At 35.8% G+C, this 144,179-nt stretch overlaps 1 pseudogene; it reads left to right on the top strand.

The window, feature by feature from the left end:
• Positions 1-48,767: 48,767 nt before the first annotated feature.
• Positions 48,768-136,262, top strand: LOC122675195 (annotated as a pseudogene).
• The last annotated feature ends 7,917 nt before the right edge of the window (positions 136,263-144,179 follow it).

The following is a 144,179-nucleotide window of genomic DNA, read 5'->3' as shown; positions in this document are numbered from 1 at the left end:
AGCAATCAGGAAGAGCTTAGTAGTTTTGCTTTGTTCTGTTTTTAGTACTATTATTAACAGATTTTTACATGAGCCTTTCTTGATAGCTCAGTTGGTAGCTAAAAAATCCACCTGCAATACGGGAGACCCCAGTGGATTCCTGGGTCAGGAAGACCTGCTGGAGAAGGGATAGGCTACCCACTCCAGTATTCTTGGGTTCCCCTTGTGGCTTAGCTAGTAAATAATCCACCTGCAATGCTGGAGACCTGGGTTCAATCCCTGGGTTGGGAAGATCCCCTGGAGAAGAGAAAGGCTACTGACTCCAGTATTCTGGTCTGGGGAATTCCATGGACTCTATAGTCCATGCGGTCACAAACAGTCGGACATGACTAAGCAACTTTTACTTTCACATGAACCTTGGCTTCCCAGGGAGCAGAGTGGAAAAAACCCAACTGCCAATGCAGGAGATGCAAGAGATGTGGGAATCAACATCTCTTGTGGGTTCAGGAAGATCCCCTGGAGAAGGAAATGGCAATCCACTCCAGTATGCTTGCCTGGAAAATCTCATGAATAGAGGGGCCCTCTGGGCTACAGTCTACAGGGTCACAAAGAGTTGGATACAACTGAGCACGCAGGCATGCATAGTAAACCACAATCTATATTTCTATTCATCAAATAAATAATGTACATTAAAAGAGTATGGAGAAAGAGACACTATGCAATAATAAAAGGTGAATTTATCAGGACACTGAAGTATAAATGTAACCAACAAAGCCTTAAAGGGAACACTGAAAATTTTAATTTAACTATGGGGAAAAATTAATTCCACCAACACAGTAGAGATTTCAATGTATTCACTCAATTATTATTTGGCATACAGCTAATATGCTGATCTACTTGGCATATATTCTTCATTCATCAACTGGTTTAAAGACCTTCCAATGCACTTAATATATAACAGTAAATATGTTTTCAGCAATAAGGTAAGCCTCAATAAATGTCATTTATTATCTAATTTTAATGCTCTGTGATATCTATAGCTTTCCCGCAAAGTCAAATGTCTGCATCTGAGATCCATATTGCACTTCAGACATCTATTCTCTCATGGTCACAACAATTACAGTATCCTAATTATTACTTTATAATAAGCTTCGTAGGAGCAAGTGTCTTCTTCATATTCATAATCACCTTAGTTATTTCAAATAAATATTAGGGACACTTTGACTACCACCACAAAAACTATATTGGAATTAAAATAAGAATGGCATTTAGAATTTAATTAAAGGAATGTATATATTTTTATGAACATTGTACATTTCTATATTTACTCAGTCATTTTATATCTTTCAGTAGCTTTTTTTTTTTTTTTTCTGAAAAGGATTTGCTGAGCTTGGTTGGAAGTATTCTTATGAACTTAATGTATTTCATTGCCACTTTGAAAGGGATAATCTTTGTCATAACAATCCTTTTTCCATAGGATTGCTGCTGGCTGACACACAGCTCCAGAAAACTTCAAATTCTTATGCTGATTTGACTTAAGCAAGCCTACTAAACTCTCTCGTTAATTCTAAGTTTGTCTGCAATTTTTCTCAGATATCACATGCAAAAAATATATGAGCTACAAAAAAACAGCAATTTTATTTTCTTTTATTACAACATATTTTTTGCACATTTCATTTCTATGACTCTTTATTTTGTAACTGGAGTTTTGAAGCTCTTCATTTCCCTTCTCTTATAATGCTACAGAAAGAAATGCTGATAGAAATTAACTGCTATTTCTGACTTCAATAGAAATATTTTTAAATCACCACCATTTTAAGGATGCAGTTTGGCTTTGGTTTTTGTGTACCCTCTCAAGTTAACAGCATTTCTTTCTAGCATTAGTTCTTTAAGAGAAATTTTGTAAATGACTGTTAAATTTCAGTGAAGTTTTATACATGTATTAAGACAAAACGTGTAGGCTGTTTTCTGTTTTAAATGAGTTAAAATATACTTTAAATGTTAAAACTCATTTCTTCCCTTAGGGAAATTCTATAACTTTAACATAATATTTTATGATTTTACATAAAAGAATTGCTAATTTTGTAAAACTGTTTTGAGAAATGTCTTCCTTTTTTTCAAATTTAATAGTTAATATAATTAGTTATCTTTGCCATCTTTTGATTTGGGAAAAAAATGTTCACATAAGAAAAACTTGCTCAAATATTTCAATATTATTGGTACTTTCCCCTCTTTTTTAGATTTCTACTTCCTATTGAGTGATTTTAGCTATTTGTGTTTTCCATAAACTTTACCATTTCATGTATCTTTTCAAATATTTTGGAACAAAGCTTATCATTCACTTCATTACCTGTATCTCTATACCATTTTTCATTAATAATCATATGTGTGTGACTGTGTGTATAGGGGGTATGTGTTGGTGTGCACACATAACTTTGTTCTTGATATATTCATCAGTATTTTGGAAATTTTGCAAATTTACTTTTCCTCAGAGCACTATTTCTTTGCTGTATTGATTCTCTTTGTGAATTTTAAAAACTTCATTATATGAGATCTTTTCTTGAAATGTTTTAATTCAATATATCTAAACTAACAAAAGCCTCATAAAAAGTTTACTTGAGATCTTTAATATTTACTTTCCCTTCTCTCCCTCTCTCTCTCTATATATATATATATATAAATATAGAGAGAGTTTTCCTTCACGTCAAAAAGAAAGTTTAGGTAGTTTTTTAAAATAAATATTTTTAATATATATAAACTGAAGATATTAAATTTTTGATTTATTCAGAAGCACTTTGCAGGTTTTCCTTTATATAGTTTTATTTTTACTTGTAACATTGTATGATGCCCATTATGACTTCTCTTTGTCTCATAGATTATGTATTTAGAAAAGGGAGTTTAAGTTCCAAATATATGTGCTTAAAGTGAAAGTGAAACTGAAGTCGCTCAGTCATGTCCGACTCTTTGCGACCCCATGGATTGTAGCCTACCAGGCTCCTCAGTCCATGGAACTTTCCAGGCAAGAGTACTGGAGTGGGTTTCCATTTCCTTCTCCAGGGCATCTTCCCAACCCATGGATCGAACCCGGGTCTCCTGCACTGCAGGCAGACGCTTTACTGTCTGAGATACCAAGGAAGTCATGTGCTTAAAAATTTACCATATTTTTATCTCTATTATATTCTGATAACAGAATTTGGCCTAGATGATATCATTTAGTTCATTTTATTATTACCCACCTTAAGGCATATCATGATGTCATTTTTTTAAATATTTAACATATGCCATACTGACATATTTTTTCTAAGAATGGTGGCTATAAGCCTTTCCATAATATATGCTTTGTAAATAATTTCCTGGAGTATGTGATCTGTTTTATCATTCTCTCAATGATGTCTCCTCAAGAGTAAAAGATTTTCAAATGTAGAATTTTTGAATTGATTATACTTTTAAAAACCTGGCATACTGAGATATGATCACAAATAAAAATTATATACATATTTGATATATGTATACTTTTGAAGTGATCACCACAAAATTTACTGTGCTATTTTATTTAGTGTTTAAAAACTGATTTCTCAAACAAATTTTACAAAGATTTTCTCCTACATTGTCTCCTAGGTATTTTATATTTTAAAACATGTCTTGTCAAGACTTTGAAGGGTCAGCAACATTATACTACTTGCAAGCTAACAAGTTAGCATGCTGTAGATTCATTTTGATACCAGAAATAATTAGAAAAGAAATATGTATCAATCCTTATTTTGAACTTTAATTCTTTTTCTACCATCAGAAATATAGTTCATACATTGAATGTTTAAGGTTATTTGAGTTGCCATGATTATGAAATGTTAAAATATGTCTCATGGGAAAAGTCAACTGTGTCATTTTTAAAACTGAAAGAAAAAATAATTCTCATATTTATTTATTGACAAGAACAACATAAGATCTCGAGCACCAAACCGAAGCACAAAATCAGAACAGGAGACGCCACATACCATTTTAACCACAGACTTTGGAATATTGATTTCCAAAATCTTATACTGACTGGAAACATGCTTGATATGAGGTAAGTGCTAGTTCTCAGATATTAGTTAAATGGGAGTATGGTGTGGCTATTGGAGAGTGTAGAATTATTCAAGTCTTACTGGGGACTAGGACATCAAATATAGGGAGAACACACCCATCAGTAAAATATACCTGAGAATAAAAGCTGGATACTTCTACTTTAAAAATTCTTAGTAAATATTATTAACTCTGACTTGATACATATGCACACAAACAATTTATTAAAAATTACAGGTGATAAGAGAGAATCACTTTGTTGTTGTTGTTTAATCACTAAGCCATATCTGGTATACTGAGTTATACCAGTTCTTTGCAACACCATGGACTGTAGCCTGTCTGGCTCCTCTATCCATAGGATTTTCCAGGTAAGAATACTGGAGTGGGTTGTCATTTCCTTCTCCAGGAGATCTTCCCATGCCAGGGATCTAACCCACGTCTCCTCACTGGCAGCTGGATTCTTTACTGCTGAGCCACCAGGGAAGCCTATATATACATATATATGCACACATATGATATGACACACATTTTAGGTTAAGTTGCCTTATAATGGTCCTTAATGGATCTTTGGTTCTATGTCCTTTAATTTGAAAAATAAATTCTTTCTGGGAAAAACACTTAATGGAATCTAAACACAATTCATCATACGGATTTGCAACAATACAGTTTTTAAGGAATTAGAGTCCAGCATGAAACCAAGAATATTCTGCTATTATAGAAATACATGAGTTAACTTGTCATATATATCAGTTTATGGAAAGTGTAAATATATATTAACACTTGAGAATGACAGTCCTTCAAACACCTTTGTCCTTACCTAATGTATCAAAATGAAATTTAAGTATCTCCTATTTTAACCTGCAAGTATTGTTTTCTACTTTAGTGGTAATTTTCTGGATGCGTTACCATTGAGGTTTGCATAACATAATCTGACAAAAGAAAGCATAACAAAGGTTGTTCAAATGACATCAACATTTTTATTAATCCAAAGGAGTTTCTGGGTTTTACAAATACATCAATTTTTATAACTTGATTACATTAAAATACACTCAAGTTGCTGTTAACAGTACAGTCTCTTGACCTCCTTAATAAAATTATAAAAACTGACTTGTATATATTATTTTGCTTTCTAAGTATGTTATAGCTTGCACAACAGAACACTAACTACATTGTACATAATCTAGTATTACAATCACATGTAATTTTAGATGATGACAGATGACTAAATCACAGCACATTAATTTTTTTCTCTGTGAGTATCTAGAGGTAAATCATAAGTCAGTCCTTTTAGAATTCTGGAGGCAGTATTTTCTCAAGTCAACATATCTTAGGGCAAATAAGATTTCTGCACTTGTTAAGCTGATTGATCCTGATTGTTATTACTTGATATGACTATGAGAGATTTATAAAGTATGAATGAAATCCCATGAAACATTGCTTAATATAACCAGGTCATGTAATGAAAATTGATATGTGATTGGAACCCCTCAATACAGAAAAGGACTGCAGCAGACAGATGCTTTAGGAGAATGGCTTCCCTGGTAGCTCAGCTAATAAAGAATTAGCCTATAAATGCAGGAGACCCCAGTTAAATTTCTAGGATGGGAAGATCCCCTGGAGAATGGATAGACTACCCACTCCAATATTCTTTGGCTTCTCTGGTGGCTCAGATATTAAAGAATCCATGTACAATGCAGGATACCTGGATCTGATCCCTGGATTGGGAAGATACCCTGGAGAGGGGATGGCTACTCACTCCAGTATTCTGGCCTGGAGAATTCCATGGACAAAGGAGCCTGGCAGGCTACAGTCCATGGAGTTGCAAAGAATCAAACACGACTTAGCAACATTCACTTTCACTTTTGGAGAATATCTTTGGAACCAAGACCCAACCAAGGAACCAAGACCAGACAAGGTATTGGCCAAAAACTAAAAGAATATAAAATGAGTAATGGAAGAAGGATGTTATAAATACTAGCTACAATGTGACAAATTGCACCAATAATAATGTAAGAGTTATGGGTATATATTTCTGATTTTGATACAAACACACCTGAATGTATTCGATTATTTTCTAATTTTATGCTTCTCTGTCACACTCCTTCCAGTAATAGAAATACATTAAAAGATAGTAGCTTCAAGCAACTTCAAACAATATCTTAAACCTATAAGAAAGCCTAGCACTATGAAATTATTCATTGTTAATCCAAGACTGTATTTTCCTCAGCTTTTTTATTCTCATAGTGCTGTTTCTAAAACAGATAGCTTAGAGTCTTCTCTATTATACATTCCTTACAATGTAGAAATAAGCATAATATATTCAGAGTTTCAAGAAATAGTTATTTGAGAAATTATATATTAAGAGCAATAGAATATTTTAATGTATAATCATTTATAGATAGAACTTAAATTTGAAAATAGATGACTTTGATATTAGCGTCATTATCTCAGTGATAGAATTAAGAAACTCTCTCTAGTTTCAAGTAGGTTTATGATAGAGAGACACTCATGGTGTGATTAAAGAAAAAGCAGAAAAAGTAATCTGAGGGTTAAGATAAAATACATACAAGGAGGTCCAAAAAAGTCTAGACAATAGATGACACATCAGATACTATCCAACAAAGAAATACTCTAGGACCATACATTATATTAATATTTGATAGGCAACTGGAATCAAAGATGACTGGCAGTAAAAAACAAAATATTCCCCTCTGGTGGAACTCAATAACATAATTTCTAACATGAACAACTTCCCACTGCTGTCATCTTGGACTAATGGAACCACTACCTGGGTCTGGCACTTATTTACATGGATAGTCCAGGATTCCAGTTATGAAACTGGGGCTCAAGTATAAATTTCAAAGTATAAATTTTTGAAATTTAAAACTCTTGTTATTTCTGATGTTTGATAGGAACTTCATTGACATGCTTCTTCCAAATAAAAAATAATTTTTTTCAATTAAATACTAATTTACACAGTACAAACACACTTTTGTAATCAGTGGTCTCATAATCTGTGCTTTGTTTAAATTTTCAACCACAACTTAAACGGATTCAATCAGTTCAGTCACTCAGTTGTGTCCGACTCTTTGCGACCCCATGAATCGCAGCACGCCAGGCCTCCCTGTCGATCACCAACTCCCGGAGTTTACTCAAACTCATGCCCATCGAGTCGGTGATGCCATCCAACCATCTCATCCTCTGTCGACCCCTTCTCCTCCTGCCCCCAATCCCTCGCAGATTTAGGGTCTTTTCCAATGAGTGAACTCTTCGCATGAGGTGGCCAAAGTATTGGAGTTTCAGCTTCAGCATCAGTCCTTCCAATGAACACTCAGATCTTAGCTGCTTTAGGATGGACTGGTGGGATCTCCTTGCAGTCCAAGGGACTCTCAAGAGTCTTCTCCAACACCACAGTTCAAAAGCATCAATTCTTCAGTGCTCAGCTTGCTTTATAGTCCAACTTTCACATCCATACATGACCACTGGAAAAACCAGAGCCTTGACTAGACAGACCTTTGTTGGCAAAGTAATGTCTCTGCTTCTTAATATGCTATCTAGGTTGATCATAACTTTCCTTCCAAGGAGTAAGTGTCTTTTAACTTCATGGCTGCAGTCACCATCTGCAGTAATTTTGGAGCCCCAAAAAATAAAGTCTGACACTGTTTCCACTGTTTCCCCATCTATTTCCCATGAGGTGATGGGACCAGATGCCATGATCTTAGTTTTCTGAATGTTGAGCTTTAAGCCAACTTTTCACTCTCCTCTTTCACTTTCATCAAGAGGCTCTTTAGTTCTTCTTCACTTTCTGCCATAAAGGTGGTGTCATCTGCATATCTGAGGTTATTGATATTTCTCCACTGGCAATCTTGATTCCAGCTTGTGCTTCTTCCAGCCCAGCGTTTCTCATGATGTACTCTGCATATAAGTTAAATAAGCAGGGTGACAATATACAGCCTTGACATACTCCTTTTCCTATTTGGAACCACTCTGTTGTTCCATGTCCAGTTCTAACTGTTGCTTCCTGACCTGCATACAGGTTTCTTAAGAGGCAGGTCAGGTGGTCTGGTATTCCCATCTCTTTCAGAATTTTCCACAGTTTATTGTTATCCACACAGTCAAAGGCTTTGGCGTAGTCACTAAAGCAGAAATAGATGTTTTTCTGGAACTCTCTTACTTTTTCGGTGACCCAGCAGATATTGGCAATTTGATCTCTGGTTCCTCTGCCTTTCCTAAAACCAGCTTGGACATCTGGAAGTTCTTGGTTCACGTATTGCTGAAACCTGGCTTGGGGAATGTTGAGCATTACCTTACTAGCGTGTGAGATGAGTGCAATTGTGGGATAGTTTGAGCATTCTTAATCAGGAGTCACAAAGTTAGGGTAATTTAGGAAGTAGGACAGGAAAAATAGGAAACAGCTTCTTAGAGGAAAAAAAAAAAAAACAAAGCAAAAAGAGCATTTTCTCCTGTTTTCTGAATAGAATATATTCACTCTAATTTTCTTTACTTTGTAATGATGTTTTTCAATTGAGTTTTCAGAATATAGTGTGTTAGTTTTGGGGAAAAAAAAAATCTAGCTCTACTATAAAACAAAGATACATTGCATAGCACATTAGTTTCCTCATTGTGAAGTACTATGCTTATGATAATTAATTTATAGTTCTAATATACATTTATTTTTTATCCAATAACTCTCTGATGCAATTATGTATATAACCTAGTTCAAAAATAAGTATTAAGAAATAAATTCTTTAAACTCTCCACTTCTGCTTACCTTGATATCTATCCCTTCCTGTCATTTAGATGAGGGATTTTGTGCATCTTAGTAAAATTATGAAACTCTTAGTTTGATCTCTTAGGGATAATGCCTTATTAAATATAACTCCCAAATATGAAATCTTTGGGCTGACATTTTCTTTGCAGAAGGATTTTGTCCAAGACATAATTTCTCGGGATATGTAAGTCACAGCAATAATCTTTTGGTTAAATAAGCCAGCAAAGATATGGTAAAAGAAATTTACCAATATAATGTTCTATTTTCTGTTGCTTTCTGAGTTAGAATATTTTATACCATTGAATAATGTATATAATTATGTTAAATGTGAAAAATTAATTAACTTTTATTTTTATAAGGTCAGTTGAATGCAAAGGGTCTTTAATGCTAGACCCAGGTTATTTTAGACTATAAACTATCTTCTTCCCCAATGATTACTTAATTGACAATTATTGAGGAAAATGAGAACAGGAGCAAAAGGAAGATTATCTGCCAATAGATGACTTCATATGCTAGGGAGAAGCTTATTTAATCTCAGTGACAATTTTTCTGAAAATGAAGGTCATCTCTGCCACAAATTAAGTGGTACAGAGTGATTGACAGCTTGATAGATAACTAACAAGACAGTTTCTAAGCTACAGTGTTTTATAAGGTGAGGAATTAAGACCTTTGGGGACTCTGCTGTTGGAGATCACACGTTCATCTAGGAAGATTCTTAAAACTCTTGGTCCAAGAAATTTCTCTACATCTATCTGAATCTTAATGTGTTTGGGTACAAATGGCATTTTGAGGGATATATTTATCTTTCAATATTAACGACTGTGGATATTTCATGTCAATACTCTGTTTACTTATTCTGTCAAATGATAATGTCTACCATCTTATATTGGGTGTTTTGTTTTTTGTTTTTTTGCTTTTTTGTTTCTTCTTTTATAGTCTTATATTGTTAATGCACAGTTATATTTTTAAAAAGCATAAAAAGTTATGTATATGGAGAAAGAAGAGAGGAGTTCTGTATATAGCAAGGCAGCAAGAACAGCCAGAGTCTCCATGTCTTCATATTTGAAAAGCAAATGTCATATATATGCATTAGTATATGATTTTTTTTTCTCTCTTTCTGACTTACTTCACTCTGTATAATACACTCTTGGTTCATCCACCTCATAGAATTGGGGAAGGAGAGGGTGGGATGAATAGAGAGAGGAGCATTGAAATATATACCTTACTATACGTAAAAATAGATAGTTGATGGTAATTTGCTATATGAAGCAAACCTGGTGTTCTGTGGCAACCTAGAGGGGTAGGGTGAGGTGGGATATGGGAGTGAGAGTCAGGAGGGAGGGTACATATATAAGACTATGGCTGATTCGTTTTGATGTATGGCAGAAACCAACACAATATTGTAAAGCTAGTATCCTCCAATTAAAAATAAATAATATTTTTTAGGTAGAAATATATCTACCTAAAGAAACAAAAGACCTATACATAGAAAACTATAAAACACTGATGAAAGAAATCAAAGAGGACACAAACAGATGGAGAAATATACCATGCTCATGGATTGGAAGAATCAATATTGTCAAAATGGCTATTCTACCCAAAGCAGTCTATAGATTCAATGCAATCCCTATCAAGCTACCAACGGTATTTTTCACAGAACTAGACCAAAGAATTTCACAATTTGTATGGAAATACAAGAAACCTCGAATAGCCAAAGCAATCTTGAGAAAGAAGAATGGAACTGGAAGAATCAACCTGTCTGACTTCAGGCTCTACTACAAAGCCACAGTCATCAGGACAGTATGGTACTGGCACAAAGACAGAAATGTAGATCAATGGAACAGAATAGAAAGCCCAGAGATAAATCCACGAACCTATGGACACCTTATCTTTGACAAAGGAGGCAAGGATATACAATGGACAAAAGACAACCTCTTTAACAAGTGGTGCTGGGAAAACTGGTCAACCACTTGTAAAAGAATGAAACTAGAACACTTTCTAACACCATACACAAAAATAAACTCAAAATGGATTAAAGATCTAAATGTAAGACCAGAAACTATAAAACTCCTAGAGGAGAACATAGGCAAAACACTCTCCGACACAAATCACAGCAAGATCCTCTATGACCCACCTCCCAGAATATTGGAAATAAAAGTAAAACTAAACAAATGGGACCTAATGAAACTTAAAAGCTTTTGCATTACAAAGGAAACTATAAGTAAGGTGAAAAGACAGCCCTCAGATTGGGAGAAAATAATAGCAAATGAAGCAATAGACAAAGGATTAATCTCAAAAATATACAAGCAACTCCTGAAGCTCAATTCCAGAAAAGTAAATGACCCAATCAAAAAATGGGCCAAAGAACTAAACAGACATTTCTCCAAAGAAGACATACAGATGGATAACAAACACATGAAAAGATGCTCAACATCACTCATTATCAGAGAAATGCAAATCAAAACCACAATGAGGTACCATTACACGCCAGTCAGGATGGCTGCTATCCAAAAGTCTACAAGCAATAAATGCTGGAGAGGGTGTGGAGAAAAGGGAACCCTCTTACAGTGTTGATGGGAATGCAAACTAGTACAGCCACTATGGAAAACAGTGTGGAGATTTCTTAAAAAACTGGAAATAGAACTGCCATATGACCCAGCAATCCCACTTCTGGGCATACACACTGAGGAAACCAGATCTGAAAGAGACACGTGCACCCCAATGTTCATCGCAGCACTGTTTATAATAGCCAGGACATGGAAGCAACCTAGATGCCCATCAGCAGATGAATGGATAAGGAAGCTGTGGTACATATACACCATGGAATATTACTCAGCCGTTAAAAAGAATTCATTTGCATCAGTCCTAATGAGATGGATGAAACTGGAGCCCCTTATACAGAGTGAAGTAAGCCAGAAAGATAAAGAACATTACAGCATACTAACACATATATATGGAATTTAGAAAGATGGTAACGATAACCCTATATGCAAAACAGAAAAAGAGACACAGATGTACAGAACAGACTTTTGAACTCTGTGGGAGAAGGTGAGGGTGGGATATTTCAAAAGAACAGCATGTATACTATCTATGGTGAAACAGATCACCAGCCCAGGTGGGATGCATGAGACAAGTGCTCGGGCCTGGTGCACTGGGAAGACCCAGAGGAATCGGGTGGAGAGGGAGGTGGGAGGGGGGATCGGGATGGGGAATACGTGTAAATCTATGGCTGATTCATATCAATGTATGACAAAACCCACTGAAATGTTGTGAAGTAATTAGCCTCCAACTAATAAAAATTTAAAAAATTAAAAAATTAAAAAAAAATAAAAAATTAAAAAATAAATAAATGATAGGATGACAAAAAAAATAAAAATAAATAAATAAATAACATTTTTTAAAAAGCAAATATCATTATACAGTAGTCAGCTAAGATAGAATTCAAGTGAGACTGTATATATAATATTAGAAGCTATTAATTAAATTATATAGGATTCAAATGTTAAAAGTTTGGGAACTTCCCAGGTGGCTCAGACTGTAGACAGTCTGCCCACAGTGCAGGAGATCCAGGTTCAGTCCCTGGGTCAGGAAGATTCCCTGGAGAAGGGAATGGAAACCCACTCTAGTATTCTTGCCAGGAGAATTCCATGGACAGTGGCGCCTCATGGCGTACCATACATGGGGTCACAAAGATTCAGACACAGACACAGCTGAATGGTTAGAAGTTTAGAAAATCCTAGGAAAATATCCCAATTTAGCTTTTTATTTTTACAGATTGGATTAACTGATAATGGAACTGTGTCTCTGTTTATTATTGTAGTTTAATCTTAAAGGCAATGAGACAGCCATGATAACTTAGATTAATAGGAAAAAACTTTTAAGTAATTTCATTAACTTTATCCTGGAAACATCTATTATGTTTTACTTACATTGGTGCATTACTTTTCAATTTCTTGTTGATTTTGAATTCATAAGCTTGCTAAGACAGGTTAAAATCTTTAACGTTTTTTAAAAAAGAAATTATTTTTCAAAATTTGAAGTCAACTGGTTGACAGTAGATAACAAATTTTTGAGAAATTGAATCCATGCATAAAATTTTCTCTCAATAAAGAAAATATATTAAATATGGAACACAAGAAAATATAATTTGTGTTTTGAATATATTTTAACAATACTATTTTTCCAAAGAAAGAGTTTAAAACAAAATAGGCAGACAATGACTTTTTAAATACAATTCCATAAAGAAAGACTCAATAATTTGGACTCCATTAAAGTTAAAAACTTATTCCCTGCAAAAGACAGTGTCAAGAACATGAAAAGACAAGCCACGGACTGGCAAAAAATACTTTTAAAAGTTATATCTCATAAAAGGAGTATTATTCAAAATACACAAAACACTTAAAACTCAGTAATAAGAATATAAATAGCCATTAAAAGTTGAGCCAAAGACCTGAACAGACACCTCACCAAAGAATATACAGATGGCAAATAAGCTTATGAAAATATGCTCCACATCATATGTCATTAGGAAAATCCAAATTAAAACAACAGAGTAAGATAACACCTCACACCTAGTAGACTGGACAAAAATCACAACAGAGACAACACCACATGCAGTGAGGATGTGAAACAACAAGACCTCTCATTGATTACTGGTGAGAATGCAAAATACTACAGCCACTCTGGAAGACAGTTGGCAAATCCTTACAAAACTAAATATACTCTTATGGTATGATCCAAATACAATGTTCCTTGTTACCTATCCAAAATTGTTGAAAGCTTATGTCCATATGAAAATTTACACAGAGATGTTTACAGCATCCTTATTCACAATTACCAAAACATGAAAGCAACAAAGATGTCCTTCAATAAGTGAACTGATAAACAAGCTGTGGTGTATCCAGTCAGTGGAATATTATTCAGTGCTGCAAGTGAGAGAGTCATTTCCTAGGCAGGTTGATAAGAAGTCTAGGGGTCCCCAAGGAGAGAGGGGTCCAGAAATCTCAAGGAGGAAGAAAGGACAAACTTTTTTTTTCTTTCATCTACATTCCTTAGGATTATATAACAATAATGTATCCTGCCTGTGGACAGTCTCTGGATTAAACCTCTGGCTAATCCTGTTATTTTAAAATGTAAATTATGGGAATAGGTCTCCTGAAGTCTTTACAAGGATTATATAAGAATAATGTAAGAAATGGGAAAGACTAGAGATCTCTTCAAGAAAATTAGAGCTACCAAGGGAACACTTCATACAAATATGGGTTTGATAAAGGACAGAAATGGTATGGACCTAACAGAAGTAGAAGATGTTAAGAAGAGGTGGCAAGAATACACAGAAGAACTGTACAAAAAAGATCTTCACGACCCAGATAAACACGATAGTGTGATCACTCACCTAGAGCCAAACATCCTGGAATGTGAAGCCAAGTGGGCCTTAGGAAGCATCCCTACAAACAAAGTTAGTGGAAGTGATGTAATTCCAGTTGAGCTATTTCAAATCCTGAAAGATGATGCTGTGAAAGTGCTGCACTCAGTATGCCAGCAAATTTGGAAAACTCAGCAGTGGCCACAGGACTGGAAAAGGTCAGTTTTCATTCCAATCCCTAAGAAAGGCAATGCCAAAGAATGCTCAAACTACCACACAATTGAACTCATCTCACACAGTATTAAAATAATGCTCAAAATTTTCCAAGCCAGGCTTCAGCAATACGTGAACCAAGAACTTCCACATGTTCAAGCTGGTTTTAGAAAAGGCAGAGGAACCAGAGATCAAATTGCCAACATCCACTGGATCATTGAAAAAGCAGGACAGTTCCAGAACAAACATCTATTTCTGCATATTGACTATACCAAAGCCTTTGACTGTGTGGATCAAAATAAACTGTGGAAGATTCTTCAAGAGATGGGAATACCAGACCACCTGACCTGCCTCTTGAGAAACCTATATGCAAGTCAGGAAGCAACAGTTAGAACTGGACATGGAACAACAGACTGGATCCAAATAGGAAAAGGAGTATATCAGGGCTGTATATTGTCACCCTGCTTATTTAACTTATATGCAGAGTACATCATGAGAAACTCTGGGCTGGAAGAAGCACAAGCTGGAATCAAGATTGCCTGGCAAAATATCAATAAGCTCAGATAAGCAGATGACACCACACTTATGGCAGAAAGTGAAGAGGAACTAAAAAGCCTCTTGATGAAAGTGAAAGAGGAGAGTGAAACAGTTGGCTTAAAGCTCAACATTCAGAAAACTAAGATCATGGCATCTGGTCCCATCACTTCATGGGAAATAGATGGGGAGACAGTGGAAACAGTGGCTGACTTTACTTTTTGGGGCACCAAAATCACTGCAGATGGTGACTGCAGCCATGAAATTAAAAGACGCTTACTCCTTGGAAGGAAAGTTATGACCAACCTAGACAGCATATTAAAATGCAGAGACATTACTTTGCCAACAAAGGTCCGTCCAGGCAAGGCTATGGTTTTTCCAGTGGTCATATATGGATGTGAGAGTTGGACTGTGAAGAAAGCTGAGCTCTGAAGAATTGATGCTTTTGAACTGTGGTGTTGGAGAAAACTCTTGAGAGTCCCTTGGACGGCAAGGAGATCCAACCAGTCCATCCTAAAGAAAGATCAGTCTTGGGTGTTGATTGGAAGGACTGACGCTAAAGCTGAAACTCCAGTACTTTGGCCACCTCATGCAAAAGGTTGACTCATTGGTAAAGACCCTAAATCTGGGAGGGATTGGGGGCAGGAGGATAAGGGGACGACAGAGGATGAGATGGCTGGATGGCATCACCGACTCAATGGACATGAGTTTGAGCAAGCTCCAGGAGTTAGTGATGGACAGGGGAGCCTAGCGTGCTACAGGGGTCGAAAGATTCAGACATGCCTGAGTGAGTGAACTGAACTGAAAAGGGAGTGAACTATCAAACCATAAACAGACAGAGAGAAAACTTAAATCATGTATTGTTAAAGTGAAAGAAGCCATTTTGAAAAGGTTACATACTATGTGATTCTAACAACATGACATTCTGAAAATTCTATGGAGATAGTAAATAGATTTATGGTTTTAAGGATTTAAAAGGTGACAAGGAAAGATGGTTAGGTATAGCACATAGTAGTTTTAGAGTAGTGAATTTGTGATACTATAATGATGAATAAATACATGCTATTATACATTTGTCTAAACCTATGGAATGTACAACATCAACAATGGCATGTAATGTAAAGCTCCAACTTTGGCTTATAATTACTTTTCAATGTAGGTTTATCAATTTTAATAAATGTATTACTCTGGTGGGGGATGTTGACAATGGGAGAGACTATGCATGTTTGGAATCAGGGGGTTATAGAAAATCTCTGCACCTTCTGATTAATATTACTGTGGATCTAAAACTTCTCTTTAAAAAAGTCTATAAAAATATACACATTGCCAAGAACCCAAATATTTCTAAAATGTAAGGAGCAAAACCCTAGCCTAACTCTTCTTATCACCTGGGAAGAGTAAATACTCTCAATATTTTAGAGTAGATTATATCACTATTCTTACTGATAAAATTGTATTTTATTATTTTGATGTAGCATAATTTAAATATATCTAAAGTACATTTTGATATATTAGAGTTGTTTTCTTTCTATTGTGATTATTAATTATAGCCATGGCTGTGATTATTGAGAAATCATCTTTTAAAATATGAATAGTTCCTAAAAGTTACCTATATATTTTTAAATATCTGATACACATTGCCTAATTTCCACAGAGAAATATATATCAATTAATATTCAAGTAAATACTAGTACCTTGACTTTCAGCAACATCAGTAATATAAATTTTTTTAAAAAGCATATCAAATTAATGATGATAAAACATAGGGTAAGGAAAACATAACCAGAAACATTAATTTCAATTTATCTCAGGGTATATATAATCATATCTTGTATTCCCTGGTCATTTATATAGGTATAAATTTTTTTTTATAGACCTCCATATCTCAAAATTGATGACCACACCATTGTGATGATAAATCCTGTTTCATTAAAATTTTTATTAATAATAGATGTGAAATACAATTTATTTATTTTGGTAAAAATATCTTCACTTTTTTGTTTTTTGTTTTTTTTTTTTTTTTTAATTTAAGTGGTGTGAAATGAACTGAATAAATTTAAGTGAACTTAAAGAAATTCAGATCTGATAATTTTCAGGTAAATTTTTATCCCAACAAATGTCATTTCTAAAACACATCTCTAATATATATTTGAAAGAATTTATGAACATATACACATAACAATGATTTCATTCATTTATTCAAAATTTTATAAGACTATCTAGGATATCAAGAAAATATTGTATAGAAGAAATTTATTTTTTCTTTTATTTTTATTAGTTGGAGGCTAATTACTTTACAATATTGTAGTGGTTTTCGCCATACATTGACATGAATCAGCCATGGGTTTACATGTGTTCCCCATCCCAGTCCCCCCTCCCACCTCCCTCCCCATCCCATCCCTCTGGGTCTTCCCAGCGCACCAGCCCCGAGCACTTGTCTCATGCATCCAACCTGGGCTGGTGATCTGTTTCACCCTTGATAGTATACTTGTTTCAGTGCTATTCTCTCAGAACATCCCACCCTCGCCTTCTCCCACAGAGTCCAAAAGTCTGTTCTGTACATCTGTGCCTCTTTTTCTGTTTTGCATATAGGGTTAGAGTTACCATCTTTTTAAATTCCACATATATGCGTTAGTATACTGTATTGGTCTTTATCTTTCTGGCTTACTTCACTCTATGTTATGGGCTCCACTTTCATCCATCTCGTTAGAACTGATTCAAATGAATTCTTTTTAATGGCTGAGTAATATTCCATGGTGTATATGTACCACAGCTTCCTTATCCATTCATCTGCTGATGGGCATCTAGGTTGCTTCCATGTCCTGGCTATTATAAACACTGCTGTGATGAACATTGGGGTGCACGTGTCTCTTTCAGATCTAGTTTCCTCGGTGTGTATGCCCAGAAGTGGTACTGCTGGGTCATATGGAAGTTTTATTTCCAGTTTTTTAAAGAAATCTCCACACTGTTCTCCTTAGTGGCTGTACTAGTTTGCATTCCCATCAACAGTGTAAGAGGGTTCCCTTTTCTCCACACCCTCTTCAGCATTTATTGCTTGTAGACTTTTGGATAGCAGCCATCCTGACTGGCGTGTAATGGTACCTCATTGTGGTTTTGATTTGCATTTCTCTGATAATGAGTGATGTTGAGCATCTTTTCATGTGTTTGTTATCCATCTGTATGTCTTCTTTGGAGAAATGTCTGTTTAGTTCTTTGGCCCATTTTTTGATTGGGTCATTTATTTTTCTGGAATTGAGCTGCAGGAGTTGCTTGTATATTTTTGAGATTAATCCTTTGTCTGTTGCTTCGTTTGCTATTATTTTCTCCCATTCTGAGGGTTGTCTTTTCACCTTGCTTGTAGTTTCCTTTGTAGTGCAAAAGCTTTCAAGTTTCATTAGGTCCCATTTGTTTAGTTTTGCTTTTATTTCCAATATTCTGGGAGGTGGGTCATAGAGGATCCTGCTGTGATTTGTGTCGGAGAGTGTTTTGCCTATGTTCTCCTCTAGGAGTTTTATAGTTTCTGGTCTTACATTTAGATCTTTAATCCATTTTGAGTTTATTTTTGTGTATGGTGTTAGAAAGTGTTCTAGTTTCATTCTTTCACAAGTGGTTGACTAGTTTTTCCAGCACCACTTGTTAAAGAGATTGTCTTTTCTTCCATCTATATCCTTGCCTCCTTTGTCAAAGATAAGGTGTCCATAGGTACGTGGATTTATCTCTGGGCTTTCTATTCTGTTCCATTGATCTATATTTCTGTCTTTGTGCCAGTACCATACTGTCTTGATGACTGTGACTTTGTAGTAGAGCCTGAAGTCAGGCATGTTGATTCCTCCAGTTCCATTCTTCTTTCTCAAGATTGCTTTGGCTATTTGAGGTTTTTTGTATTTCCATACAAATTGTGAAATTATTTGTTCTAGTTCTGTGAAAAATACCATTGGTAGCTTCAGGGATTGCATTGAATCTATAGATTGCTTTGGGTAGTATAGTCATTTTCACAATATTGAGTCTTCCAATCCATGAACACAGTATGTTTCTCCACCTATTTGTGTCCTCTTTGATTTCTTTCATCAGTGTTTCATAGTTTTCTATATATAGGTCTTTCATTTCTTTAGGTAGATATGCTCCTAAGTATTTTATTCTTTTTGTTGCAATGGTGAATGGTATTGTTTCCTTAATTTCTCTTTCTATTTTCTCATTGTTAGCATATAGGAATGCAAGGGATTTCTGTATGTTAATTTTATATCCTGCAACATTACTGTGTTCATTGATTAGCTCTAGTAATTTTCTGGTAGAGTCTTTAGGGTTTTCTATGTAGAGGATAATGTCGTCTGCAAATAGTGAGAGTTTTACTTCTTCTTTTCCAATCTGGATTCCTTTTCTTTCTTTTTCTGCTCTGATTGCTGTAGCCAACACTTCCAAAACTATGTTGAATAGTAGTGGTGAGAGTGGACACCCTTGTCTTGTTCCTGACTTTAAGGGAAATGCTTTCAATTTTTCACCATTGAGGATAATGTTTGCTGTGGGTTTGTCATATATAGCTTTTATTATGTTGAGGTATGTTCCTTCTATGCCTGCTTTCTGGAGAGTTTTTATCATAATTAAATGTTGAATTTTGTCAAAGGCTTTTTCTGCATCTTTTGAGATAAACATATGGTTTTTATCTTTCAATTTGTTAATGTGGTGTATTACATTGATTGATTTGTGGATATTAAAGAATCTTTGCATTCCTGGGATAAAGCCCACTTGGTCATGATGTATGATCTTTTTAATATGTTGTTGGATTCTGTTTGCTAGAATTTTGTTAAGGATTTTTGCATCTGTGATCATCAGTGATATTGGCCTGTAGTTTTCTTTTTTTGTGGCATCCTTCTCTGGTTTTGGTATTAGGGTGATGGTGGCCTCATAGAATGAGTTTGGAAGTTTGCCTTCTTCTGCAATTTTCTGGAAGAGTTTGAGTAAGATAGGTGTTAGCTCTTCTCTAAATTTTTGGTAGAATTCAGCTGTGAAGCCATCTGGTGTTGGGCTTTTGTTTGCTGGAAGATTTCTGATTACAGTTTTGATTTTTGTGCTTGTGATGTGTCTGTTAAGATCTTGTATAGAAGAAATTTAGTATTACACTAGTTTAGGTCACTAATCTGTTTTAAGTGATCTTATTTTTTGTATTGTTCACTTATGCAAGAAGATTTTTAATTTTTATAGATTATTTTTACTTTTGATGTGCTTATTATACTTAACTGACTACTTTTTTCTAACAACATGTTACACTTTTCTTTATTTGATATACTTCCAATTTTCTGTCAGATACTAATTAGAAATATTTTACTCTCTTCACTTTTCACTGTATTAGTGTTTTAACATTTAGGATCAGTTTTTAAAATAGTTTATTCATACCTAAGAACTCTAAATGATTTTTGGTGATATTTCTCTTCATTCACATTTAATACTAAAGGAACTCCTTTCAATTTCCAATCTAATACCCAAAGAGTTGGACACGACTGAGCGACGAAGCACAAAATTGTTTAATTTTGTCAAACATATTTATCCATTCAGCAGATGTACTTTTTAACTGAATTTCAGGGAGAAGAGAAATTAGATATAACTGTGCAGTTCCTCATAATTCAATGTAATTCCTTAAGTCTTATATTGATACTATAAGTAATATTCCCTGACCTTTGAAATTCTATCACTTAGTTTTTCTCTTACTTCATTTCTAATAAACATTAATAGTTTTGGAAAATGATATTAATAATAAAAGTTAAAGGTAAATAGAAGGCACATTATGTACCAGGCAGTGTTTCAAATGTTATATATATTCACACATACAGACATACTTTATATATAGTGTATATGTGCATATATGTAATATTTGTTACATATTATTTTTGTTACATAATGTTACATATTATATTACAGTATATATGATATTTGTGCATTTTTATACATAGATATTTTTGTAAATCCCCAATATTTACAACTTCTCCATGAGCAGATACTATCAAAATCATTTTACAAATAGGGAAATGGAGGCACAGAGGCTAGCCATAATTTTCCCAAGATCACACAACCTGCATGTGGAAAATTCACCTTTGAAAACCAGATTATCTGGGACCAGATCCTACCTCCTAACTCTCATAACATCACATCTTAAACAGAAAGCTATTTCTTGAAAGCACATACTTTAACCATATCTAGAACACTCAAAAGATACTTTCCTTTAATACGTTACAATCTGAAAACTCCATAACATATTGTGAATGCTCTAAAAACAATGAAACAAAAAAGTTGTCATTTTTGTCTTGAACAGTGTTAAGTGGCTACCTTATATGTAAAGAATAAGACAAAAATAGCCTATGTTCCCTTGAAGATTAAAACTGAAAAGATATAAATTAATATAATGTGTATTAGAATAAAGATAATCTATATTAGGTTGCAAGTTTAATAAAACAGTTATGTGAGTAATACATTTCTATTATATATAAACTACCCATAAACCATAATATATAAACTCTGCTAATTTGTTATAACAGCCAGAATAAGCTGTACCATATTTTATTCATCCATATTTGTGATGAAAATTTGGTTAGTTTCCAATTTTAAGCTACCATAAATAAAGTGTACTATATATTCTTTTATTGAAATCTTTTTGAGATAAAATTTGAGGTATTGTTAGCTTGGTAATTTTTATTTTTTTGTAGTTATTTGGGGGATTGTCCACATGAAAATCACATAATCTGCAAAAAAGAATGGTATTTTATGATTTCCTTTCTTTATACATTTTCATCTTTTTCTGTCTATTGAAACAGTGAGGGCTTGAAGGACAATACTGAATAAAAACAATACAAACAAGCTTCCTTGATACATTCCAGATGTGGGGGGCAATGCATAATCCCTCACCATTAACCTGTCTTAGTTCATTCTGGCTGTTATAACAAAATACCAGAGACTGGGTGGCTTATAAGTGATAGAAATATATTTCTTACATTTCTGTAGGCTGGGAAGTCTGAGATCAAGGCACCAGTAGATTTGTGTCTGATGAAAAGTAGATTTCTAATTCATAGACTGAACCTTCTAATTGTAGTCTTAGATGGCAGAAGGAAGGGGCTAGAGTTTGGGGAGCTCTGTGTGATCATTTTTATTAGTATATTAATAAAATTCACAAAGGCTCCACTCTCATGATCTAATCACCTACAAAATTCCCCATATCCTAATATATTACATTGGGCACCAGGTTTCAACATATGAATTCGGAAGGACAAAATATTCAAACTATAGCAAAATAAATAAATATATATATATATATATATACATATATATGTATATATATGTTAGTTTTATTAACATTACCATTTTTATTTTTTTGGTAGAATGCTATTTACTAGACTGACGTTTCCTACTAGTCCTCTAGTTTGATAAGAATTTTTATTGTGAAAAACTTGTTTTCGGTTGCATGTTTTTTTTCTTCCAGTGGAGATGATGATGTTTTTTCTTTATTCTCTTCAGATGAATTCCACTGATTAATTTATAAATGATAAATCAATCTCACATTCCTGATATGAAGCCTATGTCTTCATGGTATGTTTTTTTTTTTCACATATATAGCTGTGTTCAATTTACTTATGTCTTGTTAAGCATGTTTATCTATGTTCAACAGAGATACTTTCCAGAATTCTTTCTGATATAGCTGAAAGATTTAAATATTAAGACTTTGGTGATTTACTTACTAAGTCATATCCAACTATTGTGACCCCATGGACTAGAGTCCACCAGGCTCCTCGTGTCCATAGGATTTCCCAGGCAAGAATGCTGGAGTGGGTTGCTATTTCCTTCTCCAGGTTATCTTCCCAACCCAGACATCAAACCTGGGTCTCCTGCATTACAGGCAGATTCTTTAACATCTCAGCTACCAGGGAAGTCCTATTAAGATTTAGTTGGCTCCTCCATAAATAAATTGGGTAGTAGTCTTTTCTGCATATAAATTTGTTCATTTTTCTTTCTTGAAAATCTGATAAAATTCACCAGTGAAAGAATCTGGGCCTGGAGTTTTCTTTATGAGAATTTTGCTTGTTTGTTATGAATTCCATTTCTTTAGTAGAACTGTTAAGATATTCTTTTTATTCATCTGTCAATTTTGTTCAATGGTATTTTTAAAAGAATTTGTTATTTAATTAAATTGTCAATTAACTTCTGAAATAAGTTACTCATGTTATTCTATAGTTATTTTCAATTCTGTAGGCTTTGTAGTGAAAAATTCTCTCTCTACTGATGTCAAAAATTTGTTATCTCATTTTTCTTAATCATCCTATCTAAAATATTAATTTTGTTGACATTTAAAAAACACCATTATTTGTTCATTTTGACAGTATATATAAAAAGTTGCAGAGTTATTACCTCCCTCTAAAGATATTTCACCCTTTTCTCTACAAACAGATAAAGAGATGGCTAATTACCTGAATTCGATCTGAAGAGGGGCAGTGTAGCACCCTAGTAACAATCAAAGCACTTTTCCTCTTTTAAGGTTTTCACTTGAGAACCCCGTATATTCTTTGATTCTTTCCTCTGGCATGACGCGGACACCAATCCTTGTTCTCCTTAAGCAGAGAGAGATCTACTCTGAGTTTCAGAGTTTCCTGATTATGTTTACTGCTTTCTGCCCAGTTCAGTCCTAGTATTCAACTACATTTCTTAGGTAAAAACTGATGGCAAAAACTGCGTGAGGTCTGCCACATGTTCTTTTAATTTCTCTCATCTCTGCATCCTGCCTTTAATTGGTTTTAAAACCACTGTCATATGAAAAGCAGCTACAGAGAAGCTGTTTCTGTCTCAAAAGTCTTACTTGCTCCTTTAGTTATCTTTGTCTCATTAATCTTCTCCACCTTCCAGAACTATAATTTTGTTAGTCTATGTGTCATAACAGTTGATATTTAAATACTAAAATAAACCCAAAACAAGGGGATTAAAAATGTCTACATTTTTTACAAAGTTGAATACTTTTTTTTGCCATTTTGCATTGGCTAAAGGAAGAAAATAAATATAAAATTAACATATATATTCTTTTTTAACAAATTTGATCTGTAAATATTTCAGTGTTTGAAATCCTTATCTCCAGGCATAAAAGAACCACTTTTAAAATTGATTTTAGGTACTCTTTGTTACTTCAATTGTTTTTACTTTTGATAGTACATGAGATAGTAAGTAAATTTAGTTTTATCACTATTTTCTAAATAACTTTTAAGTCAATTCTCATAATTTTTGGATTACTATGTGTCTCTGTTTTCCTTATACTTTTTCATTTAGACAAGAACACTAGTTTTTGTCCTCTCCTTTTATACCTAATTTTTACTTTTGGAAGTCCAGTATTTTTTTTTTTTTAATGATAGTAATTTAATCTGTTGCCTAACTCAGGCACAACTTTGAATTCTACCCAGAGTTACTCTGACATAGGAAGTCTCCAAGACCTGGTTTTAATTAAGGGTACTTTTAAATTAAAGAACACAGCTGTGTAGTTGGACATACACTGTTACTGATCAACAGATGCATTCATGCTTTTCTATGCACATATATTTTTCTTTAAAAAACCCAAAACAATATTTTAAGTTAATTTTGAGTACATACAGAGCCACAAAAATAAAAGCAAATGAGTAATTTTATTGTCAAGTATCATTAATTATTTAAAATTACTTTAGCATATGAATAAATTCTAAATCTAAATATCATTGAGTATTTAAAGGCTGTATATGCAAACATACACTGTTTGAAGCTACTTACGTTAAATCACAAGTAAGTACTTGAAAAAAACATTCCTAATTTTAAAAAGTTATCTCAGGAAAAATAAAAGAGGTATGCAGCTTAAATATATGAATAATATATTCAATATACCACAATTATATATTTTAAAATTAAGGAAAATAAGACTAGAGAAATATATTAGCAAGTCAAAGATTTTGGTTTTCTATTCTTCCAAAGTAACTGCATTCTGTAACTGGTATTTGAATTGGTATTGTGTCACACTCAAAGTTACCAAAAAAAAAAAAAAAAAAGACAAAATAATACAAAAGATCATGTACGTAATGCATGTGATGAGGTTCAGGGCTACTTCAAAAATATTAAAACTTTGTATATTGAATAATTCAGGCTAAAGGAATTTGGGAAACAGCAGGTGAGGCTGGATTTTCTGACTTTGCCCTGAAACAGGTTATAAAACCATCAGGTGAGAGATCTCTCCCTATTCCTGGGGAAAGGTGCAAACTCCAAAAGAGACAGGGAGAGGACTCTGAATTTATAAGCCATGTTGTTTCTCCCACACTGCCACACTTAGTTCACACTCTTAGAATACTTTTTTTTTTTTCCTTCTCCATGACTTTCCATTCTTTATTAAATCTAGAATACAAACTTTCCAGTTCAACTGCTTCTTCAAGTCTAATTTCCTAATGAAGACACCACGTCACCAAAAAAGCACACAATAAACTTGTATGCCTTAGGAGTATATCTACCTAAAGAAACAAAAGACCTATACATAGAAAACTATAAAACACTGATGAAAGAAATCAAAGAGGACACAAACAGATGGAGAAACATATCGTGTTCATGGATTGGAAGAATCAATATTGTGAAAATGGCTATTCTACCCAAAGCAATCTATAGATTCAATGCAATCCCTATCAAGCTACCAATTGTATTTTTCACAGAACTAGAACAAATAATTTCACAATTTGTATGGAAATACAAAAAACCTCGAATAGCCAAAGCAATCTTGAGAAAGAAGAATGGAACTGGAAGAATCAACCTGTCTGACTTCAGGCTCTACTACAAAGCCACAGTCATCAGGACAGTATGGTACTGGCACAAAGACAGAAATATAGATCAATGGAACAGAATAGAAAGCCCAGAGATAAATCCACGAACCTATGGACACCTTATCTTTGACAAAGGAGGCAAGGATATACAATGGACAAAAGACAACCTCTTTAACAAGTGGTGCTGGGAAAACTGGTCAACCACTTGTAAAAGAATGAAACTAGAACACTTTCTAACACCATACACAAAAATAAACTCAAAATGGATTAAAGATCTAAATGTAAGACCAGAAACTATAAAACTCCTAGAGGAGAACATAGGCAAAACACTCTCCGACACAAATCACAGCAAGATCCTCTATGACCCACCTCCCAGAATATTGGAAATAAAAGCAAAACTAAACAAATGGGACCTAATGAAACTTAAAAGCTTTTGCACTACAAAGGAAACCATAAGTAAGGTGAAAAGACAGCCCTCAGAATGGGAGAAAATAATAGCAAACGAAGCAACAGACAAAGGATTAATCTCAAAAATATACAAGCAACTCCTGCAGCTCAATTCCAGAAAAGTAAATGACCCAATCAAAAAATGGGCCAAAGAACTAAACAGACATTTCTCCAAAGAAGACATACAGATGGATAACAAACACATGAAAAGATGCTCAACATCACTCATTATCAGAGAAATGCAAATCAAAACCACAATGAGGTACCATTACACGCCAGTCAGGATGGCTGCTATCCAAAAGTCTACAAGCAATAAATGCTGGAGAGGGTGTGGAGAAAAGGGAACACTCTTACAGTGTTGATGGGAATGCAAACTAGTACAGCCGCTATGGAAAACAGTATGGAGATTTCTTAAAAAACTGGAAATAGAACTGCCATATGACCCAGCAATCCCACTTCTGGGCATACACACTGAGGAAACCAGATCTGAAAGAGACACGTGCACCCCAATGTTCATCGCAGCACTGTTTATAATAGCCAGGACATGGAAGCAACCTAGATGCCCATCAGCAGATGAATGGATAAGGAAGCTGTGGTACATATACACCATGGAATATTACTCAGCCATTAAAAAGAATTCATTTGAATCAGTTCTAACGAGATGGATGAAACTGGAGCCCATTACACAGAGTGAAGTAAGCCAGAAAGATAAAGAATTACAGTATACTAACACATATATATATGGAATTTAAAAAGATGGTAACTCTAACCCTATATGCAAAACAGAAAAAGAGGCACAGATGTACAGAACAGACTTTTGAACTCTGCGGGAGAAGGTGAGGGTGGGATGTTTCAAAAGAACAGCATGTATATTATCTATGGTGAGACAGATCACCAGCCCAGGTGGGATGCATGAGACAAGTGCTCGGGCCTGGTGCACTAGGAAGACCCAGAGGAATCGGGTGGAGAGGGAGGTGGAAGCGGGGATTGGGATGGGGAATACATGTAACTCTATTAAAAAAAAAAGAAACTTGTATGCCTTTCTTTTTTATTCTGACTTTTGGTACAGACACCAGCCAAAAACTTCCAAAAACAGTTAAGGCATATTTTTTTTTCTTGTGTGTTAGAATAATAAAATGATTCTGAAAACCAAGTAGTTACTAATACTGTTATTTTTGAGTGTGCTCCTACAATTCTTCTCATGGATTAGCAGAGTGCATCTTTATAAGTCTGGCCTCTATAATTCCATGTCTTACCTGAGGCACAAATGGCATTTAATCATGGTCATTCCAACATTCAGCACTACTGTACTCTGAGGAGTAAATTTAGAACTCAATTAGGAAAAAGATATAGAAGGCCATTTTCTGTATTGCATTCGTCTCCCTAGGAATCATTTTTACTGAATTTCTTTGGCTTGATGCCATTAGTCTACCAGAAAGAGACCTATGAAATGCATTGTTGAACTTACTGTAACAATTTAGTTCAGATTGTTTACTATATTACACAGTGTTCACTACAAGAGTTCTCAGGAGAAATTTCTCTCTTGTCTGAGGCCAGTGTATTATTCTTGTGTAGAACATCTGGTTTGCTTTCATCTTAAGTGTACTATAAATAAACAGAGTGATAATGTTCTCCTGTTTGCATTGGCTGCTGAAAAGCCTAGTACAAAAATTTGTTACACTGCTCCAGCAAGTGTACTGGAATTAATAGCATATATTTAATGGTCCAATCTCCCTCCTAGCTCACTTTTTTGTTTTACTTTACTTAAAAATATTTGCTTGCTGTAAAAATATATTTTTTTTTGAAAATAATCTTAAACATTATACTGTGAATTTCATGAGGTACTACATGAGGAGCCTTGTAATTAAAGGTTTGAAAATCAGAGAAAAGAGAAATGCAGATTTTAGTCTAATTTTCATAATCTTTTGTTCATAATCATCTAAAGCTTTAAAAGACAATGAATGTTGATTTTTTCTCAAGAAAAAAGCTGAATGAATAGTTGCCTTCAAATGGCTGCTTTTATATTGCAACTTGGACATTAAAAAAAAAATCTGCCAGCAGCAGAGCAAAGCAGCTTGGTACAAATACAATGTTGTATTTCTTGTTTGTTTATTTTAATTTAGTATAATATTCCTCATAAAGCTTTCACCACATGTGTATCTAGCATATGGACTAGAGGATTTATCTGTGCTTCAGGCCAAAAGAAAAAAGAAGACTGCTGTGAAGTTTAGTACAAACAGTAATAATGAAAGTTAGATGTGAACTAAGGTTAAAATCAAAGATAGAGATTATAGCATCAGATATGTTTAAGTCTTATGGGCTTCAAAGGCCCTCAGGTTTTGAGACATATTGCTTCAGTTCTCAAATATGTCCTGAGTTTTCTCATATGTAAAATAGAATATAAACAGATAAAACATCTAACACAATGCTAAACACACAGCACTTAATATGTATTATTCTCATTCCCCCCTTTTTTGTTCTTATGATTGATTCACAAGACTCTCTAAATATGTTCTCTAGAGATTTTCTAAAGTTATCAATGTCTGTCCCCATATGAAGCCTAGTTGAATATCTTTCTTGGTGGAGTCAAGAAATCTGCGATTTTCAATCTTTTCATGCAATTCTATTTCTATCTAGTCAATACGTTCTCAAATGGCCTTCTGAAGTATCTGGAATAGTGTTTATCATTTGGTAGAACTTTTGAGTTTGAATATTGATTGAATACATCTGTGGATCTGACAATATCAGAATATTTAGCTCATGACACAGTTCAGAAAGAGTGACTCTCATAATTTCAGCAGCAGGATACTGGATGATTCAATGGCTATTTTGAATAGGTCAGGTCCTCTTGGGGATATATAGGACCTTTTGGGGAGAATGTAAGCCCATTCTCACCCATTTCTTTTCCTTTCAGGCTTCTACACCTATAATTTTCCTAAACCAATGTGTTTGAATATTACAGATGATTTCATTGTTATCAAATTAAAAGCTTTTTCTTTTTTTCTTGGTCTTAGAATCACTTGAAACAATCAATCATCCTTTCCATTTGTAAGGATTTTTCTACTTTTTCTTCTGGCAAAACCTCACATGAGTCAATGATTTTTTTTTTTTTTTTAAGTATTTAAAAAAATTTCCTTCATCCTGGTTCTTGCTTCAAGTTATCTTGCTAAGATAGGTCACCTAATCAAATGAAATGGTCCTCTGACTCATTTCTCTGTTTTCACTGGATCCGACGAATCCATTCTCCATATAGCATGTCAAATAATCCTTTTATTTTACTTCCAGGAACTCAACGAGGTTCTCATAGTAAATATCTGAGCCCTTGTGATTCTCTGTTTTTCTCTGACTTCATGGGCTGTTTTCCTGATTCACCTTTGCAGGAATGTTCCTGACCACCCACATGGTGGGTGTAGCTGGTATGCTGCAGGGCTTAATCCTCTCTGACCTCTTCTCTTCCTTATTTTAACATACTCTACACAGGATCACACGCAGGTACATGACCTTAAATGTAATGTCTATTCTGATGACTCCAAAATATTTATCCTTAGCCATGACATTTCCCCTATATTCTGACTCACATTTCAATGTCTCATTATCACCTCTTAAATGTCCCAAAGGCATTTCACACCTAACATTGTCCAAAGCCAAATTCTTGATCTCTTCCTTCAAACTTGATTATTCTCATGTTTATTAAACTAGTGATTATTGAGATCAATTTCCTCAGGTCAAAAAACTTGGAGCCACTTTGGAATCCTTTCTTTCACACACACACATATAAAAAACATCATCAAATCCTGTCAGAGCTATTTCCAAATTAATTCCAGAAATAGACTATTTTTTAATTACTTCCATCTTAGACCAAAGCACCATTATACTTCATTTGAACTAAAGCTGTAGGCTCCCAATAAAAGTTTTCTTTTGTATTTTTAGGCTGTATCCTGTGAGCATTATGAGTATAAATTAATTCATGCTCCCCCGCTTAAACACAGACACTTTTCTCTTGGGTTTCTTCTACATAAATATCATGATCATGGAACTCCAGGTGATCTACACCTCTGCCATCCATTAATATTTCTCAAATATTTATCCCACATTGGATATTACTACTTCCATTGCCCAAAACACTTCTCACCTATGTACCTATATGACTGCTCATTCACTTTCTTTGCATCTCTGCTCAGAAATCACTTTCTTAGAGAGATCTTTGATTCCCAAATTGCATTCTATCTTCTTATCCTATTTACTGCATCTTTACAGCACTTATCTAGATGGAATTTTGTTATGTAAGAATGCTTTTTCATTTATTGATTTTTCTTTTGCATTTGACCTACCAACTAGAATGTAGGAGGCACAAAACCAGAGAATGTGTCTGTCTGTTCTTTGTTTTATGCCAAGCATTAAGAATAGTTCCTTTCCATAAGGTAGGCATTCAGAAAGCATTTAATTTGGTGAATTCCCACTGAGCTATTTCAAATCCTAAAAGACGATGCTTTTAAAGTGCTTCACTCAATATGCCAGCAAATTTGGAAAACTCAGCAGTGGTCGCAGGACTGGAAAAAGGTCAGTTTTCATTCTAAGCCCAAGAAGAACAATGGCAAAGAACCTTCAAACTACTGCACAATTGCACTCATATCACATGCTAGCAAGGTAATGCTTAAAAATTCTTCAAACAAGGCTTCAAGGTACATGAACAGAGAGCTCTCAGATGTACAAGCTGGATTTAGAAAAGGCAGAGGAACCAGAGATCAAATTGCCAACATGTATTGGATCATAGAAAAAGCAAAAGATTTCCAGAAAAACATCTACTTCTGCTTTATTGACTACACCAAAGACTTTGACTGTGTGGATCACAGCAAACTGTGGAAAATTCTAAAAGAGACTGGAACACCGTATCACCTTACCTGCCTCTGTGAAACCTGTAAGCAGGTCAAGAAGCAACAGTTAGAACTGGATGTGGAACAACAGACCAGTTCCAAACTGGGAAAGGAGGATGTCAAGTATGTATATTGTCACCCTACAAAATGCTGACCTGGATGAAGCACAAGCTGGAATTAAGATTGCTGGGAGAAATATCAACAACCTCAGATATGCAAATGACTTATGGGAGAAAGTGAAGAGAAACTAAAGAGCCTCTTGATGATGGTGAAAGAGGAGAGTGTAAAAGCCTGACTTAAAACTCAACATCCAAAACACTAAGATCCTGGAATGTAGTCCCATCGGTTCATAGCAAATGGGTGGAAAAACAATGCACAAAGTGAGAGACTTCACTTTCCTGAGCTCCAGAATCATTGCAGATGGTGACTGCAGCCATGAAATGAAAAGACACTTGCTCCTTGGAAGAAAAGCTGTGACCAACCTAGACAGCATATTAAAAAGCAGAGGTGTTACTTTGCTGACAAAGGTCTGTATCGTCAAAGCTATGATTTTTCCAGTAGTCATATATGGATGTGAGAGCTGGACCATAAAGAAGGCTGAGTGCTGAAGAACTGATGCTTTTGAACTGTGGTGTTGGAGAAGACTCTCGAGAGACCCTTGGACTGAAAAGAGATCAAACCAGTCAAACCTAAAGAAAATCAACACTGAATATTCATTCAAAGGACTAATGCTGAAGCTGAAACTCCAATACTTTGGCCATCTGATGGGAAGAGCCAACTCATTAGAAAAGACCCTGAAGTTGGGAAAGATTAAAGGTAGGAAGAGAAGTGGATGACAGAGGACAAGACGGTTGGATGACACATTCAACTCAATGGAAATGAGTTTGAGCAAACTGGGAAATGGTGAAGGACAGGAAAGCCTAGCCTTTCAGTAAAAGGGGTCGCAAAGAGTCAGACCACGACTGAGCGACTAAACAACCACCACAGTTTGTTGAAAGACTATATGTTAGATTGACCTCTATTTTCTGCTTCTTTCATAGTTGAAGCAATCCATTCATTAGGATTTCATACTATTTCCTCTGATCCTCTACTTGGGAGTTGTCACATAGTTATCTCACGGAACTTTTTTGACCTCTATATGAAGCAACTGGCTTTCACAACATATGTTGGCATTTTCAAGTTTATTAAACTTTCAGTTAAATTTCTGCCCATTTCTTGGCTTCCTTTATATTTGCTGTCCTTGTTTTTTTAATTATTGAATTTATATTTTATTTTATTGATTTTATAAATGTATTTATCTAACAAAGAAACATTGTTTATATCAATGTGTGTGTATGTGAGTATTCCCCTTATGCCATCAGATGGCCATGCCCCAATGTTTGAGATGGCATGAGGAATGTAGCATTTCATTTGGTAGGAAATTGTTTACAATAACACAATAAAGCTCAATTTAACTATTACAGAGGTCACATCTTTATTGACTTAAAAAAAAATATGTGTTTGTCTAAAACAAATTAAATTCAGGGTACATTTAACTTTGTAATACAACCAAGGCTTTATGAGACATTTTTCTGTTCTTGTTGAATGTGTATGAGCTGTCAAACATGGTTAATTTAAAGTGATTTTTATTTTTGGTAATACAAATATAAGCTCAAGCTAAGAATATGCCAATGCTTCCCTCTGAACATAATTAATATGACTTATATTTAAAATAACAATAATTTAGAAGTTGTAAAACTAATTAATCAGAAAACTCTCCAGTATTGTCTGAATTAGCATTTTTTGATGGTCAAGTCTCTTGCAATGCAAACAATTTTATTTTAGCTATTCATATTTTAAGAGTATTATACAAATGAGGGTTAGTATAATCATGTTTTACTCCTCCATCTAATAATGCACAGACACTTCCTTGGCTGCAGTGAAAGAATTTTCCTGGTAGAATGTTGCATTAGCATAGCTATGACAAATATCAAGCCAACAAATCAGTTTCACATCAATTATGTTTTTCTTTCATAAGATTAGATAAATAAAATATGAGTGGTAAATTTTCTTTCTAGCTTTTCACTAATAATTCCAGGTATTCCCTGGAATACCACACATCACAGTTGATATTCACATGCCATCTTTCTCTCAGTAGAAAGCAGTCTTAGCATTAAGTTTATGGTTCTCATCCCACTTTGTCTATAGCCATGCACTAACTCCTTCCTGCCTGCTAACATCCAACAAATAGTTTATGACAAATAATTGCTGTACCATGAAAGTCATTCAAAGTATAATAAACAACAGCAGTCTGTTGTGATTAATGATTAATTGACATATTTTTAAAACACTGGGATATGTTTAAACATATGTTTTAAAATTAAAAATGAGAAAAAATATATCTTTCTAACACCATTTCTATTTTTTGATATACAAGTCTGGTATTTGAATTCCAATTATAGTGGCCCAGCAAACTGACATCTCAAGTCTATCCTTAATTATCACCTTTGTTTCTCTATGTCTCTGGAGATTCATAGAATGGGTAGATATTCAAGTGACTTTCAAATCTGATTACTTTCTTAAAATCATTTGTTTTACTTTTGCAGGAATGTTGCATTTATATTTAAACATTCATCCATGAACATAATATTAGAGTTTAAGCTAGAATTTCAGCTGATAAATGTCTATTCTTCTAGAAGAAGGAAATTGTTATATTCCAGGAAAGCTTTTTCCACCAATGAGCAGCCCTATTCATCAAAAAGATCTATGGTAAATGCAAGTATGCCTTTAATGTCAACTTATTTGTCCTAGCCTTACCCAGGGGAAACAGAGCATTCTGTTACCACAGTTTTACAATGATCCTTCAAACATACATAGACCTACCTTATGTTTCTTCTCATTCTTCTTTTCTCCAAAGTACACACAGGCAGACTTTCAATTGCTTTTCATAAAACAATCTTACTATCATTTTGATCCCACCATTTTTTCAAATCTTCCCCCAAATTAAAGCAACAAAAACTGAAAACAACTCTGACATGCAATTAATAAACATTAATCTTAATCTGGGTCAAAGTATTTGGTATCTAGTTAGTGCTTCTTGAAGACATGATGCTCAGTTTTTCCTAGTTTCTATATTAATGTAATCTGCTGTGATTTTCATCCTTTTTTCCTTTTCTTTCCTCCTTCCTTTCTCTTTCTCTCTCTCCAACTTGTTCCCTGCATCCCCACTCTCTGATTGCAGGTTCTACAATTCTGACTACTCTAAAGACTGGTTCCAAATAGGTAAAGGAGCATGTCAAGGCTGTATATTGTCACCCTGTTTATTTAATTTATATGCAGAGTACATCATGAGAAACACTGGGCTGGATAAAGCACAAGCTGGAATCAAGTTTGCGGGGAGAAATATCAATAACCTCAGATGACAGCACCCTCATGGCAGAAAGTGAAGAATAACTAAAGAGCCTCTTGATGGAAGTGAAAGAGGAGAGTGAAAAGTTGGCTTAAAGTTCAACATTCAGAAAACTAAGATCATGGCATCTGGTCCCATCACTTCATGGCACATACATGGGGAAACAGTGGCTGACTTTATTTTTCTCGGCTCAAAAATCACTGCAGATGGTGATTGTAGCCATGGAATTAAAAGACACTTACTCCTTGGAAGGAAAATTATGACCAACCTAGACAGCATATTAAAAAGCAGAGACATTACTTTGTCAACAAAGTTCTGTCCAATCAAGGCTATGGTTTTTCCAGTGGTTATGTATGGATGTGAGAGTTGGACTATAAAGAAAGCTGAGTGCTGAAGAATTGATGCTTTTGAACTGTAGTATTGGAGGAGACTCTTGAGAGTCCCTTGGGCTGCAAGGAGTTCCAACCAGTCCATCCAAAATGAGATCAGTCCTGGGTGTTCATTGGAAGGATTGATGTTGAAGCTGAAACTCCAATACTTTGGCCACCTGATGTGAAGAGCTGACTCATTGGAGAAACCCTGATGTTGGGAAAGATTGACGGCAGGAGGAGAAAGGGATGACAGAGGAATTGATGGGTTGGATGGGATCACCGACACAATCAACATGGGTTTGGGTGGACTCTGGGAGTTGGTGATGGACAGGGAGGTCTGGCGTGCTGTCGTTCATGGGGTTGCAAAGAGTCGGACACGACTGAGTGACTGAACTGAACTGACTGAAAAAGATGTGAAGGGTTTATAAAGAATCTGCTGTAATTCAGGAGCCACAGGAGACACAGTTTCAATCCCTGGATGGAGAAGATACCCTGGAGGAGGACATGACAATACATTCCAGTATTCTCACCTGGAGAATCCCCACGGACAGAGGACTTGTTGGGCTATAGTCAATAGGGTCGCAAAGCGTCAGGCACAATTGAACTGACTTAGCATGCACGAACCACAATCAGTAACAAAATACTTTATGACTCAAAGAAAACACAGTAGCCAGAGTATCAGCATTTGCACTGGTTTCCAAAGTTCCAGTTCCCACAGGATGTTTCAAAGAGGATGAGGAAATGCTTGCATATCTAGATTCCTGTGTGGAAGATATACCCACAGGTTAGGGAATCTGAATCACCTACAAAGGAATAAAACAGCCTAGCCCTTTGCATTGCAAGAGGACATTGTTTTCATTATAGTAGCCAAAAAATGTATAAAACAAGCAAAACCTACCCTTTGCTCTGGAGAAACACACATGTGCCTGTTCTCCAAGGCTATTCACTAGACAAACATCTTCGACAAAATAGTCTGAAACAAAGTGAGTCAACATCTTATTCATGATACCACAGAATTGCAGAACCCAACAACTACCATATAATATCCTGGTATTATTACTTCTATAGGTTAATGTGTTATTAAATTTTAATTTTTTATATTTAATATATTTTTTCTGTCCCAAATTCTCTTTCTTTTATTTTTGAGACTAAAATTACATGTGTTATTGGACTGTCCCACTGATAATTAAATCCATTTGACCTTTGTTTATTTCTTCCTCTCTGAACGTAATCTTTAATGATTTCAATTGACTTCACATGTTTTGAACCTTTCTCATTGGATTTCCAATGTGCTCAAAACCGCATTTTGTGAATTTTTAAGATAGTTTATTTTTCAATTATGATATTTCCATTTGATTCTCTTTTACACATTCCTAATTTTACATGAACTACCTCATTTCTTCATCAATTATTTCCTACTTCCTCATAGAAATTTAAGCTTCAGTTCAGTCACTCAGTCATGTCTGACTCTGCGACCCCAAGGACTACAGCATGCCAGGCTTTCCTGTCCATCACCAAATCCCAGAGCTTGCTCAAACTCATGTCCATGAAGCTGGTGATGCCATCCAACCATGTTATCCTCTGTCATCCCATTCGCCTCCTGGCTTCAGTCTTTCCCAGCATCAGGTCTTTTCCAATGAGTCAGTTCTCACATCAGGTGACCAAAGTATTGGAATTTCATCTTCAACATCAGTCCTTCCAATGAATATTCAGGACTGGTTTCCTTTAGGATTGACTAGTTGGATCTCCTTGCAGTCCAAGGGACTCTCAAGAGTCTTTTCCAGCACCACAGTTCAAAAGCATCAATTCTTCCAGGCTAAGCTTTCTTTACAGTCCAGTTCTCACATCCATACACGACTACTGGAAAAACAATAGCCTTGACCAGATGGAACTTAGTTGGCAAAGTAATGTCTCTGCTTTTTAATAGGCTGTCTAGGTTGGTCATAGCTTTTCTTCCAAGGAGCAAGTGTCTTTTAATTTCATGGCTGCAGTCATCATCTGCAGTGATTTTGGAACCCCCCAAAATAAAGTTTCTCAGTGTTTCCATTGTTTCCCCATCTATTTGTCATGAAGTGATGGGACCAGATGCCATTATCTTACTTTTCTGAATGTTGAGTTTTAAGTCAACTTTTCCACTCTCCTTTCACTTTCATCAAGAGGCTCTTTAATTCTTCACTTTCTGCCATAAGGGTAGTGTCATGTGCATATCTGAGGTTATTGATATTTCTCCCGGCAATCTTAATTCCACGTTGAACTTCATCCAGCCCAGCATTTTGCATGATGTATAAGTTAAATAAGCAGGGTGACATTATAGACTTGAGGTACTCCTTTCCCTATTTGGAACCAGTCTGCTGTTCCATGTCCAGTTCTAACTGCATACAAATTTCTTGACCTAAATACAAATTTCTAAGCAGGCAAGTCAGGTGGTCTGGTATTCCTATCTCTTTAAGTATTTTCCACAGTTTGTTGTGATCCGCACAGTCAAAGGCTTTGGCATAGTCAATAAAGCAGAAGTAGATGTTTTTCTGTAAGTTTCTTGGTTTTTCTATGATCCAATGGATGTTGGCAATTATAGGTCTGATTCCTCTGCCTTTTCTAAATCCAGCTTGAATATCTGGAGTTCACGGGTCACATACTTTTGAAGCTTGGCTTGAAGAATTCTGACATTACTTTGAGAGTGTGTGAGATGAGCGCAATTGTGCAGTAGCTTGAACATTTCGGGCATTGCCTTCCTTGGCATTGGAATGAAAACTGACCTTTTCCAGTCCTGTGAACACTGCTGAGTTTTCCAGATTTGCTGGCATGTTTAGTGCAGCACTTTCACAGCATCATCTTTCAGGATTTGAAATAGCTCAACTGGGATTCCATCACCTCCACTAGCTTTGTTCATAGTGATGCTTCTTAAGGCCCACTTGACTTCACATTCCAGGATGCCAGCTCTAGTTGAATGATCATATCATTGTGATTATCTAGATCATGAAGGTCTTTTTTGTATAGTTCTTCTGTGTATTCTTGCCACCTCTTCTTAATTATATCTTCTGCTTCTGTTAGGTCCATACTATTTCTGTCCTTTATTGTGCCCAGCTTTGCATGAAAAGTTCCCTTGGTATCTCTAATTTTCTTGAAGAGATCTCTAGTCTTTCCCATTCTATTGTTTTCCTCTATTTCTTTGCATTGATCACTGAGGAAGGCTTTCTTATCTCTCCTTGCTATTCTTTGAAACTCTGCATTCAACTGGGTATATCTTCCCTTTTCTCCTTTGCCTTTCACTTCTCTTCTTTTCACAACTATTTGTAAGGCCTCCTCAGACAACCATTTTGCCTTTTTGCATTTCTTTTTTTGGGGGTGGGGGACAGAAATGCAAAACACAAGAGAAGACTCTATACGTGGACATCACCAGATGGTCAATACTGAAATCAGATTGATTTTATTCTTTGTAGCCAAAGATGGAGAAGCTCTATACAGTCAGCAAAAACAAAACCATGCACTGACTGTGGCTCAGATCATGATCTTAAGCTTATTTTACAGTTATTTCATCACTTATCCTATTTGTGTTTCTGTCTTCTTATACTGATCTTTTGATTCTGGATTACATTTTCTCTTTATTCTCACCCTGTTAAATTTTAATTTTAAACTGGGTGATATATCATGATATGATATTTTGATTCTGTAACTCTCGTCTGAAAATTGAGTTTTATGGTTAATGCGCTCTGAAATATCCAGGAGATTACCTTGACTTCATAGCTATTCAATTTCATACTTTGTATGGTGAATCTATATAAATTCTATGCATAGGACATTCTGTATTTTAGTTTTCTAGCAATCCCACTCATGGGCATATATCTGGAGAAACCATAATTCAAAAAGGTATATGCACCCCAATATTAACAGTAGCACTATTTATAATAGCCAAGACAAGGAAGCAATCTAAATGTCTATCAACAGAGTGATGGATAAAGAAGATGTGATACACATATACAGTGGAATATTACTCAGCCATAAAAAGAATTAAATAATGCCATTTGCAGCAACATGAATAGACCTAGAGATTATCATCGTAAATGAAGCAATTCAGAGCAAGACAAATATCATATGATATCACTTTTATGTGACATCTAAAACAATGATGCAAATGAACTTATTTACAAAACAGCAACAGACTCACAGACTTCAAAAACAAACTTATGGTTACCAAGGAGGAATAGTGGTGGGGGACAGAAAAATCTGAACATTGGGATTAACAAATACACACTTCTATATATAAAATAATGAAGAAGGTCCTACTATATAGAACAGAAAACTCTACTCAATATTTTATAATAACCTAAATGGAAAATAATCTATAAAAGAATAGTTATATGTGCAAGAATAACTGAATCACTTTGCTATACACCTGAAACACAGCAGTGTATATCAACTATACTTCAATATAAAATTTCAAAAAATAGTACTTAGTACTAAGGATAATGCCTCAGTCGTAATGCAGTGCAGCCCTCCTGGAATAATAAAGGAAAGCTCAAGGTATTTGTCACATTTCTCTATGTTGTCAAGATAACTCCAAACTGCATCGAGAAGCAGCTGAGACCTCTGCTCAGGTATTTTAGCTTTCCAAGTGAAGTTTTCTCCCTCTCATCTTTGGAATCTTAACTTCAGTTCTGAGGTCAATAAAAAAAATCTGTGGGAATTTATATGTGTATTTTGGGCGTATACATTTATGGCTCTCTCATATCCCAACATTCGTTTCACTTTCCAGTTTCTCTTAATGTCACTTATTCCTCAGGCCAGTAAGAGTGTAACTTTTGATTGTGTTCTGCTCAATAGGGACTAAGAAATGACCTTAGAAGAAAGGGGTATAAATGGAGATCTCACCCAAATTAAGCCCTTCCATTCAGGAGTTAAATTCCTTCACATATCTGTGAGCCTTTGTTCACACTTCAGTACCTTTAACTATGATTTTTTATATTTGCTCACCAGTTGGTAATGTTTCCTGTAGGAGGGTTAATTTGATATAAGCAACTCTGCCATTACTGGAACCAGCTTTGTAATTTCTAGCTGTGTGATTATGGGAAAGCTTTTTTTTTTTTTAATCGTAATGTGCTTTTTCCTCATCTTTAAATTAGGAATGCTAAGGATATATACTCCCTAAGGTTGTTGTGACACTCAATTGTGAACATTAATGCAAAGCACTGAAAAGAAGTTTTGTAGTTTATAAGCATGCAAAAGTTTACTATTATGTTTAGAGGAAACAACTTTCACAAAAATCTCAGAACTAATAGGCTTAGGGTAGCAATAAAATAAACCTATTTTTATTGATTTGGGGGCTACTGTCTTGATTGCAAGCTTTCTAAAGTCTATCTATTCTCATTTGATAATGAGAAATATTTCATTCCTGTCACCAAAACGTTCTACTTAAAGAGATGAATAAAATAATTGCCACACAATAAGTTTATCATCTTTGTATTTGGAGGTGCTCTTTCTAAAGCTATTGCAGGGATGATTTTTCTAATTAATTTAGCTGGAGATCATCAGCTTCTTCCATTTTGGATTTTGTCAATTTGGCACTGATACTTATATATTAGCTTATACTGCACACTGGGACTACTAAATACTGATAATGGTACTTAGTAAACATTTGTGTGATACTTATAATGTGAACAGTTTTGCCCTAAGATCTTTTTATGTATCAATTCATTGAATCTCCCAAACCATTTTATCAGGTGGACATTTTTTATTATTCCCACAAACCACAGAGATTAAGGAACTTATCCACATATTGAATTATAAACTCAGAAAATCTAGCTTCAGAGAAATGTGCTCCTATTTTGCTATCCTACCTCTCTATTAAAAGAAATTAAAAACACATCAAAAGTAAATTTAATAAGCTGACTTAAACTTTAAAACAAAACAAAAAATGTTACAACTATTATCCTGACAAGATTATAAGCCTACAGCTCTCACTGACTTTCTTGATGTATAAAAATCAATCATTTTCTAAAAAGTTTTATCCAGGAAAGCTTCTCTATCACTATGCTTTCTTTCAGACTATTTCTTCTGACATTTCCTCAATAACTAGTTTCTATAATTCTAAAACTTATCTCAACCCATGGAATTCTAATTTTGCTGATAAGAAATCTGCTAATAAGATCCTTTCAGATATTCAGAATAAGAGATCTTGTAAATTTAAGTATTGCATCACTGTCATTTAAGGCTGAAGTTATATTGTTATGGAGCCAAACATGGGTCAATTTGCCTGACACACAGCAAAGGCAGTCTACTGACACCAGGTTGTAGCAAAGGCAAGTACAGGTTTATCATAGGCCCAAGCAACATGCTCAGAACTGCCTGATGGCTTTTAGGGAAGGATTTTTAAAGACAGTGTGAGAGAGAGGTCACAGTGTGTGATCAGCTTGTGTAAAATCCTCTGATTGGTTACTGTTGTGTGCTTGGTCACTAAGTCCTGTTCAACTCTTTGCCACCCCATGGACTGCAACATGCCAGGCTTCCCTATTCTTCACTACCTCCCGGAGTTTGCTCAAACTCATGTCCATTGAGTCAGTGATGTTATCTAACCATCTCATCTTCTGCGGCCCCCTTTTCCTCTTGCCTTCAATCTTTCCTAGCATCCGAGTCTTTTCCATTGAATGGTTTCTTCACATCTGGTGGCCAAAGTATTGGAACTTCAGCATCAGTCCTTCCAGTGAATATTCAGGATTGATATCCTTTAGGATTGACCGGTTTGATCTCCTTGCTGGCCAAAGGATTCTCATTTGATTGGTTGATGGTGAGGTAACAAAGTGATGTTTTGGGAATCTCAATCATCAACCTTCTGCTGATCTGGGGCCTACCTGCTGGTATTCAGCATGCAGTTAACTTATTCCACCTGGCAAGGGGTTTAGTGTCTGCAAAATTCAAGGATATGGCTCAGGAAATTGTCTATAGCCCTCAAGGAGGAATTAACAGTCCTTGACTGTGTTTTATGACTAAATTATTATTATTTTGTCTTGCTTGACTGTTTTCTTTTGTTTCTGTTTTTGTTTTTTTTTCCCCCTCACTTAATTTGTTCTTTGGAAATTAGGAAAGGTCTAGAAGGTTAAAGCTTTTTCACAAACAAGAGGTGAGGGAGAGGGGTGGGGAAGGATCTGCCCCTGGGAAGTCCCTCCATGGTCCTACTTGGTTGCAATATACTATGAAACATGTCCTAATTTCTTCACTGAAATGGTATCTGTCTTTCTTAAGATGGTTGTGTAACTGTGCTCTTTGATACATATACTGTTTAATACAATCATTAGTTTCTGTGTCTGAGTTTACTGAGCCCTATATCTCTATTCTCCTATAACTACCAACCCAAACAACTATAGTTTCTTTCTTTTTTTCTTAATTTTTGACCACACTGTGCAGCTTGTAGAAACTTGGTTCCCTGATCAGGGATTGAATCTGGGCCCTCGCAATGAAAACACAGTCTTAACCCCTGGACTGCCAGGTAATTCCCTATAGTTCCTTTAAATGAATGTGTTTTATCCAAGGGCAAAATGCTTCAAATACAGTGTATCAAATGCTTACGGAGAATACACCAATATTACAGAACCAGCTGGGCAACACTTCAGTGCCAACCAAAGTCAGAAAGAGAAAGACAAATACCATATAATATCATTTACGTGTGAAATCTAAAATATGACACAAATGAATGTATCTATGAATCAGAAACAGACCTCGCAGACACAGAGAACAGACGTGCTATTGCTAAGGTAGAGGGTGTTGGGGGAGGGATGAAGTGGGAGGTGGGGTTAGCGGAGGTAAGCTGTTATAATTAAATAAACAGCAAGGTCCTAGACTTAGCACAGAGAAACACATTCAGTACCTTATGATAAACCATAATGGAAAAGAATATTTTAAAAAATAAGACATATATATACATATAAATGAATCATTTTGCTGTCCTGCAGAAGTTAACATTGTTAATCAACTATACTTTAATTAAAAACAATTTTTTTTTAAAGAAAGTTGTGTGTATGCATTTTGGAAATAAATATGGAAAGAATTTTGACAATCCTGGGGAATTCATTAAAAAAAAAATAAGTAGGACAATAATAGTGAGCTTAGGAAAAGGGACAAGCTGACATTTTGCCTTTTAAGTTTTATTACACAGAAAACTCAATTAAAACTCTCTTTCACATCTTTTACATGATGATTTTCATTTACTTTAAATCGATGAAAACTATACATAATCCCAGCATAAAGCTGGTTGTCGAATGCTGAAACTTTCCCCTACAGTATATACTCCCTTTTCATCCTAACGAAGTTGCACAGAGAATCAATAGCAGTTGTAAGCTGCTGTGACCCAGATATTTTATATCTGCCTGTCCTGTAGATCTCTAATAAACCTTTGAAACTGTAGAAGCAGAAAGATTACATAGGTGATGATTAGCAATCTCAAAACATGAAATTGCTGCAAAATGTCTTATTTGCAGCTTTTTTTGTCACTGAATTTGCAGCTTGGCACTATGAAAATGTTTCCATTTGATCATCAGCTGAGCTAAAGCACAGATAATTTGTTCAGACTACAAAGACAATAATTAAGGTTATTATAGTGATAACCTCAAGCAGCGTATCTATAGACTTACTATGCAAGAATAATAACCAGCTCATCATTTTTTAATTAAAATGGTAGTCATTTTGTTTTCTAAAAATAAAATCGGATTTCATTTCATTTTCAGTTCAATAATATCATAAACATAAAACTATCATAAACATTTATTTCAGTTTTCATTTGACATTAAGATACTTTTCGTCTTACATGACCCATATTATCAAACTAAATGTAAAATAATATCATGCCTATGGTAATCATTAAAACATAGTAATGTATTTTTAAGGAAGCAGCTGGCTTTTTTTTTTAATATAATCATGACTACTGCAATTTTATGTTCTTCATAAACAGAGAAAGTACAGATATTACTCTCTTGCAAATTTTAAACAAGTAAATGAATCTATAAAATGTAATTGAATCAAGGCAATGCTCTAAGTGGATAATTTTGTGTTTATAGCTTTTCTTTCTCATTATTATCATTATAAATTGCAAATTAGATTTTTATGTATTTAAGAGCAGCCTAAAGACTAATAGACACTTAAGTAACTTCATAGGTGAGGAAAAGATTGCTGGATCATGATTAGTAAACCAAAGATTTGCTTAGGACATATAAAATAGAGACGATTAGGGGTAGTTTTTGAACTACAAAGTACAGTTTGACTTGAAAAGATTGAGATTTTGTCCATTAAATGTTTTGCTTCCTTGACAAAGTTTCTTGATGATTAGAATGGTTTCATATTGTCTTTCTTTTTTTTTTCATTATTATTCAAACCAAAGAGTCACAAACAAAGAGTGTGACTGTAATCACTTTTCATTTTCTCTTTAACAGTTGAAGTGGTAAAGGTTTGAAATCACCATTAAATTTATTCTTAATATTTCTTCATTTCAAAATCACAATATTCTTTTTACTTTCATTTTTACATTCAAAATATTGGATAGAAAGTAGCAGACTTCATGAAAGAGGAATGGCAATTTGGGGCAAACAATTTTTTTTATATTTAATATCCTATTATTCTTAGAATCATTTAAATGGGCAACTGTTGAAATTTAGTTTTGCCCATTATGTGACTTGAAATTAAGTTATATTAATTTCTATTTGTTTCTTTAACTACAAAATGAAGAACTTGAGGTAAATGATGTTATAAGGCAATTGTTCATATTCTCCTTTTGGAATATGTTTTCAATACTTGGCATACAAGCTAGGTCGCTTCAATTGTGTCCAATTCTTTCCAACCCTATGGACCATAGCTCACCAAGCTCCTCTGTCCATGGGATTCTCCAGGCAAGAATATTGGAGTGGGTTGCCATGCTCTTCTCCAGGGGATCTTCTGAACCCAGGGATGGAACCCGTATCTCTTAAGTCTCCTGCATGGGCAGGCAGGTTCTTTACCACTAGCACCACCAGGAAGCCCTGTGTTACTATACTTTGTAGCTAATTATTAATGCAAACAAAAGTATCATTTTGTATGCCTGATATCAGTAGAATCTGAATGAAAGGGATGTTGTTTCTCTCTTCCTTCCATTTGGGCAGAAGTGTCAGTTCATGAGATGGGAGAGCTAAAGAAGAGAAGGATCCCCAATGTATATTTATATATATGTTTGTGTTTATGTATATGTGTTTATGCACATGTATGTCTACACACACACACATACATATAAATACACATACAATATACAGTATACATATGGTAACAGGTACTGATACACTGAGTACAATTATAGTGGTACACAAGTGCTGAGATGAGAACAGAGCGCTGTGAATATCCGCTAGATATTTGGGAACTAGAGTTTTGGGAACATGTCTGAGTGAGGAAGTATCTTGGCATTTATAAGAAAAAAAAGAAGTGGCTGGAACAAAGTAAGCAAGGATGGGGAGAGGAAGAGAAGGCTGATTGGTTTGGGAGGATTAGATAATATATAGCTAAGTTACCATGTTGAAAGGGGAATGAGTTTGCTAACTTTGAAACAAAAAAATAAATATAAAAACAAACTTTCTTTTTCTTTTTCTAGAGCTTTAACTAGGAAAGTGGTGAAATAAAAATTGTCTTACCAGAAGTTCACTATGGTTCCTGGGAACTAGGTGAGCCAAAGTGAAAGCAGATTGATAACCATGAACCCACTGATAGAAGTCCAGGGTGAGGCCACGGTGTCTCTGGTGGAAGGGTCACACTTATGTTTGAGAAATGTAGGTAGTAATTAAGGTTCAGTGAATGCAGGGGATTAAAAACCCCCAGGACATGAAATACTAGTAATTACATTTTCAATAGCAAGTGTTTTATTTCCAGCTTAGATTTTTATAATTTCTTTCCTGAATCAGATTTTCTCAGTCAGAGAGGGAATGAAAGAGGATCATGATCCCACTCTATTAAAGTTTTGTCCCATGAACGGACTCTTCACCTTGTAGTATAGCAAATACAGCAGGGCAGGAATAGAGACAGAGACATAGAGAAAGGACTCGTGAACACAGCAGGGAAGGAGACGGTGGGACAGAGAGGAGCATAGGTATAAACACACTATCGTGTGTATAAAAGCAGTGGGAAGCTGCTACTAATATATAACACGGGTGGCTCAGCTCTGTGATGACCTAGGGGGGTAGGATGGGGGATTGGAAGGAGGCTTATCTGGAAGGGGATATGTATATAGTTATGGCTGATTTTCATTGTTGTACAGTGGAAACCAACACAATACTGTAAAGCAATTATCCTCCAATTAAAAATAAACTTAAAAAATTAGTATCATTATATATCATGTTATCTTCTTTTGACACACAGAAGTATTCAAGCTCTCAGCTCTCAGGACTTTTTTAAAAATGTTGCTGAGTTGCTTCAGTCATGTCTGACTCTGTGCAAACCTATGGATTGTAGCCTGCCAGGCTCCTCTATCCATGGGATTTTCCAGGCAAGAATAATAGAGTGGGTAACCATTTCCTTCTCCAGGGTTTTTAATAATAGTCTTAAAAATAACTACAACCCCACAGAGATTTTTTTTTTCTTTTTTAGGTGCTATATCTATTTTTATTTCCCTGTTAAAAATGAAAATGAGGAATTTAAAAATATTATTTTATGTAAAATAAAAATAAATTCATGTTATCACAAAAACGTTTAAATAAACATTAAATATTCTAAAACCAAACTAGAGAATAGAGACATTGTTTTACAGTTTCGCAAATGTCTTATAGACTTGCCTACTACAAGATAACTGGATTCTGATATTTCTACATTCAGTCAATTGTGATACATTACTTCAGTTAAAGTACAGGAGGAAAAGCCAGCCACACACAGAAATAAAGTGGACATACATGTTTGAAACCACACAGAATTTGACAGGTAGTAGTTTTGTCATGCAGAGAAGGCAATGGCACCCCACTCCAGTACTCTTGCCTGGAAAATCCCATGTACGGAGGAGCCTGGTGGGCTGCAGTCCATGGGGTCGCGAAGAGTCGGACACGACTGAGTGACTTCACTTTCACTTTTCACTTTCATGCCTTGGAGAGGGAAATGGCAACCCACTCCAGTGTTCTTGCCTGGAGAATCCCAGGGACGGGGGAGCCTGGTGGGCTGCCGTCTATGGGGTCACACGGAGTTGGACACGACTGAAGCGACGCAGCAGCAGCAGCAGTTTTTGTCACGGGGCAAAGGCTATTAAAAACTCCCGGGAAATAAAAATAGAATTTGTGTAATAATATAAAGTCTAACCTTTTTGTTTTCTTTCTCCTTTGTGCTTAGTCTGGTTTCACTTGATCATAGGGTGCCATGTACAGAGGATTTGTCCTCAGCTTCAAACCAAAGATCCTGGAATGAAAGGCTGCATCAGCTCACAGAACGCCCCGGAAAAACTGAAATTCAAGATGGCGGGCACCGCTTGCTGAGAGGCTGTGCCTGCCCTGAAATCGCTAGCTGGAGCAGGGCAGCTGTGCCCAATCCACAGCGCTCTGCTCTCTTCGTTTTAAAGAACCCCATGCAGCAGCCCTGCCCATGACCTGTTGGGAGTGGGTTGCACAGCTGGAGTCCATCCCCAACCTTTTTAGCCCCAGGGACTGGTTTTGCGGAAGACTACTTTTTCCACAGCCAGGGAGCAAGAGATGGTTTGGGGATAATTCAAGTGCATTACATTTATTGTGCACTTAATTTTTATTAATATTACATCAGCTCCATCTCAGGTCATCAGGCATTAGATCCGAGAGGCTTGGGACTCTTGCTGTAGAGCTAGCTAACTCACACCGCTTCTTTCCTTGATCAAAAACTAAACCTTTCCCTTGTTTTTGAGCTGAAATGGGAACGCCTCATTGGCTCAAAGGATACTGGGCCCGGAAGATGCTTGTTGGAACCTGACAGGAACAGGTAGGTAACAGTTTCTCTAAAACTGGATGCATATGAAATGTGAAACTATATCAATTAACTTTTTACACTTCCTTATATTACAATCCATTTATTTATCTTGCCCTTTGACTGCATCCCTATCCATTTGTGATGTTACATTATGGTCATTAAGGAAATATTGGTTCATTGAGTTATGTAGATATGCCAAATGCTGACATACATTTTTAAATGAAATCAAGTAATGTTAGTATCAGCTTCCCTGGTGGCTTGGCTGGTAAAAAAAAAATCTGCCTACAATGAAGGACACCTGGGTTCAATTCCTGGGTTGGGAAGATCCCCTGGAGAAAGGAACAACTACCCACTCTAGTATTCTGGCCTGGAGAATTCCATGGACTGTATAGTCCACAAGGTCACAAAGAGTCAGACATGACTGAGCAACTTTTACTTTTCAATGTTTCTGTCCGGCTTATCAGGAAAAACTTTACTGGAAAGCTGTAAAGGTTTCAGAGGTACCTTTTCCAAAATTCTAATATTTGGTTGAAAACTTGAGTGTTACCATTCACAACAAAAGTGTTTGTTTTCCTTGAAGGAAAAACTTGACTGGAAATCTGTAAAGGTTTCAGAGGTACCTTTTCCAAAATTCTAATATTTGGTTGAAAACTTGAGTGTTACCATTCAGAACAAAAGTATTTGCTTTCCTTGAAGAAATAAATCCATTTCTTTACATTCTAAGACAATCTGTAAAATACTCAAGTCTGAATAAGCATTGTTTACCTGCCAGAAATTCTCTCTAGTGAAAATGATTTCATTAAGAACACCTGGACTTCCCAACAGACACGCTACCCCCAGCTCCATAGGACCTGGGTGTGCGGGTGTTGTGGCCCTGCCTTGAGAACACCTGTTGTGGGAGACATAGGCCAGGGCAAGGTGCTCCAAGGAGCCTGTCTGGCTGGCGGTGGGCAGGGAACCAGGGCCAGAGCAACAAAGCTGCCCATCCTTCATGGTGACAGATTTGGGGATGCTTCTTTGTCCTCTGTGTCATTGGTAGTTTGAGTGGTGAAGAGATGGCAGACAGTGTCAAAATCTTTCTGCAGTACCTTTCCTGGAGAATCAAGGACCCTGTTTCTGGAAGTTGTACCATCTCATAGCTAGATGTTCAAATTAAGCTTGAGAGAGAGGACCAGCATCTATAAAGGCTAATGGAGTGTTTGAAAGAGCAAGTAGAGTCCAGGGTATAAAAGAGGAACCAAGATTGAGCCACCCATTGCTAGTTGAATTTCTCAGTGCTGTATGTGAAGTGGCAGACTTTTCTGCTTCATTCTCTTCCCAGTTTTATCGAGTGTGTATTCCTGTGCTTCAGTCAGTAATGGCCCAAATTATTGGGGATCCATCTCTCCATAGAGATGTTTGATTCTGGCTGAAATATTTCTTCCCATCAATTTTCAGTGCTCCTTCTCTTTGTGCTTAGCAAAGTTGTGAATGTGATGTGATTTTAGAATATAGCCAACCTGGCACTTACGGTATCAGGGAGGAAGCCTCACCCATTCCCTACTGACATGGTCTTCAATATGTCAATTGCAGGCTCTTTTCCAAATATTTAGGAAATATTTGTGGGTCTCTTTTTAATCCATCTTGTTGGTCAACTGGTTAATCTCTAATGTATGTCTCTTTTCCACTCACTATGGTGGACTTCCCAGCAGGCACCCCACCTCCTACATTATCACTAGCTGCCTTTTCTCTGCTCTCTTCCCTTCATTTTTTTATCAGCACCAATGAAGCAAAAAGTGAAAGTGTTAGTCACTCAGTCATGTCTGACTCTTTGCCACCACATGGACTATAGCCCACCAGGCTCCTCTGTCCATGGAATTCTACTGAAGAGGGTAACCATTCCCTTCTTTGGAGGATCTTCCCGACCCAGGGACTGAACCCAGGTCTCCTGCATTGCTGGCGGATTGTTGACCATCTGATCCACTGCTGAAGCCCAATGAAATAAATACTCCTGGCCAAACATGACTTTCCAGCTGTAACCTCTTTTCCATGGTGATTTCCTTAAGCAACAGAACCTTCCACAAAACGGTTTACTGCAGTCTGCCGTTAGTAGCTCAACCTCTGCAGAAAAGCTCCCTTCACAGCATCAGTCTCCTACCAAGCAAGGCTGTGGCAGTTCACTGTGTTGGCCATCAAGAAGGGATGGACAGGATTAGGAGGACCCTGTGACAGCTCTTTTCCTTGTCCACCCTCCCTACTATGAAAAGCAGGACCCACCAGGCAAGGGTCCTCTGCATGTTCCCTTCTTTCTGAGGAAATTGGGGCTTTTGTCTGGTGCACCTAAGGCAGACTCTTCCTGACCCTGGCACGTTGATTTCTAACATTGGTGAATCTGAAAGGATCACAGGATTTTCTGCAGCTCTTTTTCAGCTTCTCTTCAGGCCCCCTACCTGAACTGATGGGAATACATTCCCCACCCCCCCCCCACCCGGTGCCATTTGCCCTGACTTCCACCACCCTTGGATGAACAGATTTTTGTAATCTGAGTTGTTGTGGACCTGTTGTTTTTCCTGTTTTTCTGTGAACCACATATATTGGATGTTGGAGATAAAGGAGAATCTCAGTTCCTCTTGGTCACTTCTGTTATAGCCATCATTGTTTCATTTCTTGTAACTCAGATTAGATTTTGTTTTCTCTTGCTCTACTGCAAAAAACAATCCTGGAGAGATGGGATGGGGGGAAGGACCTTGCAGCCAGATCTGCCAGGTTTTGAGGAGTGATTTTTGTTTTTTTCTTCCCCTTAGAGGGGAAAAAGTTCTTTTTCACTGGTACGTTTAAAGTCTGCCAGCTTCGGAGAGATACCAGTGCAAGTGTCACTGCAAAACAAAATGCTAGACAACCTGAGCTGCTAAATTCTGGAGGTCAGAAATCCTGTTGTCACTGCCAGGTTTGTCTGGCATTTCAAAGGATTATTGGGTGCTACAAATAGGGACTGAATGGCAAAAACTTATTAAATTCATAAACCTGTGGGGTGGAAAAAACAACTAATTCACCTTGCAACTGAAACAATTACTACCTCCTCCCTTCACACAGGTGCTTTTCCTAACAACAGCCATCATATTCAGGCAGCAGAAGTGCTTTATGACTAAGTGCCGTTTCCTCACACAGAATATTGAAAAATATGTACTCTGGGGTCAAAATTTGAATCAAAGCAATAATTTGCGCTGCTTCATCAAGAACGTTGTTAAGTGAAACCTGTATGTCTTTACTGTAAGTTCAGAATGGCAAGAATATAATGCACATGAGTATAGCCTAGTGCCACTGCGTTAATTCACGTCAAAGTGCCATAATTTTATGCAAAATTGCTTTTGTAACATCAGTGCAGATTTCATCTCAGCAAAACTCTTTAATATTGTTACAAAAAATATTTTTAATTTTGTTGACCTCCTAAAATGGTCTTAAGGACACCCAGAAGTTCATAGAAGGAACTGTAAATACTACTGTGATAGCATAATTAAATTACATTATGCATTTTTATGTAAATAATTTTGTGACTGTGTTTGGAATTTACACAAATTGTAATTTTTTTTTTTCTGTATCATATTGGGGGCTTCCCAGGTAACACAGTGGTAATGTATCTGCCTGCCAATGCAGAAGATGCAAGAAACACAGGTTCAGTCCCTGGGTTGAGAAGATAGAGGTAGAGGAGGGCATGGCAACCCACTTCAGTGTTCTTGCCTGGAGAATCTGATGGACAGAGGAGCCTGGCGGGTTACAGACAGTAGGGTTGCAAAGAGTTGGACATGACTGAAGTGACTTAGCATGCATGCATGGCAGGAGGGATAGGATAGATACAGGAAAAAAAAAAAGGAGTGGGCTATGACCATAGTTCATACAGTCCATGTGTAGAACCAAGTGGTACCCTGACCAGAATGGATGCCATTAGTGTAGAAGACAAGAAAGATTCAGAACACAACATTGGCAGTTTGATGATTGATCTGTAGGAGAGGGAGTAAATCTAGATTTTTGTCTAGTATATTTGGATGGGTGGTGGTAACATTGTCTATAAAATCAATATTAGCAAAAGATAAATCAGTAATGTGAACATAGGGGTTATGAATTTGGTATTGGACACATTGAGCTAAAATTACTTTTTAGAAATCCAAGAAAATGTGATAAGTAGCCAGTTGAAAATGAGTTTAGACAGGAAATACACATGTATTCATGGAAGAGGTAGTAATGTACCCATAATTAACTTCACAGTTAATGGTTTATGACTTCCCTATTCTCCAGGTTAATTCTCTTTTCTATGGCAAAGATTGATTATCTTAGTCCAAAGTGAACAGGTAGATGCTAGGCTGTTCTGAAAAAGCTCCCTCTCCAGGCAGATCCTAAAATCAATTCTTGTCCTCCTAAGTCCATGAGACTCCCAGGAATTACAGTCTGCTTTTCAAAGAACTTTTGCTTTATTCTTCCCTGGTGGCTCAGTCAGTAAAGAATCCACCAGCAATGCAGGGGACCACCTACAATGCAGGAGACCTGGGTTCGATCCCTGGCTTGGGAAGATCTCCTGGAGAAGGAAATGGCAACCCACTCTAGTATTCTTGTCTGGGAAATCCCATGAACAGAGGAGCTTGGTAGGCTACAGTCCATGGGGTCACAGGAGTTGGACACAATTTAGTGACTCATCTACCACTACTTCAGGGTACAGTTTCAGCATTTGGCAAGTCAGGTTTAGTTCTCCCCCCCCATCCTGTTCACTAGAAACTGGCAAGCTTCTAATTGTTGTCTCTCCAGATCCATGAGAAAGCCAAAGCTCTGCTGATTTCTTTTCTTTTTAGTTATTAAATGTCCCTGAATCAGTTCTTGGTCCATATCCATGGCCTGTGTGTTGTGGAATAGAAAAGGCCCCACTTGTAAAAGGGTATATAAAATTTTATTTCCCTTCTCCCTATGGTTTTCCTTTCTTTGAGATTCTTTTTATTCCTTTGATCTGGTTACCATAACAGTTTTTGTATCCTGTCAGTTTTTGAGCACTTCTTGAATTTCTGATGAAACAAAATATTTCAGGTCAATCTTGTATTTTCCCTGCCCCAGTACAAGAGTTGATATACACAAGAACTTCTGTTTTCTTATTGATACTAGTGTCTTATCATTTTTAGGCCATTTTAGTGGGTAATTATATATGCAGATATAAACATATATATGTGTAACTACTTATAAATAAATAATTTTGACATATATATATATATCCATAATTGCATGTTGATATCTACAATTCCAATCCATTGCCACTGAGTTCTCCCTTTCTTCCTTCATTTTATGTTTGTATTTCCCCCATCGATAAAAAGCCTGCTTCCTAACACTTTATGTTATAGAGTTTAAGGAACAGCAAATAGTATTTCCTAGGAATGCATGGTATTTTTACTCTAAAGGCTACAGGCTTTATGAGCAATATAAGCCACTTAAAGTTCATTTCTCAGTGCTTCTGAAATGTATTCATTTAAAAATTCTAATGTTCACTGAGCTCAGCATCAGATCCAGATAAAGGCAATATGGAACCACGTTTGCATTTATAGCCTCTATGGGAAACTCTCTTGTAAGAGGATTTAAATATCTCTTTAGGGGAGTACCATAAATGTGAATGTGTGAAGATGATGTTAAAATATGGCTGCTAATCCTTTCTGAAAGTATACAATCTTTTCACTATAAAGAATATAATAACATTTACTCAAAAATTTATTCTTAAGAGTCACAGGGCTATATTGGAACACTGAGACACTGTCAAGTCTATTTTCTGACCTTCAGGCATGAACATGATTAACCTTCCATTGATGTTGAAATCTCTTTCCCTATAAAAGATATTCTCCCTTGGGTAGTCCATTCTTATGCTTAAACATTCTTAACTGTATAGAAACCCTTCGTTATACTTAGCTTATACCCTCTATGCTGGCTTTTAATTCCCTTTCTTGTCTTCCATTTTAGATAATGAAATGTTTGTCATTATTTATTGAATAATATCCCTACTATTACTACATAGACTAGAAGTATATATATAGGCCAGAAATCTTATATATCTCAGCATCATTTCTGCTGTGCTTAGCTGTGTTCAACTCTGCAGCCCCATGGGCTGTAGCCCGCCAGGGTCCGCTGTCCATGGGAATTCTCCAGGCAAGAATACTGGAGTGGGTAGGTATGCCATCCTCCAGCGGATCTTCCCAACCCAGGAATCAACCCAGGTCCCCTCACTCTAGGTGAATTCTTTACCATTTAAGCCACCAAGGAAGCCCCTTTCTTTATATATGCATTTATGTATGTGTGTGTATATGTATATATATATATAAAATTTGAATCTTACTCCATGATATCTATTTATAAATCCTACTATCTGCTATAATTTCTTCAAATTAAACCCAGTTTCAGAGTATTGTAGTTATGAAGTGGCTGAATTCTGACTATAGAATAAGAACTTACACCAATTATTTGTTTTTTTGTTTGTTTAGCCAAAGGTAAAAGATGTATGCAATCTGAAGAGAAACAAGAGTACATTCTGTTATATGTTTTTAAAGTGACTCTACATTTCTGAATCATTATTTTATTTTCCTCCATTAGATACCAGAGATATTTTTTCTGTTCATTCGTATTTAGATATATAAGCTGAATTTTCATAGAAAGCCAATTATTTAATGCAAAAGCATTAGGAATTCTAGAATGGTGCCGACGTTGTATCTCAACCTGCCAGTTCCTGAACGAGTGAGTAACAATGACATTGTAGGGACAACCATTATTTACTGAGTGCTTAACATGTGCTGCTACTCCTTACAAGTTAGATAACTGAAATTACACGGCAATTTGTATCAATGCAAGATGTTATAGAATGAGAGTAGAGACAGGATAGATTTAACTGAGGAAAGAGCAACTTTGCTGGAAAATTAGAGATGACTCAAGGGGGTCTATTTCAGGTTGACTGTGGAATACAGGATGCTTTGAATTTCTTAGTCAATGGAAAAATAGTTTTGGGGGAAAGTGATTTCAAAATGAAATTATAAATCTAAGGTGTGATATAATCTTGGCCCCAAAATGGATAGCTGCCACTGTGGGCCTGACCTAGTACGAAGGTTCACAAGGCAGCAGATCGTAAATGTGAGAAATTATTTCATCTGGCTGAGGAGCTACCGTTAGTGTAAGTCAAGTAAGAGGTAAAGCTGAGACAGCTCACAGTGACAGGAGTCAGTAAGCTTGACCCAAGGAGTGCTACAAGCATAGCGTAGAGGAAAATCAGAACAAACTGTTATCTACCACCACTTACTGACCATCATAATTGTGTAAGTAACTGATCATAATTAAACATAGAGGTCTGGGGATAGTGATTTCTCAGTGAGAATCCGTGGAGTTCGGTTCCATGGATATAGGAAAAGGAAGATCTATTTACACTCAATTTCCATTATTCTTCCTTTCAAACAGGTTGGCTCATTTAGAAATAAATATTACAAATAGACCATAGAATATCAGCACAGGAAAGCTTTTTAAAATAATCTGGTGAAGAATTTAGACAAAGGAATGAACACAAATATTTTCAGCTTTAATGGCAACTACTTAACTCTGCCACCTAGTGCAAAAGCAAACACAATGTGTAAACAACTGAGTGTGACTGTGCTCCAATAACAAGCCTTATTTGGCCATGGGTAGTAGTTTTCTGACCTCTGATCTAGTCTAGACCTGTCATTTTTTGATTAGGAAAAGAAGTCTAAGTAAGTGTGATGACATGAAATAAATGTCAAGTAGCTGTAATCTACACAGCATAAATAAAATTCAAATATTCAGAATCCTAGATAGATATACTGACCTTATCATTCATCATACATAAATCCTATAACAGGTAACACTAATGTTTTGTGAGAATAAATATTATTGGTTGAAATAATAATCCTAATAAATAATTATTGAGTGTTTTCTATATAATAGGAAATTTACTAAGTGCTTTATTAAAATTATTTTATTGAATCCCCACTAATCATCCTTATGAAGATCGCATATAATTATCCTTAATATATAGACGAGAAACAAGAGAGTAAGACAGAAAGAGGCTCAGTAAATTATCCAGGTTCAAACCTCAAGTAAGTGGTAGACAGATTTGACCCCAGACAAATGTGTTAAGAATTCAAAGATTAAATTTTAACACATATTATCTTTTTAGTATTGACTCTCTAGATTAGAGATAAAATTGAAAAAGTCAATTATAAAATGTTAAGAAGAAATATATAAAGCATGCCTAAACTGTTGGCTAATAAAATAGGTTATGAATATATATGGATTCAATAGTTTCAATAAGAAAATTCATAAGAAAATATATAACTAAGTTTAAAGTAATGAAGATGAATTTTCTTCTCAAAAATATAAATTACTTAGGCTACCATGAGGATTCTCATACACATATGTAACCTGTATATAAACATATATGTACTTCAGACATTTTATATGCTATTCTAAAGATAGATCTGAAACCAGTTGAAATTTTTTAAAACATAGCTTAAATCTACTAAAAAATAAACAATATGCAACACCAATTCATATATTATTAAAATATTTTTATAAATATTAAATTAAAATATTTTTATAAAGCATTCAAAGAAGATAATATAATCTATAGCCTTTACAAAATCTTCTGAGGAGCAGAAAAAGTTGGGAATGTTTCACCCTCCATCATTTGATTAGGCTGGCATATTTTTGATACTAAAATCAAGATGCTTAGTCATTTACTCATGCACAACTCTTTGTGGCCCTTGGATTATAGCTGATGAGATTCTCCAGGCAAGAATACTGCCATAACCCTTCTCCAGGGATCTTCCCAACCCAGGAATTGAACCAGCATCTCTTTCATTGGCAAGTGGATTCTTTACCGTCTGAGCCAATATGGACAGTAAAAGAAAGAATTTAAATAAATCTCACTTATAAACATAGATGCAATAATCCTAGATAAAATGTAAATATTATTCAACTAAATCCATCCATTAAAAAATATGTCATGGATATATACATATTATCTCAAGAATGAAAAATTTATTAAGTCTCAAGAAGTCAATTAAAGTAACTTATTATACTAATAGCTTATCATGCACTTACTATTGACTAAAAATCAGTCATGAACCATTAAGGATGATACAGTAAACAATGTTATTAGTATAAATCACCACCTATTTATAGCAATAACTTTTAGAAATTTTATTTTTTTGGTATTTTGTTATACTAATTTAGCTTAATTCTATAAGCAAAATATATAGTTTATCTTTAAAGGAAATAAAGTTGATAAAATTTAAAAAAAAACATTTTTTTCTAAAGTTAAAACCACAAATCATTGTACCTTTAGTACATTGTGGCCATAGATTTATTCTTACCTATTTTAATGATCTTTTAAAAATCAAAGTCATGGTTTCAATAATAATAGTACTGGTTTTAATACATTTACCACAGATCATGAATGATTAACAACAACAACAACAACAACAACAATTGTACTTTCAGTTTGTGTCCTTGCTTTGGTTCTCTTCAAGCTTTTGTCTCTCTTCATATCTCCCTGTAGATCCACTCCAGTGTGTGTGTATTCAGTCATGTCTGACTCTTTGCAGCTCTATGGACTGTAGCCCATCAGGTTCCTCTGTCCATGGGGTTTTCCAGTCAAGAATACTGGAGTGGGTTGCCATTTCCTTCTCCAGGGGATCTTCCAGACCCAGGGATCGAATCCAAGCTCCTGCATTAGCGGGCAGAATCTTTACCTCTGATCCATTTGGGTTCAATTTAAAAAGGAGTATAATAACACACAAGCACCTCCTGAGCACCCTGGAGTCCTGAATAAAAGAAAGAAACAGTAACATAATCATTGAGAACCTACAGGGATTTCCCTCGTGGTCCAGTGGTTATTTCCTGTGCTTCCAATGAAGGGAGCATGGGTTTGATCCCTCGTCCCTGGTCAGGAAGCAAGATTGGTATTTCACATTGGCCAAAATAAATAAGTAAATAATAATAATAAAGAAATCGAACAATGGTGGAGTTTAAAAAGTGAGAGAGAAACTACAATGCACTAAGTATTGCACTAATGACACAAAAGTTTTAACTTTGAGTCTCCCTTGTGCATTAGTTACATTTTAAATTGTTTTTATAGATGATGAAGTACACAATAAAATGAAAACAGGATCCAAACTCAGAAATGTCAGCAGCCAGCAGTTAAGGAGTTGGTGAAATAGTGTGAACAATAAATGTGATAAATGTTATATCAGACCTGGTGGGAAAGTACTACCAAGGATAGGCACTGGTATTTGTACAGACATTTTTATTCAACATAAATACACCACATATCTGATTGATGATGTGAAGCTTAAATATTTCACTTCAGCTAGTGATGTTCAATATCTTTTTTAGTGACTCAATATTTTTAAAAGAAAGAGAAGGTTACAAGGTTTGGTGCATCTATTAATTTTAAAACTCCTTAAGAATGGGCACTTACACTGGTACAAAATATATTTAGTTTTAATACCTGTTCTCAGGAAAGTTAAATAATTTGCTGATAATAAAAATGTCTTTTAACTCATGGAAATATGCTGAATATTCAATCATTTTTCCTTGCACATCTCAAGGAAACATGAGGAAAAGTTTTATTAGTACCAAACAATATTTCTGGTGGCTATTCCTTCATAACCAGGAAATCATTGCTTCTACTGCCCAGAGTGAGACTGAATCTTTTGAGCAGTTTTTCCATATACAATGACATTCAGCAGAGTATCTATTGTCAGTTCTTGTAGAAATGGCATGTTTATCTAATAGATTACAGTAAGCATATTTCACATTCCACTCCTTTTATTGACAATCCTTTTGAAACAAACAAAATTCATTTTCAGAAAAATAAAGAAAGCTCAAAGAATGAATGAAAGTGAAAGTGCCTAGGCTTTTGAGTCAAACACATACTGATTAAGTACTTACTTAAAGAACGTAACAGTTCATTCAAGGATGCCTCTAAAATTGGCCCAGAAGTTTTAGCCATTCTTCTGAAATCAATTGTAAAGAGAACTTATATATCTTTATGATGTAAAAGCATAATCTTTAAAAGTATAATTTTTTCAAAAGCATCTAATTCTTATTTTTTTATTTTTTTATTTAATCATTTATTTTACTTTACAACATTGTATTGGTTTTGCCATACATTGACTTGAATCTGCCATGCGTGTACATGTGTTCCCCATCCTGAGCCCCCCTCCCACCTCCCTCCCCATCCCATCCCTCTGGGTCATCCCAGTGCACCAGCCCTGAGCACCATGTATCATGCATTAAACCTGGACTGGCGATTCGTTTCACATATGATAATTTACATGCCATTACAATGCCATTCTCCCATATCATCCTGCCCTTGCCCTCTCCCACAGAGTCCAAAAGACTGTTCTATACATCTGTGTCTCTTTCGCTGTCTTGCATACAGGGTTATCATTACCATCTTTCTAAATTCCATATATATGCATTAGTATACTGCATTTGGTGTTTTTCTTTCTGGCTTACTTCACTCTGTATAATAGGCTCCAGTTTCATCCACCTCATTAGAACTGATTCCAATGTATTCTTTTTAATGGCTGAGTAATATTCCATTGTGTATATGTACCACAACTTTCTTATCCATTTGTCTGCTGATGGACATCTAGGTTGCGTCCATGTCCCGGCTATTATAAACAGTGCTGTGATGGACATTCGGGTACATGTGTCTCTTTCAATTCTGGTTTCCTCTGTGTGTATGCCCAGGAGTGGGATTGCTGGGTCATATGGCAGTTCTATTTAAAACTAATAACTATTGTTTCTAAATCTGTAATCTATCTTGTAGTTAAAAAGGTAAATTTGAAAAACTACTTTGCATATAATTACAATGCTGTAACTGGTAAAATAAGTTTATCATACCTTTCCAAAATAACTGCCTTGAAAAATATGGTACTCATTTTGAAATAATTGTTGTAATCTGTTGTTATTTTTTTTAATTTAGTTTCCATGTAGTAATGACACATGAAGATTAAATATGAAATAGACACACCATTGGAGGGAAAATATGAGGCTGAAATAGCTAAGTTCATGCTCAAATTTTGTGCTTTTAAAAAAAGATAGCACAATAAATTCCTTTTGTAAAAAATACTCAAAAGTAGTGTGAAATCAGCTTCAGCTTATCTAAATATGTGCTAAATGTTTACTTTGTGTTAAGTGAATTCATTTTAATCTCACCAATAAAATGAAACACTTTTCAAGGAAGAAAATTTTATCAATAGATCTTCCAAAATGAAACACATTAAAATTTCACACACCCTATATCATTCTTAGAATGAAATTATTTTTGAAGCTTTGCATCATGTAGTTACCTTAAACAGCTTACAATTTAATATATCAGGTTTTTCACCAATTATTTCTGAAACCTCTTGGGACTTAAAAAAGAAAAAAACAACCTCGTTTTCAAATGCTGCTTCCTTGGACTTTAATTTTCTGATGATGAAAAATAAAGCAAGCTGCACTGAAAGTTACTGAATTTCACTGTATAAAAAGAAGTTAGTGAGTTAGCTGGGATAAGGCAGAAAATGGCATATATAAACCTGCTGACAAATTAATATTTTTTAAATGGGTGCTTCACACTATTGCAGTTGAAGTTATCAGTTGATATATTAAAGCAGTAAGTGCAATTAGCATATTATAGAATAGTTTGTCTTTAAATAGAAATAAGAAGATTTTTTAATAAAAATGAAATAATGAATCTAAAATCTCTTTTATTTCAACTTTAGGCATATACTACTTCTAAAGGAAAAATAAAGTGCAATGACATCAACAGACTCATTGATCATATAAGTGAATATTCCTCTATGACAAAAAAATAAAATGAAGAATATTCCATCTGATATTTTGGCCAGTTTCCTTGCTAATGCAGTCAAATAGAATCACTAGTAAAGATAAATGAAACTAGTTAATATCATGCCTGATATTCCCAGAATCATGTGTGTGTGTGCGACTTAGCCATCTTCAGAGATTTTATGAAAGTTGTGGTGAAAATGAAAAGAATTAGTCACGCAGTTCTGGCCAACTCTTTGTTATGCCCAGGACTGTAGTCCACCAAACTCCTCTTTCCATGGAATTCTCCAGGCAAGAACACTGGAAAGGGTAGCATTCCCTACTTCAAGGGATCTTCCCAACCCAGTGATCGAACCTGGGGCTCCTGCATTGCAGGCAGTATTACCATCTGAGCGGTATTCGATTTAATATATTTAATATATTTCCCCTTACTGGGGAAAGAGACATTACTTTGCCAACAAAGGTCCATCTAGTCAAAGCTATAGTTTTCCCAGTAGTCATGTATGGATGTGAGAGTTGGACTATAAAGAAAGCTGAGCACCAAAGAACTGATGCTTTTGAACTGTGGTATTGGAGAAGACTCCTGAGAATCCCCTGGACTGCAAGGAGATCCAACCAGCCCATCCTAAAGGAAATCAGTCCTGAATATACATTGGAAGGACTGATGCTGAAGCTGAAATTCCAATACTTTGGCCTCCTGATGTGAATTACCGACTTATTGGAACAGACCCCGATGCTGGGAAAAATTGAAGGCAGCAGAAGAAGGGAACGACAGAGGATGAGATGGCTGGATGGCATCACCGACTTGATGGACATGGGTTTGGGTGGACTCTGGGAGTTGGTGATGGACAGGGAGGCCTGGCGTGCTGCAGTCCATGGAGTCGCAAAGAGTCGGATACGACTGAGCGACTGAACTGAACTGACCTGAAGAGCTCCCTTTATGCCTCACAGATGGCCATATTCTCACTGTATTTCTCACATGGATTTTCCTTGGTACTTATGGAGAAAGAAAGTTCTGATATCACTTTATTTTAAGGATACCAGTTCTATCTAGATAAAGAACCCATATTTATGACCTCATTTAACCTAATTCTTTCATAAAGGCCTTATCTCCAAAACAGTCACCTTGGACATTAAGGCTTCAATGTATATATTTTAGGGGTTATAATTCACTTTAAAACCATAACTAGTACAATGGCTAAAATAAAAATACTGGCAATATCCAGATGTTAGTAAAAGTGCAAAGAATCTGTAATCCTCAAATATTTCTCATGTGGGTGCAAAATGTTGCAATCAGTCTGGAAAACATTTGACAGTATCAAATAAACTTTATAACTCAGATGTCCAGTTCCTAAATTTTCACCCTTGAAAAACTTATAGCTATTTATTAAATTTTATAGGAAAATGTAGGGGCTCTATTTAAAATCACCGAAACCTTGGAACAACCCAAATGTTTTTCATTGAATAAAGAGGTGAACAAATTGTGGTGTAGCATCCAAAAGAATACCATTGTGGAGGTTATTTTTATGTCAATCATATTGAGCACCCAGGTATTTAGCTAAACTTTATTTCTGGGTGCATCTGTGAAAATGTTTCCAGATGAGAGATTAACATTTGAATTGATGGACTCAGTGAAACATATCACCTTCCCCTTGAGGGATTATAATAAGATTCAATAAGATTTTATATGTGTGTGACTGGGTGTGTGTACATATATGTATATGTCCTATTGATTCTATTTCTTTGGAGAACCCTGACTAATATAACTACTCATTACCTCACTCAGTTCAGTTCAGTTGCTCAGTCGTGTCTGACTCTTTGAGACCCCATGAACTGCAGCATGCCAGGTCTCCCTGTCCATCGCCAACTCCAGGAGTTTACTCAAACTCATGTCCGTTGAGTTGATTATGCCATCCTAGCATCTCATCCTCTGTCATCCCCTTCTTCTGCCTTCAATATTTCCCAGCATCAGGGTCTTTTCCAATGAGTCAGCTCTTTTCATCAGGTGGCCAAAGTATTGGAATTTCAGCTTCAGCCTCAGTCCTTCCAATGAACACCCAGGACTGATTTCCCTTAGGATGGACTGGTTGGATCTCCTTGCAGTCCAAGGGACTCTCAAGAGTCCTCTCCAACACGACCGTTCAAAAGCATTAATTCTTAGGCACTCAGCTTTCTTTATAGTCCAACTCTCACATCCATACATGACTGCTGGAAAAACCATAGCTTTGACTAGATGGACCTTTGTTGGCAAAGTAATGTCTCTGCTTTTTAATATGCTGTCTAGGTTGGTCATTATCTCACTAATAATATAAAAATACTGAAAAAAAAAATATTAACAGAGGATGAACTTAAATCTATCAAGCTGAGTGAAAGGATTTAGTTACAAAGCTTACCTTTTATGTGATTCCATTTACATAGTATTCTCAAAGACAAAACTGAAGGTTTGAAAATCAAGTTTTGTAGTTGCCAAGTATTTGAGTGTGATTCAGTCATGACTACTAATGGAAAACATAAGGGAGATTTTGGGGGTAATGAACTGTTGTTCTGTACCTTGATTGTTGTAGGTATATAAGTCTATACATATTTTAAACTCAAAAAACTGTACACCAAAAAATATAAATAAATTCAGTCTCTATTAATTTAGAAAATAATACTATAAGATATAAAATTAAAAATAATAATGGAACTTTTGTATTGATATCGAGAATTGGAAAAAAAATAGAAGAACTGGGCGCATTAAATGGATTCCAACAGATAGATATATACAGGAATGCTATATATGGTACAGGTGACATTTCATTTTAGTGAATAAACACATGGTACATTTAGTAAATAGTAATAGCACAAGTAGTTAGCCATGCCAAAGGAATTCACACTATATATAAAAATATTTGTATTAAATTAAAAATCATAAATGTGAAGAATGTTCAGAACAATAAAATAATAACAATAATATTTTGGATATATTCACCATCATCAATTCTCTCCACCTTACTTATTGATAGAACCACTAAGTTTGACCTAAGCACTTTTGTGGTCACCTAAATACAGACAACTTTTCACTGGCTCACTGGCAGCTAAATCTGTCAAATAATTAAACTCATTCCAACAGGATTTGAGTGGAAACATAGCATTGTCTCTTCCAGGAAATATCTATTAATGAATAGGTATACCCTTATTTCCATGCTATCTCCTCATATTTTTAATGTGTATATAACTACTATATTACAAACATCATAGATTAGAAAGAGAAATACAGTTGTTGAAGATGTAGAACAGCAAGATAGAGAATTTGGAGCCTCCTTGTCAACGTTGAATTGGTAACTTCCAAAATACTTTTACATGAGAGAGAGGTAGCTTTCTCTCTTTTGTATCATTGGCATTTTAGAGTTTCTATCACTTGAAGCCTGTAACTTAACTCCTAACCAAAAGGGACACCTGGTCATAATGAAATAGAAAACACCTTTTTAATCAAAGTCAGAATAACTAGAAATTATACAAGATAATATTAATATATTTACATAAATAAAAGCAAAAAGAGTTTCACATATTTTTTAGATTAAAAAATAACTCTTAAAAGTGGATATAAAAAAATAATAAGGGGATAAGGGGCAGAGACAAGTTGTCAGAATTAAGTTTTGATTTCTTTTCTTTGAATCAACCTATTCACATGAATTCCAAGCAAAGAATGAATTGCTTCCTTCTGGAAAGGATTCCAGAATGTGGGGGTGGGTGTAGGGTAGGGGGGACAGGTGGTATTTTAGAAGTATGTTATTCCTATATTTCAGCTGCATATCATCAGGTCATAAATTGACTTTCACATAGTGGTCCTAAAGAGGTTAGGAATTCATTTGATAACTCACCAACTCTCAAGAATTGTGCTATGCATTTGCTTTTTAGTTGGGTCTCAAGTAGGCTTTAGTTCCAAGAAAGCCCATAAATTACACAAATATATTTTTTTTAATGTTATATAACATACTGGGGTAAGGTGACTTTCTAAAGCAAAATAAGGTATTCCTTCCAGAAAAAGAAGAAATGAATGATGAGAAGACAAAATGATAACTGTCCACTATAAAATCAACTTTGTAATTGTTTGACTTTTCCATTTTTGGATAGTTTGCTTAAAATGAAACACTGATAAATATGCTAGAATTATCACATGAGCTAGGCAGTTTAGTCTCATACTGATCATGGACAATAATGCCTTTGGCTATACAGTTGCCATTAAGGAAAATAAAACAGGAAAATCTCTTAACATATATTAACATATATATGCTTAACATATATTACACATTTTGTTTCATGTTCTCCTATAGTCTCTATCGGTATATACTCTGCTACTACAGTTTAGGAAATTTACATGTCTATTATCAGGGGCTGCTTTATTGCTCTCTACATATCCCTTACTCTACCAGTGCCGACTTCTCCTACTCACATGATTGACCTTTCTACATACTTGCCCCAGGCCCCAGCTGGTAATTATTATCAAAGGGGCTGTAAGGGGCTTGCCCTTCTGCTTGTTTCCTTGGCAATGAATGAGCCAACCTGATGTCAATTACCCCTATAACTGGCAATCTCTCCTTCCCCCAGAAGCAAAGACTGCTGCCACATCCTGCAGGCAGCCCATGGCAAGGTGTCGGTGAAGTGTCAATCCAGGATTTTGCTTCAGATGTATGAAGTCTCACTATCCATTAAGCCTTTGAAGTCTCTCTTGCTGACTCTGGGCTCTTTTCTTCAGTCAAATCTCAGCAATTGCAGGCTTTATAGGCCTGCAGGCTGCACCCAATATAGGTTTATTCTAAACTTTATTTCCCTTAATATTGTAATTTTCTATAGCTTGCATTTTCCATTCTCTAGCTAAATACATCTTTAATTTCTTGTTACTGCAGATCTATTTCATTAGACACATTTATCTCCAGTGAAAAGTTAGACCACTTAGCCTCTTTTCTCATAGTTTTACAGTGTTTAATTTACTTTATACAATTCAATAAAAACATAAAATATGCATCTCTTTAAAATTATTATTTTTTTAAATTTCTCATTCTTAGGAAGTTTGGGAATGTATTGTGGGGAGAAAAAGCTTAAAATAAGTTATTAAAATATTATAGAAGGCCATTTTTTGTTGCTTGGCACTGTTCCTGCATTCCCTATCACCCCTAAACATGAACCACACAAACAAGTCAGCAGGGATCATTGCATTAAGGAGAAGGGACAGACAGCCTCAGGGCGGTACTGCCCTGACAAAGAAAGAGTCCAAGGGCTAGCACTTAGGGAAGTCTAGTATCTGCTTTGACAAAAGCAATCATGTTAAATTACATACAGGTTGTATGCATGTATATATATATTTATTTTATGTGTGAGAATTTGTTGCTGTTTAGTCACTTAAGTCATGGCAGATTCTTCTGTGATCCCACAGACCATAGCCCACCAGGCTCCTCTATCCATGGAATTTCCCAGGCAAGAATACTGGAGTGGGTTTGAGAATACTCTAATCATTGGTAAATTTGATTTATATATGTTTTTTCTTCTCATAACATCACTTTATCTTTGTTTTGTAATAGTCTTTGGTTAACAACTAAGTTTGATTGAGAATTCAGCTAAAACCAGGAATACATTTTTAGCCTTACTTTGTGTGTTACAGGTGATTGATTCCCTTTTGTATACTAGGAATTTGCAGGTTAGCACAACTGTGACATTTGCTGAATTAGTCACAACCAAGTTTGTTTCACACTGTTCATGGGGTTCTCAAGGCAAAAATACTGAAGTGGTTTGCCATTCCCTTTTCCAGGGATATTCATCAGAAGGTGAAACTCCATTGAAGCTGAAACTCCAATACTTTGGCCACCTGATGTTAAGAGCTGACTCATTTGAAAAGACCCTGATGCTGGGAAAGATTGAAGGCAGGAGGAGAAAGGGATGACATAGGATGAGATGGTTGGATGGATGGCATCACTGACTCAATAGACATGAGTTTGAGTAAGCTCTGGGAGTTAGTGATGGACAGGGAAGCCTGGCATGCTGCAGTCCATGGGGTCACAAAGAGTCAGACAAGACTGAGCAACTGAAATGAACAGAAGTTTATTTATTGAAAATATTTTTTAGAGATATCTGTGGTTCTATCTTTGAGTCAGGAAGATCCCCCAGATGAGGAAATGGGAACCCACTCCAGTACTCTTGTCTGGAAAATCTCATGGACAGAGGAGCTTGGCAGTCTACACTCCATAAGGTCACAGAGAATCAGAAACGACTTAGCAACTAAACAATAATAATAATAAATGATTTACTCTAAAGTTCTGCTATAAAATCTTTATATATAATAGAAAATTTAACATGTCCACATACTTCCTGTTTTCTCAGAAAAATTAAACCAGTGCACTTAATATAATAGCAAAAGGTTCTTGATCATTCACAAAATCTCCCCTTACTTATGAGTTATTTCCGTTCCTGACATTGGTATTGCTTTAACATGATACTGTAAATATGAATATTTTCATCATATGTTATGAAGTTACATTCAAGTAATGAACACAGGGGCTTCCCAGGTGGCTCAGCAGTAAAGAATCTGCCTGCCAATGCAGGAGATGCTAGCTGGATCCTTGGGTCAGGAAGATCCCCTGGAGAAGGAAATGGCAACCCACTCCAGTATTCTTGCCTGGGAAATCCCATGGACAGAGGAACTTGGCAGGCTACAGTCCATGAGGTCCAAAGAGTCGGACATGACTTAATATCTAATACAACAACAATGAACACAATGAATATATTTTACTAATAATAACTAATATATCTTAATTTTTTTATAGAGCAATACACTGAATACATTATTTTTAAAATTATTTGATTATACCTTGATTATGAAGAATAGAACCAACCACTATTTCCTTAACTAGAAAGCAAGAAATATGTCTTTTTATAGGTAAGAAATGTACCACATAGTCATGACTTTGGGAGACAGCTATGTAACATACTTAAAGTTTATATTTATATCTAGCTCTATATACAATACACAAAAGTAAGGTTTTTTAAAAAGTAGTTTTTTCCTTAGAGATTTTGATTCCCCTCATTTAGGTGCTTCTCATTTATTTCAAAGAAATTTCTATAGGTAGAGATCACATCTATTCAACATTTTTTCAATCCATGACATGATTATTTATGTATTATTTCATTAGAAGTGTATATATCTATATATATATATATAGATATGTGTGTATAAACATAAATGTTTGTATATATACATACAGACACATACTTTGCTTTCATATTATGAAAATTAGACTGATATACTGAATTATAATGTCTAGACATTAAACATCAAAATCTTTATTTTTCTCTCAAAATATGTGTACTACCATTCTCATTTTTCATTCTATTATTCAACCCAAAACCTTATGTCTTTGAGTTCAGTGCTGAACAGATTCATGAAGAATACATTTTTATGGCAATTAAAAATGTCAGCAACTTGTCTACTTGTTCAGCTTTCAATTACTCCTGTATCTATACATTTAATTACACACAATCATAGTTTGTCTTCTCTTTATGCAGATGCTGCTACAAAGGCATTAGAATTTTATATCTTTTATGGATATAATATTTTGCTATTTCAGAAAACCACTGATATACTTTTCCTTTTATATCTTACTTAAATTCTTAAAGTGAATAAAATTGTTTATGTTTCTATCATTTTTTTTGTTTGTTTTTTGTTTTAGAAAATTGCATAATGTCTATAAAGAATACAAAATTCTTAAGGAAATTGTGCATGCTTTCAGAATGCTGTTCTCAATTATTTTGACTTTCTTTAAAAAATGATAACAGAAAATATTTTCTTTCATTTAAATTACATCATTCCATATATTAGATACACATTTTTATATATTTATCTCTAAATAAAGAAATAGAGAAATATAGTTTAAGAGAGAAAAAAAAATCTTTGCATAGATACAGACACACACACATTTTTTTTTTTCCTTTCAAAATCCCTCACAGGGAGTGAGCTTTGAGAGGTTCTGGGGTCAGAGGCTTGTGTACTCATTGACAGAGATGATAATGATGCTCCTGACAGCACTGAGATGCTGCATGCTGTATGACAACAGGCTTGAAAAGGCATCACTGAAGGTGATAATAATGAGGACCAGCAGGAGGACGTATTTCAGACTGAGAAGCTGGGAGGGTATTATCAGTCTGATGGAACAGGCTGAGCTCTGGATCCATGTGCATGTCATTCTTCTTTTATTGAGAATCCTGCTGAAATAGATATCCTGTACTCTAAGATAGGCTTTTTGCAGCAGATAAAGAAACTGCAAAATATTCTTCATGCAAGAGCAAGTCTGGAGAATGATAAAGTCCCCAAGTAAGGAGAATTTTTTAAAAAGCAAGAGACTTTAAAAATTATCTTAAGAGTTCAAATGTATTATAAAATTAAGCAATTTATGCTATATTTTACTATATATTAATATAAAACTAAACATCAGTTTTCCTATCTACAATCAGTCCTTCTAGACCATAGAATATAAGGTCATTGCCCATTTTAATCAGAAGGCTTACCAGTTCTACCAATAATGTTCTGCCCAGCGTGTGATTTGTAGTGGAGTCCTGAATTCCACAAAAGAATTTTCAAAAGAGGCTTGGGACAAGTTCTACATCCTACAATTCCCTTAATCTAAGCACTAGCTAACACAGATGAAGACTTATGTAGTAACATATCCTGGAAGGACAATTTTGGAAATGCAAGGACTCACACTAAATTTGTAACTGAATTTTTAGGGATCACAAGTATAGGAGGAGACAGGAAAATGTCCCCGGTTTTTGTATTCAGGAATGCATTCTGGGTGTAATTCCAAGTGATTTGATTAATTATTCAAGGCACACTCTTCTTTGAATGGTTGCCTAGTTCATTTTAAATGCCTTGGTAGGCAGATAATTTTTTTTTGATAATTGTTTTTTTCTTAAATTTTATTTTTTATATTTATTTTTAGCGGTACTGGGTCTTCATTTCTGCACTAGGGCTTTCTCTAGCTGTGGCAAGTGGGGGCTACTCTCCAGTTGCAGTGCACAGGCTTCTCATTGGGGTGGCTTCTCTTGTTGAGGTAGAGCACAGGCTCAGAAGTTGTGGCACATGAGTTTAGCTTCTCCAAGGCATGTGGAATCTTCCCAGACCAGGGATTGAACCCATGTCTCCTGCATTCGCAGACAGATAAAAGGTCTGCTATTGGAAAAAAAAAAAAAAAATCCTACAGGGGAAGTGACATGGAGGATTCTGCAGCCCGAGAGGAAGGTGGCCCATAAGTGGCTAAATATCCATTTCTATTCAAGAGAGATCATAGTCAATCTGTTTCAAGGCACAGGATTCATGTACATCAAACCTCATTAAAAGAATTGATTATATTTTCTATGTCAATGTTTTTACTAACTAATCATTTTGAACCCCTCATAGTCAGTTTCTGCTCCAACCATATCTTTGAATGCCAAGTTTCTAATTATTCTGTTTTTAATTCCAAAGGACACAATTAGCTAGCTTTCTTTGTAATATTTTATTTTATTCCTTCCTTTAAAAGTCTTTACTTTTCTCCACAAGATTCTGTAACCTCCCATTTTATCTTACTTTTTTCCAGCTATTCCTTCCCAATATATTTTAGCATTCCTAATGGATAATAGTAATGTGTCTCTCATCCTAAATGACGTTACTCAAACTGATGCTTCAGAAGATTATATTTCTACTTCATCACATTATTCTGAGCTCTAGCATACTTTATTCTACTGCCTTTAGAAATTTCAACTGGATTGTTTGGAAAGTATTTAATGTATTAATTTTTTAATTTATTTTTAATTGAAGGATAATTGCTTTATAGAATTTTGTTGTTTTCTGTAAAACATCAACAAAAAATAGCATTTCAGCTGAAACTTTTGGTCTTTTCAAATTTTATTGTTTACTTTTCTTTCAAATTAGGACATTTCTTTATGAAATCCAGTTTCTCCCAACAAAATATTTTAATTTGTCTTTTATTTTAACATCAGGTCAACTTTCTGCCCCAATCTCCTCTCCTGTGTCTTTTTTCTATGTATGTTGGACTGTGTTATCTGAGCAAGTAAGCTTACTTTACTTCCTGGAAGATAGGCATAAGTAGGAATAACACAGTCTAACTTGGTTTCATGATAAAGAAGATAACATATGAAAATAATTTAACAGAGTGCTCTACATTTGATAGATCCTTTCTTTGTTTTCCCATTCAGCGTTACTTGTCCAAAATGTTCATGAAACATTCTCAGAGAGGTTATCACTGACAACACTATCTGAATTTGCTCCTGCCCATCTCTATCCCTTAATACTATCTTGCTATCTAATGGCATATATTTGTTGGTAGGCTAGGTAAATATATCTTCAAACTTAATATTTAATTTTAAGACTTCCCAGTTGAACACTGTGTCCAAGTTCCTAAAACAATATTGGCAGACAGTACTCACTCAATAAAGTATTGATGAGTGAATAAAAAAAAAAACATATCTTTAAACACAGATGTACTATAAAAATATGACTGGAATAACTGTATAAATCAAGTATGCACAAAGTATCACCATGTGCATTCACAATTTTGAGGCCCCTAAGCAAGTTACTATTATCCTCAATTTATGTTTCTCTTCTTTTTTGTGAGAAGATCAAGAAAGATAAAGTGTTCCCTTTATGAAGGATTTTCTAATATGAAATATATGACATTTAAAAATCTTCCTGGAATATTACTCAGACATAAAAGGGGATGAAATTGAGTCATTGCAGAGACACAGATAGACCTAGGGACTACCATACAGAGTGAAGTAAGTCAGAAAGAGAAAAACAAATATATAATTATGCTTATATGATACATATATTATTTTTATATAATTCAATACATAATGAAAAACTTCTCATGCTGTTAAAAATTCTTCAAAAATGTCTTTTCTGACTCTGTAATGTTATAATGAATTGTATTCATGATTCACCTAATAATTCCATTATGGACATTTAGCTATTTTACCAAAATTTGCCATTATAAATGGCCGTCTTCATAGACAACTTCTGTCTGCATTCCCGGTTATTTTCTTTATTATTCTTAAAAATTAATTTACTGGTCAAGTATTTTAAAGTTCATGAACTATTGGCCAATATCTAAATAAGCTTCCAGCATCTATGTGTGAAAGTATTCATTTTATCCAAAATTCATTCAGCATGCATTCTTATTGCAAAAGTGTCACTTAAACTATGTTAAAAATAATTTGCATTGTTAACATTTTCTCAATCTGGTTGTTATTCTTAAATTTGTCTTTAATTTCTTTTGATTTGTAATTTTATAGCATATTTTTAAATATTTATAGAATAGCATTCCTATTGTCAACATAAATATTTCATTGCATTGCCATATATATTAGTTATGAAATAAATCAAGCACACAATCCTTGTTCAAATCAATTTAACTGGTTCAGCTAGTATGAATTTTGTCACCCACAACAGGTAGGAGTAATGTGACATTTATTTCACTTCTCTAAGTGAAATATTTTCTATTCTGAGATCCCATCTAAACATGCTGGTTGGAAATTCAATGGCAGTCACTGTTGGGATTCTTTTTCCCCACCCAGAATTCTGGTTAAGTAGAGGGATCTTGGCTAGTTTAGAACCTAGAAGCAGAGACACGATGATTACTGTTTACATACTTCGATCTACTACCTCTAACTGCAGGAAGTATTTTAGATTTTTCTCTCCACCTCCTGAAGTCTTGCTGTCTGTGGTATAAGGAATATGATATCTGACAGAGCTGAACCGCTTAAGAGTGAGCCTATGTCCATTTCTTAAACATAATGTATCTCCTGCTGCCAACTAGGACATTTAACCCTTTCTTAAAAGTCACTTCTGTTGGGACTTGTGTGGTGGTCCAGTGATTAAGAACCTGTCTTGTAATACAGGGGACTTGGGTTCAATTTCTGGTCAGGGAACTAAGATCCCAGATGCCATGGGGCAACTAAGCCCATGCATCACAACCACTGAAAGCTGTGCACTCCAGAGCCCCTGTGCCATGACTGGAGAGCCCGAATGCTGCATTACTGAGCCTGCTCACCACAACTAGAGAGTCCGCGCCCCACAACAAAAGATCCCACGTGATGCAACAAAGAGCCTGTGTGCCGCAACTAAGACCTGACAAGCCAAATCAACTTTTAAAAGTGGGCTCCCTTGATGAATGTGGGCCACTATTTTCCCTAAAATAAGGAGAAAATATTACACACAAACTCTTCTACACTTTAAGTTGCTAACTTTGACATGTTTACTTTGCTATAGGTCAAAACTCCTCATCAAAGTTGGGTTTTTTGCCTCAAATTTTAAAAGACTTAACTATTTGTTCGGCTACCCACTCCAGTATTCTTGCCTGGAGAATCACATGGACAGAGGGGGCTGGTGGGTTACAGTCCATGGGGTCACAAAGAGTAGGAAAACGACTGAAACAACTTAGTACATGTGCAAGGTACCAGGATCAATTCTAACTGGAAAACCAGAAGACAACATTTCAGTAAGGTGGAGCTTGAAAATGAGTATTGTGCTCAATATTATCTGAAGACACCCATATCCTATGTGGAATTTATATTGCTGGTTCTAAAACTCCAAAGTCCATTGTCCTCCATAAATTTCTAACCTCAATAATAAACATAATCACACTTTCTCCTGCTTCTGGTGAAACTAGGAAATTCACCTGTGGTTCTTCCAAATTTACAATGTGTCAAAAAAGTTTAAAGTATTTACTATCTAGTTACTGTCCCTGAATGTTTGTCTTGAGTACTTGTAGGTAGGTTCCAAATTTGAAATTATACTTCTAAATACATCCTATCAGAGGATCATCTCTCTCCACCCACCAACACTCCTTCCCTAACACAACAGAAAACACATTGCTTTCTGGATATTTTCCAATATTCCAGAGTGGTAGCTGAATACCTTAATTAACATTTAAATATCTATAATCTAAGAAAGGTATTTTATCCCTCTAAAACATCACCAGTTCTGGGATTTATTTCCTCTGTCAGCCCATGGTCTTTCTAACCTGTCCCAACATGTAACCCTTGTCTTGGTGGTATTTCCTTTGGAGGGAAAAGAGATGTCTTTTTCAGAACATTGACAGTATTGGACATTATATGTTCTTCCATTTCTTGTAAGAATTAGGTTTATTTCATTTTTAACTTTTTTATTTTTATATTTTATTTATTTTTATTGAAGAATAGTTGATTTACAATGTTGTATTAGTTTTATGTATACAGCAAAGTGATTCAGATTTTATATATATATATATATAGAGAGAGAGAGAGAGATACATATATATTCTTTTTCAGATTCATTTCCATTATAAGTTATTATAAGATATTGAATATAATTCCCTGTGCTATACAGTAGGTCCTTATTGTTTATCTATTTTATATACAGTAATGCATATCTGTTAAATTTAGTCTGTTAGGGAAAACTTAGAAATGAATCTTTCTTGTCCCCATTTTCTTGACAACCTACCAGAATCACAAACTAAATCTTACCAGAAAGCTATAAAAAGACTACATTTCCTATTTCTTCATTCCTGTGCCTAGGTTCTGCTGAGCACCCTATGCCCATCATGGCTTGCAAACCATTATATATTAATGTTCCAAAATTTCTCTTATCATAGTTCATTGATATTCCTTCAGTCACTACAAATTATGAAATATAACATTTCTACATATGAATTCTCCAACAGGGTCATGGCTATTGTTTAAAAATTAATTGTCTCCAATTAGTAGGGATGAAAATAGTTACTATACAAGAATTGTAGCTCATCATTTGATGATGGAGCCTCCATAATTAGAAAGGATAAATTTTACTCCAACATTCAGAACTGAAAATATCAATTTATTTCACTTTTTGAATAAAATTTAGATTAACTACCAAGTTGGTGAGAAACACAATGTCAGTTCTTAAGGAAAATTCTACCCCAGTATCAGGAGAAGGTGATATTTTCAGAAGTCTCATTCTGTCAAGTACACATAAGGAGAGACCAGTATCCTTGGTTAACACAAGATGTTCCAGGTAGACCCATTTTCCAAATGTTCAAGCCTCCTAATGTCAGGTCACTCCTCGGTTCTGTGTCTGAATCACACTTGGGTATCTGGGTCAAACAAGGATTTTGCTAGGTTTTGGAGCTTCCATGTACAAAACTTGACTCTCTGTGGGTCCTCAGGGTACTGAAAAAGTGGATTCTATAGATCTATTCTCACATAGACTTTCCAGTCTTGAGAAAAAAAAATCTCCAAAAACTGACCTCACCAAAAGTCACTTTTGCAGCTTTGACTTGAAGTTCTCCTTAGTATTATTTCCTCTTTGGAGAGCATGTTACTTTTTATTTATACATATTAAAAGCTCTTTAAGATTAGAGGAAGTTTTGTTTCATTGCCCTAACAAGATTTTTTGCTTTGCTCAATTTGATTTTGTTTATATACACATATAAGAGCTCAGTGATTAACTTTGACTCTTTCTGAGATCAGGCAGATCTTGAATTGAAATTTTCATCCCAACATTGACTTTCAAAGGTCTCAAAGTTTCAATTTTATCTCCGCTGTAAAATTAGAATTAACATAGCATTATTATGAACATTGCACAAAATAACATGTATAAATTATATAGCCCAGTGCATGACACACAGTAAAAACAACACCTCTCAAGAAATACTGTAATCATTATCACTAAAATTTTGATACTAAATAAAAGATGTGTGCATTATATGTGAAAACTTTCTCTTGTTCATAATAATTTAACTTGAATTATTATTTTTCATTTATCCGGTAAATTATTTGCCTTGTGTTCTTTTCAGTGCTCTGTCTTCAGTCCTTAAAATCAAGTTGAGAACTTAGTAAATACTCATTTAATATTTGTTGGTTTAATAAATAGTCATAGACTTTCACTAAGAGAACCCTTCCTTGGCAAAAAGCTATGACAAAACTAGACAGTGTCTTAAAGAGCAGAGACATCACTTTGTGACAAAGGTCTATATAGCCAAAGCTGTGGTTTTTTCAGTAGTCATGTATGGATGTGAGAGTTGGACCATAAAGAAGGCTGAGCACCAAAGAACTGATGCTTTTGAACTGCTTTTGAAGTGTTGGAGAAGATTCTTGAGAGTCCCTTGGACAGCAAGGAGATCCAACCAGTCAATCCTAAAGGAAATCAGTCCTGAATATTCATTGGAAGGACTGATGCTGAAGCTGAAGCTCCAATACTTTGGCCACCTGATGCAAACAGCCGAATCATTGGAAAAGATTCTAATGCTGGGAAAGATTGAGGGCAGAAGGAGAAGGTGGCAACAGAGGATAAGATGGTTGGATGGCATCGCTGACTCAATGAACTTGAGTATGAGCAAATTCCAGGAAATAGTGAAGGACGGGGAAGCCTGGCATGCTGCAGTCCGTGTGGTCATAAAGAGTCAGACACAACTTTGCAACTGAACAACAAAGAGAACCCTAGATGAGGGTTGAGGACTGGAAGAAATTTTCTTCAATTTCTTATTCAAATGTGAACTACAACAGACCTTGAGGCAAGAAAACGTGTGTTCATTTCCACTCCTTTTGAAGAAAAACTATCTAGGGCTGATAAACAGAATACAGCTTATTTACAGTTTATTACAGGATTACTAAGTAATCCTGTCACAAAGAAAAATTTTCAAAAACTCAAAAGCATGGCATCAAATAAATCAAAGTCATTTGCCATTCATGGCAAAATTGACTGTGACATTGTTCGGATTCCAGACAGTTGACTTTTATGATTCTAGCTTCATCTACATCCAAATACTAGAAAATGACTTGTGTAATTCTTACAGCTCTATCATCCTGTGATTACAGTGCTCTTCCCATGATCAAGCTGTGTCTACTCCAAACCCCAAAACATTTTGATAGTGAGGAATACAGTTTAAATGGAAAACTAGTGGGTTTGGTAATAATGAGGTAAAGCAGATTTTCATGTTTCAGAAACTAGTGTTGGAATCATGTAGCCATGAATTTGGACAGAGCTAGACCTACAGACTGGTTCCACATAGGAAAAGGAGTACGTCAAGGCTGTATATTGTCACCCTGCTTGTTTAACTTCTACGCAGAGTACATCATGAGAAACGCTGGGCTGGAAGAAGCACAAGCTGGAATCAAGATTGCCGGGAGAAATATCAATAACCTCAGATATGCAGATGACACCACCCTTATGGCAGAAAGTGAAGAGGAACTGAAAAGCCTCTTGAGAAAGTGAAAGAGGAGAGTGAAAAGTTGGCTTAAAGCTTAACATTCAAAAAAAAAAAAAAGCTTAACATTCAGAAAACTAAGATCATGGCATCTGGTCCCATCACATCATGGGAAATAGATGAGGAGACAGTGGAAACAGTGTCAGACTTTATTTTTGGGGGCTCCAAAATCACTGCAGATGGTGATTGCAGCCATGAAATTAAAAGACACTCCTTGGAAGGAAAGTTATAACCAACCTAGATAGCATATTAAAAAGCAGAGACATTACTTTGCCAAACAAGGTCCATCTGGTCAAGGCTATGGTTTTTCCAGTGGTCATGTATGGATGTGAGAGTTGGATTGTGAAGAAAGCTGAGAGCCAGAAAATTGATGCTTTTCAACTGTGGTATTGGAGAGACTCTTGAGAGTCCCTTGGAATGCAAGGAGATCCAACCAGTCCATCCTAAAGATCAGTCCTGGGTGTTCATTGAAAGGACTGATGCTGAAGCTGAAACTCCAATACTTTGGCCACCTCATGCAAAGAGTTGACTCATTGGAAAAGACCCTGATGCTGGGAGGGATTGGGGGCAGGAGGAGAAGGGGACGACAGAGGATGAGATGGCTGGATGGCATCACCCACTCGATGGACATGAGTTTGAGTAAACTCCGGGAGTTGGTGATGGACAAAGAGGCCTGGCGTGCTGCGATTCATGGGGTCGCAAAGAGTCGGACACGACTGAGCAACTGAACGGAACTAAACTGAGACCTACAAGAGAGAAGGCAATGGCAACCCACTCCAGTGTTCTTGCCTGGAGAATCCCAGGGACGGGGGAGCCTGGTGGGCTGCCGTCTATGGGGTCGCACAGAGCCGGACACTACTGACGTGACTTAGCAGTAACAGCAGCAGACCTACAAGAGACGTAGGATATGGTATCAGGATAATACCCTTCCACCTCTTCTGAAAGGAAGCAGTTTTGACAGTGAATACAGTAAGACTTGAGACGACTGATCAATACTAAAAGGGGCAGAAAAAATCAGCAGCAGTCTTGTAGTTTAGACCCAAAGATGACAAAAATCTGTTCCTTTAGAACGTGACAAACTATCTTTTGTCTTGGTAAATTAAAAAGATGATTTGCAAATGCTGTAAAACCATGCTTTTGTTTTTCTGACTTAAACTTTTTAAAAAAAGACCACATAACATCATATATTTTAGAAAACTGCATTTAAATTTCTCTGTAACTGTGAATGAGAGTGAGTTTGGCAGTCTTTTAATAAGAATAAAGTAACATTCTTAATGAGTCAAAGGGCAGTCAAGTGATACTAAGAATGCTTTCTTGAAAAACAGAATCAGTACATTTTTCTTAGAACAGCTTTATATATATATATATGTATACAGATACTTTTGCAACAACTATAAAAATTTTTATAAAGACAATATAGTGTTTTTAGTACTTGCACATATGTATAAAAATAAGTTAAACAGGATTTAAAACCTTGAAAATTGTAACTACCATTTGCATAAACAATTTATTTGCTAGTATTTATACAATAATGGGACTTCCCTTGTGGCTCAGAGGGTAAAGCATCTGCCTACAATGAGGGAGACCTGGGTTCGATCCCTGGATCAGGAAGATCCCCTGGAGAAGGAAATGGCAACCCACTCCAGTACTCTTGCCTGGAAACCCATGGACAGAGGAGCCTGGTAGGCTACAGTCCATGGAGTCGCAAAGAGTCAGACACGACTGAGCGACTTCACTTCACTTCATACAATGATGACTTATAAAATTAAGAATTTTTTTTTTTTTTTACCTGTGAAATTCACTGTCTTTTAAAGCCATTATTTTCATTCAACTAACCAAACACCTACACCTTCAGATAATGCAGGAATTCTGGTGACTGAGATTATGCTATTAGCATACATTGTCTCATGTTTAATTTATGACTCTGAAAGTTTAGCTTTTTTCTTTCTTCTTTGGACTGTAGGCATAGTGCTCAGTTTCAGCTAATCCTTTCATCATTTTTCAATCTAGATTGTGAAGGTCGAACTGAATATAATATTCCTTATAAAATCAGAACCAAGGTCAGCCTTTGAATTTTATGATCAAAATTTCCCACAGGAGAGAAGACTAAGACCTGGGAATCAATCCAGAATCTGAAACCACCATGAGCTAATTACTGAACAGTCTTCTCTGAAGGTCTTGGCTTAAAAAACAAAATATATTCCTTGATAAAAACTTTACAGCTGCAAGTCCAAGTTAAAAACAGTAACAACCAAATGGATTCTTTATTTTAAGATGTGGTAATTTAAGTAGTCTTTGAAAAAATGACCACATTGCATTCCTGGCAATTACTTGGTTCCTTTACTCTGGACTCAATGCATTTGCAAACCCATGCACAGCATTTTGACATGACAACATGTTCCATAAAAAACCCTCACCTACACTTCTGTGTCATTTTTTTTCTTTGCAAATTCAGAACAGATTCTCTTTTTAGTGGATTATTAATTTATGGGTAGGGGACGTGAAATCTTTCTCAACTTTAATAATGTCCTTGTAAGTGAGAATTAGGAAAAAGAAACTTCTACTAATAACTGCTAAATATATACTCTACCTTTACTGTTCTTGTTTCTATTTTCAACTTTTTATTTATTCCCATTGCAAGAATAACACATAGCTGCTTCTCTCTGTTCCCAGTTCCATATGCTATCCAGCAGTAAGAACTGGAAACTGTTTTGTGTACTCTTTCTAAATGCTTAAAAACACACACACATTCTCATATTAGAGCCTCTTATTCTGATATTTCAATAAGTATCTGATCAAAAATATCTATTAAATTTATTTAAAGAGGACAACACATTTCACAATATGGCAGTTTGTTCAATTTTCCTTAATTTACCTGTAGAGTTCTCATATCATTTTTTAATATCTGTGGATTATTTGAGTACATAAAATATATGATGTGTATGCATGTATGCACACTTAAAATATATGTGCTTGCTTTCCTCAATGATAAGTGTTAAAGTTGTTTCATATAGCTCTTTCTTAAAAAGTAGCAATAACATCTCTACACATATATCTTTGCATATATATGAGTGTAAGATAATTTTATTTATTTCTTGAATTCCAAATCAATGACCTTTATTTTTAAATCTTAAAATTTTGAAAGTAAACAAAAAGGTATAGTGAAAAATGTATTAGCAGCCATGTCCCTAGCATCCCAATGTAACAGCTGTTAGCGTTTAACCATATTTTTATATCTATTGAAATGTGTCAGATTTTTACTTGAAATGCATCCCCTTCTTTCCATCAAGGAAACCTTGATCCTAAAGTTCAGGTTTACATGCATTGTCAATGTTTGTATTTCACTACAGTATATGGTATATATCCAAATATGTTATTATTTGGCTTTTTTTACATTTACCTGAACTGCAAAATTTTCTAAATATCCTTTTAATTTTTTTTTTTAAACACAGCAGTCATACAAGAAGGCATGTGGGGATCAAGTTCATTCATAATTTATAAGTGCTGTGTTATAGACAAATTTCAGAATATTGTACATTTTGCTTTTTCATTACCCTATTGATGGTCGTTTAGTTTATTTAAATTTTTACCACTAGAATGAATTGTTTACTGATTTATCTAGTTATCTTGTAGTATATGCATATACTCAGGTGATATCAGTTTACCTACTTGAAAGTAGTATTGCTTCATAATAGAGGTGTTCAGATTCAGTTTTATTAAAAAGTAATCTTATGCTGCCCAAAGTGATAAAGATAATTTATGATTCCACTATTGGATATGAGAGTTAACATGCTCTGTAATGGTGGCGCAATGATGGAATTCTCACCTTCTACATGGGAGACCCAGGTTTGATTCCTCGCCAATGCATACCTTTAGCTGCTAGGCACTTCACCTTTTGGGCGTCCCTAATGGCTCAGATGGTAAAGAATCTGCCTGTAATGAAAGAGAATTGGGTTCAATCCCTGGGTAGGGAAGATCCTCTGGAGAAAAGAATGGCTACCCACTCTAGTATTCTTACCTGGGAAATCCCATGGGCAGAAGAGCCTGGTTGGCAACAGTGCATGAGGTCACAAAGTGTTGCACATGAATAAGCAACTAACACATATATTTTTCAACAGTTTTAACACTTCATTATATTAAAGCTTTGTAAAATTTTAATTTATGACAATTTTATAATTCTTAATCGGCATTTAATTGTCTTAGTTGTCTTTCTCAGATTACTAGAGAAGTTGAATGAATCTTCATAGATTGGAGACCAACTAGATGGCTCCTTTTATAAAATATATTTTGTTTAGAATTCTTTTGCCAATATGTAGAAGTTACTTATGTATATCTTCTAGTAATTATTTATGTTTTATTTGTTGCAAATGCCTTTAGACAGGCCAGGATTATCTTTCAAATTATTATTGTTTTTATTGTGTAAAAGATGACATGTAGGCAAATATCAGTATTTATTTTCATGAATTATATTGAACATTGAGAATTAAAATCACTAGCTTCCATAACAAAATAGATCTTAATGATACAGATAACCACGGTGGTATGATCACTCACCTAGAGCCAGACATCCTGGAGTCCAAAGTCAAGTGGGACTTAAGAAGCATCACTACAAACAAAGCTAGTGAGGGTGATAGAATTCCAGTTGAGCTATTTCAAATGGTAAAAGATGATGCTATGAAAGTGCTTCAAAGCTATTTCTTTCAGGAAATTCTTGCCCAGATAGTTAAGGTTAGAAAACAATAAATAACTTTACTGTTAGCAAACAAATTTATATAACTAGACAACCTTTCCTCTATCAGAAAAATAGAAAGCTAAGCTAAGCATACAGCTTACTTATGAAATAATGATTTACTTATCAAGATTAACTTCATGACCTTCACTTCTTAGCATCTATCAATCCTACACTATTATGTTGCTGATTTGGCCTAGTTCTAATCAGTTTCTCACCTTGAAGTCTCTCAGACAATTGAGAGCAGAGTCAGAGATGTGTCAATATTTTCTATGACAAATCAATTTCTTCCAAGAAGTATTTAGACTGAAAATGGTGTTCTCTCTTACTAAAGGAACTTTAATGAACTTAATTTGCTGGTTTGAGTAATCAGCTTTGCTATGCGGTTTTCTGGAAGAAACAAACAGATGACAACCCTGGAAGTTACACTGAGATCCAGTCAGGATCATCTTCACTGCTATACTTCAAAATCCCTAGCTGGGAAACACTGCACTCCTGGGAGGACATTTTAGCCTTCTTCCCAAGCCCCACCCTCCTCCCAGGAGTTATAGTGACATAGGGGTTACACTGTGCCTTATTCCATTTTTTTTTTTTTTTTTTTTTGCTTTTAAAGCTCTCAGATATTTCCTGAGGAATGAGCAGCACTTTGATGAATCCTTAACTATCTGATCAGATATAAAAACTTTTCTCCTGGGCAGAAATCAGCCTGCTTAATAACAACATGACTGTCCATTTTTACACGTTCTGCTGTGAATCATTAAGAGGGAAACCATAAAGATAAGGATGGGTGCAGAACCAATATGGTCATCTCTTGAGCTGAATGTAAAGACTGATGGATTTTTCAACAGAGTGTTGTTCTTTACAGACAAAATTTCCTTGGTTCAACTCTCAAAGCCTCGGGAGAAATCTCCTCTCTCTAAAATGTCCCTAAGAATCCAGTCTGGAAGTGATCTCTTCTCTGAGAATATGGTCTGCCAGGAACTGAAAATCTGTTAGGTCTGAAACAGAGAGAACCAGCCATTAAGTTAGAGGCCTGAGAAATAAGATACACAAATATTAGTCATTCAACAATTTTCAGACACTTATATGTCTGTCTTGTAAGTTATGTTCATTCCACATCAGATCACTGCTTCTTATGTGTATTCAATCTATAGCTTTAATTCTTATGCTTATCTTTAAAAATAGCACATTTTCATCAAGGATAATTGAGAATTCAATAGCCATTTGGGAAAATTTCGATATGGACAAAATAGTCGTTTGATAAGTACCTAAAGATAAAAAGGGAATTCTGTAAAATTACAAACATCCAATGGTCTATATTTTGCATTAGTATGTAAAAGTTTGTAATGAAATTCAAGCTGCATAAGTGTTTTGATAAAAAAAAAATTTCTTGGGCAAGAAAAATTGTGAACCTACAAAGCTTTCTATTCTCCTACATCACCCAAATCCCAATGTGAACACAGCGGTCTTTATTTTAGTGGCCATCTTCCCCTATGCTCTGAACTTTCATTATCATCTCTCTCTAACCTTTTTATCACCCACTTTCTTTCATTTTTTCAAGCCAGAAACACCCTCAGCTTAATTGCTTCTTAAAATCAATCTCCTTTTGAAACAGGCACAATCCTCATGGTTTATTTCAAATTCTGGTATCATTCTCTGCTGATAACTGTTATCTAAGAATTTTCAAAATTCTGAGAGTATATAATTCTGCACTTCAAGATTTGTAAAAATTGGTTTATATCCTGAAAGCAATCTCAAGTGAAAAAAATTATACATAAAGACAGAGTGGGGAGATTCTGTGGGTGATTTGTAAAACAACAAATTGCTACAACACAAAAATTCAGAAAACCTGGACATTGAACAATATCTTTTGGAGGACTTATCCAGAGTCTCTCCTGTGAAATAGCTTGGACTCTAATTCAATCTTGCAGATGTGAAAGGATGAATCCAATGGAAATTCCCAAAATAAGTTAACATGATTGAACAGCATTCAGAAGTGGATTCTGAAACAGATGTGACACTGGCTTTCTTTTTATGTTTTTATAACTAACCTTGAGACATAAGTAAATGTATTTGATTTGTGAGCCAAAACCAGATTGGTAAATGACCTTGTTGCCAGCTTCCTAACTCCTCACTGAACACTTGCAAAGAGGGGACAAAAGCAGACCCTAGGCATTAAGTGTCTGACAAGGGATCATCTTGATAAAGACACTTGAGGATATTGTACACAGTAGTTCTCTCCCACTGAGGGATAAAAGACAGCAAAGGCTGAGTGGGGAGTCTGAATTTCACCTTCACTCTTTCCCAGTAGGGTGATGACAGTGGAGGCTCAGAGAACCTGAACTTTTAGTAATGCCCAGTGATGACTGATTTTATTTTTCATAATTGACCTGTTATTTGCATTTTACAATGCTTACTTAATATTTTCTCAATGTTTCCTGTTTCAGTCCTAATATCATTTAATTATATTTTTTCTCAAAACATTTTGCCAGAAATTCGTTTTATATTGTGATTTTCTAGAACCAGCTTTAAGTATTCTGACCTTCTGTATGTATTATAATTATTCTGCCTTCCATATTCACTCATATTACTTAAAACTTCTAAATTCACAATCATTTTACTTTGATTGATTGAATTGATTAAGCATTAGTTAGAAATTTATTTATAGATAACAGTAAAATTCCTTGTAATTGTTTATTTGGTTTACTAAATAAGACTTCCTTTATTTTCTCTTATTCTCAGAAAAACTGGAAATGGGTGAGTTGATGTTAAGATGACAACATAGTTCCCGCTTCAGTTCCTCCCACAAGTAGATCAACTAGCAAATACCCAGAGAGAAGAAACCATTTTGAAAATCCCACAACCCCAGGCTGAGGCTGATGCAGCCCTAACTCCACCCATAAAGACTGAGAACTGGAATCTGAGAGAGATGTGACAGGGAAGAGGAGCTAAGCCACTACACTTGGGCCATTATACTCCTCTCCCAGGTCATCATAGCACTGCAATAAGAGGACCCCCATGGGTCTCTGGTCTCTCTACTGGGAAAAGAAAGCCCAGGGTAGACATCCATGCCCTTCCACATTGTGGGATGTTTTCTAGGAGGCCCACTGGGCTCTTACCTCCTCATAGAAATCACTGGTGGAAACTGTGGGCTAAACCACTGGGGATCAAATAGAGATGGAGAAGGGGTGAGGCTTATAGTAACCAGTGTTCTTACCTTGGAGAACCCACATGTCTGCCTGCAGCAGCACCCAACTGGAGATGCCAGCCAGTGGCTCGCAGATGTGGGATTGCTCAGTCCATATGGTAGTTCTAGCTTTAGTGTTGTGTGCAATCTCCGTACCGTTTTCCACAACAGCTGCACCATTTACATTCCCACCAATAGTGCATAAGGATCCTGGTTTCTCCACAACCTCACCGATTCTCCTCATTATTATTATCATCAATCTTTTTAGGTTCACAGATTAAAATTTATTCTCCTTTCCCATACCTGGCCAGTGGAGAGAAAACACCCATTTTCTAATATCTTGCTTGGTAGAGAAGTTCTCCCACTTAAGAACTGGCTTCCCTGGTGGCTCACAGGTTAAAGCGTCTGCCTCCTATGTGGGAGGCCTAGGTTCGATCCCTGGGTTGGGAAGATCGTCTGGAGAAGGAAATGGCAACCCACTCCAGTATTCTTGCCTGGAGAATCCTGTGGACGGAAGAGCCTGGTAGCCTACAGTCCACGGGGTTGCAAAGAGTCAGATAGTACTGACCGACTTCACTTTCACTTTCCCACTTAAGAGAAGAGTCAGATAGGCTCTTTGTGGCTCAGATTTTTTATTTCTTTTTGTAACAAGTCTTAGAAGAAAGAGGCCTGGGATTTTCTTCCCTAACCACTTCCATTATCTCAGTGTATGGATTCTCTGGTCTTACACAGTGAGGGGGAAGTTTCTCTTGTGAGCCTTAGAAAGAGTGGGTAAAGGCACTTTCAAATGATATCCTGCAAAAAACAAAAGGTGTTTGAGAAATGAAATATTATTCAGTCATAAAGAAGAGCATCCTGCATCTTGTGACAACATGTCCATGTAGCATTTCCTTGAGGGCATTATGCTAAGTGAAGTAAGTCAGAGAAAGATAAATACTGTATGATTTAATTTATATATGGAATATTAAAAAGCTGATATTATAGAAACAGAGAGTAGGTTGGTAATTGCCAAGAGAGGAAGCTAGGGTGGGGAAAAAATGAATGAAGGTGAACAAAGGATACAAAATTCCAATTATAAAATGAATGAGTTCCGGCATTATAATCTACCATATAATCACTATAGTTATAATTGCTAAAAGAGTAGATCTTAAAAGTTCTTAACATACACAAAGAAGTGTAAGTATATCAGCTAATAGGTATGATAATTAACCTTATTGTTGTAGTCATTTCACAATATTATATATCAAATCATCACATTTTAAATCTTAGACTTATAGAATGATATGTGATAATTATATCTCAATAAAGATGGAAAAATAGTTTTTTAAAAAATTACTAGAGACAATCTTTTTAGGGCAAGGTGAACCTGAAGTATTATGTTGTATCATCGATATCCATAGACTCTCTTCTCCAAATCACTCCATGATCCAAAATAGATGCTAATACTCTAGCTATGTAATCAGTACTACAGATAATAATATCTGCTACAGATAATAAGGAAGACAATTGAAAAAAATGAAGGACACTTCCAACTTTTGCACAAAAATTTGAACTTCAATGCTGAAAATAAAGTCATAAATGTATACCTAAGGTGGTCCAACAAAGATTTTTGGATAGAAAATCTAGTCTTTATTCTGAAGGTCATATACCAAGTTAAAATAAGAAATTATATTACCAAGAAAGAAAGGGTGAACAAGTATTGATTATCTATGATCTCAGTTAAAAATACTTATGAATTAATTGTGTCTTTTTTTTTTTTTTTTTTCTAATAGCTACATTTGAAGTTCATGTTATGGGCCGAATTGTGTTGCCAACCAAAATGTGTATGTTGAGGTACCAACTCCTGGTACCTCAGCATGTAACTGTATTTGGAGATAAGAACATTAAAGAAGTGATAAAATGAAAATGAGATTTTCATGGTGGGTCTTAGTTCCATACAAGAAGCTGAGATTAGAACACTGATATGCATACCCAAAACGGAAAGACCATGAGAAGGCACAAGAATGCAGTCATCTTCAATCTAAGGGAAGAGGCCTCACCAAAACTGCCAACAACTTAGACTTCTAGCCTCCTAAGCCATATTTTATCTAGATGCTTTTTCAAAGAAGCATGGCAACAGTATTAAAAGTTGTTTCTATGAAGTAGCTTATTTCTTTAAATTATTTGATCCACAGTTTATCTCTAAATTTCTCTTTTCTTTATTATTTTCATGTTACAGTACTTTGTTTCTTTTTGACAAATCCCAATTGGAAAAGCATATTGCAAGTTTACATGGAACAAAACTGATTTTTCCACTGTAAATTTTAGTTGTTTCTCAAGTGTTCAGTTGCTTGTGGTAAATAAGCAATCACATTCATACTAACTAAAACATTTTGACAATGCAAAATGTTTTAGATTGCTCTGCAATTGATTATTTTAGTGTTCAACTTAGAATATCTGTGATTTCACATATTTCTGCCCCACAATCCTCTGGGACTGAAGACTTTTAACAAAGAGTTTTTGATCAACTCTCTTCTCAGATGTTGACAATCCAGTATCTATTCAATAATTATAAGAATATGGTTTTGAAATGCTTACTGCTTTGGATATGATATAATCACTGAATTATCTCAATGCATATTGATAAGAAACAAATGCCAGTACATGCTGCATAATTTAAAACTGAAATTATGATTGTAGACAGTATATCAGGACATTTCAAAAATATAGGAATTTTGTATAAATATACCCTAATGAAAATTTAGGATCACTTTTATATGACAATGCTGCCCATGAAATTTAACATGTCAAAATAAGCCTAGTTAGTTCAAACACCTTCCTTTCATAAGGAGATAGAATACATCTTTTGAGATTTTCCAGAGGCCCTCTGGAAAGTCTCAAATAACTTTCAAGGTCAAAAAGATTATATTTAGGATTTGATTTTTGGAATTTTTGTCAAAAATATCAAAAAGGTTTAAAACAGTTGAATAGGATCAAAAGCCACTGTTCAAGAAACAGTTATGCATTTAACCAAGTGACAATCAAAGACTTCGAAGGCAAATACAGAAAGCTAATACTCATAAAAACTTGGCTCTTTTAATAAAGACTCAGTTTTCTTAAGTAATCAAAGATTTGATAAAGATAACACTTAACACAGAAAATAAAACAGACTCCTTCTAGGCAGATTACTTAAACGGTAAAGAAAACCCTTTCATAATCCCATCAAGAACAGTCCAATCAAACTTTATCTTTTTAGCAGATAAAAGAAAATTAAATTTTGGTTTTATTTAAGTACATTTTGATATTTAATATTATCTTTCTTCGGTTCAATTAAATAGAACTCTTTTATAAATTTGTTTATAAGTAACAGTTGAAATCAAATTGTTTCTGGCAGATGGAACAAGTTAAGGATACCCATTCACATAGCTAAATCTTTTTACTAATATTTATGGAGAGGACTTTTAAAATTTGTATTTGCCCTTGATGAGTAATCTTATAGTCTATGGTTTAGGGCAGGAGAGTTTTTATGTCAGTCTGTACTTTTAAAGGTGTCTTTTTTTCCTGGTTTTGTTTTGTTTTGCTATTTTCAGTCTCCATGTACAGCGTTTTGGTTATTTCCTGGGGTATTTCCATTTCAAATATATGAAAATATTTATAACTTCAAGAGAAAGAGGAATAGTGCAAGTCTTCTCCTAGGAGTTTCTGGGATATATTTCTATATGCTTAGAGGTCTACGGTGATTGCTGTTTAAATTTTTTCTTTGTATTAGGGGTTGAAAGGTATGGCCACTCTGTCCATATCCTAGCCAATCACTACAACATCTTCCTCTTCGTTTTCATCACTTCCCAGGGATGCTGTTTCCAATCATCTTTATCAGTCTTAACTGGTTTTATCACAAGCACTGGAAAGCTTATTCAAGGTAGCTTGTGCCCTCTTTGCTTTGCAAAACAGCACTCTAAATTCTCCAGTTTATTACTCTGCTCTCGCATTTTTTCTACTTGCCCCCAAGCTAGCAGAGTAGAATACAACAGCCTGTCCTTCGATACTATCAGCTGTTTTTCCAGCTTTCTGTCTTGAGTTTGAGCCTCTGGTTGAACACTGATATCCTGCTGATCTGCCCACAGTAAAGGCCAGCTCACTATAGCAACCTTTCATCTCTATTCTTTCCCACAATGAGCTATATACAGTTCTTCAAATAAGTGCATCAAGCAACCAGCATTTGAGGGGTGGTGGGGCACCCTCATACTCACAAGGCAGTCTACAAACATTTGACAGACAGGCTACCCCTCCCTATACAGAGGTCTATGGACAAGGGATTTTCTCCAAGGGTGTTTCATCCCCTTGGCCTAATCCTGTGTCTTCCTGACTGGCTCACCAACTGTTGGCTCAAACCAGCCCCCATACATACAGGGCAAGGGGATACTGAAGAAAGAAGAGGCCAGGTTGGTAGGTGGACAGTTAATAACAAGGGGACTTATTTATGAGACTTGTCTTAGGAGGCTGCAAGACGAATAGATCTTTACACCAGCCTGCCAAATCTTAACATCTTAGAGTGAGACCTTAACCAGTTTCAGTCATGTATACTGTCCACATGATCTCAACATCACATTACTATGTCAAGGCCATGTACTTGAGGCAGCTTCTGGCATGAGGAAAGGAAAGGAATATCCAGAATGTACATTCCAATGATATAGACCGGAGTGGGGAGCCTCTGATTGCCAGGTTGCAGACCTCAGGGTGAATAGAGGTCACTCACACCCTCTCAGTGACCTTCTCCAATAGTAGGTACTGAACATCCACCAGGATTCTGCTAAATCTGATAAGCTAGTCTCATTGCACAGATCAGTAAATAAACACTATGGAAATTTTTAAAACTTGCCCATCTTTCCTCCCATCCTCCAATGAGGAGTACAATGAGGGGTAATCTGTTGTGTTTATTGAGTCCATGTTTTTAATTATCAAAATGTCATTTTAAAATATCTAGTACCACTTCCCTCTTCTATGTTAGAACCCATAATGAGAGGGAAAAAAGGCATCTATTTAAGTATTATTTCTCTTGTTTCATTTTTTTTCTCTTTTGTTTATTTATTTCATTGTGTTCTCTCTGAAAATTTATCAGGTTACCCTAAATAGTAAGGAAAAGAGAGAAGATTTCATTTATTTACTCATCAATAGTAATTATGATGTTCCTCTGGGCAGTGGGGAGGCCTAGTAAAGGAGACAAGCTTATAGAATTTACATTCTAATGGAGAGAGAAAACAACCAATAACCAAAAAGATGGAGATTATGCCACTGATGTATAAATATCAAGACAAAAGGTGAGGGTTTCATAGGTGGTCAGTAGGGAAGTCCCACTAATGGAGTAGAGACCTAAAGAAAGAATGAAAGTGAGTTATGCAGACATCTGAAGGAAGATTATTACAGGCAAAGGGAAGAGAAGGAGTAAAAGTCATAAGGAAGGAGTGTGTTGCTAATACTAGAGGAAGAGCAAGGAGACAAATGTCACATTTAAAATAAGTAAATGTAGAGCTTTTTATTTAAATTTCCAAATATGTGTGTATGTATACATTTATTTTTCTTCCTAATGTGTTAAAATATAATTGATATATAACACTGGTAAGTTTAAGGTGTACAAGGTAGTGATTTTATTGTTGATCATAATCTCAGTCATGTTCGATTCTTTGTGACCCTCTGGAATGCAGCACGTCAGGCTTCCCTGTTCTTCACCATCTGCCAGAGCTTTCTCAAACTCAAGTCCATTGAGTCAGTGATCTCATCCAACCATCTCATCCTCTGCAGTCCCCATCTCCTGACTTAAATCTTTCCCAACATCAGGGTCTTTTCTAATGAGTCAGATCTTCACATCAGGTGGCCAAAGTATTGGACCTTCAGCTTCAGCATCAGTCCTTCCAATGAATATTCATGATTTTATACACTTGTGTGTGTGTGTATATATATATGAAAAATGATTATTTTATGTTTAAAATAATTAGCACAAGTAGTTTAGTTAGCACATCCATTCTGTCATAGAGTTACAGTTTTGTGGATTTTTTTTTGGCCAAAGGGAATAAACTTTTAGTTATAGGATGAGTAACATCTGGAGATGCAACGTAGAGCTTGGTGACTATAGTTAACAATACTGTATTGTACATTTGAAAGTGTTAATAGAATAAATTTTAAAAGCTCTCATCACTAAAAAAATTAAAAGTATATTTAATAGATTTTCTGAATAGAAATCTCCGCTTTTATTTAAAAAAATGTAAAACCAAAATAATATGCTTCTCTTTCATTAAGAAAATATGAAATACAAAGTGTAAGTAGTACTTTGAAATGAATATACTTCTATTAAAAAGGCACTGTAAAAAAAAAAAAAAAAAAAGGCACTGTAAAGCATACCACTTGGGGCTAAAAATATTCAAGCACCATGTTAAAATCCCTTCACTTTGATGATAAGGCAGGCTAAGAATACATAAATTTGTGGTCTGGGAAACTAAATAAAGAACTTTCCTCTAACCACTCAAATTTGGGGAAAATATATGTATATATTAATCCTGATCATGATTGATTAATTAATGATCCAGATCATTAATCTGATCATGATTGAAAGATTTCTTATATTATTTTTACATGCCACTTAATGTAAAGGGGTAAGGACTTTTTTCTTATAAAAGACAACTACATCTAAATTTGAAATTCACTGACTTAAGCTACACTCCTATAGACAAGAAACATGTTTTTGTAAGAAACAGTCCATAAAAATATATGCACATTATTTTTATTTAAATTCTAAATGAGATCATCATATTTTTTCTATTCTATTTCTATTTTTTTCTATTCTTTCCTCAAAATAAGTATAAAAGTTAAAAGAGGTTTTGTTTGTGGCAGATGACTGCTATGATCCTTTATCTACCATTTACAAAGTAGATATTGACATAAAATTATTAAGGCACAAAAATTATTTTTAGAATTTCCAAAATCTAAACATTGAATGGGACATAATTTATATTTATGTATTAACTTTCATTGAGATAATTAATTAAAGTTGTATACTCTGAAAATGAAAAATATTAATCTATATTTCTGTTCAAGAAATATTTACCCAGAACTCCCTGTGCACTAGATATCCCCATTCTGGGGATAAAAGAAAAATTAAGAAAGTGAAAGGGAAGTGTTAGTCACTCAGTCATGTCTGACTCTGCAACCCCATGGGCTGTAGCCCACAGGCTCCTCTGCCCATGGGATTCTGCAAGCAAGAATACTGCAAGGCTTCATTCCCTTCTCCAGGGGATCTTCTTAACCCAAGGATCAAACCCAGGTCTCCTGCTTTGCAGGTGAGCCACCAAGGAGGCCCAAAAAATAGAAAATAAGGTGCAGTGTTTATCCTCAAGATGATCACAGTCTAGTAGGGAAGCCATACTAATAAACAGATTAAGATTACGACATTCAATATGAGAGGTGAAATGATCATGATATGCCTAAGCTGGTATGATGTACAAAGACAGACAGCAGACAATATGTGTGGAACAAGAAAATAATTCAAGTCATTTAGAAAATATCTCTTAATCTTTTACTATGTGCCAGTCAGTGTTTTTGTGGCTGGGAACATGGCAAGGAAGAAAATTGCTTTCACAAGACTTATATTTCACAGTGGGGAAACAGATAATAGAAACAAATAAGTTGTATGCCCTTTGGGCAAGCTTAGGGAGTTGGTGATGGATGGGGAATCCTAGTGTGGTGCAGTCCATGGGGTCGCAAAGAGTCGGATATGACAGAGTGACTGAACTGAGCTGAAGTTGTATGCCAGGTGATGGTAAGTGCTTCATTCCTGAAAGGAATTCTGAATCTGGACTTGACAGCCATTTGAGATGTAGAAAAAACTTGCTTAAAGTAACTTGACTGGGATCAGAAATCATGTCAATTGTCATTCTCATTATCACCATGTGAAGAGAATAGAGGATTAAAAGCCAATGAAAATACATTGTTCTAGAAATCTCTGTTTCCAAGTTTATATGCACAGTATGGAAAGCATGATAATAACCAAGAATGATTAATAAGCTACGCATAGTATGTTAGAATAAGTCTGTTGAGGAGTAAACAGAGGCAAAGGTTTGACAACTGGGTGGTCCAGATGAGAAACAAGGTTCCAAACCATAATAAAGCTTATGCTGCTGCTGCTGCTGCAGCTGCTAAGTCGCGGCAGTCGTGTCAGACTCTGTGCGACCCCATAGACCGCAGCCCACCAGGCTCCCCCGTCCCTGGGATTCTCCAGGCAAGAACACTGGAGTGGGTTGCCATTTCCTTCTCCAATGCATGAAAGTGAAATGTGAAAGTGAAGTCACTCAGTAGTGTCCGACTCTTAGCGACCCCAGGGACTGCAGCCCACCAGGCTCCTCCGTCCATGGGATTATCCAGGCAAGAGAGTACTGGAGTGGGGTGCCATTGCCTTCTCCAATAAAGGTTATAGTGGTTATTCTTCCTTCTCATCTTACAAAGAGGGTGTATTCTTTTTAATCTGCCATCAGCCTCTCCAGATACTGTGGGGTGGGATGGAATAGTAGGTAAGGAGAGAAACTCATTCTTTATAACACAAAGGAAAACACAGCAGTGACTTTTTTGTGGGGTGGGAATTATAATTAAAAGAAGAAATGTGTATCAAAGGTCCATTTAGAGAAACACATTTAAGGTCTTACTTTGTGGTGGATATTATGACTCCAATCTTGTGTCTTCATGATACCTGAGTAAACATCTGTCTTACTAAAGATTTTGTTAATGGATCTATTGCTCTGTTGAGAAAGCAAAACTTGACACAATTGCTGGAGGAAGACTGTAACAACAGTCCCTTTTGAGGACACAGTATATGTAGACCTAGTATCTGAAATAGCCTGGGGGTTTTCATTTTACTTTTTCAAAGACAGTGTTAACCTTTAAAATATGTAGTTACTTTTAAAAATTGTATATCCACAGTAAACCCTTCTGGTCAAATAATGTTTTTATAAACCTAATAATTTTTAAAATGTACTTGTAAGGTCATAGTTTAGACAGGAAGAGCAAAAGGCAAACTGCATGTTTCAGTTCCCTTCGGAAGGGTTTTCTGCAAATTAGTCAAAGGAACTCGCACGTTTTTTGGCTAGAATGCCTATCTCAGGTTTAGGTAAGCTTTCTAAGAAAAAAGAAGAGAATGGATGTTTTCTAGGTAGGTACTAAGTTTCATCTATCTAAATAAAAATATACATTCAAAGTATTGTTATTTTAAAATTCTTATTTTAAGTGATTTTATTGAATTATTGCTGCTTATAGCAACTTGGAGAAGGGAAGGGCAACCCACTCCAAAATTCTAGCTTGGAGAATTCCATGGACATAGGAGCCTGGCGGGATGCAGTCCATGGGGTTGCAAAGAATCAGACAGGACTGATATTTTATATATATACATACCAACTGATATTTTACATATATACATACCAACTGCTTGTACTCGTAAAAGTAAAATAATGGGTTAAACAATTTTAATATAGAGAATAATTAAAGTTTAGTAATAATAAACAAATATGTTCATTAGTAGACTAAGAAAAACTTGGACAATGAACTCTGGCATAGACATCTTTCTGTACTAATTGAATGAAATATCTATAAGGATCACGAATTGGAAATCTTTCAAAACATGTCATCCATGTCTATTTCTTGGTAGCCTTTGGGCATAAATGAATTTCAGTCCTAGACAATTTATAAATATACCTTTCCACAGTTTCTAACAAAGGCAGGAAAATTCAGCCAACATTTTAATATAAACATACTGCAGGTGAAGCATCATCAACTAACCATAGATGACCTTGAGATATTAAAGATTTCATGCTGAATTAGGAAATACTTTAATCTGTTTCTCCTTTCATTCAGCAAATATTTACTTTGAACCAATTAAGTATTACCCCTACTGAGAATCTATGATTCAACTTAGTGTTTTGAAATATGTTCTATATAATTAACTGTTTTGTGGTTGATTAAAGGAAAAAAAGTTTTATTTTTTGTAAATATTTTCATCTACTTGCTTGAAAAGCTGTCTGTGACTTGGGAGTACTAAGCTCAGTATAATTAGGCTGTTGATGTGAAGAGGCTCTGGGCAGGGGGTTGGGGGATGAGGGACAAACTCATAAGAAACAGCACAGACCTAAAAGGAAGACAGAATCAAGTGAGATCTAACAAGGGCTATACTTCACAAATACTCCTTTCAGCTTGAGAGCAAATCAAAAAGAAAGGGGCAAGAGTACCCTCACTTCAAAAGCTTACCTAGAATAGTTTTTCAATGGTTACAGACAAGTATTCTCACTGGGAAAGGCAAAGTCTGCAATAACTAAATGGTTTTAACCTAAAATCTGATTTGATATGGTTCATACAAATGCCACTTGGTGGAATGGAAAAGAAGGAAGTTCAAATTGTTAAATTGAGTCAAAATGTGAAGGTTGTATGCACCAGACAAAACTGTGAGTGATTTGAAACTTCTTTTGGATGAACTTGTGCTGCATCTTAATTCTTATATCAAGCCAAAAGATATATTGATTGGTTTATCACTAAGTGATAAATTTTCCGAACACTGGTATATTTTCCCCAACTATTAAAAAAGCTTACAAGAAAAATACAACCTAGGAAAGTTCATCTTATGTAGTATGATGTCATCATTAAAGTAATGTATAGAGAAATAAAAAGATAGTTCTAGATATTAAATTTCTTACATGAAATGTAAGAATCCCCAAGGAACTGTGAAAAAAGAAAATTATTGGATGTTCCCGGAGAATTATTTTTTTTTCTTTTACAACTATTGTTGTGTTAATGCTTTTTGCTAGTATTACCAATGTTGCAGTCATGCCCATGTTAAGTGAATTTCTCCAAGAAGAACTGATAACTGATCAAATGTTGTTTGACCAACTAGTGTTGGTCTAACAAATGTGATTATCAAAGATATCTTGATCAACCACGAGGGACTTTTTAAAAGCTAGCTTAGAAAAAATGAGTTTAGGGAGTTCCCTGGCAGTCTGAAGGTTAGGATTCAACACATTCTTTAAAGTGATTTTTGGTTTATAAATCTTCCAGACTCTGTACGGACATGTTTATTTCAAGTTGTTAATTTTGAGAGAAAATGAGAGAATCAAGTTAAAAAAATACAAGTTATTTTAAAATCCAGCATAATTGATATGAAAAGGTAGTGCATTGGCAAAGAGTAGTAAAGGTATACATTTCATTATTTAAAGAAGGAATAAGGAGAGGCTGTGATTGGAGAAGATTTAGAACACATTATAAAGAAAATAGAAGTGTGGGGTTCAAAATAGTCTGTTACAATGTCTTGGAGCCATAGCTTGCAGAAACATGCACGGCCACCAAGATTGCCATCTGTCATTCAGAATGCATATGTCTGTGCATTCAGTTAAGAAACAAGAACTGAGATGCTTTTCATTTACTTTCACAAAACCTTAGAGGGAAATAAAACCTACATGATCTGATGGCAGGAAGCTGCGGGGATAGCAGGGTGTGGATTAGTCTTTGAACTTCATGAATACATGAATGGCAGTAGAAGCACAATATTGAACAATTTCTAGGCGAAGTGCAAGTCTTAGAGACAGAGAAAGGAGCTATACATGCAAGAATTTGGAGGGGACAGAATACACAGGTAGAACTAAAACAAAGCATCACTTATAATGTAGTCACAGGAGGCAAGAAAGGATTAACAAATTTAGCAATTTACCTTTGTGGCATGCTTTGGAAGATTTCAAAACCAGGAGTACGAACTTCAACATAGGTGATTGCAATATAGCTCCATGATGTGACATTTCATTAGGCTTGCTTCTGACAAATCCCAGATTACTTCATGGAAAAAGAGATTCCATGAAGATATTGAAGATATCGAAATTGAAGATACTGAAGATAATTTCAATATTTTGAAAGGGAGACAATGTGGGAGGATATAAGAAGAGAACTATTAATTATGCAAGGATATTGGATTTTCTGGGCTTGGCACAATGGTAAAGAATCTTCCTGCCAATGCAGGAGACACAAGAGATGTGGCTTTGATCCTTGGGCTGGAAAGATCCCCAGGAGAAGGAAATGGAAACCCACTTCAGCATTCTTGCCTGGGAGATTCCATGGACAGAGGAGACTTGGCAGGCTGCAGTCCATAGGGTTGCAAAGAGGTGGACATGAGCATGGTTGAATTTTATCCAGAAAGCAATGAATGTATAATTTGCATTTTAAAAATTCTTCTTTGCAGTGTGGATAATATATGGAGGGGACATGAGGTCAGAGGCAGAGGGATAAATTGGAGAATGCTGCTTGATACAGGGGAGAAATAGTCATGTTAGAAAGATTATAGATTCAATGAATATTTTAGAGTTTGACTTGTTAGTATTCAAAGATTAATTGAAATGAAACTGTTGAAGGAAAAGATGGAATTAGAGGAGAGTCATAGCTCTCTGGCTTTAGCAAATAAGAGTAGACTGTTATTCTGAGATGTAATAGGTTTTTGGTAGGAGAAGCTTTATGGTAGTGGGTAGTGGTGATATGTGTTGGGTTCCTTTAGAACAAGTTGGAGCAGCAGGAGCTCTCATTCACTGCTGCTGGGACTGGAAAATGTTACTGCCACTTTGGAATGTTTGGAGATTTATTATAAAACTATAAACACACTCTTTTTGATGCAGTAATCATGCTCTTTGGTATTTATTCGAGGGAATTGAATATTTGTGCCCATGAAAATCCAGCACAGTGATAACAGTTTTACTCATAACTGCTCAAACTCAGAGGCCATAACATGTCCTTCAGTAGGTAAATGGATAAATGTACAACGAAACATTGGACTATTATTCAGTGCTAAGAAGAAATAAGCTATCAAACCATGAAAAGACATGAAGAACCATGCATGCATATTACCAATAAAAGAAGCCAAAATGAAAAGAATATGTACATATAATTCCAACTACATGAAATTCTGGAAAAAGCAAAAACTTCATAGACAGTAAAAAAAAAATCACTGTTTTCCAGGGGTTGGAAGGGAAGGATGAATAGGTAGAGCAAAGTGGACTTTAGATCACCGAAACATTCTTCTGTTTTGATCACTACAATAAAGGGTACACATCATTACACATTTGTCAAAACTCTTAGAATGGAAAACACCAAGAGTGGACTCCAATGTAAACTATGGACTTTAGGTAATGGTGTGCCAAAATAGCTTCAGTGGATGTAACAAGTGTGCCGCGGCGGTGCTGGATGTCCGGGTAACGGAAGCTGTGTTATGTGTGAGGGCAGGGTATATATAGGAACTTTCTGGACTTTCTGCTATTTGCTATTTTGTTGAGCACCTAAAACTGCTATAAAAATTACTTTAATAATTTAAACAGACACACTTCATGGGATCTTGGTAAATTTCATATTCTGTGTATATTTTTTTGTGACACATATAGTTCCTGAAAGAATGTTTGGAGGCGTATAAGGATACAAGAATCTATATCTATGTCTGTATTCATATCTCATAAGATGGGAGAAAAGAGGAGAAAACTGAAAGAAAGGCTAGGGCAAGTACAGAAATTAGTCAGTAATAAATTGAACATATCTATAATATTTATCTTCTACAGGGCTCAAAATTTGTTAGAAACCCTTGTTTAAAAAGAACATATTTTACTCATTTACACATTTCACATCACAGGATTAAATATATTTTTGAAGATGTGATAATTACTCTTTAACGTTTACTGTAATAAGTCCTTGATGGCGTTGTCTTTTCATAGTTTCAGGAAGGCCTTGCTTCCTGATCTCCTGTCTTAGCATTTTCTCCTGTAGAGACCCATAAGGGATCTCCCAAAAGCAATTTTGCAGAAATGGTAGGTGGAGCAATAAAAATGCAATCCAGTTACTAACTCTCTATTGCTTTTATTGAACCCAGTGGCAATATGTTCATATAAAGTATCCTATGTGAAAGACTCCACATACAGTCTGACAATCCAACAAATGTGTGTACTCAACCAAACTTTCCAGTATAAACCCCTGTTGTGCATAAAATGTCTGTACACATAGACATGCAGGCATTCCAAGAAGCTGAATGACTTTAGCTTGTCTTAAGCTTCAACATTCTGGGTTGCATATGCATGCTGTCCATCAGAGAGGAATTCGTGCAGGGAGATATGGAAAAAGAGAAGACTAGGACAAATCAGATCAGCGTCTTTCAGGTTGAAAACTCATGAATTCCTGAATGTATTGTGACCTAGCTTACCCTATATATCTCTTGGAAAAGCACACTTTCTATTTGTATCAAATAAAAGAAATAGTATAAGTTATAAATCACTCAATTTCACATGTACAAATATACATCAGGTATAGATTTGAGTTGACATTGCCAATTCTCTTGAAACATAAGTACATGAACTGTGACAAGTAAATGTGGCAGAGCATACAATATCTATGAAGCATTTATAATGTTCTGAGAAGACACCTTTCAACATTTAATTGTAACTACCAACTTTACATAATGCCATAAGAAAACACAGAATTTCCCTTTATGTATCCTTTATTTTTAAATTAAACTTTCACTGCATTATCCTTTATTTTACTGTCTAGCTGGGTAGCTTGAACACAAATTACACAAATTAGAATAAATACTAAGTCACTTCTGCCTCGAGAAACACACACACACAAAGTTATAGTATTTTAAGAATTAGACGTCTTAGAACATCATGAACTCAATGATGTAAAACTCAGGCTCATTAATAACACACCAGTACTGCATGATATTTTGGTTGATACAGATTTTAAACTCAAATACCAATATGGGTCAAGTAGATAACATAACTGATAAAGTTGGACAGCTGGAATCTGTGGTAAAAAATAAATTGTCACCGCCCAATCTTCCCTTGTGGCTCAGCTGGTAAAGAATCCACCTGCAATGCTGGAGACCTGAGTTCGATCCCTGGGTTGGGAAGATCCCCTGGAGAAGGGAAAGGCTACCCACTTCAGTATTCTGGCCTGGAAAATTCCATGGACTGTATAGTCCATGTGGATGCAAAGAGTTGGATACTGAGTGATTTTCACTTTCACTTTCAATGGTATCCTGCAAAATCATGAAGCTGAGTTGTGCCTTATCTTCTGATTTTCTAAGTTAATTAGGAATGAAGATTTTGTATTTAAAACAGACAGCCTATATATAAAATATAGACAATTAATTCTAAAGATGTGTGTGTGTGTATATATATATGTATATACATACATATGTATGTATGTGTATATATATATATATGTATATACATACATATGTATGTATGTGTATATATATGTACATATGTGTGTGTGTGTGTGTGTATATGTATGTATTTATCTCCCTACTTTTGCAGGATGGTCTTATTCAAATAAAGGCTCCCATTTAACAACAATCTTCCAAACCCAGGGATCAAACCCAGGTCTCCTGCGTTGCAGGCAGATTCCTTACCAGCTGAGCCACAAGAGAAGCCCATTTAACACCACCAAAATTAGGCCATTGTTAACAATATGATAAAGTTATTTTAGTCATATGATTGAAACATATGCATACATAATATTTCAGAGAAATAAAAAAAAATATTTCAGAGAAATAAATGGTTAAATTATATTAAAATATTTTTATCAATGTCTGGAGAAAGCAAATTGATTCTATTCATGTCCCGAAATCTACTTATATACACAAGGTTTTATAATTTTCAAAATTAAATTATGTAGGTTTATGCTTTGAAACAAGTGCAATTTTAATATTGACTCATAATTATAAATAGAAAAAATATTAAAAATTTAGAAAAATGATCTCTGTCTCTTTAGTTGCTAAGTCATGTCCGACTCTTGCAACCCCATGGACTGTAGCCTGACAGGCTCCTCTTTCCATAGGATTCTCCAGGCAACAATACTGGAGTGGGTGCCATTTCCTTCTCCAGGGGATCTTCCTGACCCAGGAATTGAACCCGGGTCTCCTGCATTGCAGGCAGATTCTTTACCAACTGAGCTATCAATTGTTTAATCATGTATTAAAGATATTTTCCTTAATATTTCAATGCCATTCATTTATTTAAAATTTTAAATGGTATTTTCTCACTGTTGAAAATACTGACAAATAAATATATAAATTAAAAGCATGCAGATACATCAAAGAGATAGCCAGGGTTAAACTTCCGGTGAATTCTATTTCTGATACTTTAATTGAATACATATAACCAATAGAGAATTTAGGGTGAATTGGCTTTAAAGTTCTATAATCTTTCTTGTAACTTTTATAATATATGCATTTATACCATTAAACAGTGTTTGAATATTTACTTTTTAATGGTAATGTGATATGCATCATGTAATTACACATAGTTTATTAGGCAAAACTTATAGTATTAGTAATGTATGATGCTCTCGATATTTTACTATTATGAAAAATGCTACGAAGGACATTTTATTCATTAATATTTCTTGGCATCTTTAGAATAATTTGCTAGAGAAATTCTGAATCATGTAACACAGCTACATTTACTACCAGGAGGCTTGCCACCATTCTGTGAAAATTTCCATCTCTGCACGGTCCTGCTAGCTGTAAATATGAATAATAAACAAAATTTTGTCAATTTGATTGATGATAATCTCATGAAATGTCTATTCTTATCTCTTAATGAATATGAGCATATTTTTCTGTGTTTGCTATTTGTATTTCTTTTCCCTCCAATAAATTTTTATTATACGTGCTCATTTTTCTACTGGGGAGAAAGTGATTAGTGACATTTTCAAGGATTTGTAGTAAGAACAATAATCCTTTCTCTTTCATACTTATTGCAATTCTTTTCCTATGTTTTCATACTTTAGTATTTTTAGTAAACTAAAGGAATGGATAAGATACTAGAAATATCTAATATTTACATGTTTATGTCATTTTGCAAAATAGGAGAGTAGCAAAAATAAGAATATGCTAAAGCAGATTTATTTACCCTTGATATATATTCATTTTGTTATGAATTTTCTCTCATTTTACAAAAGATTCTATATCCTGTGTCAGTGTGAGAACAATCTTTAAGTTCTCTCTTGAGAAAGTAGATGAAATAATCGGCTTAATAAAATTGTAGCAAACTAGAGAAAATTAGGCAAAATGATAGATTCTGAGTTTGACCATAGGGTTGGGGAGACTGCTAAGTATAGAAAAGATATAAAGGTTTATTTAAAACAATCCCTGTCACACTGCTCTAAATATGATTGAATGTGTGGTGTACTGTGGAAATGGTACTGTGTAAATCCTTGTAACAGAAACATATCTTGATTCAAGTCCTAATAAATATTCCTGTGTTTTATTCCATATTAAATTGACCCATGCCCCATGAATGGTTGGAAAGAATTTAAAATTTTCTTTACTTTCAAGTAGGAAGGTAGAGAATAATTTTAGCACTCAAAACCACCTTTCACATGTCCCAGAGAAATGAAAATACAGTTCTTTGTAAAAGAATACAATTATGTTGCAGAGATGCACTCTTGTGACTATGAATTTAGAGTTGGAAACTTTGACACTTGGGAAGACTTTTTTAAATTAATTGATACAATGTAATATTAAGTATGACAATATCACAAACTGAAGCTTTTTAATGGGTGTCACCTATGTATTTTATTCAAAGAATCCATGACTGAAATGAATTTTATCCAACTTATATCACTTTATACAGTTTAACTTTGCCTCATATGGATTGAATTTTTGATAGTGAACAAGAGAGCTGAATGAATAAAGAAGACAGTGTATAAATACACAAGAGTGTGGGATTCTTGGGAAGAGGAAATTTAAGTGATGAGTTATGATCATTCTATTTGCATTCATGTAATAAAGGTATATTGTTGTTTATATAAGTAATCCAAGTTGGCTTTTTATTAATCTGAGCAATAATATTTGCTTAATCTTATTTAGAGATCCAACACTTGAAAAATGTAACCACTTTAACTTTGAATTATATTAGTTTGAATGTAATCAATGGATTCTATTTAAAACATATAAAATGTATTAATGAAAGAAGCGTAAGTATTAAATCAAACTGAGGATCTTTCTGAATTTTATATAGTTTATATACCTATTCATAGAATATTCATGGATAAATTGTCATTAACAAAACCAAAAATGAATGATTGATAAATCATTGTCATGGATAATATCTGTGAGTGACTAATTTTTAATTATTAAAACTGAAAAATCATAAATAATTGCCCAGTGGGGTGATTTAATTTAATATTGAGTTATAGTAAGATGATGAAATAAAGTTCAGATAAATTAGAATCAAGTGGATATCAGTCAGGATCTAAGATGAATTAAAGGTCAAAGTTGCTAGAAAATTTATCAACTTATCTACATGAAACATTTCTGGGACCAATTTTTTCAAGCCGGCTTGAGGAAGAAACAAACATCTAGCAGCAGAATTGATCATAACTGGTGGGAGTTAATATTAGGAAATATTTCTTAGGAGAGAATGAGACCAACACATGGCACTTGACACACATTAGGAGTTTAGTACATGTTAAATAAAATTTAAGACTTTAAATAGGTGGGGAAAATCAGATCAAAACATTATCTACTTCTGATAGATGTTTATTAAATGCCATATTTAAAATAACGACTCAAAAAAAAGATATTTTAATCAATTAATTCACAGCTAATTTGATATTTATATCTTGCCAAGTACAAATTAAGCACCTGTGTATACTCCTGAAGGTTAATAAATACATTCATATGAATGCAGTTGCAATTTTAGTATTTATAAAGTTTTAAGTTAATTTATGATTCAAAGAGCAATACATTGCATATGTATAAATTTCTATATTTTATGACTTTATTTACCATTATTTTAAAAAATCCATTGCCTTTGGGGAAAACATTCATTTCCTTTGGTTTTATTTGTATCATAAACATATAATATAATCACACACTGCAATAATCATAAAACTAAAATTAGAAGTTGCTCTAGATACAATGTAAAAATAAAAAACTGGAAAACTCACTTATAGTGAGAAAATTATGTTTCATGTTAGGTACAAATCAATGCAATACTATAAAGCAAGTATGCTTCAATTAAAATAAATTTTAAAAATTTTTGAGAAAATTAAAATTTTACTACTGTACATCATTTAAAGACATGAATGAAGCAACGTGGTATGCAGGCACACAGTTCATTTAAAACATCCATACTAAGGACAATGAGTCTGTTTCCACATGAATATATGATTTGTTTATTTGTGACTATCCTATATATTATCAATATTTTAGAATATCATATGTCATATAGCTTTGGTATAAGTAATAGTTTTGTACAGAAATATTATTATAGCTATGAAGTGGCAAAGAAGCAAAGCTAAATGACCAAAGAACAATTTTAAATGAGATAAAGTTTAAAAAAATGATTAGGAGATGATGACCATTTATTGAAAATCTACTATATCCCAGAAAATGTGCTATATATTTTCACATTGTTTAATTTTCCAAAATATCCTGGCAGGTATTTTTATTCTCATTTGTTAAATAAATAACAGTTTGATGAGTTAAAGGAAAGAATTATGACTCTTTCTTTTCCAATACAAATGATTCAGAAATGATTAATACATCTTCTAAAATTATCCAGCTAGAAGGTGACAAAAATTGTTCAACCATAACTGCAAAACTTACATTTTACCATGATATCATGCTGGATTTTGGTATAATAGAAGTCAAATTACCATTAAACTGAGACAAATTTATTCCATTATTCCTCTTAGTGTGGAAAGGCAGTTCAACATAAATCCTGATAATGAGAGACATTACCTATGACAAAGTCAGAGACTATTTAGATGGCCATATAACTAAGTAAACAAAGTTAACATTGGATGGGGATTTCCAAGAGGAAGTAAAGAGCTTTCTAGTCCTCTACAAATAACCATGGATCAACTGGCTGACCAACACTAGCCCACTTCTCTATTATGTCTCTGTGCTTTATTTATCTGAGTCACAGACCTTGAATACATCACATGATTAAACCAACTCATCCAAACATTAAGCATGATGCTCACCTATCCTTACTGAAGAACTATAAGTATTGATTTCCCAAGACAAAATTTCCTAACTCTCAGAGGCTATAAATTACTAATTATATTCACCAAATAAATTAAATCTGCCTAGAGTCAGTTTATTTACTACTGGGAGTTCTGAGATTTCAGTCTTTACATGACAATGTCTGCCCTGTTGGTGTTCAGTTGCTAGGTCGTGTCCACCTATTTGCCACCCCATGGACTGCAACACTCCAGGGTTCTCTGTCCTTCACTCTTTCCTGGAGTTTTCTCAAACTCAGGTCCATTGAGTCTGTTATGTCTTGCGAACATCTTATCCTCTGTCACTCCCTTCTTCTCTTGCCCTCAATCTTTCCCAGCATCAGGGTCTTTGCCAATGAGTTGGGTCTTCATATTATGCTGCCAAAGTATTGGAGCTTTACCTTCAGAATCAGTCCTTCCAATGAATATTCCTTTAGGGTTCGGCTGATTTGATCTCCTTGCTGTCCAAGGAACTCTCAAGAGTCTTCTCCAGTACCACAGTTCAAAATCATCAGTTTTTCAGTGCTCAGCCTTCTTTATGGTCCAACTCTCACATCTGTACATGACTACTGGAAAAACCATAGATTTGACTATATGGACCTTTGTCATTTGTCAGCAAAATAATGTCTCTACTTTTTAAAATGCTATCTAAGTTTGTCATAGCTTTTCTTTCTAGGAGCAACCATCTTTTAATCTCATGGCTGCAGTCATCATCCACAGTGATTTTGGAGCCCAAGAAAATGAAATCTGCCTCTGTTTTTCACTTTTTTCCCCCCATCTATTTGACATGATGTGATGGGACCAGATGCCATTATCTTTGTTTTTTGAATGTTGAATTTTAAGCTAGCTTTTCCAATTTCCTCATTTACCCCCATAAATGGCTCTTTCGTTCCTCTTCAATTTCTGCCATTAGAGTGGTATCATCTGCAGATCTGAATTTGTTGATATTTCTCCCAGAAATCATGATTCCAGTTTGTGTCTTCCAGGCTGGCATTTCACATGAGGTATTCTGCACATAGGCTATGAGGTATTGCACATAGGTGACACTATACAGCCTTGATGTACTCCTTCCCCAATTTGGAACCAGTCTGTTGTTCTAAGTCCGATTCTAACTGATGCTTCTTGACCTGCATACAGGTTTCTAAGGAGGGAGGTAATGTGGTCTGGAATTGCCATCTCATTAAAAATTTTCCACAGTTTGTTGTGATCTATATGGTCAAAGGCTTTAGTGTAGTCAATGAAGCAGAAGTAGATTTTTTTCCGGAATTTCCTTGCTTTGTCTATGAGCCAATGGATGTTGGCAATTTGATCCCTGGTTCGTCTGCCTTATCTAAATCCAGCTTGTACATCTTGGAAATTCTTGGTTCACATAACATTGAAGCCTGGCTTGAAGGATTTTGAACATTGATTTTTGCTAGCGTGTGAAATTAGTGCAATTGTATGTAATTTGAACATTCTTTGGCATTGCCTGGTATGACCTAACTCAAATCTCTTACAATTATACAGTGGAAGTGAGAAATAGATTTAAGAGACTAGATCTAATAGAGTGCCTGATGAACTATGGATGGAGGTTGGTGACATTGTACAGGAGACAGGGATCAAGGACATCCCCCCAAAAAAAGAAATACAAAAAGGCAAAATGGTTGTCTGAGGAGGCCTTACAAATAGCTGAGAAAAGAAGAGAAGTGAAAGGCAAAGGAGAAAAGGAAAGATATACCTATTTGAATGCAGAATTTCAAAGATTAGCAAGGAGAGATAAAAAGCCTTTCTCAGTGAACAATGCAAAGAAACGGAGGAAAACAATAGAATGGGAAAGACTAGAGATCTCTTCAAGAAAATTAGTAATCTTCAAGAATATTAGTAATCATGGCCTACCTACCATTTACCAGTTGAGCCACAAGGGAAGCCTCCAAGTTGGCTTAAAACTCGACATTCAGAAAACTAAGATCATGGCATCTGGTCCCATCACTTCATGGCAAATAGATGGGGAAACAATGGAAACAGTGAGAAACTATTTTCTTGGACTCCAAAATCACTGCAGATGGTGACTGCAGCCATGAAATTAGAAGTACATTTTCTCCTTGGAAGAAAAGTTATGACCAACCTAGGCATCATATTAAAAAGCAGAGACATTACTTTGCAAACAAAGTTCCATCTAGTCAAAGCTATGGTTTTTCCAGTAGTCATGTATGGATGTGAGAGTTGGACTATAAAGAAAGCTGAGTGCCAAAGAATTGATGCTTTTGAACTGTGGTGTTGGAGAAGAAGACTCTTGAGAATACTTTGGACTGCAAGGAGATCCAACCAGCCCATCCTAAAGGAAATCAGTCCTGAATATTCGTTGGAAGGACTGATGTTGAAGCTGAAACTCCAATATTTTGGTCACCTGATGCAAAGAACTAACTCATTTGAAAAGACCCTGATGCTGGGAAAGATTGAAGGCAGGAGGAGAAGCATACAGCAGAGGATGAGATGGTTGGATGGCATCACTGACTCAATGGACATGAGTTTGGGTAAGCTCTGGTAGTTGGTGATGGACAGGGAGACCTGGCATGCTGCAGTCCATGGGGTCACAAACAATCAGACACAACAGTGACTGAACTGAACTGAACTGGGATTGAAATGAAAACTGACCTTTCCAGTCCTATGGCCACTGCTGAGTATTCCAAATTTTTTGGCTTATTGAGTACAGCATTTTAACTGCATCATCTTTTAGGGTTTTAAATAGCTCAGCTGGAACTATATCACCTCCACTAGCTTTGTTCATAGTAATGCTTCCTAAGGTCCACTTGACTTCACACTCCAGGATGTCTGACTCTAGTTCGGTGACCACACCATCATGGTTATCTGAGTCATTAAGACATTTTTGTATAGTTCTTCTATCTATTCTTGCCATCTCTTCTTAACCTTTTCTGTTTCTGTTAGGTCCTTGCCATTTATGTCTTTTAATTTGCTCATCTTTTCATGGACTATTCACCTGGTATCTCCAATTTTCTTGAAGAGATCTCTAGTCTTTTCCATTCTATTGTTTTCCTCTGTTTCTTTGTATTGTTCATTTAAGTATTCTTTCTTATTTCTCCTTGCTCTTCTCTGAAACTCTGTATTCAGTTGGGTATATCTTTCCCTTTCTCCTTTGCCTTTCACTTCTCTTCTTTCTCAGCTGTTTGTAAAGCCTCCTCTGACAACCACATTGCCTTCTTGCGTTTCTTTTCCTTTAGGATGGTTTTGCTGACTCTGGCTCAGATCATGAGCTCCTTATTGCAAAATCAGGCTTAAATTGAAGAACGTGTGGAAAACCACTGGACCCTTCAGGTATGGCCTGTACCAAATCCCTTATGATTATACAGTAGAGATGACAAATAGATTCAAGCAATTAGACCTGGTAGACAGACTGCCTGTAGGACTACAGACAGAGGTTTGTAACTTTGTACAGGAGGCGGCGGTTTTGTCTGTTTTTGCTTACAGTTTCCCAATATGATAGATAAGAAAGGTATGCAAGTATAGGTTTAGTTTGCATTGCTTGTATTACAACCTAAGTTTGTTATCTTTTCTTATATTTATAGTCTGTTTATATATTTTTCTTTGTAAATTAACCTGTTCATCAATTGGAAATATTTAAAAATACTACGTATGCATTAACACTTTGGCATAGTAAACTGCTTCTAGAATCTTATTATTTAATTTTAAAAGTATCAAAATACATGTATTCATTTTATATACATTATTCACCATGCAATATATTCATACATACAAATGCAAAAGGTTTTTCCTTGAGTCTTTAAAAAAATTTAATAATAAAATATTGCAAGCACAGGAACAAGTAAGAATTCTTCTTTCACCACTACTATTCATCTTAGTATGGAAATTCTCAGCTATTGCAATAAAAAAGGAAGATATATATATATATATATATATATATATATATATATAAACAAAGAAAAAATAACACCTCATTTGAAGAAAAAGTGGTTATCTATGTAAAACATCTTGCCCACCACAAAAATGCATACAGCTATCCTTAGAACTAATAAGCAAGGCTGACAGGGTTGCAAGATATAAATTTAATATACAGATGAAGCACAAGCTGGAATCAAGGTTTACAGGAGAAATATCAATAACCTCAGATAGGCAGATGACACTATCCTTATGGCAGAAAGTGAAGAAAAACTAGATAGCCTCTTGATGAAAATGAAAGAGAAGAGTGAAAAAGTTGGCTTAAAGCTCAACATTCAGACAACTAGGATTATGGCATCCGGTCCCATCAATTCATGGCAGATAGATGGGGAAACAGTGGAAAACAGTGGCTGACTTTATTTTTCTGGGCTCCAAAATCACTGCAGATGGTTATTGCTGCCATGAAATTAAAAGATGCTTACTCCTTGGAAGGAAAGTTATGACCAACCTAGATAGCATATTAAAAAGCAGAGACATTACTTTGCAAACAAAGGTCCCTCTAGTCAAGGCTATGGTTTTTCCAGTGGTCATGAATGGATGTGAGAGTTGGACTATAAAGAAAGCTGAGTGCTAAAGAATTGATGCTTTTGAACTGTGGTGTTGGAGAAGACTCTTGAGAGTCCCTTGGACTGCAAGGAGATCCAACCAGTCCATCCTAAAGGAGATCAGTCCTGGGTTTTCATTGGAAGGACTGATGGTGAACCTGAAACTCCAATACTTTGGCCACCTGATGCGAAGAGCTAACTCATTTGGAAAGACCCTGATGCTGGGAAAGATTGAGGGCAGGAGGAGAAGGGGATGACAGAGGATGAGATGATTGGATGGCATCACCGATTCAATGGACATGAGTTTGGGTAAACTTCAGGAGTTGGTGATGGACAAGGAGGCCTGGCATGCTGAAGTTCATGGTGTCGCAAAGAGTTGGACACTACTGAAATGAACTGACCAGTAGTTAATTATTTTTCTACATACCAGCAGTGAACAATTGCAACTTAATATTATGGAAAGTAGCATTTATTTTAAAGTAAGCATAAGTCCAGGAAAACATACCCAAAACCTGTAAATGAAGAGGTATACAAACTTCTGAAAAGAAACAAAGAAGTCCTTCTGTGTTTATTGATCAGAATATTCAATATTTTTACACTGTCAATTCTTCCAAACTTGATCTATAGACAATGCAAATTTCATCAAAATTTTAGCAAGGGATTTTGTAAATATCAGTAAATGATTCTAAAGTTTATATGAGAGGCAAATATACAGAAGAGTCAAAACAGTATTAAATGAGAATAAGGCTAAAGACTTACACTAACTGATTTCAAGACTTAATATAATATTACAGTAATCAGAACAGTATGATGATGAAATTAAGATATAAATCAATGGAACAGAATACAGAGTCTAGAAACATTCACACAAATACAGTCAAAGGTAAGACAAAGAAGCAAGGACAAGTCAATGGATAAAATATATTCTTTTCAGCAAATGGTGCTGGGAAGATTGAATATCCATATACAAATAACTGAAACTAGACATGGAACTTATAATATTAGCACACACATGCACAAACTAAATAATAGACCTAAATGTAAAATGAAAATCTATAAATCTTCTAGGAAAAAAAAACAGGAAAAAAGTTATAGGACCTTGAGTAGAATGAGTTTTTAAATATAAGAATAAAAGCATAATATATAAGAGAAAAAATGTGATGTTATGAATTTAATAAGTATAATGCTTAAAGCTTCTGCTCTGCAAATGACACTCTAAATAGAATGAAAAGATCGGTCACAGACTGGGAGAAAATACTTGCAAAGTATATACTTGATTAAGGACTTGGATTCAAACTCTATACAGGATTTTTAAAACTCTACAACAATAAAATATATAACCTGATTAACACTGGGTAAAAAGACCTGAATAAATACTTTGCTCACTAATATATATGAATGGCAAATAGCAGGTGAAAAGATATCCAATGTAATTTATTATTCAATAATTTAAAATTAAAACATCAGTAAGATACCATTAGCACCTACTAGCAAAGCTAAAATCTGAAAACGCCAACAATACCAGTTTCTGGCAAGAAATGTAGAGAATAGAAATGCTTAGTCATTTGTTGTGGAATGCAAAAGAGTACAACTTTGGAAGACAGTTTGTAAGCTTCTTATAGAGCTAAACATAGTCTTACCATAAGAACCAGCTATTGCACTCTGTGTTTAGCATTTTCTACTTCTGAGTATTTACCCAATGGCTTTGAAAACTTATGTACATACAAAAATCTGTATGCAAATATTTATAACAGCTTTTCCCTTAATTGCAAAAACTGGAAGCAAACACAGTGTCCCTAATAGATACATGGAAACAAAACTCTGTTACAACCATACAATGAAGAACTAGTCACCAATTTGAAAAAATGAGCTATCAAGATATGAAAAGAAATGAGTGAATAAATGCATATGGCTAAGTAATTGAAACCAACCTTGAAAGGTTACATACTATATGATTTCATTAACTGACATTCTGAAAAAGGTGAAACTACAGACATAGTGGAAAGATCACTGGTCACCAGGGTATTAGAAGTGGGGGTTTAAAAGGTGGAGTATAGGGGATTTTTAAGGCAGTGAAACTACATTGTATGATACTATAATTGTAGATACATGACACATGCTTTTGTCAAAACACATAAAACTTTAAGCATAAATAGTTCAGTTCAGTCGCTCAGTCGTATCCAACTCTTTGCGACCCCATGAACCACAGCATGCCAGACCTCCATATCCATCACCAACTCCCGGAGTTTATCCAATCTCATGTCCACTGAGTCTCTGATGCCATCCAAGCATCTCATTCTCCATCATCCCCTTCTGCTCCTGCCTTCAATGTTTCCCAACATCAGGGTCTTTTCAAATGAATCAGCTCTTCGCATCAGGTGGCCAAAATATTGGAGTTTCAGCTTCAACATCAGTCCTTCCAATGAACATCCAGGACTGATTTCCTTTAGGATGGACTGGTTGGATCTCCTTGCAGTCCAAGGGACTCTCAAGAGTCTTCTCCAACACCACAGTTCAAAAGCATCAATTCTTCGGCATTGAGCTTTCTTTATAGTCCAACTCTCACATCCATACATGACTACTGGAAAAACCATAGCCTTGACTAGATGGACCTTTGTTTGCAAAGTAATGTCTCTGTTTTTTAATATGCTGTCTAGGTTGGTCATAACTTTCCTTCCAAGGAGTAAGCATTTTTTAATTTCATGGCTGCAATCACCATCTGCAGTGATTTTGGAGCCCCCCAAAATAAAGTCAGCCCCTGTTTCCATTCTTTCCCCATCTATCTGCCATGAAGTGATGAGACCGGATGCCATAATCCTAGTTGTCTGAATGTTGAGCTTTAAGCCAACTTTTTCACTCTCCTCTTTCATTTTCATCAAGAGGCTATTTAGTTCTTCTTCTTTTTCTGCCATAAGGGTGGTGTCATCTGCATATCTGAGGTTATTGATATTTCTTCTGGCAAACTTGATTCCAGCTTCTGCTTCCTCCAGCCCAGTGTTTCTCATGACGTATTCTGCATATAAGTTAAATAAGCAGGGTGACAATATACAGCCTTGACATACTCCTTTTCCTATTTGGAACCAGTCTGTTGTTTCATGTCCACTTCTAACTGTTGCTTCCTGACCTGCATACAGGTTTATCAAGAGGCATAAACAGTGAATCACAAATAACACAATTTGAAAAATACTAATTTCATCTAGGAATTCAGAGAATCCCATGATGAAACGCTAAATGTGACAAAATAATTTAACTCTATGACAAACAAACACACAGAAGGTAAAGGAAAAAGAATGTGCTAATCTAAATAATTTTGTAAATGAGTAGAGTTTGTCAGACTAAAGGCAAAAGAAGCTGTACATAAATATTATACGTAAGCAATAATTTATGAGGTTGTTTCCTCTGGTGACACAGTTAAGATTCTGATATATTACATTTGTATATATTATACATGTATAATGTAACTGAACAACTATTACTATGTGAGTGACAGATAATAGAGGTCAAGTTTGCTACTATTGGAGTGGAAAGTTATATACAGATGTTGGGAAGATAAGACATCCCATGTAATAATGTAATAATTTGGAGATATTACTATGAACTCATGCTTACCTATAGAAAACCTATATGTATCAGTGCTTACCTAAAGGAAAACTTACAGATATGTGTCTATAATGACAAGTAGGCATGTATGTACCTCTTTGATCTATAGGCTGAGAGGTCGCAGAAGTCGTCATACCCCAGTAGCAATGAAAACACCTACCATTCAAATACTTGGTTCTAGTACCATATGCCAATGAGAGGAACCACACTGATAGGGAATATGACTAATTCTAGGACTAAGGCAGGAAATGTACAAGATGAACCCAAAGTATCTTATAGTTACAGATTAAGGAAGTGCTAAGAAAAAAAAAAATCACATTGAAAGTGTATGTGCCAAGGGACATAGGAGCCAGAAAGAGTTCTCAGTGACCAAAACTGAGAAGTAAAGCACAAAGCACTGATTTATAAGCCAAGGAGTAAAGTAAATATGCATGAGCTCATACTGATACAAATAAATGATCTGATAAATAAACGTGGAAAAGCAGACAAATCTCTGGTTAGAAAAATTCTAAATAATTTATGTAGGTACTCCACTCTGAAGGCGATGGGGTGGAATTTCCACTCAAGTGTGTATGCATAGTGACTGGCTCCCGAAGAATACACTATAGAAAGGGAGAAAAAAATAGAAACTTTACAGTGGAGAAACCTGAAATGTTACTATCATTAGCGATAAAGTAAAAAAATTGCAACTAAGGCCAAGGCAGAAATGAGCTTGCCCAGGGAACACAACAGAAAGATCACTGGTATGGCTGTAGTGTAGGAAATGAAGGGGACGTGGGCACAAACCAGTGTCAGTAAAGGCAATCAGGATATGAAATATGCTTGAACTAGGCCTGTATACTGGTCTTATGTGGCTTGATATATCTTTGTTTTTTAATGGTAAATGATCGACTTTCTGTGGTCGTTGTTGCTCACTCAGCCAGTTCTGTCCTACTCTTTGTGACCCGCTGAGCTGCAGCATGCCAAATTTCCCTGTCCTTTGTTTTCTCCTGCAGTTTGCTCAAACTCCTGTTCATTGAGTTAGAGATGCGATTCATCTATATCATTCTCTGCCTTCCCCTTCTCCTCCTGCCTTCAATCTTTCCCAGCATCAGGGTCTTTTCTAATGAGTTGGCCCTTCATATCAGGTGGCCAAAGTATTGGTTCTTCAGTTTTAGCATCACTTCTTTTGTGGTCATACACCAATTATTCTCAATTGTAGTGGTTGAGTTCGTTCCTATTAAACTAGTCACTTTTGGTGTGGGGTGGCATGTGAAGGATATCTCTGCACTAAGAATATAAGAAGCATTTTTCAGTGACATGCTTACAAAAAGCGTTTTCATTACCTTAATTGCTTTGGTTGGCTTTTCATTACAGAGTATCATGTGTTGTGAAATGCAACAGTATTAATACTTGGGACACAGTGTTAAGACTTGTAAAAAAAGGCAGAAGAGTCATCCTTACACTTTGCAGGGCCATAGTCACGGTGGTCTGGTCAGTCCCATACATCACAGAGTGATGTAGACATGCCCAGGAAGGCACTCTGTAGCACTAGGCCCTTTGCAACCTAGGGCCCGAGTCAGGGCCACACTTGCCCAGGTCTAAGGAGGTACTGTTCTTTGTATAACTGAGAATACCCTGTATTATTCTCAGTATTATTCTCTGTAATACTGATTCAGCATTCCTGTCCACAATTTATTCCCCACTGTGGTCAAAGGATTTGGACTCATTTATTAAACAAGAGGTTTAAGAATGATTAATCCCATGGCTCTCGTTCAGGACCTAAGGATAACAAGGTGTGGAACTTCTCCTTTGGGAGAAGACTGAAGAGGCCTCTAGGTGCTTTATTTGCCCTAAAAGGTAATTTTAATTCAGGAGAAGAAAATTCTAAGCCCACTTTGAAAACTGAGTCATATTTTCTGATCTGGTTTTACTTTTATTTTTTTACTCATAACTCTTGTGTTAGAATTTAGAGGGTATGTAATGTTACTTCATGTATGCGAAACCCCTAATATTTAAAAGAAAATAGCATCTGTAAACTATAAAATGACACAAAATTTATGGATAAAACCATGTACTCATGTATACCATGGTTTGAAATCATATGTGTACAAAGGGTTAGGCAGTTTGCATGATTGTCCAGATCAGGTTAAGTATAAATTGGTGAATGCATGACCTGTATAAGAACTTTCCCGCTCACCAATTTTGAGACTGTTAGTCAAAGAAAACATTTGGAAATTGGCTTATCCTGGGGCTTATCCTGCTAAAATACATTTTCTTTGAGGTTTGAGATTGATTGTGCTTATTCTTTTTAATGTCCCTAGTACCCATCATCACCTGATGTGCTATTAGGTACCCAATGAATATTGCTTTATTAATTGCTTAGTGGATGAAGGATCAGTTCTCTTGAATATATAATTTATTATCTATAGCTCAAATTGCCTGAGTCAAATGTTCTTCTACAGTTAATAATAACAAGTCAACAGTGTTTAGGTATGCTAGATTGCCAATCTAAAGTAATTATATATACACACGTTGTTCAATACAAAAATGAGTAATGTTAAGGATTGACGTTATTTGATATATCAAATATATAAGGTGTTGGTATATTCTGTTACATAAACTCAGTTTTATGTATTAAGGAAATTGAAATCAAAGAAACTTTCTAAAAATGAATTACAAATAGGTGAAATATATACAAATAATTAAAGAAGATTCTGAATGTCTTTTACTTATAAGTTTTGTATTGAGATACATAAACTCAATCATGATAGGTCAAATATTTTCTTCAGTTTTTCAACAGCTTCTGATAGTTTTTCATTTCTAAGAATATCCAGTTTTATCTTAGAAAATCTCAGGAGATTCATCATTTTTAATTTTGTAATGTCTGCTTGCCTGAAGTAATAAATATTATCATAAAAATGTTGAGAAGCTGTTGATTTCCAAGTTCTTTATTTATATATGTATGTACTACCTAAAATCCAAATGTGAACAGGAATATCATTTCAAACTTCTATTTACAGCATAAAATCCTGTGATATAACTGATAGACATGATTGATATATAAGTGAATCCTAACAGTAAACATTTTGGATTCAGTTTGAAATGTAACTACATCTGAGTCATTATAAACAAAATAGCAATCATATTCCTTGGGATGTTTTGAACAAACATTACTGAAGGTCAAGGATTTAATGGTAATCTTTTCAAATTCCCCCCAGATTTTCTTACTGATTCAAATTTCATGGAATAGGCTTCCATATGTTCTTATATTGTGGAAAGAAAGCTACCACAGGAATTTAGTGTTCAGGAATTAGTGTTCAGGAATTTTGACACTTTTAGACTACACATTAATAGAAATTAATAAAAGGCGACACCAAAATGAAATGTTTCTTCCTTTCCACCCCAAATACAAATTTACATTTGAGTAGACACCTTACTACCCACAAATGCAGAAGCATGCCTATACTTTCAGTTAACGGCACTCCTTTTTACTTTTTTGTAAATTTGAAGCAATCAGAAGAGACCATTCACAGATTTCTAATACCTTATCTCCTTAACTTTCAGCATCAGAGCTACATCTCATTCCTTCCTGCCTATTATCAAAGATGAACTCTCCATGAATCTTTATCAGTTCCAGTCACTCTGTGGCACTAAATCCACCCCATTTCAGCATCCTACCTAAAGATAATGCCTCCCCTTTCTCTCTTCTACACCAAAATTTCACTTTTTACTGGATCATTCTTGTTACCATTCAAACATTACTTAATTTCTTCCACTAAAATAGAGAAAGAAAACCTCTTCATCACATTTATCTTAATGAGCTCTCACTTTAGTTTGCAATAACATTCCTCAAAAGAGTTGCACATATTTGCTATCTCAGGTTCCTTTTTACCCATACTTTCTTAAGTCCGTTCTCCTCTGGCTTTCACTCCCAGTACTCCAACCAAATTGCTTTTATTACAAGAGCCAATGTTCTCCATACTGTTGAATCCAATGGTCAGTTTCCAGACCTCGTTTTATTTGAGCTACCAGCAACATTTGGTGTATGTGATCATCCCCTATACTGTAATTCATTTCTTTGCTTGGTTTCCAAGATACCACGCTTAATTTTCTTTGCAATTTACTTGCCACTCTTTCTTATACCCTTTTACTGGGTATAATTTCACCATAACCACTTGGTCATAATCATAATAACCTCTTTCCTAAACTAGTACTATGGTTCCCTTCTTGCAACATCTGCATCTATTATTGCCTCTCACACCCCTCATCCCCATTCTTTTTTAAAATACTTTATTAGTGCATAGATTTATTATTTATTTTTCACTGTGCTGGATCTTCATTCCTGCATGTGGGCCTCCTTCAGGTGTGGTGAGTGGGAGCCACTCTCTAGCTGAGGGACTGACGGTGCCCTATTTGTTGCAGAGCTCAGGCTCTAGGGCACAAGCTCAGCGGCTGTGTCACCCAGGTTCAGTTGCTCAGAGGCACGTGGGATCTCAGTTCCCTGATCAGGGGTCAAACCTGTGCCCTCTGCATTGTAAGGTGGATTCTTAACCACTGGACCACCAGGGAAGTCCCTATCTCCATTCTCTTGTCAACACAGCTGCCAGGATGATTCTTTAAAAATCTTAATCAGATCAGTAAAACCCTAGTTAAAACCCTGCAATGGCATCATACATTTAAGAGTTAAAATCTCAACTTCCGTAAGATGGCCTAGTTGGACCTACTTGATCCAGCCTTCCATTATTTTCTTTCTCTTCCTCTTTCCCATAAGTGCTTTGCTGCACTGACCTGCTTGACATTCCTTGAACACAAGATTCTCTCCTGCCTTAGGGTCCTCACAATGCCATAAATGCCAGAAAATGTGGACAGATATTTCTATGGACAACTCTATCATCTTCTTCATGATTTGCTCTAATACTGCTTTTGAAAAAATCAACCTCATCTCAGCTCTCATCTCAAATCTTGCATATCCATGTTCCCTTACCATTATTGACATTTTTCCCATCCATTTGAAAATTACCTTGTGACATACTATGGGCTTCCCTTGTGGCTCAGCTAGTAAAGAATCCGCCTGCAATGTGGGAGACCTGGGTTCGATCCCTGGGTTGGGATGATCCCCTGGAGAAGGGAAAGGCTACCCACTCCAGTATTCTGGCCTGGAGAATTCGACCGGCTGTATAGTCCATGGGGTCACAAAGAACTGGACAGAACTGAGCGACTTTCACTTTCACTTTTGTGACATACTATATTTGGAGAAGGCAATAGCAACCCACTCCGGTACTCTTGCCTGGAAAATCCCATGGACAGAGGAGCCTGTTGGGCTGTAGTCCATGGGGTCGCTGAGAGTCGGACTCGACTGAGCGACTTCACTTTCACTTTTCACTTTCATGCATTGGAGAAGGAAATGACAACCCACTCCAGTATTCTTGCCTGGAGAATTTCAGGGACGGACGAGCCTGGTGGGCTGCCGTCTATGGGGTCGCACAGAGTCAGACACGACTAAAGTGACTTAGCAGCAGCAGCATATACCTATATGCATTGTCCCTTATTAAACTACTAAATTTTAGGTCTGGATTCCCTGGTGGCTCAGATGGTAAAGCATCTGCCTACAATGCGGGAGACCTGAGTTTGATTCCTGGGTCGGGAAGATTCCCCTGGAGAAGGAAATGACAACCCACTCTAGTATTCTTGCCTGGAAAATCCTGTGGATGGAGCAGCCTGGTGGGCTACGGTCCATGGGGTTGCAAAGAGTCAGACATGAATGAGCGACTTAACTTTCACTTTCTTTTTTAAGTGCAGGGTTTTTAACTTTATTTTTTAGTGCAAAAGAAATCCCAAGTGCTTGGGGTATAGTGGTTGCTCCAAAAATAATGAATAAATGGACCAAAAAAAAAAAAAAAACCTCACCAAATAACATCATTTATGTTACACTCCTATGAATCTAATTGCATTATTTAGCATTTCTTGAATTGTTGCATATGTGCATATTTATAATCTACCTCATGATTATTATTAGTGTACTTTATGGTGATGTTTCTTCCTATACTGTGTGAAACCATGCTCAACAGGAAAACCCAGAGATGACTGTTTTCACCAGATAGCTGCATTATATACAAACAAACACATTCTATGATGTATTTGTGGTTCATCTTTTGGGGCTGTTGATGTTGTTTCTCATGGATTTGGGATACACACAGACACACACACATATATGTGCGTTATTGCTAAGTCACTTCAGTTGTGTCTGACTCTTCATAACTCTATGGACTGTAGTGTGCCAGACTCTTCTGTCCATGGGATGCTCCAGGCAAGAATACTGGAGTGGGTTGCCATGCCCTCCTCCAAGGCATCTTCATATATATACGGGCTTCCCAGGTGGTGGTAGTGATAAAGAATCCACTTGCCAATGCAGGAGATGTAAAAGATGCGGGTCAGGAAGATCCCTTGGAAGAGGGATATATATATATATATATATATATATATATAGTTGTGTGCATTTTGACACATGCCTTTTTAATTTGAGAGTCTTGTTGTTCTTTGTCCTATTCTGTACCCAAATTTTCTACAGATTTTTCGTGTCTTTCTTCGGTCGTACACGTAGTGGTCAAGTGTGCACTCTAGAATTATGGTACTAGCTGAAATCCCATTAAAGGAAAGCTGAAATCTTTCCTTTACTGTGTTCTCTTGGAAGCTGTTCAATATCTCTGCACCTAGTTTTTATATCTGATAATTAAAGTGATAATTGCACATCTCATTGGATTTTTGTGAGGATTAAATGAGAACTCTTCTAGTGGGGTTTGGCACATAATAAATGCTAACATTTGGGTCTCTCATATTTCTGCCAGAGTATCAACTTCTTGCTTCTTTCTAACTTATCATACTTTTTTTTTCTCCTCTAAAAACACTTGCACAAAGAAATTTTTGTAAAAACTTTAGTCTTCAGATTTTAAATGGTAGAATTCAGTTTCTGCTTGATCATTTAAAGAAATGTCACATATGCTTTCGTCATGTTATGAGTCACTGACTATACCTCTCACTCTCACTCTTGTTCTCACTCTTTCTCACACCTATACACTCTGTGTTTATCAGGGATGTTTTTTCTTTGTTGCCCATATATTATTTTATCAAAGTAAGTGTTTTCCTCAGGAAGTGTGGCCACAGACCAAAAATTTTACTCTTAGGTGGAGCCCCCCCATTTTAAGTTTTACAACAGACACAAGTCTCTCAATGCTAAACATGGGCACCTTGACCACTCCCGTGGAATATCCCTTGGTGTCCTAGGAAGTTGTGGCTAAAGGCATTATTGTTTAATTATATCATACCCAGTATCATAAGATTAACACTTGTTAGTATAAAGACACATCTCTGCACTGGTTTGGGGATTTCTTCAATCCTCTTTTAAGATTAAGATGATATCAACTCCCGTAGTTCTATGAACTCCCATATCCAAAGTGCAATATTATCAACATGTGCAAAGTTGACAAGTGTTCATCGCCTTACTAATGACCTAAGTATGTTCTCTATAATGAACCAAAATGTTAGAAAATCTTCCTACATTTAGAACTAATATTTAGTACTATTTTTATGCTTAATTCTGTGAGGATGATAAGAATAGCTTTGCAATTTAAAACAATGGTATGCTGGAGCCAGTTTGTGTGCGTTCAAATTTCTTATCTAGATTCTGATATACAAAGTCTAAATATATTCCTCATAAAGCAAATATCTTCTCCACTTTATTGCATATGTTATCCATCACAGTTCTTGTTTGCAAATGACACTGGTTCAAACAGATTTAAGTGCAAAAGCAGTTTTAGTGCAGAATCACTCAGAGTAATGCAGAAAAAACTGGAGAATCAATCTTGGAAAATGGAAAGGAACAAAGAAGGCTTTAAATCACAGCTAAAGTCAAAGCAAAACTTCAGAACCGTTTGGGTAAGGACATCATTTCCACTGTTTCCAAACACTTGTATTTCTGACTTCACCGTAGACGGGGCCAGCACTGGACAATGGGAGCCTTACAGGTTCTATGGCAATTACTACTTCTGCAAATTAGACAGCACCTTTGTTGCTGATTCAGAGTTAATTCTCCACATTCTATTCTGTTTTTCATCAAAGTAGTTCAAAGGCTAGGACTCTGGATTTAATTTGCTAAACAAGAGAGGCTGAGCAAATAAGTATTCTGCTCTTTCCCTGTTCCATAGTTGAAGATGAACTCTACATAGAACCAGATTTCATGAGTGGTTAATTTCTCCATTATGTGAAGGAGTTCAGAATAGGTTACCAAAAATAATGAAGTTAGATTCAATTTCCTCTAGATAGTTTGCCAATAAAATTAGTGTTTAAAAATTGGAGCAAGAGATTATATGTATCCTCACATTCATTGCAGTTATTTGCAGTAGTAAGGTATGGAAACAACCTGTCTATTAATTGATAAATAGATGAATAAAATGTGACACTATATACAATGAAATATTATTCAGTCATAAAAAAGGAAAAACCATTTTTGACAACATGAATGAGCTTTGAGGACATTATACTAAGTGAAATAAGTTGGATAGAGAAGGCAAATATTGTGTGACCTCACATACAGAATGCAAGTGTCAGTCTCATAAAAACAAAGAGTCAACTAGTGATTGCCATGGTCTGGGGGTTTGGGAAAAACCCCCAGATGGTCAAAGGTTACTAACTTCCATTTATAAGTTCTAAGGATTTAATGTCACAGCATGTCACCACAGCATGGTGACTATAATTAACAAAATTGTATGTATTTTTTAAATTTGAAAGAGTGGATGTTAAATGTTCTCACCACACATATAAACACAAGTGGTAATTATGTGAGATAATAGATGTATTAACTTATCAATAATGTTACCAAATGTAAGCTTGTATGCCTGACACACAGGGAGGCCAAACAAACTGAAATGTTGGAGTCTGGAGCAGAGAAAGGTTTATTGAAGTATCATGCAAGGATGTTGGTGGCTTGTGCCCCCCCAAACCTGAACTCTCTGCAGGGTTTCAGCCAAGTATTTTTAAAGGCAAGGTGAGGGAGGGGCATGGTTAGTTGTTACAAACTTCTTGGAGTCAGAATCCTTTGTTCTTGTGGTTATCAGGTAGATCAAGTAAGGATGTTCCTATAAACTTCCAATAAGACAAATACTGTTCTCTGTTTTGCAGCTGTTTATCTCTGTATGAATAGATTCTTAAAGATCAGAGCCTTGAGAATAGGCTATCATGTATCTCTCAGGCTGTAAGCAACATTCTTTTATGAAAGATACAGATCTAGCATGACTAAGCACAGGCAACAGAGCACAAAGGCTAAAGTAGAAGGAACAGTTCTAATACGGGGTCAGACTTGTTCTTCCCTATTACAATAATATTTTATTATGATTACCATAATAATCTTATTATGATAATCATCACAACATATTCATATATCAAATCATCACACTGTATAATTTAAAATTACACATTAATATGTCAATTATATCTCAATGAAAGTGAAGTCGCTCAGTCGTGCCCAACTCTTTGGGACCCCGTGGACTGTAGCCTACCAGGCTCCTCCGTCCATGGGATTTCCCAGGCGAGAATACTGGAGTGGGTTGCCATTTCCTCCTCCAGGGGATCTTCCTGACCCAGGGATCGAACCCGGGTCTCCCGCATTGCAGGCAGACACTTTAATCTCTGAGCCACCAGGGAAGTCCTAAATCTCAATAAAAGCTGAGGAAAAAACCCTTACAGCGGTATTTTTTAATCTGGCTGTAAAGTAATAATTTCCACTATTAAATATTCAAGTACCTGCACTTAGAGAAAACTGCTAACATTTTGATAAACATGGTTTGAATATTTCTCTATGTGTTCATGCAATATGTAATTTTATTACTAACCTGGCATCAGTTTCTTGTAACACGGAGTCCTTTTTGAGGTATGAAATTACTCCTTCCCCATGCAGCTATGTGCCGTAAGAGAGACTGACACAACACTCAACTTCATTTTGGGGTATGAATGGTATAAAGTGACCCAATCTACATTTCCAGGGAATAGTCCAGGAAGGACATATACAATTTTTGTTAGAGTCTGCTTAAGATTCTAAGAAAATTTCTCTTTGATTTTAAGAGAGTGAGCTATTGTAAAACAGATAGATGCAAGAAAGATGAATGTAGCACTGATTGCAATTGGCAGCCATTCTACAACCAAAATAGAAAAAGTTCTAAAATGAAGTTGACAAAGAAGGGAAAATAAAATCACTGAAAAAATCTGAGCCCATGAAAATATTTTAAACTGCTGGATCTAATGAAAGTTGACACTTTGTTACTCCATTGTATGTTATCAAATATATTACCTGTGGTATAATTTAATTTTAGTTAGATTTTTCTACTGTTTGCGGCTCAAAGAGCTTTAAATAGAGCCATACAAAATAAACAGAAAGTCATACAATACAAATGTTCACAACATTTAAACCTTTTAAGCTACTCTCCCCCATCTCAAAATAGATATATTAGCTAACAGATTGATTTAAAAACTCATAGTTCCAACTTTTATGAATTTTAGTAATGCATAGTATAGAAGTATGTTATTTTATTTCAGCATGTCCTTATTAATGAATGTCTAAAATACTTTGTTTTATTTTGTTTTGTTACTATAATTAATGCTGTAGTGGCAAAATCTTGTCATGCCTCTTTGTGCATAATCATCATTATTACATTAACTGTAGTATTCCACTCCAGTGCTCTTGCGGGGAAAATCCCGTGGACAGAGGAGCCTGGTAGGCTGCAGTCCATGGGGTCGCGAAGAGTTGGACATGACTGAGTGACTTCACTTTCACTTTTCACTTTCATGCATTGGAGAAGGAAATGGCAACCCACTCCAGTGTTCTTGCCTGGAGAATCCCAGGGATGGGGTCGCACAGAGTCGGACACGACTGAAGTGACTTAGCAGCAGCAGTATGCATGTGTGCTCACTTCGTGTCTGACCTTTTGTGACCCAGCATAGCCCTCCAGGCTCCTCTATCCATGGGATTCTTCAGACAAGGATACTGGAGTGGGTTGCCATGCCCTTCTCTAGGAGATCTTCCCAATCCAGAAATAGAACCTGCTCTCTGATGGCCTCTGCATTGGCAGGTGGGTTCTTTACCACTACCACCACCTGGGAGGTCTATTAACTGGAGAGTGATTGCTAAAAGTATTACATGTAGATCAACTAATATACATATTTTCAGTGTTAAAATTGATAGCAATATTGCCCTCCAGAAATTTACAATGACTCATATTCATGTATTTGTAAAAATATTTATTTCTCTATATCCTTATCAGATTTGGGACTGAAAAGTTTGTTAGGCATTCCAATCTAAGTGGATAAAAATATATTATTATTTCAGTTTTTAATTCTTTCCTTGCTTGTACAAGCCTATGTGATTTTTTTTATGTTTGGTTATCATTGTTACTTCTTTTATAAAATGCTTGTATATGCCTTTACCCATATACTCTTTGGGGTGTTCATCTTGTTTCTTGTTGCTCTGTAGGTGATCAATGTATATTTGTTATTTTAACATTTTATTTCAGGACTTGAAAACATTTTCTTTTGTATATAAATGTGTTTATTGCAACTTTACATATATTCGTTTTGATATAACCAAATCTATTTATCTTTCATTTATGGTTTTTAGTTACTCTCTTGCTTAATTTATTAAATTTTCTTCCTCTAAATTGTGATTCTCAACTGTTTTCAGCCTCAAAAGGGATTGAAAATGTTCTGTCATCTCAATGCAAATCTAAAGAACACTAAAAAAGTAAATGTTAATTACCAAAGTTAAACAGGATATATTGTTAACTGTGTTTTATGCAGTTTTAAGTGAACTGTCAATGGAGTGGTGACTCATGTTTATAAAATCATGATTAATTCATTCCATAATTAAGAAAACAGCACTCATCATGGCTTTTGATTTGTAATTCTTTAGTATATAGTGTTAGTTCATTTTAAAGTATATAAAGTTTATTATAGGAAAATATGGAGTAAATTTATAATTGTGGAAAAATAAGAGTATTAATATATACTGTACATAAAATATGTTCAAAGTAAATAATTATCAACTGCAAATCAGAGTAACATAGTATCATCTTCACTTTTGTTTGAAGTCTTAGATGCATATTCTATTATATTTCTTTATGGCCTTAACATAATTCTTACTAGTACATATATTTCTGTCTCTTAAAGAATTATTTGCCACAAGTTTATATAATTAATCTTGACAGTCATAATCTTGTCACAATCTTGACAGTCATAAAGGTGTATTAATAAAAAAGACTTGTGAGCTCTCAATTATCATTTGTAGTTACATGATATTTTCTTGCAAAAAAAGAATACAAAAAAGAATAAATTATTCAAGGTTATTTAAATTTATTTTAATAATCATTTGATCTCTTCTCAAATGCATGCTTATCTCCAGTGTATAGTGTATGTTTAATAATTGTCTGTTAAATAAGTGGAAGTGAGTCATCTAAGTAACATATTAAATGAAAATAAGACATTAATCTAATAAATTTACTCTATGCAATGAGAGCCATTTTAAACACTAATTATGTGGAATCAATGGGGCGATACCCCCAATGTGAATGAGATATCTTTAAAATATGCTAGCTATTGTCCTAATTTCAAGATCGCCTCTATCACAGGTTCTCCAAAGCTTTATTATATATGCATACACACACTACAGTATTATAGAATTTTTTGACCTTTTTTTGCCTTTGGTTCACTTTTTCTTATTTTTTTTTTTTTAAGAAGACACAGTGCTGATACCTCTTCTGCTTCTTTGTTTTATTCTCTCATGCCCTATTCTCTACTTATCCTATTATTATTATCTCTTACTGATGACATCACTTCGACATTTAATTTTCTACTAATTCCAACTTCTCCTTTGACAAGGGCAACTGTCTATGTATTCCACATTCTTACTGTCTTTTATGTGCTGAATATTGCTTTATTTTCATGAGGTCAAAGCATAAAGATGGGACTTGAGTTTCAGCTATGACATGTAAACAGCTTAGAAGTCCTGAGGGCACAAGGTAAAAGCTAAACAAGTTGAAAAATCAATGTTTTTCTTAGACTTATCAGAAAATTGAGATTGTGAACCACATCACTACCTTAAAATCTGGAGAGACAGGCTACTATAGAGAAACACAGCTAACCCGAAAGAGAAGCTGCCAGAGCCATAAACTGGTAGAACACTTAAATGATAATTTTGATGAATTATTGGAGGCCAAGTTTGGACTCGTGAGAGTGGAAAACCCCTGAAGAGATTCAGTCTTGGAGGGGGATCTCATATTTTGGGAGGATTTTGCTCCAGGAATCCAGAAAGAAGTTCCTCACATTGAGCAGTTAAGAAAACTTCCCTCCTGATTGGCAAGGGGTAAAGCAACCATTGTGAAATATGCCAAGTGTACACTGTATAAGTCCTTCTCTCCAGTGAAAATACTTGACCAGAGAGCCTTGTTCTACATAGGCGGGGTATAATTACCTAGTACAAATATTGACTAACCTTTCAACCTCACATAAGTGGGAGAGAAAAAAAAGATAAACACTTGTGAAGGTCACAGTCAAGCTACACAGGCCTACTAAAGGATTAATATTTAATCAAAAGATGATAGAAAAATTACCTTCTCAATTGCTTACCACAGCTTGAGCAAGGCTTCAAAGTAATAACAGGGAATTATCACTGGAAATGATGCAAAGCATATGCAATCTTTAGGAAAATGTTTTCAGGGAAACACAAAGTCAACAAGCTTAATTAATAAGAAATATTTAATCCTTGTTCATGTACTCCAATTAGCCTAGGAAATGGGATTTTTGGGGGAGTATGAAAATGCATTTATATTCTTGAAGACATTATCTGAAGCTTTGAAGTTAAAATTAGGAGATTCTTCCATCATAGTAACATAGTGGTACTCACGTCTGTGATTTTAGCCACTTAAGAATTTGCAGCTTTGTTTGATGAACTATACACTCTCTCACAGTTACAAAATTACATTAAATATATATATATTTAACATATATATATTAAATGTATGTCTGTGTATAAAATAGAATAAGAAACAATGACAAAATTAGGTTTTTAGGGTTTATGGCATACAAATCAGGGGAAGAAAAGACAAAGCTTTCAGACTATAAACTAAAATTTAAAATTGCTCTTCTAATAAATGAGGTATGAAAATCAAGAATACATGTATTAATAGAATACACGCTTTAAGATTTATGCAGATCTTATACTGTACATAAAATTATATAAAGTAGTTTTATTATTTTTAGCAATAAAAATATTACTTTTTTGCTTTGAATTATGCATGCTACCCTTTTACCTTCTGAATATATCCCATTTTGAACTAATATATTGTTGTAAATAATAAATTCCATGGCAGAAAATTCCTAGGAATTTCAGAAGATGATACAATCCCAAATATTTTAACCAGTTAATTCATCCCTAAATTTACTCTTTACTAGAATGTTATTACTTTTTTTAACAAAAATGTATATTTGAGGCATGATGGTGTAAATGGGCACTGCACACCAACTGAATAAAATATCCCTGTGCTTGTACTTAGAGACTCAGAAAAATCTTTGTGTAATTCAAGTTTATTATTTATAGAAATCAACTCTAGTTACCCTAGTAGCAATGAATTTAAAACATAGCTCAAATATTTTTACAGCTCAAATAATGGTTCAGAAATGAGCAGGAATCCAATATGGCCAGATAGGCTGATCCACACCAAATCACACTAAAATAAGTGTCAGGTTGGAATGCCATCATCACTGCAGCTGATGAGCAAGGCCCACTGTTGGCATTACTTCCACTGAACCTGTATGCTGTCATCACTATTTCTGGTTTGGTTGGCACAGCTGCTACTGGGCATTGGGAGCTCCTGATGATTAAATGAGCATTAAGTCCCAAATTCTTTGCATCAGTCTTTACAAACTGAATTCGGAAAGATAGGATTATGTATGACTCAACACTGTGCCTCCATCTCTCACTCCACATTTAGTCTTCTGAAAATCTGTTGCCTTTTAAGATAAATGCATCATATGGCCACCTTTCACTATGTCCACTATATCCCAAGCCAAGTATGCAGTGATCTTTTAGTCTGCGTGCGAGAGTGCTAAGTCCCTTAAGTTGTGTCCGGCTCTGCGACTCTATGGATGGTAGCCGGCCAGGTTCCTCTGTCCATGGTATTCTCTAGGTCAAAATATTGGAGTGGGTTGCCATACCCTCCTCCAGGGTATGACATGGAATTTTCCATGGAAAATTCCAGGGGATTTTCCATGGAACCAGGGATCCAGCCTACATCTGTTATGTCTCCTCCATTGGCAGAATAATAATATGGTTTGATTTATGATTTAAAAAGATCACACTGGATACACCCTTCCTAGCTGGCACTAGCGCCACCTAGGAAGCCAGATTACCATAGATTTCTTAAATGCCTGTTTTCACACTACTCTGTCCTCAAGGGTGTATCCAGTGTGATCTTTTTAAATCATAAATCAAACCATGTCATTCCTCTGCATAGAATTCTCCAGTGTCTTCCTATTTCACTCAGAAGAAACTCCAAATAAGCAAAACTCATTGAATGGCTAAATGCAAACACTTGAGTAATTGGACTTCCTGTTAATTCCTCACCTTGATTCAGTCCTCCTGGCCCTCATTGATCCTGCATAAAGGCAGATGTGCTCCATCTTAGAGCCTCTCACTTGCTAGTTCATCTGAAGAAAGGCTCTTCTTCAGATACCCACATGACTAACTCCGTCTTCTTTCTCAAGTCACTACTGACTTCCCATTTCCAAACGCAGTCTGCCCTCTCTCCCTGGCATTCCCAATCCACTCAACCCAACTCTATTTTATCCCAAAGAAAACTTCAATTAGCAATTTACTCTATGTATTTTGCTATTGTTTTTCCCCCCTCATTCTTTTTATTTTCACTTAAAATATATATTTTTTATCATAAATATATATATTTATCATAAATTTATATATTTTATCATATATTTATATATGATATATATCATATTTTATCATATATATTTATATTACATATAAATATGTTTATATATTTTATTATAAATATATTTTTATCATAGATATATATATTTATCATAAATATATTTATTTTTAATTGGAGGATAATTGTTTTACAATATTATGTTAGTTTCTGCCATACATCAACATGAATTAGCCAAGGGTATATATATATATATATATATATATTCCACACCCTCTTGAACCTCCCTCCCACCCCTTTTGGTTGTCACAGAATACTGGGGGTTTGTTTCCTGTGTCATAAGGCAAATTCCCATTGGCTATAAGAAAATAACCTATGCTAGGGTAGGTGTTGAGGAAGAGGGAGGGATGAATAAGCAGATCATAGATGATTTTTAGGGCAGTGAAACTCTTCTGTATAATGGTGAATCCGTGTCATTATGTATTTGTCAAAACCAATGGAAAATGTAGCACTAAGAATAAACCCTAATGTAAAGTATGGAGTTTAGGTGACACTGATGTGTCAATATAGGTCCATCAAGTGTAATGAATGTGCCACCTGATGTGGGATTGCTAGTGGCAGAAACTGGGTGTGGGGTCAGTGGGTATATGGTAGCACTGTATTTCCTGCCTAATTTTCCCGTGAACTGGAAGCTATGCTAAAAATAGTTTATTAGAAAACCCTTTAAATTAGAAAAAAATAATTATAACTGAAAATAGATTAGTATCCAGAATACATCGAGTTTCTAAATGTAAATAAAAAAGTTAGGACAAGATATAAAAAAATCTTCAAGCAAGAAAATATGAGTGGATATAAAAATATGCTATATTGCAAGAAGAAAATGTGAATCAAAATCATGTCCTCTAAAATGAATTTTTGTGTAATTCGTATACATTGAAAATAACATTCTTAATCATTACAGTCATTAATTGAAAATATATGGAACATTGGGACCTAGTTTATAATTCTGGTGATGTTTAAAATGACACATCTGTTTGATATAACAATGTGACAGTATCTGAAGTGTTACTTTACAGGCTGTCTTTAAAGTCCTTGAAGTAATGTTTCCTAAATATTTAACACCAAGAAATCTATTTCAAATAAACTGGTGGGAATTGAAATAGGAGGCAAATCTTCAGATGGTAGATTTATAGTATCAAATGTTGACACCAGTTAAATGAAACTGCACTTTCCCAAGAGGACAGCTGGCATCTTCCTGCCATGGGCATCAGAAGGACCACTGATTGTTTACAGTTTCTATGGCCCATTTAAGTGTAAAATAGTGAAATGCTGCTGTCTCCCCAGAGTTGAGGATTTACTACCTGGGTCCTATGGAAGTATTAAGTAGAAGTAAGGGTCTGTAGTAAGAATCACTTTAGTAATAGTCTTCTGGTCTTTAGACTTTCACATTCTGTAATGCTTACCTGTAACAATGAATATGGCGTTGCCAATCCAACCTGATGTCATCGTTGCCCTGAATTTCCTGCGGGTATGGTTCCACCTTGGGTTTCACTGGCAACTGGCACGTGCTGGGCCAGAACACTGGACTTTCACGACTATTCTGACTTCTATGGTGTCCACACAAATGCATTTAAATACACATGTAACTGGCTAATTACTATGAAGTGTAACTTCCACTTAATAAAAGTTTTTGTGTATCTGGGGTCGCAAAGAGGAGTCGGAAAAAATTGAGCAATCAACACACATATATGTAAAATATACATACAAATATATTTTTCAATTATACAATCAAAAATAATGTGTAGTTAAAAAAGATAACTTTTGGGAGGCTGCCCTGTATTTCAGTCCTCAGGGCCATGGACAATTAGAATGAACCTACAAGATTCTTTAAGGCAGAACCTTTTGATGACTATCCTAAGTCTGAAACCTATCTTGGCAACCATACTCACTCTGGAGCTTTGTGTCTCTCCTTGATCTTTAACCTCCTTGGGGTCATTTCACTCTTTTAGTTGTAGTTGAATTCAGTCCATTTCAACCACAGAAAATTCTACTAACATCTCTGTGTGTGTGTGTGTTAGTTGCTCAGCCATGTCTGACTCTTTGTGACCTCATGGACTATAGCCCACCAGGCTCCTCTGTCCATGGAATTTTACAGGCAAGAATACTGGAGTGGGTAGCCATTCCCTTCTCCAGGGGATCTTCCTAACCCAGGGATCAAACCCAGGTCTCCTGCATTGCAGGAGGGTTCTTTACCATCTGAGCCACCAGGGAAGCCCCACTAACCTCTATAATCTATACAAAATTGCCACAAAATTGCTTGTCAAACATAGTGACACACCTCCCCAAAGTATATCCTTTGTCCTTGGTGGAAAGAACGTCTTCTGGGTCCTTTCAGGGGATCTTTAGGATGTGGATGGTCCATGCCAAATTCACTGCAGCAATTTTATTTATGTCAAAATTGTTTTAATTTATTCCTCCACATAGTACTTGGATTTGCTGGCATTTTCATTCGTCATCAGCTATCAGTGTCACCTGATCAATTATGTGGCCCACTTACAGCTGTAATGCTACCAGAGTGAATCTAGAAACTCTAGCATATAGATTGATATTAATTCAGTCAGTCTGAATTAATTATGCACTCAGAATATCTATCTATAGTCCCCAGTATTTCTGTAATATAAACACTAATCTAAATTGTGAAAATGAAGCACTGAAAATCTTTTGGTGTAATGCTTCTTTTCAAGGTTGTCTTTAACTGAAAATCCCCAGAGGATTTTAAACTGTTACCTAAATCAATGTTTCTCAATATTGGCTAAATTTCAAAATCAGCTGGGGAGATTGAAGATTCTTAATGTCCAAGTCATTCCCAAACTAATTGCATTCGTATTCCTGGAGAGGAATTCTGGCATCAGGACTTTTGAAAGCTCCCTGGGCAATTTCACTGCATAGACAAGGTTGAGAAATATTGCTTTTTGTCACCGAACAAAACGAAACTTGCCCATGCACATTAAGGCCAATCTACTGACTCTGGGTTGTGGTGAAGGAAAGTGCAGCCTTTACTACATGGTGCCAAGCAAGAAGTCCAAGTAGCTAGTGCTTAAAAGGTCTGAACTCCCTGAAGGCTTTCAGGGAAAGAGTCTTAAAGATAGGATGAAGGAGGTGGGTTTGTATGGTACATGATCAGCTCAGGGAAGCTCTTCTGATTGATTGGTGGTGAGGTAATTGGGAGTCAGCATCACTAGCCTTCTAGATCTAACTGGTCTGGAGTCTACATGCTTGTGCCAGCATACAGTTAACTTCTTCCACCTGGTGGGAGTTTCAGTATCTGCAAAACTGCTCAAAGGATGTGGCTCAGAATATTGTCTATAGCCCTTGAGGAGATCTAGGATTCTATTTAATGGCTAAGCCATTATTATTTTGTCTTGTTTGACTGTTTGTATTGTCTTTGACTGCTTGACTTGACTTTCTGTATTTTCTCATTGTCTTGTTAAATTTACACTTTGGAATTCAGGGAAAGCCTAGGAGGCTAAGGTTTTTCTATAGATAGGAGGCAAGCAGAAGACATGAGGGAGAGAGGTCTGTTCTGGGAAGACCCCATAAGGGTCCTGCTCAGTTACACTTATAAAAAACAGCGATAAATGTCAGATACAGAGGCTGAATGTTGGCCATCCAAAAGATATGTCCAGGTTCTGATCTCCATGACCTATGTCTATTAATTACCTTATATGATGAAAAGACTGAATACTGTCTTATATGGCAAAAGAAGTGATTAACATCTTAAGAAGGTTTTCCTAAATTATCTGGGTGGGTCCAAAAAGGAATCATCTGTATCTGTGTAAAAGCAAGGAAGAGGGAGTTTAGGGACAGACACACAGAGGAGAGGATATTTACAGAGAAGATGCAGTGAAGATGGAGGCAGAGATTGGGATGATGCAGCTACAAGCCTAGAATGGCTGGCTACCACTAAAAGCTAAGAAAAAGCATCCAGTGGATTCTTCCTCATAACCCTTGAAGGGAGTGTGGCTTCACCTTGATTTCAGACTTCTGGCTTCCAGAACAGTAATAGAATAAATTTGTTATTTTTTTAAGCTGCCAAATTTGTGGCTATTTGGTAAGTAGCCATATGAAAACTGATACAAGGGAGAATAAAAAGCAAATTTCTTTTTCAAGGAAATGTCCACGTGTTTAAGGCAGAGCAGATATAGTCTTAGATAATGGCTGACAGGAAACACACATAGCACATACCTGGTACCTGGTACTGTTCTGTGTATTTGCTGTGAAAAGGAACAAAGGCACTCAGCAGTAGAACATACGTACATTCTGATCCTGAACAACTTAGAGGTTAGGGGTACCAACTCTCTGTGCAGTCAAAAATCTGTAGAAATTTCCAGTCGACCATCTATATTCGAGGTTCTGCATCTGGGGATCTAACCAGCTGTGAATCATGTAGTACTGAGTACGTATTTATTGAAAAAAAATCTAAATATAAGTGGACGCACACAGTTCAAACCTGTGTTGTCCAAGTGTCAACTGTATGCATAAGTGTAGAGACAGAGCCAGCAGAATGAGAATCTCTCCATCCTTTTAGCATTGAGATATAGTTTGACTTATGAACAGCTGAACCACGAGGGATCCTCCAGAAGACAAACTCTAGGCATGGCAAAGAAACTAAGAACATACAGCCCACCATGTAACAATGCATACTTCCTGGTTCAGGAAATAATCTTCTGTAGCTTGAGGAACTCAAGTAGAGAGTTTGCAAATCAAATGTTGATGCAATCAGCCAGAGGCCCTGTTGAAGTAGCTTTTTGCTAAATGATCAAAAGAAGGGAAAGAATAAGCCTCCTCAGGTCATCAGAGTTTCTCTAGCAATTTGCATATTTGAAATTGATTAAATTCTTTCAACAACCATATTTTATAGGCACTATTATCCTTATTTGGACATTAGGAAATTAGTCTCAGAGTACTTGCTCAATTAAAATGCCAATGGAAAAGTTGAGATTTGAGCACAGTAGGCTGGCTTTCCTACCTGTGCTTCTGCCCACATAGCTACATCTTAGTGAGCGGGACTCTGAGGTTTCAATGTGTCAGATTTAGTAAGTCAGGGTCACCTTCCTGGACAGGTGACCCATTCAGTTACACGGGACTCTGAACTTAAAATAGTCCTGTGATTGGCTTAATTCATCTTGAACTCTTAATTTTAAACAAATATAGCCCTTAAACAATGGCCTATACATTTTGCAATGGGTTCTCCAAATTACATAGCCAGTATTGCTCTAAGTTTTAGAATTCTCCTGAATAGTTTAGTTCTATTCTTGGGTTTTCATTCCTTACTTTACAAAGTGCTTATGTGCACATGACATTAAAAACTATATTTCAGAGTTTCTAAATGCATACTTTAACATCATTATATTTATTGCTGATTTTCAGACGTGCCTTTCAAAAAATGGCATCATATGTTCCTTGTTCTGGTGGCAGTTCTGAGTAGCTGTGACCTATACTTGTGCAAAGATAATCATTGCTTTCCACATTGCCATTAAGTCAAGTTAGCTACATTAACAACACATGTTGTGTTTAATTATCACTCAAAATGTCTTCAAAAAGATTGTCACACTTTTTACAAAATTCTGTGAATCATCACTAGACTCTGTTATAGAGCAAATTTTAGTGTATTTGACCTCACTGCAATAAGAGAAAGCACACCTTGATAGTCTTAGAATTAAATTAGTAGCATGAAATCAGAAGTAGGATCTTTATAAGGATTTGGGGGATTCTGAGCTCAAGTTGTCTAAGGTGGCTCTTTTAAGGTGGAGAACCAAAGGGCCTAAGCAAAAATATGTGAGCTTTTGTCCCATTCCTTTACTGTTTGGGAGTTTCCTAAAGCAACATGCACAAGTCATTTATGGGTTGACAAATTTATCTTTCCTGAAACAAGCTACAGTATCATGGGCTACAGGTTTTGTTTTTAAAGCTACAGTTTACTGTGTTCACAGGAAATGTACAGTTTCTACTAATGGGAGTAATACTACAATTCCACATTTTGTTACAGAGCAAAAGTCGCCACAGAAAGGAAACAGCCCAAGAGCACAAAAAGCTGTGCAAAATTTTGACACCAAGTTGGGAACAGCATAGCCTGTGAAACTAGATACAATGTAACTGGAGGCAGAAGAAATTGCCAATTTCTTTTAGAAGAGGATTTTTTTTTTTTAAACAAGTTAGTGAAACGGTTTTCTGTTTCAGGCCAATCTATTGTTCAACTTTTGACAGCTTGCCAGGAAATTTGCATTTTGGAGAGAGCTGTTTAATTTACATGTGCTTCAACTCAGTGAATGAAGAAGAGTTTATTTTATTTAGAATGGACCAGCATAAAAATTTGGCAGGTGTCAGAAACTTGGAAGAATACCCCAGAAGCTATAACAGAACTTTTGTAAAAAACAAATGCTGTACCATCAACAATATTGGGGACACAATGATAAAACTGCATGAGAAAACCAACATATCAATGACTCCAAATTGAAAAGAAATTAAAAAATTCAGACATTGAATTTAAGACCACTTTGGTTATACCTTACCTAGTTTATTCCATAAGAGTTTCCTTTATGGACTATGCATTAGGTACTCAGTCCTATAGGACTCTACAGCCCTGCGGACTGTAGCCCACCAGGCTCCTCTGTCCTTGGAATTCTCCAGGCAAGAATAATGGAGTGGGTTGCCATTTCCTCCTCCAGAGGATCTTCCAAACCCAGGGATTCAACCCTGGTCTCCTGTAGACAGGCAGATTCCTTATCATCTGAGTCACCAGGGAAGCCCATTTTATGGACTATAAGAGTGACCAATTCATGATAAAATAGTTTACATAAAAACCTTGTCTTGGTTAATTTTTTGTTTTATTATTCTAAATCTTACTGCAGCTTCTCACAGCAGAAGTGAGTTTGCAATGCCAGGGTCACATAGGGATTCTCACAGTGGGGCTCCAGGAACCAGGGCATACGGGAAGGAAATAAGTGCCACTGCAGAAGACCAGAACTTCTGGCCAGGAGGTTCTTGGAGAAAAGGATGCCAGGGAGGACGGGTCAGGGCAGCACGTTTGACCACCTTAAGACTGGCTCTCGGTGCACGTTGCTGCAGTGACCCTCCGCACTCCGAACCTGGTAGGTGACGTTAGCTATGAAGGGGCAGGGGAGGCCCAGGGGCTGCAGCAGAGAACCCACTTTCTCCAGGCAGCAGCAGCCACGGATGCTGTGTGTAGGAAAGCCTTGCGGATGCTCAGGTGCTTCCTTAGCACTAGCTGTTCACCCTGTTTGGGAAAAACGCTTCGCCCTTGAGGGTCCGTCTGAAGTCCCCCACGAGCCTGAAGAGCCGCGGCATGCTGATGATGTCTCGCTAGGTCAAGACCAGATCTCGCTTCAGCACCTCTTGGTTCCAGTTGATGCAGCTGTCTGCATATGAATTCTGTTCTCTCAATTTCTTGTTTGACAGAATATTCTTTTTTTTCTTCTTCTTCTTCTTTTTTTGCGTTTTTTCCCCCGCCTTAAAAAGCAGAGCTTCCCGGTGGTCCTCCTTCAGGTGTTTCCGCAACAGTTGGTGAGCAGAGGCTGGAAGCTCTTCTTTGGTTCAGGAACCGAGCTCATGCATCACGTGACCTGTATACAGCCAAGAGGCAGAACGTTTTACGGAGGTCTGCAAGTCCGCAGGTCTGAGGATCTTCATGGTTCCAATGTTCCACTAATTGTTGGTTCCGAGAGAATTCTGTCCGGGAGATCTTTCTTCTCCTGGACAGTAACCAGAGGTCTCATTCCTGGGCTTTCAAAGGAGTTGAGGTCGGTAATCTGTTTCTTTTTTTTTTTTTTTCATAGGAATACCAAAAATAATGCCACATTACTTTAATAATTATTAGTGTGTTCAGTTTGATGAATCAGGGCAGCGATTCAAAAAAAAACAGGATCAAACTTTATCTACTTTCTTTATGCTGAGGCTATCGGAGATAAGATATTCTTTAACAATGTCATAGAAAGTTCCTGGGTGGCTAAATATACTTTTCAGTTCAGTTCAGTCACTCAATCCTGTCCAACTCTTTGCGACCCCATGGACTGCAGCACACCAGGCCTCCCTGTCCATCACCAACTCCCGGACTATACTCAAACTCATGTCCATTGAATCAACGATGCCATCCAACTATCTCATTCTCTGTCACCCCTTTCTCCTCCCGCCTTCAATCTTTCCCAGTATCAGGGTCTTTTCAAATGAGTCAGTTCTTTGCATCAGGTGACTAATGTATTGGAGTTTTGGCTTCAACATCAGCCCTTCCAATGAATATTCAGGACTGATTTCCTTTACAATAGACTGGTTGGATCCCCTTGTGGTCCAAGGGACTCTCAAGAGTCTTCTCCAACACCACAGTTCAAAAGCATCAATTCTTTGGCACTCAGCTTTCTTTATAGTCCAACTGTCACATCCATAAATGGCAACTGGTAAAAACATAGCTTTGACTGAGACCTCTGTTGGCAAAGTAATGCCTCTGCTTTTTAATAAGCTGTCTAGGTTGGTCATAACTTTTCTTCCAAGGAGTAAGCATCTTTTAATTTCATGGCTGCAGCCACCATCTGCAGTGATTTTGGAGCCCCCAAAAATAAAGTCTGACACTGTTTCCACTGTTTCCCCATCTATTTGCCATGAAGTGATGGGACCAGATGCCATGATCTTATTTTTCTGAATGTTGAGCTCTAAGCCCACTTTTTCACTCTCCTCTTTCACTTTCATCAAGAGGCTCTTTAGTTCTTCACTTTCTGCCATAATTGTGGTGTCATCTGCACATCTAAGGTTGTTAATGTTTCTCCTCGCAATCTTGATTCCAGCTTGTGCTTCATCCAGCCCAGCATTTCTCATAAGGTACTCTGCATTTAAGTTAAATAAGCAGGGTGACAATATACAGCCTTGACATACTCCTTTCCTGATTTGGAATCAGTCTGTTGTTCCATGTCCAGTTCTAATTGTTGCTTCTTGACCAGCATGCATATTTCTCAGGAGGCAGGTCAGGTGGTCTGGTATTCTCATCTCTTGAAAAATTTTCCACAGTTTATTGTTACCCACACAGTCAAAGACTTTGGCATACTCAACAAAGCAGACATAGATGTTCTTCTGGAACTCTGTTGCTTTTTTGATGATCCAAAGGATGTTGGCAGTTTGATCTCTGGTTTCTCTGCCTTTTCTAAATCCAGTTTGAACTTCTGGAAGTTTATGGTTCACATATTGTTAAAGCATGGCTTCGAAAACTTTGAGCATTATTTTGTTAGTATGTGATATGAGTGCAATTATGTGGTAGTTTGAGCATTCTTTGGCATTGCCCTTCTTTAGGATTAGAATGAAAACTGACCTTTTCCAGTCCTGTGGCCACTGCTGAGTTTTCCAAATTTGCTGGCATATTGAGTGCAGCACTTTCACAGCATCATCTTTTAAGATTTGAAATATCTCAACTGGAATTCCATCACCTCCACTAGCTTTGTTTGTAGTGATGCTTCCTTAAGGCCCACTTGACTTCACATTCCAGGATGTCTGGCCCTAGGTGAGTGGTCATACCATCATGATTATCTGGATCATGAAGATCTTTTCTGTATAGTTCTTCTGTGAATTCTGGCCACCTCTTCTTAATATCTTCTGCTTCTGTTAGGTTCATACTATTCTGTCCATTATTGTGCCCATCTTTGCATGAAAATTTCCCTTGGTATCTCTAATTTTCTTGAAGAGATCTCTAGTCTTTCCAAATCTATTATTTTCCTCTATTTTTTTTTTTTTTTCGCACTGATCACTGTGGAAAGCTTTCTTTCTTTCTTTTTTAAAACTTATTTATTTATTTTACTTTAAAACATTGTATTGGTTTTGCCATACATTGACTTGAATCCACCATGGGTGTATATGTGTTCCCCATTCTGAACTCCCCTCCCAACTTGCTTCCCATCCCATCCCCCTGGGTCATTCCAGTGCACCAGCCCCAAGCATCCTGTATCATGCATCAAACCTGGACTGGTGATTCATTTCACATATCATAATTTACATGCTTCAGTGCCATTCTCCCAAATCATCCCACCCTCACCCTCTCCCACTGAGGAAACCAGAATTGAAAGAGACACATGTACCCCAATGTTCATCGCAACACTGTTCATAATAGCCAAGACATGGAAACAACCTAGATGCCCATCAGCAGATGAATGGATAAGAAAGCTGTGGTACATATACACAATGGAATACTACTCAGCCATTAAAAAGAATACATTTGAATCAGTTCTAATAAGGTGGATGAAACTGGAGCCTATTATACAGAGTGAAGTAAGCCAGAAAGAAAAACACCAGTACAGTATACTAACATATATATATGGAATTTAGAAAGATGGTAATGATAACCCTGTATGTGAGACAGCAAGAGAGACACAGATGTATTGAACAGTCTTTTGGAAGGCTTTCTTATCTCTCTTTGCTATTCTTTTGAACTCTTTATTTAAATGGGTTTGTCCTTCCTCTTCTCCTTTGCCTTTTACTCCTCTTATTTTCATAGAGAAATGCTGTTTGTAACACCACCTCAGACAACCATTTTGCCTTTTTGCATTTCTTTTTCTGGGGATGGTCACTGCCTCTTATACAATGTCATGAACCTCCATCCATAATTCTTCAGGCATTCTGTCTATCAGATTTAATCCCTTGAGTCTATTTGTCACTTCCATTGTATAGTCTTGGGGGATCTGATTTAGGTCACACCTGAATGGTCTAGTGGTTTTCCTTACTTTCTTCAGTTGAAGTCTGAATTTGGCAACAAGGAGTTCATGATCTGAGCCACAGTCAGCTCTGGGTCTTGTTTCTGCTGACTGTATAGAGCTTCTCCATCTTTGGCTGCAAATAATATAACCAGTTTGATTTTGTTATAGACCATCTGGTGATGTCCATGTGTAAAATTTTAGTAACGTATTTTCTTCCTCTGTACTTTCTATGTCATTAATGATATCCATCCATCCTACAGTTATTAAATTTCTTGTGTCCTTTTATCTATTTTAGGGGGTAGCCAACTAAAACCCTAATGGCTCCAATGAGCACCTCATTTTAGTAAATCCTCTATAACGATTTAGTTATGTCTTTTGTTACTACGTGTCTTGGAATGCTAGATTCTAATCCTAAAACTCAATTTTTACTGCATTCCATCTGAATTAAGAAAAATACCCAGTCTCCACCCAATGGCCACATGATGTGAATAACTGACTCTTTTGAAAAGACCGTGATGCTGGGAACGATTGAAGCAGGAGGAGAAGGGGATGACAGAGGATGAGATGGTTGGATGGCATCAGCTACTCAATGGACATGAGTTTGGGTAAACCCTGGGAGTTGGTGATGGACAGGGAGGCCTGATGTGCTGCAGTCCATGAGGTCACAAAGAGTCGGACTTGACTGAGCAACTGAACTGAACTGAACTGAACCCAATCTCTATGTTGTCCCTACTTTCTGGGAATCTCTTTCTAGAAACCTGCACCCTGTCCCTGTTTGCAGTATCTGTTTCAGTCAGAGATTGTGACCAAAAGTGAGGTGTCCAGCTTCTTGGCCTGTGAAGCCAATAAAGAGATAAAGTTGGTGGAAAGGAAAAGTTTGCTTTATTTCAGAATCTGGGAATCAGAGATGGAGGGAAAAGGACAGAAGTCTTCTGCCCAAAGGCTGACTTTCCCTAACAATCATGGGCAAGGACTTTTATAGGTGAAATGAGGGGGCTCCAGGTAGAAACAGCACAGTCAGCTCTGTTGTTTTGAAATTGGTCACACAGTACTCTGATCAGCATCATCTTGATTGTTTTAAGTACAGTTAGTGTTTAGTTCCAGGGTCGGTTCCCATTTTTTTGAGGCCAGTTCTCAGAATTATGGCAACTTATATCTGATCATTATGTAGTTAACTTCTTCCAACTAGTGGGGGTTTTAGTATCTATAAGATAGCTCAAAGGATATGGCTCAGAATATTATCTGTAGTCCTGAGGAGAAACTCGAGGTCTTTGACTTTGCTTAATGACTAAACTATTATTTGGTCTCCTTTGACTGTTTTCTATTGTTTTTGCATTTTCTCACTATTCTGATTTATTCTTTGGCTAAACTTTTACCACAGAGAAGAGGCAGGCCAAGAACTGGGGGTGGGGGGTGGGTTGGGGATGGGTGGGAGGGAGGAGGATCACAGGGTTTTGCTCTGTTTCAAGATGGTGGTTGAATATATTAGAGATCAACTATGGTTAACTACTCAGAACAGGAACTTACTAGAAATACATTGTTTAGGTAACGTGATTGTTCTGTGTGCCCTTATTATCTGAATTCAAAGACTCACATTGTATATAAATGCGTATGTCTTTGGTACAATACTCTTTCAGTTATCAAAGGAGCAAAGAAGTCTAGTACCTTAACTATGTGACTTTGGGAGTAGAAAGAATACCACTTTTCTGTGGTATTCATGTATAAGAACTACATGTTGATATATTCTTCAAACATGGGACAGGATTTTGAATGACAGTATGGAGGGAGTGTTCATTGTGTCTTCAAATTCACCTGAGAATTGTTCCAGTTATGTGTTAGGGATGAGGCAGAGGATAAAGAGTTTTCCAGGCTGTAGACTGGTCAGAATCATAGTTTAGGATTCTTGTTTAAGATGGCAGCTGCCAACTTTTATTTGCCCTCCTACCCAGAATCGTGCTGAACTGATAGGAAAAAATGCATAATTTTATTGAATAGAAAAAGGAGAAAGAGTGTGAGACTTTTTCTTTTATAATTTTAGAAAGCCAAAATCTCACCGAGCAATGAAGAGAGAGAAAGAATATGAGAGTATGTTTGGTACAGAAAACAGGAATATATTGAGACAGAAATGTAGGTGATTAAACAAAGGATTAAACAAAGTGAATAGCAGAGCTAGATCTTTCACCTTTCCCACACTTTCAGGGAAATAAATCCATTCACTGGCAGCACCAGTGTTGGTCCCCAGGTTAAAACTATAAAGGGCATGATCTGTCTGGGAAAGGCCTGGGCTCTGTGCTATTGTTTTCTTGGAGAAAAGCCACCTTTACTTGGCATTGAATGGTTCCATTTTCAAAATCACCAATTTATTGTTAGCCAATGTCATTAAACAGAATTCTCAGTCATCTCTTCCAGAAGATACCTCTTAAAGAAACAGAATTATATAACTTGTCAAAGAACTCACACCGTCAGTCCATATTAATAAACTTTTACTTATAAATTCAAAGTATACCTGGGGGGAATTTTGAGAACCATTGACTTGACTTAAAAAGACATTTATGGAAATAAAACAAGTTAAAAATTTTAGTATTTTTACATCTGTATGTGTCACTGCCTTAAAAGTTTTGTCTAAAGTGTGTGATGATTAAGTCTTCTTAGTTTAATAAAGAAGAGGGAGAAGCTACTTCTCCCCCTTTCCTCCTTAAGTGTGTCTTCTTGAGAACACAAAACCTTTTGATTTTACAACACAAGGTCCTGGGCCTTCTGGCTCTTGAAATGTAAATGCAAACCTCCAAGTCCAAACATTTATTTAGGAGGCCCCCATAAGAAAAGCTATCACAAAGTGTATTTTCTTGTCTCAACGAAATGAGGGAAGCTTTTTCTCTTTTACTTTTGTGTATAAATTGTATGAAATGCTGTCTGGACACTGTAATCTTTCTTGTTTTACTTTACATACAGATAATCTAAGAGGAAAGCAAAAAAGTTGGCATAAAGCTCAACATTCAGAAAACTAAGATCATGGCATCCGGTCCCATCATTTCATGGCAAATAGATGGGGAAACAGTGGAAACAGTGGCAGATTTTATTTGGGGGGGGGCTCCAAAGTCACTGCAGATGGTGACTGCAGCCATGAAATTAAAAGACGCTTACTCCTTGGAAGAAAAGTTATGACCAACCTAGACAGCCTATTCGGAGGAGGCAATGGCATCCCACTCCAGTACTCTTGCCTGGAAAATCCCATGGACGGAGGAGCCTGGTAGGCTGCAGTCCATGGGGTCACTAAGAGTTGGATACGACTGAGCGACTTCCTTTCACTTTTCACTTTCATACATTGGAGAAGAAAATGGCAACCCACTCCAGTGTTCTTACTTGGGAATCCCAGGGACCGGGGAGCCTGGTGAGTTGCCGTCTATGGGGTCGCATAGAGTTGGACACGACTGAAGCGACTTAGCAGCAGCAGACAGCCTATTAAAAAGCAGAGATATTACTTTGCAAACAAAGGTCCGTCTAGTCAAGGCTATGGTTTTTCCAGTAGTCATGTATAGAAGTGAGAGTTGGACTATAAAGAAAGCTGAGCAATGACGAATTGAAGCTTTTGAACTATGGTGTTGGACACTTGAGAGTCCCTTGGACTGCAAGGAGATCCAACCTGTCCATCCTTAAGCAAATCGGTCCTGGATATTCATTGGAAGGACTGACGCTGAAGCTGAAACTCCAGTACTTTTGCCACCTGATGCGAAGAGGAGACTCATTTGAAAAGACCCTGATACTAGGAAAGACTGAAAGTGAGAAGAGAAGGACAGAGGATGAGATGATTGGATGGCATCACTGACTCAATGGGCATGAGTTTGAGTAAATTCTGGGAGTTGGTGATGGACAGGGAGGCCTGGCGTGCTGCAGTCCATGGGGTCACAAAGAGTTGGACAGGACTGAATGACTGAACTGAACTGAATCTATTAGTGTTAATACTTATCCAGTTATATATTATAATTGTTTTCTGCTATTTTTCTGTTCGTAGGGAGAGGACTATTGTTAGCAAGATTATTTTCCCTGACTATATATATATATGTATATATATATATATGGAATTCCATATATATGTATATGGAATTGGCTTTTACCCAATACATATATGGAATTCCATATATATATATATGGAATTGGCTTTTATCCTATATATATATATATATATATATATATATATATATTCCATATATATGGAATTCCATATATATATATGGAATTGGCTTTTATCATTTATACTACTAGTTCTGGAAACAGAATCTTCACCTTTAATCCAACTCTAAGAATTTTTGTACTTAAATATAGGATGCTTATCAGGAGCAATTCACTAAAACAAAAAAATAAATGACATAATTTAAAGCAGCATTTCAGCATATTGGGTGAGATAGTTGGAGTAAACATAATTTCTGTAAAGTTCCTCAAAACATACTATACCTGAAATTATGCAATTTCTAGTCAGTTCATTGTATGTCACATTTGTCTGTTTTATTATTTCCTGTGGCACACCGTTATTAGCTCTGAGAATTGGGAGTGGAAATGAGTTTGTTAATCTGATGGTTATTCAGTTCTGCCTTCCTTTTTTTAGCCCCAGCTGAAAATA

Source organism: Cervus elaphus, chromosome 19, assembly GCF_910594005.1.
Source record: "Cervus elaphus chromosome 19, mCerEla1.1, whole genome shotgun sequence".
NCBI lineage: Eukaryota > Metazoa > Chordata > Mammalia > Artiodactyla > Cervidae > Cervus > Cervus elaphus.
The sequence above is the reverse complement of the archived record's forward strand: the minus strand, read 5'-3'. Positions and strand labels throughout refer to the sequence as shown.